This window comes from Grampus griseus (genome assembly GCF_964374135.1).
Source record: "Grampus griseus genome assembly, chromosome: 9".
NCBI classification, from domain to species: domain Eukaryota; kingdom Metazoa; phylum Chordata; class Mammalia; order Artiodactyla; family Delphinidae; genus Grampus; species Grampus griseus.
This window is the reverse complement of record NC_139003.1, coordinates 17,036,387-17,180,565: the sequence shown is the minus strand read 5'-3', so window position 1 is coordinate 17,180,565 and position 144,179 is coordinate 17,036,387. Positions and strand designations below refer to the sequence as shown.

Sequence of the window (144,179 nt, the reverse complement as noted above, 5' to 3'; positions counted from 1 at the left end):
CAACACCCTTGGACAGCCCGAGCACATTCTGGAATTACAGAAACAAAAGTTCATCTGAGAAGCAAAATGGCTCTTTTCTATTTGTTTTTCCTGAGAGGAAAGTGGAAGTGCTCACTGATGCCATGGTCCCCAAGTCCTCTTTGAGCCGATAGTGCCTTGGGAGGCTCCAGACATGTGTTCACCATTTGCTTCTTGGGAAGTCTCCCCAACAGGGCAACTCACTCTCTGGCTTTTTGGGTTAAATATGGGGTTTCCAGGTAGTAATTTCCATCCCCATTTTGGAAGGTCTCTTATCCTCTCGATGAGGCTCTGTACTCCATGAAGTTTGGGGGATGGTCTCCTTTGTCTTTATCTCATCCCAGGGTGTGCTTACTCTTCATCTCACACCCTGGGGCTTTCTCTTCTCTCACTTGGTTGGAAACTGGGTAGGGAATGGTTATGGGTACATAGAATGACATTTTTCCATTGACTTGAGGGTCAGTGACTATGAGCCACTCAATAGCTTCGTGCCTCAGTTTCTCCAATGGTTCAACATTAACATCTGACTTCCCACGACCTTTTGTCTCTATTGGGAAGAGTACCTTTGATATGAGAGAAGGAGATGGTGATTAAGTATAAGGGTGTATGACTGGCTGGTTGCATGTATTGATTCTACAAATAATTATGGGAGTCCTACTTTGTACCTGGCACCCTTCTAGGCACAAAAGGTAGAGGATTGCTTAAACGTGGCTAGGGTACAGCTGGGGATGTAGATAAGTAAAGGGATTTAATGAGAGTATATGTTTAGAACAGTGGCTAATACAGCTCAACAAATGGTGGTCCCTATTTCTATATTCCCGCCCCCCCCACACACACACCCCGTCATCACCATGCTAGGCTTTGGGGATATAAAGATGAAAAAGCCTTAATTCTTTCCCTTAATTTGTTAATGATCTAGAGGGCAAGGTAGACATGTGAACTACAATTTATGTGTGTATGAGATTAAAGCTGTCCTACCCATGTGCCTCCTCAGTTACAATAACCCTTTTACAGATTGGAAAACAAAAGCTCGTAACAGTCATGTGATTTCTTTCAAACATGCAAATAGGAAAAGCAAAGCCAAACTTCAAACCCAGGACATTCTTTTTTTTTTTTTTTAACATCTTTATTGGAGTGTAATTGCTTTACAATGGTGTGTTAGTTTCTGCTGTATAACAATCAGCTATACATACACATACATCCCCATATCTCCTCCCTCTTGTGTCTCCCTCCCACCCTCCCTATCCCACCCCTCTAGGTGAACACAAAGCGCTGAGCTGATCTCCCTGTGCTATGCAGCTGCTTCCCACTAGCTATTTGACATTTGGTAGTGTATATATTCTCAGTGCCATTCTCTCACTTCGTCCCAGCTTGCCCTTCCCCTCCATGTGTCCTCAAGTCGATTCTCTATGTCTGCGTCTTTATTCCTGTCCTGCCCCAAGGTTCTTCAGAACCATTTTTTTTTTTTTAGATTCCATATATATGTGTTAGCATATGGTATTTGTTTTTCTCTTTCTGACTTACTCTGTATGACAGACTCTAGGTCCATCCACCTCGCTACAAATAACTCAATTTCATTTCTTTTTATGGCTGAGTAATATTCCATTGTATATGTGTACCATATCTTCATTATCCATTCATCTGTGTCGATGGACACTTAGGTGGCTTCCATGTCCTGGCTATTGTAAATAGAACTGCAATGAACATTGTGGTACATGACTCTTTTTGAGTTATGGTTTTCTCAGGGTATATGCCCAGTAGTGGCATTGCTGGGTTGTATGGTAGTTCTATTTTTAGTTTTTTGAGGAACCTCCATAATATTCTCCATAGTGGCTGTATCCATTTACATTCCCACCAACAGTGCAAGAGGGTTCCCTTTCCTCTACACCCTCTCCAGCATTTATTGTTTGTAGATTTTTTGATGATGGCCATTCTGGCCGGTGTAAGTGATACCTCATTGTAGTTTCTATTTGCATTTCTCTAATGATTAGTGATGTTGAGCATCCTTTCATGTGTTTGTTGGCAATATGTATATCTTCTTTGGAGAAATGTCTATTTAGGTCTTCTGCCCATTTTTGGATTGGGTTGTTTGTTTCTGTTTCTTTGATATTGAGCTGCATGAGCTGCTTGTATATTTTGGAGATTAATCCTTTTTCAGTTGCTTCGTTTGCAAATATTTTCTCCCATTCTGAGGGTTGTCTTTTCATCTTGTTTATGGTTTCCTTTGCTGTGCAAAAGCTTTTAAGTTTCATTAGGTCTCATTTGTTTGTTTTTGTTTCCATTTCTCTAGGAGGTGGGTCAAAAAGGATCTTGCTGTGATTTATGTCATAGAGTGTTCTGCCTATGTTTTCCTCTAAGAGTTTGATAGTGTCTGGCCTTACATTTAGGTCTTTAATCCATTTTGAGTTCATTTTTGTGTATGGTGTTAGGGAGTGTTCTAATTTCATTCTTTTACATGTAGCTGTCCAGTTTTCCCAGCACCACTTATTGAAGAGGCTGTCTTTTCTCCATTGTATATTCTTGCCTCCTTTATCAAAGGTAAGGTGACCATAGGCATGTGGGTTTATCTCTGGGCTTTCTATCCTGTTCCATTGATCTATATTTCTGCTTTTGTGCCAGTACCATACTGTCTTGATTACTGTAGATTTGTAGTATAGTCTGAGGTCAGGGAGCCTGATTCCTCCAGCTCCGTTTTTCTTTCTCAAGATTGCTTTGGCTATTTGGGGTCTTTTGTGTTTCCATACAAATTGTGAAATTTTTTGTTCTAGTTCTGTGAAAAATGCCATTGGTAGTTTGATAGGGATTGCTTTGAATCTGTAGATTGCTTTGGGTAATATCTTCCTTTTCACAATATTGATTTTTCCAATCCAAGAACATGATATACCTCTCCATCTATTTGTATCATCTTTAATTTCTTTCATCAGTGTCTTATAGTTTTCTACGTACAGGTCTTTTGTCTCCTTAGGTAGGTCAAACCCAGGACATTCTAATGCCAAAGGCTGAGCTGGTCTGTCTTATGGAGATGATGGTCGATGTTTGTCAAATGAATATTCATTCATGAGATGTATGTGAAAACTCCCAACACAGGCAGAGCAGAGGGCACAAGAGGTGCTTAAAAGATTTTAAAAGAATATCTGGGGCTTCCCTGGTGGCGCAGTGGTTGAGAGTCCGCCTGCTGGTGCAGGGGACACAGGTTCGTGCCCCGGTCCGGGAAGATCCCACATGCTGCGGAGCGGCTGGGCCTGTGAGCCATGGCTGCTGAGCCTGCGCGTCCGGAGCCTGTGCTCCACAACGGGAGAGGCCACGGCATTGGGAGGCCCGTGTACTGCAAAAAAAAAAAAAAAAAAAAAAGATCTGAATTTTTCCCCTCCTGCAATGTGTACATATAAAGAAAAAGGAGTGGAAACAGCAACGAAAAACCATCTTCTGTGAATCAGGAGCAGAGAAAGACACACTCAAAGACTCCAGATTTCTCAGAGGATTAGATTACCAGATGATGATTTCAGAACTGACAGCTGAAAACTGTTTCCTTCTTTCGGGGTGATTTGGATCTATTGTCCTTACTTTTACCCTATACTCTACCGGATAATCTCCTTGTGTTTGTTTTGTATCAAGGACTTGTATTTGGGTGAGTGACAGGGAAGCAGAGGTGGGCAGACAGCGGAGAGAAGAGGAAAAGAGCTGGTGGTTCCTTTCCTTTCTTAAGAGTATTTGATAAAAGCTTTGCACCCTCTGGCTGTCAGGTCTGTCTAAGGACTCATAAAATAGGTTAGTATATTCTGAAGTGACAGTTTTTCCCCCCAAAGGAAAATTGCTTTCTTTAAATTATAAAAATAATCCATGTTCCTTGAAAAAAAAAGACACAGAAAAATATAAAAGAAGATGAACATCATTCATTTTTCTATCACCATGAGACGCACATATACACGTACCCTCACATATTATTTTACAAAAATGGGATCACACTGGTAATAGGTACCACTTGGGTACATGCACAATAATTCTTCTTACTCTGGGAACATCCCAATAATCAGAGTTGGGTGGGTCTTATATAAACATAAAATAACATGTTTATGTTATTTGATGAACCAAAGCTGATTGGTTTTAGTGCAGACATCTGAGCCAATCTAGACCAATCTAAAAATTTTGTAAATTTTTTTTCTGCTGAGGTTCCTGAAACTATGTGGGTTCATATCCTTTCTTTGTTTTTAGTTGTTTTAGGCTTTCTTCATCCATGAAATAGCCCAGCAAATTTCCAGTAAATTCCCCCCTCCCTCCTCTCCCCTCCTCCCATCCTCTTCCCTTCCCTTCCTTTCCTCGCCTTCCTTCTTCTGTCTCTTTGCTTATGCTGGTCAGAATCAGTTCCTCTTGCATACAACCTGAAGAAACTTAATTAATACAATATTATATTTACTGCTTTCTAACCTTTTCCACTTAATAATGTGTTTTGGGCATTTTCCCATGTCTATAAATACAGAGTCAAATGTTTGTGTGTAATGGCGGCGTGGTATTCCACTGTACAGATGTACCACAACTTATGTAACTAAAAGGAAACAGTTTTCAGCTGTCAATTTTGAATCTAAAAATCAACAACAAAAACAGCAAAAAAGGACTCAAAATCCTTTATATTTGGACATCGAGAATATTCTCCTAAATAATTCATGCATCAAATAAGAAAAATCACAATAAAAATTTTAAAGTATTTTGAACTGGATCATAATGAAAATACAACAGATCAAAACTTTGTGGATGCAGTTGAAGCCTTGCTTAAAGGAAAATTTATGGCACTAACATGTACATTTAAAAAAAGAAGCCTAAAAAGCCGTAAGCTGAGCACCCACCTCAAGACGTTGGAAGCAGCAGCGGTGGCAGCAAACACAAATATTCACTAAAGATACCTGCAGGGTCATCTTCAATGAAGATTTTGTGTTTGTTTATTTTCTTGCTGTCTTCTTATCTAGAGTTTTATAATTATTGTTGACGCTTCCACCTAGCCTTTCAGGCTCTCAGTCCAGAATCAAGCCTCATGATGGTATTTTGGGGTTCCTGCTCCATGGAAATATTGGGGATGATACAGATGATACAGCTTAATTCCTGATCATGAGGTTCTGGCTTTGTCCCAGGCAGCAGGTCCATGGCCTTTTTTCTCAGCTTCTTTTCACAAAGCAGGAAATTCTCATCTCCTCCTTCCCCAAGTCCCTTCCCCAAACCGGCTTCCAACAGTGAATGTGAGGCCAATCCCCTCTGCTATGGCCTGAATGTTTGTGTCCCCCCTCCAAAGTCCTATGTTGAAGCTTAGCCCCCAGTGTGGCTTACTTAGTGACAGGGCCTCCAAGTAGCAGGTTAAATGAGGTCATAATGGTGGAACCCTTATAAGAAGAGATGCTAGGGAGCTCTCTCTTGTCTCTTTCCCTCTCTCTTCATGCACAGAGGAAGGACCCTGTGAGGACTCAGTGGAAAGGTGGCTGAATACAAGTCAGGAAGAGACTTCTCACCAGAAACTGCCCTGCTGGACTTTGATGTGGGTCTTTCAGCCTCTAGAACTGTGGGGAAATAGCCTTCTGTTGTTCAAGCCACCCAGTCTATGGTACTTTGTAATGGCAGCCCGAGCAGGCTGCCACAGCTTCCTTCAGAGTGACTGGACCACGTGCGGCCCCTGCCTGCTTTGTGGCTCAGTGGTCTGTATCCATTCTTTAGGCCTGATCGCTTTGCTTTGCAACTGCTCCACAGAGGTGTTTATCTTCTTTTTGAGTCCAACTATGACATTCAGTTTTTTTGTTTGTGTGTTTCACATATTTTATCTGCTGTGAGGTGAGTTCACAAAGCGTGGGCATACTGTTTAAGATCCTTCATGTATTATAATAAGAAAGAATCGCAAGGAGACAGACGCGCCATTTAATTTTGCCCTAAACATTAGTGAGAGGCGATGGCTTTACTACATTACTTTTTTTCTTTTATGGGCACAAGTGTTTGGAATCAACCAGTTACTCCTTCATAGTGACTAAATAGTCTGAGGTTCACTATGATCCAGTATTTTCCAGATCATTCTCAGGGGGAGGGCTGTCAGCCATTCCTTCCCCTCTCCTCACCTCCCAGTCCGCTAATCTCAGCGTCTCTCCAACCACAGCTCACTCCAGCTCTTTGTGTTTCTCTTCCCACGTTACCACCAACTCCAAGGTCCACCCTCCCAAGCAAAAGTGGCAAAGTTGCATCTTTATGTACCTAAATGAGATGCAAGTTGGGAAACAAAGCTACAGTGACGTTTGTGATGAATGTCTGTGTGTACATGGGTGTTTTCTTAACATCACTGCTTTCGAAGCGTGAGGGGATGGTATGGATTCTGCCCACGTAGGGCAGATGCACCTGGACAAGATATGTATCTGTTGGTCCCCTCCCTCTGCTCACCCATTGGTGGCTTCTTAGCTTGTAGATACAAACTGTTACTTGCAGGCCCTGTAGTCATTTGTGGTTCTGCCTTTCAGACTTAAAGCAGAACTGGAGCCTTTTCTTAACATTACCTTCTTTCTCAGCGCTGCAGGATTACATAGATGTGTCTGTGGTTTTCAGCACGTGGTGTTAAAAGTTTGACAACCAAGAATCAAATGGAACAAATGGCTTCAGATGCGATTCTTTTGAGTCCCAGGGGGCTATGTAAGAAGGTGGAAATATGATGGACTTTTGTGTTGCTCAAATCTTATTCATCCATCCATTAGCTGTGTGGCCTTGGACAAGGTCTGTGAGCTTAACCTCTGTGAGTTCGCTTGTAACAGGGCCCTTATACTGCATACCCCACAAGGTTACTGTGAGCGTTAAATGTATGTCAAGCGCCCAGCCTGTGCCTGGAGATGCTCAAAGTGTATTACTTTTCTTTCCTCCCTCCCCTGGTCTTTCAATAGCTAGATACCAGCCCTCAGCACAGTCATCCCATCCCCCGCACCTCGTCTTTCTAGGCGTCAGTGTAAGACATGTGAACCCAGCAGCTTGACTACAGTGATGTCCTTCTGGTTACATAATGGTGTGGCTGCCGTCCGACAGCTGTTGATCAGGCTGTGTAGGTGGTTCGTCTGGTTTGCCCCCTCCTCCCGGGGGAGCTAAGGAGCCCTGCAGTTGTTTATGACTATAGTGATTAGGAGAAGAGAAGGGGTCATTTCAAAAAGGCTTAAAGGGAAAGGGGGTTGGGTTAGAACCTGTCAGGAGAGGGTGTGACACTTGAAATTGCTGAACACAGCAATGGGGACATCCCTTCTCCACGCCAGAAGGCCGACTGAGCAAGTGAATCTCTGCTCTTGGCGATCTTGATTTCCCAGGTATCAACCCTGGGAAAACTACAGAAAAGTTGGATTCTGTCCTTGACACAATGCCCCCTCCTCATTTTGTGTCCTTCCTCCCCTCCCCTTCATTCTGTACTCTGTGGTACCCCAATAGGCCTGGCTTCCTCAGTTCTCACAAAAATTACCTCTTCTTCCCTCAAATTAAGTATTCTCTCAGTACCCAGTTGTCAGGCTTCCCACAGAGGAAGGAGATCTGAGAAATCAATTCCCAACTAGGTTCCTCTCTATAGTGTTATTTATAAACTCTTCCAGAGGCATTTACGTATTTAAAGAACTGCTTCTTAATGGAATGTTATATTTCACTGGGCTAGGCCATACTAATTGTGAAAGGAATTAATAGTATGATGTGATTTACCTTAAGAAGGCTGCATTAATATAAACACAATGTGAATCAGGAAAGAGGAGTAAATCCCAACCTAATTCCATGGGAATCAGACTTCTCTTGGAATTGTTACATATGGTCTTGGACTCCTTGCTGTGAGAAACACCTAGACATAATGGGATACGTTTGGATCAGTGAAGAGTAGAGAGATTCAGCAAGCCCTGGAGAACTGCCTTCCACTCTCGTGAAGGATGGACCTGTTCAATAGCATGTTGCCAAGAGGTAGAACAAGGACCATTGGGTGAAACATACAGAGAGATGTGTTCCCCCACCCCCCAGTGTGAAGTTGGCTGGGTTTTTTTTTGCATCAGAACTGCCCAAAGAGGCAATGGGCTGTGAGAAGGGTCAGGGAGGTCCCAGCCCAGATGAGTGATCTGACCCGTTCTCATTCCCAGCTCTTCCAACCCAAATCATCAAGGCTCTCTTTGAGTGAGATCCTGGAGATCAGCCTGTGGATGGCGTAAAGTTTTGGCCTGGGGAAGATTCCTTCCCAGGGATAGATGTCATTTTCTCCAGGCAAGTGCAAGGCTGAGCCTTGAACAGGGCTGGTGTCATCTAGAAGAGAGGAAAGAAGTGACTGCCAGGGGCAAGGATTTTACTTCCCGCATTCATATAAGAACCCAGCTGTGGGAAAAGGACATTTCATTTATTTGCGTTGGTGGCAACTCTCTGTAGGCTGCTGAATGTTTATGAGTATGAATCATTTTTATTTCATCTCTGTGGACTGAGTCCCTAGCAAGAAAAGAAGACATCTTGACAAATCTAGATGTGCTGTTTAGGTGATGGAATAAATTTAAATTTTTTGAGGATTGAGTTATTTTTACTTTTGACCCCAGACAAACTCTCTCTTCCAAAGAAAATTAATCTGAAAGATTTATATAAGGTATTCAAGGTTCTTTGGATCTTATGTAAGCCTGAGTCAGTCTTACCCAGGTGAGTTTGTAGGTATAGTAGAACTTTGAGAATAACATTTTCTGTGAATTAGCAAGAAATGAGAGAAAGCAGTACTTGATATGCACTTGGAACTCTCACAGTCCAGAAACTTAAAGCCAGTGTCGTTTTATGGGCAATGTCTCAAGCTCTGTATATACAATTGTGTTCTTTTCCTTTTTTCTCTCTTATTAGAACTCTTTCTTTCAAGAATTTAAATTAGTATTTAATAAACCATTATTTATCAGAATGAAGCTTTCTGAAGTGCTTATGACTCAAATTAACCAGACAATACATTACTTAAAATCACATAAGAGCAAACACATAGATGTCGTTACAATTGAAAATTCCTACTTGACTTTTCTGCCATCCCTAAGTCCTATAAATAATACTGAAAATACTGAAAATTAAATATCTTTTATGAGTAACAGAAGTTCTTCCTAATACAAATTTTTTATGATTTACTGATGGAAATTAAGAATATATAAGGATAGAACAATAGACGCATGAAATCAATATCCATCATAATGAAAACTCTTAGCAAACCAGGAACAGAAAAGAACTTCTTCAACCTATTAAAAACCTGTATAGGGCTTCCCTGGCGGCGCAGTGGTTGAGAGTCCGCCTGCCGATGCAGGGGACACGAGTCTGTGCCCCGGTCCGGGAGGATCCCACATGCCACGGAGCGGCTGGGCCCGTGAGCCATGGCCGCTGAGCCTGCGCGTCCGGAGCCTGTGCTCCGCAACGTGGGAGGCCACAACAGTGAGAGGCCCGCGTACCGCAAAAAAAAAAAAAAACAAAAAAAAACCTGTATATACATCTATCAAAATAAAAAAACAAAAAAAAACCTGTATATACATCTATATACATCTATAGATGTATATACATCTATAGCTAACATCATACTTAGTGATGAAAGACTGAATGCTTTCTCCTTAAGATAGGGAACCAGGCTGATGTCTGCTCTCACCATTCCTATTTAACAACGTACTAGAGGTTCTAGCTGGTACAGTATGGAAAGTAAAAGAAATAAAAGGCAGACAGATTAGATGAAGAAGTAAAATAGTTTTTACTCACAGGTAAAGTCATCCTTTATGTAGGAAACCCCAAGAATCTCCAAAAAAAGCTACTAGAACTAATATCTTGTATTTGCAGGATAGAAGACTGATAAAAAAGGTAATTGTATTTCTGTATTCTAGCAATTGGACATTGAAATTTTTAAAAATGTCATTAATAGCATCAGAAGTATAAAGTATTTAGGAGCAATTTTGACACAAGATGTAAAGCACGAACACGCTGAAAACTATAAAACATTGCTGTGAAAGATTAAAGAACCCCTAAGTAAATGGAGAGAGATGTCATGTTTATGAATTAGAAGTACCAATATAGTTAAGATGTCGATTCTCCCAAATTGACTTATAGATCCAAAGCAAACCTAATTAAAATCCCAGCAGCCTTCTTTTTTGGGTAGAAATTGACAAGGTAATTCTAAAAATTATAAGGAAATTCAAAGACTATAGAATAGTCAAAACAACTTTCACAAAGAAGAACAAAGTTGGAGGACTCACACTAGCTGATTTCAAGACTTATAAAGTATAATAATAAAGACAGTACGGAATTGGCATAAAATAGACATGTAGATCAATGCAACAGAACTGAGTCCAGAAATAGACCCACACATTTGTCAATACCATATGGTCAACTGATTTTCAACAAAGATGCCAAGACAATTCAATTGGGAAACAATAATCTTTTCAACAAATGGTGCTGGAAAAATTGGATAGCCATATGCAGAAAACCAAACCAAACAATCAAAAAGACACCTTAACCCCTGCCTTACACAATCTGCAAAAAGTAAGTTGACAGTCATCATAAACCCTAATATAAGAACTGAAACTATAACATTTCCAGAAGAAAACATATGTGAGAATCTTAGTGACTGAGTTTGGCAATGATTTCTCAAATAGGGCACACATAAAAATAATCAATTAATCGGACATACTCAAGATATGCTTATTTTTCAAAAGACACTGTTGTGGAAATAAAAAGGCTCATCATATATAGAGAGATACTTGCAAAACATATACAAAGAATATATATCTTATAAATCATTTGTAAAGAGGCAAGTGACCCAATTTAAAAATAGAAAGTTTAAACAGACTCTTCATGAAAGAAGATGTACAGATGGCAAATAAGCACAAGAAAAGACACTGAACATCATTAGTTGCTATGGAATTGCAAATTAAAATCACAAGGAGATTCCCTTATATACCCACTAGCTGGTTAAAATTAAGACTGAATATGCCTTGTGCTGGTGAGGATATGGAACAACTGAAACTCTCGTACATTGCTGGAGGCAGTGGAAAATAGTATAGCTACTTTGGAAGACAGTTTAGCAGTTTCTTAAAAAGTTAAACACGTCTACCAAAATACATAGCCATATATTTCTTTTTACTCCTAGATATTTATTCAAGAGAAATGAAGGCATATGTCCACCCAAAGACTTGTACACAAATGTTCATAATAGCTTTATTTGTTTTTTAAATTGAAGTATAGTTGATTTACATGTTAATTACTGTTGTACAGCAAAGTGACTCAGTTATACATATATATATGCATTCTTTTTTATATTATTTTCCATTATGGTTTATCATAGGATATTGAATATAATTCTCTGTGCTATACAGTAGGACCTTGTTGTTTACCCCTTCTATATATAAAAGCTTGCATCTGCTAACCTCAACCTCCCACTCCACCCCGCCCCCAATCCCCTCCCCCTTGGCAACCACCAGTCTGTTCTCTATGTCCCTGATTCTGTTTCTGTTTCATAGATAGGTTCATTTGTGTCATCTTTTAGATTCCACATATAAGTGATATCCTTTGGTATTTGTCTTTCTCTTTTTGACTTACTTCACTTAGTATGATAATCTTTAGGTCCATCCATGTTGCTGCATATGGTGTTATTTCATTCTTTTCATTATTTCATGCATTTCATTCTTTTTTATTTTCTCACAGATCTGGAGCCTAGACATCCAGTATCAGGGTGTCAGCATAGTTGGGTTCTAATGAGGACTATTTTCCTGTCTTTCAAATGGCTGCCTTCTCTCTGTGTGCTCACATGACCTCTTTGTTGTGCATGCATAGAGAGAGAGAGAACAAGCCCTCTGTAGTCTCTTCTTAGAAGGACACTAATCCCATCAGACCAGGACCCCACCCTCGTGACCTCATCTAACCCTAATTACCTCCCAAAGACCTTGTCTCCAAAGATTGTCACTTTGTGGGTTAGGGCCTCAACATATGAGTTTTGGGGAGGCACATTTAGTCTGTAGCAGTTGGTGTTCAGTAGTGCTTTTATTTTTTTATTTTATTTTTTTTAAATTAATGTGTATCCCTTAGAGTTTTTGTGTTTTTTTTTAGATGTTGGGGGTAGGAGTTTATTAATTAATTAATTTATTTTTGCTGTGTTGTGTCTTCGTTTCTGTGTGAGGGCCTTCTTCAGTTGTGGCAAGCGGGGGCCACTCTTCATCACGGTGCGCGGGCCTCTCACTATCGCGGCCTCTCTTGTTGCAGAGCACAGGCTCCAGACGTGCAGGCTCAGTAGTTGTGGCTCACGGGCCTAGTTGCTCTGCGGCATGTGGGATCCTCCCAGACCAGGGCTCGAACACGTGTCCCCTGCATTAGCAGGCAGATTCTCAACCACTGCACCACCAGGGAAGCCCCAATAGTGCTTTTAAATTGAATATATACTGAGTAATCAAAACAGACTAAACATACCTTTAGGAAGACCTGTGTATAAGACAACTTATTCCATCTAAAGATATTGTTTGATGCACAAATGGATTTTGAATAACTCCTTGGACCTAAGTCAAGCCCAGACGCTGGGAGCCACTACAGTCTTTGCTCCGTTCCATCAGTGGAGCAGCACCCAGCTACTATGCACCTACTCATCGTGGGTGCACTGAGAATTATGTACCAGAGACACAAAGGTGAATAGGCCATGGCTGTTGCCCTTAAAGAGTTCACATCCTGCACAGGGAGCCCCTGGAAGGCAGGTGTTGCACCTGGTTTATCTCTGTGCCACGATAGAGCCTCAGCACAGAGCCTCACACAGCATCGCTGCTCTGTTGACATTTATTGAATGAATACCTCTAAAATATGGCAGTTCCTACTGTTTGACCAAGACCTCTTTCTCAAGCAAAGGAAAAACCTTCTCCCAATCTTTTGTGATTCCCTCACTGGCTTAAGGTTATATTTTGTGAGTCAAATAATCCAGAAAATTTGGGAATAAGGGTCAGAATCCAGGCAAGCAAGTAAATGGGGAAATTTCCCTAATTTCCATCCTCCTTTTCTGTGTCTTATCCTGCAGACCTTTATTCATCTAAGGCGAGAGTCAGTAAGTATTTTTTGTAAACCATTAGGTAGTAAGTAAATTAGACTTTCTGGGCAATTGGGTCTCCTTTGAAACTACTCTGCCCTGCTGCTATAGTGCCAAAGCAGCCATTGACACTACAGAAACAAAGGAACATGTCTGTGTGCCAGTAAACTCTATTTATAAGAACTAGCATTGGGCTGAATTTGGCCTACGAGCCATAGCTTGCTGACTTCTGCCCTAGGGTTTGGATCTATTAGCTAGCATTTGTTGAAGTCATGGAAGCTACACTTTAGCCTTTAGGTAATAGAACTGATATTCAGTAGAGGCCATCTGGTTTTCTGAAGAAATTTCTTGAGCCATATCTTGAATCATACATGAAAGTACATGATCCAGATGGTTGGAAAGCCATGCTGGGACTGACCACACTGATACTCAGGGTGGTCCTGAGTATCATGATACCCAACTCCCACAACTCATGTGTGTTGTTTGATACAGATGTCCAGTAAGCACTGTTTCAGTGGAGTGGTATGGATGGAAGCTGGGTTGCATTTGGTAGCAGTGTAAATGGGAGGTGACACCAAAATGGGAGGCAGGTATAGACCATGTGTCTGGGGTCCCCAAGGCTCCCACGTTCAGAGGTATGTTAGAAGCACAGGCTGCCCGGACGTGACTTCTAGGCTCCTATCGTTCTTATGTTGCTGCTTGTATGAAAAAATCTGAACTATCTGTCTACTTCCTATTTTACTGAGGAGGTCAAGGCCATGTTATTTTCTTAATCTCATTTACTTATCTCATTCCACCATTCCCTTCATCTCTCTTGACTCAGAATAGAGCGTCCCTCTTTCTGTGGAAGGTTGATGCCACTGCCTGTGTCCTAGATCCCATCATCTAACCCTCCCCTCCGTCTCTAGGCTCTTGCTCCATCACTTAGCTCCCCTCTCCTATATTCAACCTCCCCTTCCTTACTGGCTTTTGTACCCTTAGCACACAAACATACTGTATTTAAGTCTTTCCCATCGTTAAAAACATGCTCAAACAAAACCTTCCTGTGACCTCTTTAGCTGCTGTTCTTTCTCCTTCCATTCTCATTCAAACTTCTTGAAAGACTTATTTTTTAATCATCTCCTCCTCATTATACCATTTTTTAATCATCTCTTCCCCGATTCGATTTTCATTATACCACAATTTGACTTCTACCTACACAGTTCTATTGAATGTTAGGAGCCTCTGAGCACCTAATTGCTAAATCCAACGGGTACTTTCCATTCATTATCTTCCTTGACCTCTCTGCTAAATCTAACACCATTAATCATTCCTGCTTCCTGGAAACTTTTATGTTCCCTTGGCTTCCCTGACATAGCGAAAAATGTCCTGTTCTCATCATCTCTATTTGACTATCCCGTTGTGGGCTCCACTTCCTTTACCTACCATCTAATTGGTGTACCCCAAGATTTTATCTGGTGTGCATTCATCTTCTTCTTATATGTATTCTCTCTGAGCAGTCTAACCCCTATCTGGATACTGACAAATCCCCAATTTATACCCTCAGTACAGACATCTCTCCCAAGCTCCAGACCCGTATATTCATCTCCATCTGGATATTCCAGGAGAACCTCAAATTCATCTTATCCATAACTGAACTCATCATTCTCTAGTTCTGGAATTCTCTACCTCAGTTATTGACACTGCCACTCACTAATGCATTAGATAGAAGTCATCAAGTCATCTTTATTTTTTCCTTTATTCACATGTTCCATCTCTTCAATCACCAAGTCCTATTGACTCTGCTTCCTAAATGTTTCTCAACCCATTATCTCTTCATCTCTGTTACCAATACCTTAGTTTAGGCTTCCTCTGTTCTTGTCTGATGATTCCAAAAGCTTTCTGATAGGTCTCCTTGGCACCCATCTTACCTCCAGCAAATCCATTCAGTCAAAACATTTATAGAGCACCTACCATATGTACTACTGGGGTTGGGGATTTACTGGGAAACAGAATAGAGCATGTGTTGGAGTGATATGTAGGTCACTATATAATTAAATCTATTATACACTAAATAAATCCACATTAAATAATTCCAGATACTAGTAAGTGCTCCAAAGACAAAATAATAGAATAGAAGCTAACTGATGCGTTGAACGAAATTTGGATATTCAGAGTAGCCTTGTCTGGGTGGGTAACATGTGAGCAGAGACCTGAATGATGAAAAAGAACCTGTCTCTGGAATACCTGAAGAATGAGGATTCTGGGTAGACAGAACAGCAAGTAGAAGGGCTCTGAGGCAGGTCCACGTTTGGCGTGGCTGGAGGATGTCAGGTGAAGGGAAGAACAGTCTCGGATGAGGTAGGATTGTGTTGGGCCATATAGGCCATGGGTAGGTTTGGGGATTTAGGATGTAAGGGGGAACCATTGGAGGATTTTCATCAGGAGAGTAACCTGATCTGATTTACCTTCAAAGCAGATTACTCTAGCTGCTGCATGGAAATAGGTTATAGGAGCACAGTTAGAAGTAGTTAGGAGGTGATTGAATTATTCCAGGTCAGAAATGATGGCTGCCCTAAGGGACTAGCAGAGGAGATGGAAAGAAGTGGATGCAATTGAAATATAATTCGGATGCAGAATCAATAGGACTTGAAAAGGAAAGAATCAAGGATGTCTCCTCCAACCTCCATCAGTGGCTCCAGAGTGATTGTCTAAACACAGCTTAAGCCATATGGCTTCCACATGCAATAACCCTTAGGGTTTCCTTGCCGCTTATCAGAAAAATTCTAAACACTGTAACCAGAGATATTGATACAAAGCCATCCCTGGTTTTTTCCTCCTTTTCTCTCCAGAAGACTTCCTTGGCATCCCTCCCTCCCTAGCTATTAGATATCTCTTCTTGGTGCCCCAGAGTCTGGGTATTTGGTGTCTCTATTGTACCACCAACATTGTATTGAAATTTCCTATGTGCCTGTTTATAATCCTAAGGTACAAAGACTTTGTCTTTCTTGATCATTTTATTTCTGTTGTCAGCTCTTTGCTGCTTGAAGTCTGGTCCTTGGACCAGTTGCATTGACATCACCTGGGAGCTTGTTTGAATCTGCATTTTAGCAAGGAGATGCCCAGGGGACTCTTATGTACCTTACAGTTGGAGAAGCCGGCTGTTTCCTGGAAACAGTAGGCACTCACTGAATGTTGAAATTAATGGAACCAGTGATGCAACGAAGACTCCTCAGAGCACGGCAATGATTTCCTTTCGCTGAAATAGATCCAAGTCACACAGTTAATGTCAATGAGGTGGATTAAGTCCTACTAGGTGCTATGGATGTATTGAAAATGTCTGTCACCACATGGCAGAAAACATCTGTTTAAAGTAGCATAGGACCTGTGGTTACATTTACTTCAAGAGGAACTTGAGTATCAGCCATTTTAGACTGCATTGACTTAAATGTACTTTCTTATAAAATATTCTGTAATTTTTTGTAAAGTCACCCATATAATCTAACACCTAACTTTTTCCTTTGAATAGTTAATACTCTATTTAATTAAGTGTCTAGAACAAACTTCTAAGTACCAAAGGCAGGTACGCTGGTCCCATATGAACTATGAACAAACAATGCGCAAGTGTTAATTAGCTCATTAACACTTCACTGTTATTCTTTGAGATGCTCTCAATTATTTTCCAGCCTGAATAAATCCAGAAGGTCAGAAGTTCCCAGTTTTGCCTTGTCTTTCTTGTAAACTTGGAAAAGTTGTTGAACCTCCTCTGCCACAAACCACAAAATGGGAGTCACAGTCCATTCCCTACCCAGCTCCCCAAGCCCTCAGGGTGATGAAGATTTAGGGCCCTTACAGGCAGAGATTCTGATGTGCTTCCCAGGCCGCCAACGTGGGTAGCCTGAGGATAGTTGTGCCAGGTTAGCTTGTAGTAGAAGAAGGGGCAGGGCCCTTATCTCCTCAGCATTATAGGGGCTCAGGGAATTCAGTACTGCTTGAACTCAGAGGTGTCTCTTAGATATTAACTCTTAAGACTCCAGCAACCTGAACTAACCCTGCAGTGGACTGAATGCTTATGATTCTGCAACGTTCATATGTTGAAATCCCAACCCCCAGTGTGATGTTTTTAGAGGTGGGGCCTTTGGGAGGTAATATGGTAATGAGGGTGGAGCCCTCTTGAATGGGATTAGTGCCCTTATAAAAAGGATCCCAGAGAGACCTCTTGTCCCATTTCCACCATGTGAGGACACAATGGGAAGTCTGCAGTCTGCAATATGGAAGAGGGTTCTCTCCAGAGCCTGACTGTGCTGGCACCCTGATCGCAGATTTCCAACCTTCAGAACCATAACAAATAAATGTCTGCTGTTTATAAGCCACCCAGTCTATGGTGCTGTGCCACAGCAGCCCGACTGACTAAGACCACTGCCTGGAGGCCAATGCTTCACCTGCTCGGAACAGCTCTCACTCCCCATCTGGAAATCTCAAGCGAAGCAGGAAGTGGCTCTTTTCCATGAAACGCTTAGGAAATTCTTGACCCACCTGCTTCTTAGCTTGAGGAAAGTCATGGTGGAAATCAAGTGTTTCATTTTTAAGATGGGAAAATTTACTTCCTTAACAATGGAGTGAAAGCAATGACTGTCTTTTGCTTGTTTTTTTGGAGTCTGTTTGGGACTTTGCAAAGAATGGTGACCTGGAGATGAGGGATCTGGGTCTTGTCCTCTTTGTCTGTAACTGGCAGTGTGACATTCCTGTCACCTCTCTTGGCCACAATATTTTCACTAGGTGACCTCTAGCATCCCTTCCAATCCCAACATTTTAGGACTCTCTGTTTCTATCTTTGCTGGTCTTTTCTGTAGAGAATTTAAAAATAAAATAGCTCAAGCCTTGACCCTTTCTGAATGTCTATAAAATCCCAAGAGTTCAACAACAAGCTTGATGTGCTGGTGAATGTTTAAAAACTGGCACTGATCTGTCGTATCTGCCAATTTCTGTGGTGTAAATCATCTCACCATGGCTGATTTCCAGCTATCATGGTGATATCAACCTGCTCACAAAATTATTGAAAATTTAACAGTCACCTCTTACGAGCTGCACACCATTGTGAACAAGCCTCCTTGTCCATTATTCTGAGAGGAGCAGGACTTACACAGTAAGGGGCAGAGATGCTCACTCACTCTTGGCTGCATGCCTGGCTATTGGGAAAAGTCAGTGTGGACATCATAAAATTATAGAAGATTGGCATTGAAATGTGTGGTCAAACACTGAAAATGGGAATGATTCCTACTTATCAGGATGTCTGACAATTCTCCTGGGGCTTTCTGCCAGAAAGTCATTGTGTCTTTATGCTTGCAGAAGGGCACACAATGACACTCAGAAATTGGATTGCCAATAAGAATTGTTCCAAGTTGAGAGATGGCATCTTTTCCCAAGTGCCGGGTGGAAGAAAGGTTGGAAGTCAGGTGGGGCTCGATATTATGCTCCGTGGAGTCTCACTTATTTAGTCTTATACTCATAAACTGAAATCAACGTTCTATTCTGGGCGGGCATTTATTTTCCTATATATATGCATTCCTTTCTTGTTGCTATTTCTGAGGGCTGGTGCTCTAATTTTACTGTCTTTGTTTTAAAAAAAAAAATTAGTTCCCAGGATATGCTCAGGGAAGGCCTCGTATTTCCCTCTTATTTAACTGTAACCAGAAGCATAATGGAGGTCTTATTTCCAATTCAGCAGCCAGTGAGTTATACTGAGAACAACCTTGTCCCCTGGCCATGGATGTGATGTTTAACTGAAAGAACTTGAAGTAGAAAGGGTGTTCCATACATACTCTGTCTCCTAATGGGGACACATGTGTCAGGTGGGGCCCTGTCCTCAGCAAACCAGAGCTTAGCAGACCTGTAATGTCAAGAAAGAGCTCAGTTTGCAGATGCTAAACACTGACGTGAATGTTTTTGTGACAACTGGGGAGGACGTCTTATTTAATCCAGAGCCCTGCAGTTCTTTGTTCCCTTACCAGGGTAGCATGGAGCAACCATTAAGGTTCATGGTCAAGGCATACTGAAAACTAAGCAGGTGAATTACGAGTCCATATCTGGGTTGATTAGGAGGCAAGGAACAGGGACCCTAATCTGAAAACAAGAAAGCTTTGACATAACCTCGACCATCCATCTTATACATAAATGTTGTTGGTTTCAAGGAAGATATGGCAAGATGGTAAACTGGCTCAATGAGTCCCATCTTCTTACTGGACAGACAAACACACCCCTCAAACAAAAGTACTCTTTCTCTCTTTTCCAGACTATGGGTGAGGACTCCAGGAATAATCTGTGTAGGAAGGATAGTACACTACTGAGGATTTGCCTAAAAGATAGAGATGAAAATTAGCTTGTGTGTGAAGAAGTGTTTCAATGAGAAGGGGAGTTTACAAAATGGTGCCTGTGTTAGGATTATAATAATTGCAAATATTTACACACATGGATAAAATTTGGAAGAGGATGCACAGAAATGAAAGTGAAGGTGGGCTGGTAAGATTGAATATTTTACAACATTTTCTTTCCTGATTTTGTCATGTTATTTGAATATATTTAAATCTTTTGTGAGAAGGATTTTCTATCTTCAGAGAGAAAAAATGAGCTGGAATTTCCCTGGAGAATTTGAAATCAGATGTAAGAAAAAATTTCTTTGTGGGATGTTTAGACCCTGGGAAGTACTTATAGGAGAGTTGAGAAACACCTTCAAGAATGGAATTCCTCCTTCGCCTTGTGGAAAGCGTGGTGGTCCCTGGCATGGGGGATAAACCAGATTGCTGCTGGAGGATTCTCCCATCTGGAGAGTCTTACACTATTCCCATTTCACAGATGGGGTCCTGATATGTAGCATTAACTGAGATGCAGATGTGACTCGGGGAATTGATGTCAGAGCTATTAACAAGCAAATTTATGAGCTATGGAAAGACCACCTCTGATAACTGCTTTAGAGTGGCTCAAGCTACATCCCCCATTCCTGTAAATGATCTAGATCCTCCCAGCAGCCACAGCAGTGAGGAACCAGATTAAGCAATCCCTCCCCACTAGGTCAGTCTAACATGAGAGATTTGCAGAGACTCTTGCAGTTATAAATATTTTAAACAACCTAAAGGGACACCTCTTGGGTGCAGGGAAAGACATTAGGAGCAGCTTTCTAGGGTGGGAAAGTTTTTTTTTCTTCCACCACAGGGGGAGGGGGCTACCGCCTCTGTACCCTCCCACTCAGGCCGTTCATCTGCTCCAAGTTCAGTGCTCCTCAGTATAAATAAACTCCTTTTTTTTCCAGATAGGAAAGTTGTTTTTGTTGTCCATATGTACTATGGACATATCTGGTTAGAAACATGTTACTTTCCTGAGATATAAAGCTCTCTTGGAGTTCAAGGGCACTTGTCTTCCCATAAGGCACATTTGTGTAACAAAAGTTCATGTCTGAGCTTCGGATATGACAGACTCGATTTGAGGCTGAGCCTCACCACTTGCAATCTCTCAGAGCCTCAGTTTTCTCATTTGCAAAGTAAGGATATCAGTACCTACCACACAGGGTTTTGGAGGTGAAGTGTGCGAATAAAGTGCCTGGCATGTAATAGGCTCTCACTAAATGTTCGTTTCTTGAATGCTGTAAGTGTCAACAGAGAGGAGTTACACATTTGGTGCCCCTGCACTGCTTCCTGTACTCAATCATGACTCATTCTCAATACCCAGAAGGTGTCAAACAACAGACCTCGCCAGCTCCACATGTTTGGGGTGACTGGCACCCTTCTCCATGACCCTTGGGTCTAACCACAGATATCACCAAAGACTGTTTCAAATTAACTGTGGGGCCTCCTCCCCAAGAGCCCCTGTGAAATCCCGTGAATGCATCTGTTCCTGGTCCTCAGTCAGTCTCCACCAGGGCCCAGTGTTGGCTCTGAGCGCTTGGCACACCCTTGGGACAAGACGGCTATTTTAAACTTTCAGGGCCAGAGCTCGCCGGCCCTTGCCTGCTGGTGGATGAGGGCTGGCAGCCTCAATGCTGCTTAACCCTGCCCAGGAGCCCAGGGTACGGACGCCGGTGAGTGGGAGAGCATGGAAGGCTGCATTTCTGAAGCTGAAGCTCACCTGGATCTTCTCTTTGTTGGGTTGGGAAGGACAAACGAGTCCATCAGAGCAGAGCAGGCAAGGACAGCCCAAGAGGTTGACTATCCCAGATTGATGTAAGACCCCAAAATAGTCATCTTTCAGGAATAGTGATTAAAACATAGGCTTTGACACCAAATGGACTCCAGTTGAATACTTGGCCATTTCCTAGGTATGGGACGTTGAACAAGCTACTTAACCATTTAAACCATGAGACTGGATGATCTGACAAGGGAGAGAGGGTGAATGGAAAAGATGAGAGATTGTCTAAGGGTGAACTGCAGGGTTCGCCAACATTTATAGAAAAAAATCCAGATGAAAGAGGCCTTTAGGGGCCACGCTCCTTTGGGACCTCCAAGTTACATGCTTTAGCTGAGCAGTTATTGTTGTTAGTCAGGCCAAGAGTAATTTTTAAAAAGTTTCGTGTTGACTTAACATAACCACAACTCCTAGACTCTCTCCTTGGTGTCTTGACTACCAGACTTTGCTTGTACCTGTCTCATGGCTGGAGTGGGTCATGGGGGCGCAGACAGTGCAGGCCACATAGAGTCTTGCAGTCTGAGACCTGGCTTAGCTTTGCCAGAGAGTGTACTGAACACTCATAGCTATGAAGCCGCCTGTCTCTGTCAGGGACCAGTGAGTCTTCAAGTCTCTGGAGACCAGCCTCAGTGGTTGTGTTAACGCAGAGGGAAACTGTAAGTGTTGCTACAGGCCCCAAGAGGCCCCTGAAGCCACCGTTTACACGTGGCCCAAACCTGCGGGCAGAGGCCTGCAGAGGCCACTCTGTGAAGTGGCAAACTGAGATGACTGGAGTCAACTTGGAGATGCGGGCGGGGGTTGGTTGCAGCAAGCTCTGGTTTTGATCCCCAAGAGGAAACCTGCCCTTTTGCAGGAAGGGCCTCTTTTGGTTTCAGAGCTTTGAAGAACAGAGATAAACAGTTTGAAACCAAAACAGGGTTTAGTGTTCTTGTCCAGTCTTAGGCCCGGTGGGGTCTAAAGGTGCTTAGTGCTTTTCTTTACATAGACACGGGCCACCTGGTCGTGCTGAAGACTTGCTGGCGAGTGGGATGCGGGCTCTGTGTCCTTTCGGTGTGGCAGTTTTAAGAGGAAGCTGGTAGAATGGTTGGGCGTGGGGTGGAGGGGGTGCACTGAGGTGGCATCTTATAACCTCAACTCATGGAGACAATTAGTCCCTGCAGATCTCTTTCAGTCTTCTTGGTTACATCAAAAGAGTTATCAGGGCGCTGGCCTTTCACACCTCTCTAACTTTGCTAGTCCTCCTTCTTCATGCAGAGGGAGGCTCCAGGATCAGAGCCTTGGGAAGCCAACAGGAGCCATTCAGGACTTGAAATCATCGCTTTTGTTTTTTAAAATTATTTTATTTTCATATTTGCCTTTTACTTTATCACAAAAGATAAAAGTAAGAAAACGTGACTTAATTTAAGGAAGAAATGGATAAAAAACAGTACAAGCCGTTTGTGGTTGTGGCAAACCCGTGGCGGTAGAAGGTGGGGGGCTGAACCCGGGTGGAGGAGAACAACGCCGCAGTAAAATCTCACATCTGGGTGTGTGCGGCACAAGTGCCTTTAAAAACAGAAAAGATTTCTAGGGCAGAAACTGTTGTCCCGAACTAGTCTGAAGACATTACTCCATTGTCCACCGGCTTCCAGAGTTGCTGGGGAAAAGTCAGAAGTCACCCGGACTCCAGACCCTTTGTATGTGATTTTGTGTTCCTCTCTTTGGAAGCTTGTAGGATCTTCTGTCAGTCCACAGTGGTCTGAAGGTTCCATGATGATGTGCCTTGGTATGAGCCCAGCTTACCTGTGTCAGCTCTGGGATATTTTCTTTACTTTTTTAAAATTTGAGATTTATTTGCCATACAACATTGTGTAAGTTTAAGGCGTACGACATACTGATTTGACACATTTATATTGCAATGTGATTGCCATTGTAACGTTAGCTAACACCTCTGTTGCATCACATTATGATCATTTCTTCTAGGGCTGGGAACAATTCAGATCTAGCCTCTAAGCAAGTTTAATGATTATAGTACAGTTTTATTCTCTCTAATCACTGTACTGTGTATAGATATTCCTTGACTTACGATGGGGTTGCCTCCTGATAAACACATGGTAAACTGAAAATATCATTAGTCGAAAATTACTTTAATATATCTAACCTACTAAACAGCATAGTTTAGCCCAGCTACCTTAGACGTGCTCAGAACACTTATGTAAGCTGCCAGTTGGGCAACACAAAGCCTATTTTATAATAAAGTGTTGAAAATCTCAGGTAATATATCAAATACTGGGCTGAAGGTGAAAAGCAGAATGGTGGTCTGGGTACAGAATGGCTGTAACTATATTGATTGTTTACCTTTGTGTTCACATGTCCGACTGGGAGCTGCGGCTACTGAATGCATATTGCTTTTGCACCATCATTAAGTCAAAAAATTGTAAGTCAAATCATCGTAAGTTGGGGACTAGCTGTGTAAGGTCTCCGGGATTTATTTATCTATTAGTTGCAAGTACGTACCCTAAACAACAGCTCTCCCATTTCCAGCTACCCCCCTCACCCTCCAGACCCTGGTAACCACCACTTCACTCTCTGCTTTTACAATTTTAGGTTTTTTAAGATTTCACGTATAAAAAAATATCATAGAGTAGTTGTCTTTCTCTGACTTATCTCACTTAGCCTAAGTCCTCTAGGTCCGTAGACGTTCTTGCAAACGGCAGGATTTTCTTCTTTCTTATGGCTGAACAATATTCCATTGTATATATATACCATGTCATCTTTATCCATTCATCCACTGATAGACACTGAGGTTGTTTCCGTATCTTGGCTGTTGGGAATAATGCTGCAACAACATGGGAGTGCATACCTGTCTCTTGGGTAACCTGTTTTCATTTCCTTTGGATGTATACCCAGCGGTGGGATTGCTGGATCATACGGCAATTTTATTTTTAAGTTCTTGAGGAACCTCCATATGGTGCTTCATGGTGGCTGACCCAGTTTATAACCTCACCAACAGTGTGCAAGGGTTCTGGGAAATTTTCTTGATTGTAATAACAATTTATTTTCTGTTATTATTTATGTTATTTTATTAATCTTTTTGTTATTTTATTTTCTGTTTCCCCTCTCCTCTATAGAGCTTCTATTTGCTCAGATGCTACCTCTCCTCTTCAGGGTTTCTATTTTTATTCTCTTTCCCCCCTATTTTCATCTCTTTGTCTTTCTATTTTCTGGGTGATTTCCTCAACTTTTAAAATGTTTATTCATTGAGCATTTTATTTCTGCCCTTATACATTTATTTCCTAAGAACTACCTTTTTGTGCTCTCTGAAAGTTCCATTTTTAGAGCATACTATTCATATTTTATAGATGCAGTGTCTTCTTTTTATCACAGTTTTTCTGTGATAAAAACTGCTTTTCACAGTTTTTTTGCTTTGTTTTCTTCTCTCGGGGTAGTCTTTGTTTCCTCCAAGTTTCTTTTTTTTCTGTTTGTGTTTTGTCCTTCATTATAACTGCTTTCCTCAAATGTCTGGCGATCCTTGGTTGTCACTTCATGACTATGAAGAATTAAAAAGTGATTGGAATACCCAAAAGAATTGAAAAGACGACTCAGATGCTTGCATACCAGTGTTCACTGCAGCATTATTCATAATAGCCAAAAAGTGGAAACAGCCTAAGTGTCCAACGACAGATTAATGGATAAACAAAATGGGGTATGTACATACAATGGAATATTATTCCGCCATAAAAGGAATGAAATTCTGATACATGCTACAACATGGATGAAACTTGAAAACATTATACTAAGGGAAATAAGCCAGAAACAGAAGGACAAATATTGTATGATTTCACTTATATGAAATATTGAGAATAGGCAAATTCCATAGAGACAGAAAGTAGAATAGAGTTTACTAGGGGCTGAGGGGCAGTGGGGAGTGGGAATTATTGCTTAATGAGTACAGTGTTTCTGTTTGGAGTGATGAAAATTGTGGAAATAGATAGTGGTGGTGATTGTATAACATTGTGAATGTACTTAATGCCTGTAAACTTAAAGTTTACTGAACCGTAAACTTAAAACTGGTTAAAATGGCATATTTTATGTAATATATAATTTACCACGATAAGAAAATAAAAAAGGTGATTGGCAGCCCTGAGCCCATTAGTAGGGCTTATTGACTGTCAGGGTCACTGTAACAGGTTCTGGCTGGGCCAGTTCCTGGGGGACCCTGAATTTCAGAATCCTTAGGTTGAGATTTGCCAGTGAAGCCTCTTTCAAGGTCTTGCCTGAAGCATAGAAACCTGGCTACTGGCATTTTGAGAGTCCTGGAAGACCGCTAGGGCTGAGAGGAGAGAGTGTCAATATTCAGTACAAGTTTGACTGAATCTGCTGTTTTCAGTATTAGAACCTTCAGCCATGCCTAGTGTTCCCTGGGCCAGAGACCCACTGCCTTACTGTCTCCAGCAAATGCACATCCTCCCGGGCTGTTGGACAGGAGGAGATGGGAGGGGCAGTCACTGGCTGAGCGGAGGGAAGGTACGCTGAGGGCTACATGCTTCCTAAACCCACTTTCAGTCAGTCCTCCTATTTGCAGACCTTTCTCCATCCTTGCTTCCTGGTTCCCATAATGTCTAGATCTTTTGGGAGTCCTGAAGTCAAAAATAGGCTGTTTCTCACTTTTTCCCCACTGCAGCTTAGGAATTAGACTTTGTGGATAAATATATAATCAGTTTGTTGTTTTAATGAGACTTAACTTTCTTTAACCCATGACTTATTTATGAGCACATTAGTTTAAAATAAGTTCCAACCATCTTTTTATGTTTTTTGGGCCGATTTTGGATTTAATTGCGTTATGGTCAAAGATGTGGTCTCTTTATAGAGTCCCTGAAATTTTAGGGAATTTCTTTGTGATCTACTATGTGTTCACCTTTTATAAATGTTCTCTTAGGTAATAGACCCTTTGATGTAGGCAAGACGGAATTATTATCCCCTTCTTATAAGCAGGTAATCAGGGCCCAGAGAATTTTAAAGAGTCGCCCAAAGTTTCTCAGTCAGGTTGGACCAGAACTGAGGAATGTGAAGGAAGGGGAGCCTAACGGTTAAGCGCATGGACTCCATTCCATGTACCTGGGTTGCATCCAGGCTCTGCTAGTTCCTAGCCATCTGCCGACCGGGGATTATAATTGTTCTTGCTTCATAGGGTTCTTGGGAGGTTTACATACATGGCACACGGTAAACACTCAATAAAAGCTATTACTATTATTACTCTTTTTTACTTTTTATCTAGGGTTCATGGTGCACCTTGTACAGAGGAGTCATTCCATTAAGGATCGCATCCTTAGAAACGTTTACAGCTATTCCTCAGCGCAGCAATTTATTTTATCGTCTGGCCACTGTGCCTCAGAGATTATGGCCAGAAGTACCACCATGTCAGTAGAAAAGCTTCCTGGACGTTATGCACTGAGGGCACGCAAGTCCTTTTTTGAGAGCCTACTACGTGTTGGTGCTCCATTCCTAGCCGAGAGGTATTTTCTATCTTCTGGGACTTCTTTATGCCTTAATCAAGGTAGGTACTCAAAAAAGCCTTTGTAAAATGAACAACAGCAAGGACAGAAGTGCTTAGAAGCCCAGAGTTGAAAGATGGAGAGTTGGGTGTGGGAGAGAGGGCTTGGCCACCCACTTTACGGCAGATTGTCCTAAATAAACAGAATTATCTGGGCCTCCCAGACCGTCAGGTGCTAATCCCCACGATAATCAGGCTCGAAGCCCTCAGAGCCACAGAACCAACCAGCTGGGAGGGAGAGCGACCACAGGGCTGTTCACGTGGAAGCAGCGTCCCCTCTTTCTCTTTTGTGGACACAAACAGCTGACAGTCTTAAAATAAAGGCGCCTGGCCCGCCTCTGAGCTGGACACCTGGAAATAGGCCAGCGCTCAGCTCCCTTATTGCGGATTCTGTGCTCCACATCAGTCTCCATGAAATTAGCTTTTAAATCTGTCTTTCGCTTTGAATCTTTCCGTTTCCTGGCTCCCTCTCTCCTCCTGTTGGGTGGAAGAACTGTGCAGTTGCTCCCTTCTGCACCATCGCCCCACCCCGCCCCCCAAAGGAAACATGGGCGATGATTTAGTTCTCTATTCCCACCACTATTGCAAGGTATGGGATGCAAAGGGACATTTAGAGAAACTTTTAATTTTGAAACTGTATTAGAGAAAAGTTGCAAAAAGAGCACAGAGCATTTCAGATATGCTTTACCCAGCTGCCCTAATGTTGACATCTTATCCAGCCATAGGACAATGATCAAAACCAAGAAATTAACATTGATACAACACAAATAACTATAGACTTTATTCAGATTTAACCCGTTTCTCTGTTACTGTCTTTTTCCTGTTACAGGATTCAATCCCAGATCCCATGTTGCACTGAAAGGTCCTCAAATCCTTCAACCTATGACAGTTCCTCAGTCTTTCTTTGTCTTTTATGACCTTGATGTGTTTGAAGAGTACTGGTCAGTTGTTTCACAGACAATGTGCGTTTGTCTAATGGTTTTTCATGGATAGATTGTGGTTAGATATTTCTGGAAAATGCTGTGGATGGAATTGTCTCCTCTCCAAATTCATATGTTGAAGCCATACCCACTGTGACTGTGTTTGGAGATAGGGCTTTTAGGAGGTAATTAAGGTTAAATGAGGTCAGAAGGGTGGGGCCCTGATCTGATGCCAGGGTGACATGACCTCAATAAATTTTATGACTAGTGCTTTTTCCTCAATCCCTGATTTAAGGTATGTCTGAAGGGTGTTTCCACTGTAAAGTTACTGTATTTCCTTTTGTAATTAATTAATGTCTTGGGGGGATACTTTTAGACTATGCAAATATTGTTTATCTCAAGCTTTTGCCCAATAATTTTAGCATCCATTGGTGATTTTTTGCCTGCAGTAATTATTACTAACTGGGATTTTATATTTCCTTCTACGTTTATTCATTGGAATTTTTTTCTAAGAGCTATACCTTCTTGCCAATTTACTTATTTGTTCAATTACTTTAAAATATGAGAATAGACTCATGTATGTTTACTTTAGTCTATGGATTACAATTAAATATTGTTATTCATTTTATTGTTCAGAATGTGCCGGCTTTGGCCATTGGGAATACTTTCATGCTGGTTTCTATGCTCTTTCATCCTTTCTGAGCACATTCTTACCTTCTGGCACCACAGGATGCTCCAGGATCATCTCGTGTTTCTCTTGCCTAGACCTGGAATCAGCTACTTCTTCACGGAGTCCTGGTCCCTTTGGTCGGAGACTCGTATTTAGAAACCAAGATCTGGGTGCTGGGCATGCTTGCCGCTACTGGGGTGCCAGTGATAAACAGACATGGTTTTCTTCTAAAAATGTTTGTCTTTGTTCCCATTTGCCATAGTGCCTAGAATTCTGAGTCTTCTAGAAACCTGTGTGATTGAAAATAAGGTATCCTGCTATATTCCAGCTACCTTAGGGATGAACTGTTGAGTCTGGAAGGTTCTTCAGTCCCCAGTTAAAATGCAAACATCCCTGGATTACATGATGGTATGATGATGTAACACTAGGTGAAAGCAGATTCCTTGTGAAGGAGGCCCAGCAGCAGCCCATGGCTGAGGGCACCTGTGACACCAGGAGCAGGAGATGGATGTTGAAGAGGAAGTGTGTGTTCACCTTGGGCCATTACAGTTTATGCACTTCCGGAAGGCCAAATCTACTCTTCATCCCAGCTTTTCACATTCCCAAAACAGAGAGTAGGTCTCCTTCACTCTTTTGGGAATGTGCAAAGTATTTTGAGTATTTGTTGGTCAGAAAGTTGCTGAGAACTAGCAAAAATATCTAGGGAACCCTTCGATAACGCTTTGAACTTATCTTTGTTCCTCTATAGGTAAGGTATTTTTTCCCTCTGGCTTCTTTCGGAATTTTTTCTTTATCTTTGATTTTCTGCAATTTGAAAATGATACGCCTAGGTGCAGTTTTTTCTTTTTTTTTTTTTTTTTTTTTGCACTTATCCTACTTGGTGTGCGACCTCTGTGCTTCCTAAATTAGTGGTTTGATGTCTGATATTTGGGGAAATTCTCAGTCATTATTGTTTCAAATATGTCTTCTGTTCCTTTCTCTTTCTTCTTCTTCTGATATTCCCATTATGTGTGTATTACACCTTCTGTAGTTGTCCCCTAGTCGTTGGATATTCTGTTTTTGTTTTTTCTTTCGGTCTTTGTTTTTTTCCTTTCTGGTTTGAAGATTCTATTGATATAGGCGCTAGCACCAAGATTATTTTCTCAGCTGTGTCCAATCTACTAATGAGCCTATCAAAGGCATTCTTCATTTCTGTTACAGTGGTTTTTTATCTCTTGCATTTCTTTTCTGGTTCTTCCTTAGGATTTCCATCTCTCTGCTTACACTGACCATCTGTTCTTGCATGCTGTCTGTTTGATCAATTAGGATGCTTAGTGTAATAATTAGAGTTGTTTTAATTGCTAATTAAAACACTGCCTGATAATTCCAACACTCCTGCCATATCTGGTTCTGTTGCTTGCTCTGTCCCTTCAAATTGTGTTTTTTGCCTTTTGGTATGCCTTGTAATTTTTTCTTGATAGCTGGACATGATATACCAGGTAAAAGGAAGTACTGGAGATAGGCCTTCAGTAATGTGGCGGTGAGGTGTGAGCGGAGGGGAAGCATTCTCTAGTCCTATAAGTAGGTCTCCATGTTTTAGGGAGCCTGTGCCTCTGAACTGCGAACTTCACAAGTGTTTCTCAGTTTTATCCTCCCTTCTTAGGTGGGACATGAAGGCTAGGGTGGGCCGGAGCTGGGCATTTCTGTTCTTCCACGTGGAAGAGCCAGCTGGAGCTGGGTATATTTCCCTTCCCCAGGTCAATTAGGCTCCGATAATAATAGCCCAGCGGGTCGGGCTCTGGTTAACTGGCTTCACCTGCGGGCAGGCCTTGTTGAGAAGCACAGCAGCTCCGGTCAATTTAAAAATGGTTCCTTTGCCCCTCCCTCTGCGGGAAGCTCGCGGGCATTTTTCTCATATATTTGCTGCGGGAAGCTGGTTGAGCTCCTGGCGGGAAGTCTCCCCGTATGTTGTGGGCCCACCGTGACTTGGTCATCCTGAAGTTTTCAACTGTCAGAGTTGTCTACACTGAGCCTCCGGCAGCTCGCTCATTGCACGCGTCCTACCTGGGCACGAGTTCCTGCTGTTTCTTCTCCCGAGTCTCGCTCTGGTAAGTTGTGACTCCTGTATTCACCCGTCTGTCTTAAGGGCAGTGGTTTGCCCTGTGTCCCCTGCTCTTGTACCGATGCAAGAAGTATTGTTGATTTTTTTCAGTCTGTTCAGCGTTTTACTTGCTGTTAGGATTGCTGACTTAAAAAATATTCACAACCTAAATGTTGAGAGTTACGTTTTATTCAGCGGGAATTTTTCGGACTTCAAGCCTGGGAGGCAGCATCTCAGTAACCCTGAGAAAACTGCTCCGGAGAGGCGAGGGGGGAGCCAGGTTATAGAGAGGTTTTGCAACAAAGGGCAGGTAGTCTGACCGTCAAAAGATGATTGTTAATGAAAGAAAACCGGATATCTCAAGTTAAGGAATTTAGCGCTTTTCTATGTATGGGAAGATGCAGGAGTCTGGGCTCACTGAAATCATACCTTTGACAGGCATCTCAGCTACCTGGGGCCAGTATCCCTGTGTTTTCACATCCTGAGTTTCTCCAGGGCTCACTGGCTCATGTTGGAGGGCAGCAATCACTGCTGACCATGACATCTTTGTTTACCGATATGGCAGGTAATATTCCATTTCTCAGAATGGAGTGGTGACTTCTAAGCTCCTTACATAAGGACCTGGAAACTGCAAGTTCCCCTCTTTCTTCTTTGGCTTCTAATTACTTTCCAAGGTTGGATTCCCCACACTGCACCTCTCCTCCCCCCCCGTCCTAACGCTCTAAACATCCAGTGGACGATCAGAGGATTTGTAACCTGAGGGTACGGCCCAGGAAATAGCGATTTCGCTGTCAGAGAGGCTAAGTCACATGCTTTGGAGAATGTGGGTAGAAGAGGTGGTGGAAGAGGGGCAATGGTTGGCTGACAGAGTTGGAACAGCAGTAATGTTCCTCTGGGCGCCTTCCCTCGCTCTGTCCCTCAGAGTCACATGGTGGTCCCTGCAGGCTCTCTGGGTGTAGCATCTTGGAGGTCTGGACAACTTCCTTGCTGAGCAGAGGTCTCCCACCTGCAAAGGCTTGGGCTGTTTGAAAAGCCCACTGCACAGCTCTTATCACCTGAAGATTTGTGACAGCTCGTTCGTCTGCCTGCCTCTGTTGGAAGGAGTTGGCACTTTGAATTATCAAGCACCACTATGAATAGGAGAGGACAGGAACTCCCCCACTTGGCATTTGTAGTGGCAAATCATGTCTTGGAAAACTTTCAAGATTCTCAGCACTGGCAAAATCCTGGGGAAAGGGGATCAGTCAACTATCATTTATTTATGCTTTCAAAGGGCTCTGGAAACACAGGTAACAATGGGGTAGAAGCACAAGCCCTATTGTGTATTATTAAACACGAAGTCTGATAACAGGGAGGAAGACTCCCCTCTTGGATGGGTCATGGGGGACTAATAAGGCTCCCTGAGGCTCCAGGCTGGGGCCCTTCTATTGACTTCTTAGGCTACTGGAGAAAGAGAATGGCATTTCCCCCTCTTCAGCCACTTTTGTCTGAAGAACTTTAAGGTATTTCATTAGTAATTTCTTTAAAAGGAGGCAGATACTGCTTTACTTAGGATGGACCCAGAACACATATACCTGGAGGCTGGATTTTTAAAATGAATTAAGTAAAATATTTATTGAAAGTTTATGAAATGCTAGACATGGTGTGAGGCATTGGGACACAAAGATTAACACAGTGGTGCCCGGCATGTTGCTCACAGCCTACCCAAGGGCAAAGCAGGTGGAAAGGCTACTAGATCAATTAATCTATGAGTACTTTTAGAGTATCTGTATGCTCAGGGGAGGTAAATTGCATAGCCCATTTCTCCAGGTGCTTCTGAATTGCTAGGGGAAACAATGAAATCTACTTGGTAGAGTAAAAGGATACTTTAGTGGAATCAGGGGCAGCAGGACTTTGAAGAAGGGAGAAGTCAGTGTAGATTGGAGTTTAGAAAAGGTGAGGAAGCAATAGTGGGAGATACATCTGTAAAGGGAGGATGATGTGGGAAAGGGCCTCAGGAGCCAGGCCAAAGAATCGCACTTGATATAATAAAGCAATAGGAAGCCACTGAAGGTTTTAGAAGGGAAGGGGGTTGTATTAGTCTCCTAGGGCTGCTGTCTCAAAGTAGAACAAACTGGTTCACTTAACACAACAGAAATTTATTGTCTCATAGTTCTGGCGGCTAGGAATCAAGGTGTCAGCAGGGCCATGCTCCCTCCGAGACCCTGGGTAGAATCATTCCTCGTCCCTTCCTAGCTTCAGGTGGCGGCCATCCATCCTGGGCTTGTGGCTGCCTCACTCCAATCTCTGCCTCCATCTTCAAGTGGTGTCCTCCCCCCATAGCTAAGCATCTTGTAAGGGCACCAGTCATATTGGATTAAGGGACCATCCTACTCCAGTATGACCTCATCTTAATTAATTACATCTGCAACCCTTTTGCCCAAGAAAGTCATATTCTGAGGTACTGGGGCTTAGGACTTTAGCATTTACCTTTTTGGGGAACACAATTCAACCCATAAGAGGGATGAATTGGTAGAAGTGGGATAATGATAAAGTTAGTCTAAATGTAGTGTGTTAATTGATTGGAGAGGGAGGGCCTTTCTGCTGGGGGTTGTGACAGTATCCGGACCTTCAAGGGGAGGGGGCAGGGGCACTAATGTGAATGGAGAGTTAAGCTTGGCCATGGAGGGTTTTCAGGGAAGAAATGACTACAAGAGAAGCTGAAACTAAGGGTGTGTAATCAAGCAATTTTGATGAGGTTTTGAATCTACATGATTTAAAAAATGATATTGTGATATATACTCAATTAATTGATTTTCATAAACGTATTTAGCAGGAATGAAATGTTTTCTTTTTGCGGGTGGGTGGGCAGTGAGGATCATAGGTTTAGTTGTGGATGTAGAAAGTAGTTGGAGGTCGGGGCCCAGAGCCTGGGTGAGATTTCAAGAAAAATGTGGATTTGGGAGTCATTCTCCTGGTGAGGGCACTCCTGGAGCTCTTGAGTTCTTGTCTGTACCCCTGAGCTGGCTCTGGGGTTGCTGTTTCTTGTTTTGATATTAAACATCTGTGTAAGGAACTCTTCTAGTTGGGTACAGCTTCTCTCTGCAACAGGGTGGAGAGTCCTGGCATAACAAGTGAACGCTAGGTACCTTGGGTTGATGGTGTGCTGGGCTTTTTGTGGAGATGTCTCCTTGAGAATGAGATGAGATGTTAGGAGTTATGACACAGAAGGGCTCTATCAAGTTGGCCTGAAACTCTTATTTCCAGGGTATTTCTTGTTCATGCCTCCATGCTCCTGGAACCCTCCCTGTTGGGATTGGAAACAGGATGTTTTCAAATCTCCTAAAACTTCACACAATTGCTTTCTCAGAATACATTGTCTGTCTTTAAACATCTTGAATCATTTCATAACTATCTTGTACTGCAAAACTGGCCTTCTACCAGGGCTCTCAGTGCCGCCTTCCTGCTTGATCACCCACACGTTTGACTTCATTAGTCAATCAAGTTTAAATCTGGCGGTACTGCTCCTCAGCTGTTTACGTTAGTCCTTGGAGGCCTGGGGGGGGGGGTCTTTTTTTTTCTTTTTAAAAATTTTTTAAAAATCTATTTTGTTTATTTATTTTTGGCTGTGTTGGGTCTTTGTTGCTGTGCATGGGCTTTCTCTAGTTGTGGCGAGCGGGAGCTACACTTCGTTGCGGCACGTGGGCTTCTCATTGCGGTGGCTTCTCTTGTTGCAGAACACGGGCTGTAGCCACGTAGGCTTCAGTAGTTGTGGCTCTTGTGCTCTAGAGCGCAGGCTCAGTAGTTGTGGCGCACGGGCTTAGCTGCTCTGTGGCATGTGGGATCTTCCTGGACCAGGGCTCGAACCCGTGTCCCCTGTATTGGCAGGAGGATTCTTAACCACTGCGCCACCAGGGAAGCCTCAGCCTGGGTGGTCTTAATGGATCCTTGTTAGACCCATTAAGCATCATCAAGGGAGGAAGCAGGATTGGGCAATGAGGACCTCTTAATTCAATTTTGGTTGGATGGATTTACTTATGGACACAAGGAACTTGGTTTATCATTGGCGTGAGAACTGTGTCTGAGTTCCTGGTAATCACATTTCAGCTCAGCCGGGTGTGAGCTCCTGGACAAGTTTATCTAGGATGCAAGTCATCTGTATGTTAAGTCTCAACCTGTGCAGGAAAGGACAAAACACAGTGTGAGCAAAGGAAGTGTTTCTCCATGGGGGTCTGCTTGAGTTCATCCTCAGGCAGCCCCTTATCCTATACCTGGAATCTGCTTCTCATTGACATGTTAGCCAGTAGGCTTGTGAAAGCATGTTTCTTCCTCCTTAACAAGAAGTCAACAACATCAAAGAGAATGACTGGGGCCAAAAGTATGGATGTGATTTTTGTCAAAAAAAGATTGTCAAGTTAATTTATGACATGGCAAAGCTCCAAACATAATTCTTTCCTAAAATGTCAGGAAGCACAAGGTAGTATAACTCAAATAACTGTGGCAGGAGAGAAATCATAATAAAGATATTTTCCCTTTGTTCAACACTCCACAGTTTAGGAGGATGTGAAGTCACTCTTATAATAGTGAATATCTCAGAAAAAAGGAAATTTAATCAAATGAAAACGTTCTGGGCAGCAGTTTTAGATTTTTAACAAATCCCTAATATTTAATCAGTAAGACCTTTTTATATATATATATATATTATTGAAGTACAGTTAAATACTATAGTTAATTTTTAATGTTTTAATTTCTGCTGTATAGCAAAGTGATTCAGTTATACCTACATTCTTTTTTTATATTCTTTTCCATTATGGTTGATCGTAGGATACTGAATATAGTTCTCTGTGCTATACGGTAGGACCTTGTTGTTTATTCTGTATATAATAGCTTACAACTGCTAATGCCAACCTCCCACGCCACCCCTCCCCCAACCCCGTCCCCCTTGGCAACTACAAGTCTGTTCTCTATAAGACCTCCTTTTAAAACACACACCTTTAATCTTAAATGAGGGAGTTTAAATTTTTAAAATGGAATCCACTGGGTCACACAACCAAAATATACGCAGTTGGTTTGCTTATCCTCAGGAAGAATTCCCTTTTTTGTTCCACGTCGTCCAACCTCAGCCATACCTCCTGGGTGAGTGGTTCGGTTGTCTGTGGCAACTGGGTGGCAGATGTCCAGGTTTTAACTGGGGTTTGTGTTGATTCTTATCATCATGAAAAGAATTGCTGATAATGACATGAAACAAGATTTAAGCTCACAGCTACCGAAATGAGATGAACACAGGATTTATGTAATGGTTCATTCAAAATGAAAAGGGGGTAAGAGAAAGATGACAAGCAACTCTCTAGCATTTTGTGCTTAGTGTGAGGAGGAGATATTAGAAAGCCCATCCTCCTTGAGGTGACAAAGCCTGGGGACCTCGTTCCTATTTTGTAAAGCAAGCCAAGCACTCACTGGTCGACCTCTCCCTGGACTTGGAAGCATTAGTAGCTCCCTACAGAGAGCGCTGAGCTTCTGTCTCGCGCGTGGTCCCATTAGGGCAATCTAGTTAGAGAGCTTGGGCAGGGCCCTGCTGCTGCTGCTGCTTGATCAGTGAGCACACACAGCGCAGAGAGATGGCCTTGGAGAACTGCTGCCCTGCCTGCCCTGCAGGCAGGGTCATTAGTGGGGTGCCAGGCGATCCCCCCCACCACCAGAGGGCCAGCTCAACGTCTTGTCTGGTCTCAGCGCTGCTGCCATTCGCCACCTCCCTCCCATGTCTTAGCCTGCATCGATATTACCCGACACAATAAACCGAAATGCGGAAAAAATCTAACCACGTGGAGCTTTACTTACCTGAGGCCAAAACATTTCCCTCGAAGGTATAAACACCTTGAACGTCAGAAACCAGTAAGACGTAGGCGAGCCAGGAGGTCCTCCAGCACCCTACCGTGTGTGCCCTAGCCCAGCTTGTCCACTTCCTTCCAGCACATGTCAGCATCTGTACTGGTTTTATTTAGGGAGTAGCCGTTGTCTTTTCTCTCCTCCTAGGATGTAAGCCCTATCTGGGTAGGAGTCACGTCCGTAGTGTTGACTGTTATCGCTACAGTGCCCACAACGGGGCCTGACATATATAGATCTGCAATAAGTATTTGTTGAATGAACCAATGAACTCACAATTTAGAGAACTGACTCTGCTCACTACCTCCCTTTTTGCCCCTGGAACCCAAGGCATTTTAGCTTCTGGAGCCGCTGTGGCTGGTTTGGGTCTTAGGAAGGCTGCTTTGAAACGATTCCACAGGTCTTGACTGAGAGAGAGAGAGTGCTGGGAGGTGATAAACAATTAAGGGTGAGGGACCTTTTGCTGCTGTTGCCATTCCGGATGCAGCTGCCATGCCCACACCCTGCTGGCCATGCTTGAGGGCCCCCTTGCCTTCATGTCTGGCAGGAAGGCCAGCACTGGCTCACCTGGCGGTTAGCGTGGGAATCACAGATGAGAGTCTCAGCCCTTGTGGCTCTTCTTTATTTCATGCCGTGCTGCCCCCTTTTTCCACCCCCTCCCCATACTATTTAAGCTGTTACTTCGCCATAAAGCCGCTAGCTTGGCACGGGTGTTTGGCTCATACCAGCAAATCCCCATTAGCCTTTGACTCCTCCAAGAGGCAAAAGGAAAAACCTACCAGGATGCAGGAGACACTTTCTCTGTCTGGGCAGATAGAAAGGGATAAAAAGGATTCTGTAGAAACACAAGAGTTTATTTATAGCACTTAACCTTTCCTAGACAGAAAGCCAAAGTTTTTGCTTTTAACTTATTTTTCTCTTCTTCAAGAGTCTGAAAGAAAAGGAAATCCTGGGCCCTTCATTGTATTTGTTTGTATCTCGCAGGTGTGTATATTTTAAAAATTCACTTTCTTTTTAATTAGACATGTCTTCTTGCCCCCAGGTACTGCTCCTGAGCCCTCATCAGTAAATTTCCTTCATCTAGGGTGTTGCATCAGGTGTCTCTTGCTGCATAAAAATACCCCAAAGCCTAGTGGCTTAAAACAACCACTGTATATTTGTCCATGATTCTGCAGTTTGAGCTGGGTGTAGCTGGTGGTTCTTCGGATCTCACCTGGGGTCACTTGCGGCTGCAGTTATGTGGGGGCTCAGCTGGTGTTGGATAGTTCAAGATGGCTTCACGCACCTGTCTGGCGGGTAGCTGGGACTGTGGACTGGGACACCTCAGTTCCTCATGTGGTCTCTCCTGAGATATAACTCTGGGCTTGTTTCCATGCTGAGACCTAAGGGGGCATGCCCCAACAAGGAAGCACCTGTTCATGCTTCTGCTGGCTTCATGTTTGCTGTCCCATTTGGCCCTGGTAGGTCACATGGCCAAGCCCAAGAGTCAGTTTGGGAAGGGGTTGCACAAGGGCCCGGATACCCAGGCATGATTCACTGGGGATCATTACTGTAACAATCTACCCTAGGTATGAAGAGAGGTGCATTATTTATAGGCTTGGCTTTTAAGTTGCTTCAATTAACAGGTTACATTCTCCCATGACTTGCTCATCACTCTCTAATTAGGTCCTGGCCAATCCTACAGAGTTTTCCTCAACCTATCCCAACTAAACATCTATATCAGGAGTTGGCAAGCTTTTTCTGTGAAGGGCCAGAGAGTAAATATTTTAGGCTTTGTGAGCCATAAAGTCTCTGTTGCAACTACTCACCTCTGCTAATGAAGTAGAAGTAGCCATAGATCATATGTAAGAGAATGGGTATAAGCTGTGTTCCAATAAAACTTTATTTATAAAAAACAGGTGATAGGGCAGGTTAGAGCTGTGGGCCATAGTTTGCTGATTCTTGATCTATATCATAATAATTCTAGACTGCCAAAATATATTACATTCAAGTATTTCTATTTCTCAAACTGAAAACTAAATTTCATCTCTGCAGAATTTGATTTCATCATAAGAAGTAATTGATCAAGGCATGTTACATGATATTTTTCATCTAATTGCTTAAAATCATAAACAAACTCATAAAATTTTTGCTAAGTATCTTTTTAAGAACTTGGAAAACACTGCATTTACTGAATAAAATGTCATAGGTTGGTTCAGTGAGAGTTGGAGAGGCAATATAAGGTGCAGAGAGCACAAACTTTAGAGTCAGACTGAGTTTAAATCCAGACTACCACTAACTGGCTGTGTGACCACATGCAAGTTACCTGACTTCTCTGAGCTTTAGTTTTCTCATTTGAAAACAGATAACAATAGTCCTACCTCATAGGGTTTTTATGAAGATTAAATGAGTCAGTTCACATGAAATACTTGGCATGATGCCCAGACCACAATAGATGATCAGTTAAAATGGTGATCTAACTCCCTTAAATAGTAATTTTTGATAAGCCTGGGTATATGATAGGGTTTCCAGGTTCATAGTGTTACAGTTTAATTTCAAGAACTTAATTTTAATTTGTTAGAACTAATAGGCAATTTCAGTAAAGTCAAAGGACACGAAAATCAACCTACAAAAACTAGCTGCATTTCTATACACAAACAACTATCCAAAAAGGAAATTAAGGGGAATTCCATGGCGGTCTGGTGGTTAGGAATCTGCACTCTCACTGCTGAAGGCCCAGGTTCAATCCTGAGTCAGGGAACTAGGATCCCACAAACCACATGGGTGGCCACAAACCAACCAACCAAAAGGAAATTAAGAAAATTCCATTTACAATAGTGTAAAAAAAAAGAATATAATACTTAGGAATAAAATTAACCAAAATGGTGATAGACCTGTACACTAAAACCTAGAAAACACTGACTAAAGAAATAAAGACAGATGGAACGATGTCCCGTGTTCATGGATAGGAAGAATTAATATTGTTAAAACGTCAGTATTTACCAAAGTGATCTATAGATTCAGTGTAATCCTTATCAAAATCCCAATGACATTTTTACAGGAATAGAAAAACAATCTTAAAAATTCATTTGGAACCATAAAAACCCCAAATAGCCAAAGCAATTCTGAGCAAGAAGAACAAAGCTGAAATGCTCCCTCATTTTAAAATGTATTACAAAGCTACTGTAATCAAAAACAGTATAGTACTAGCATAAAAGCAGACAGACTATGAAAAAGAATAAAAGAGACCAGAAATAAACCCTGGCATATATGTATGGTCAACTAATATTGGACAAGGGAGCCAAGAAGACTCAATGGGGAAAAGATAGTCTCTTCAATAAATGGTGTGGGGAAAACTGGATATCCACATGTAAAAGAATAAAATTGGATTATCTCACACCATATACAAAAATCAACTCAAAATGGATCAAAGACTTAAACACAAACCCTGAAACAATAAGACTAAGAAAACGTAGGGAAAAAGCTTCTGACATTGAACTGTACAATGATTTCTTTGATATGGCATCAAAAGCACAGGCAACAAAAGCAAAACAAGACAAGTGGGACTACATAAAACTAAAAAGCTTCTGCACAGCAAAAGAAACCATCAAAATGAAAAGGCAACCTACGCAAGAGGAGAAAATATTTGCAGACTATATATCTGACAAGGAGTTAATATTCAAATATATAAGGAACACCTATAATTCAATAGCCAAAAAAGTCCCCAAATAACTCGATTAAAAGATGGGCAAAGGACCTGAATAGATGTTTCTCCAAATAAGACATACAAATGGCCAACAGATGAATGAAAAGGAGCTCAATGTCACTAATCATCAGGGAAATGCAAATCAAAAGCATGAGATACCACCTCACGCCTGTTAGACCAGGGAACTTGATAGAAATGCCCAGCAATCCGTGTTGTAATAAATGTTGGCAAGGATGTGGAGAAAAGGGAACACTCGTACTTTGTGGGAATGTAAATGGGTGCAGCTACTATGGAAAACAATATGGAGGTTCCTCAAAAGATTAAAAATAGAATTACCATTTGATCCAGTGATCCCTTTTCCGGGTATATAGCCAACAGAAGTGAAATCTAGATCTCAAAGAGATAGTTGATAGTTGAACACACTCCCACGTTCCTTGCAGCATTATTCGTGATCACCAAGGCATGGAAACAAATGTCCATTGATATACAAATGGATAAAGAAAATGTGGTATGTACATAAGGTGTAATATTATTTAGCCTTGGAAAAAGAAGGGAATTCTGCCATTTGCAACAACATAGATGGACCTTGAGGGCATTATGCTAAGTGAAATAAGCCAGAAAAAGAAGTTGTGTGTGGAATCTAAAATAGTCAAACTCATAGAAGCAGAGACAGAATGGGGATTGCCAAAGCCTGGGGGAGGGGAACATGGGGAGGTGTTGGTTAAAGGTTACCAAGTTTCAGTTATGCAAAATAAGTTTTGGAGATCTATTGCTAAGAGGGAAAAAAAGGGCACCAGGGCTGCAGAGCCTCTCTGAGCTTTCTGCAAGGGAGTAGGTATGAGCATTGGTTTTGGATATATGGGTGAGAACAGCTTTTACTCTTCATTTAATTTCAAGGAATATGGGCTCTAAAATCAGGAATGTGGGCTCTAAAATCGGACAGAACTAAATAGTACCATTCATGAGCTGTTTACTGCAAGTTTTTTAACCTTAGTCTTTTTTTTTTAAACATATGATTATTGTGAAAATTGAATAATGTAATGTGGTAAAAAGTTCTCAGCACAACTAGCTGTAATACAATAACTATTTAAAAATTTTAGTAGTAAAATTAATATAAGTTAACTTAGATCTGAGTACTTTCAAGCCTACTGAAATTAGACTAGCAAATCACCAGCAGTGGCACATAGCTAGACTTGGTGGCCTGCCACAGGGGATTTGCATAAACACATGGGACATTACTAGATATCCGGAGAAGGATATACAGATACATTCTCAGATTTGTTAGTAAAACTTTAGTAAAACACAGTTTCTTTAAAAAAGAAAAAAGTTATCTAGTAATAATATCAGCATCCAGTTGCTAGGAATTGTCTATGCATTATTTTCCTTTGTGTGATAAGATGCTGTTGCCAGACATGTGACCCATCATTCTATCCAAATGGTGTGAATAAGAATACCCTTGCTGCTGCAGCTGCTGAATGCATAGAAGTTGCTGGGGTGACCAGACAGTCCTTTGTGTTGCTACTCTATTTACAGCTGTGCTTTAGTATATGCCACAAATAGCTCAGTGACCTGCATTTGCCCCCATGGTCAGCGTTTCCTCAGTGAATCTTTGTGACTGTGATATTTGTCTCTACTTCATTAATTTGGGTTTGAAATTTCAGTAGTACTTTTGAGGCTGCTTGGCCAATATTTGAGTACAGTGACACTTAGGTGTAGCCCCATGGTCCCAAAAGCCAGTAATCCTTTAGCCAGGATTTACTGAAACAAAGCTTACCTCGCATTTGACTGTATAATGGTTTGACATTAGTTCAGAACAAATACGGTGAATGTCTGCCATGTATCAGGTGCCATTAAAGATGATAAATTCTATTTTCAATCAGTAATTATATTGCAATGAAGTAAAAGCCTTGAAGAAGGATATCCTATGGCTGATGTGTGATTATCCCGTTAGTGTCTGGGGAAGATGGTAAATTTAAAACAGGAAATGGTTCGCTGGCACAAAGGTGGCTGTTTCTGAGCCAGTGGTGCACCCACTGCAGTGGAGGATCCATGTTTAAGGCACTAATGCCAGCCCAGGGAAGCAGAGTTGAAAGCAGCAACTGGTCTCCCAAAGGGCTCTCCTGCTGTAGGACTAGCTAGGCAGAAGCCGCCAGGGGCACAGCTAAGTGATTAGAGCCCTGCCAGTGACCCACAGTATGCTCAGCATGAAATAAGGAGGTTCATGACATTATCTCCCCAATGTCCTTGCATGCTTCCCTCACTCCACTTTGGAACTCAAAGGACTTGGGCAAGGCTCAAGCCTCAGCAATTCAGCTATGGGGACTGTAACACCATAGCTGGGGACTGTGGAAATACTGTCCATGGCAATTGATGGGACATCCTTCAGGGAAAAATCCCTAATAATGAAGGGTCATTCTTTTTTTTTTTTTTTTGCGGTACGCGGGCCTCTCACCGCTGTGGCCTCTCCCGTTGCGGAGCACAGGCTCCGGACGCGCAGGCTCAGTGGCCGTGGCTCACGGGCCCAGCTGCTCCGCGGCATGTGGGATCTTCCCGGACTGGGACATGAAACCGTGTCCCCTGCATCGGCAGGCGGACTCTCAACCACTGCGCCACCAGGGAAGCCCCGTGAAGGGTCATTCTTACCAGTGTTACATTTTTGGAGCCACTGTTACATCTTAACCCGACTTCTTTTGCCCAGAACGTAGCTTTGAAGTTCATCTTAAGATTTTCTTGGGTGTCCAGAGTTTTGCTGTCTCATGTGTTACAGCTTCCATTTACTCTCTAGAAAGCCACCCTTGATGACATCCTATTTAGAAGCTTTTTGACTATTTCTTTTTCTCTTAATTGTCTCGCACAAATCTGTGTGCATCAGAATCACCTGGAGGCTTTATTACAACACGGATTGCTGGGCATTTCTATCAAGTTCCCTGGTCATGGTTGCTCGTCTAGAGACCACATTTTGAGAATCACTGGTCTTAACAGGAAGAGGAAAAAAAGATCTAACAGTCTGATATACTGTGCTACGTGAAAGTTCTGCGATAGCTTAAATGAGCATATGAAAGGATTAAAGAGGTTTACTGTGACCCTGTTTTCTTTAACACCTATTAAGATCCTGACACTCTCGTATTTCCTAGCTACAGCTTGCTCCTAGTAACTACTCAACATTTATTACAGGCAAACAATTTGTATCAGGCAACTGCGAGAAGAGCAAAACCTCTAGATGAGATAAGTAATATAGTTTATTTCTATTGAATCTTTCCTATGTCCTATTTTCTTTCCACTTATTTTTTTCCAGAAGTGGGATAGAGGGGGAAAATTCAGATTAATTAAAAGTTTGAGTCAAAGCACCGATACAGTTGTAGAGAAGACTGGAGGAGGAAGGCGATAGTAACGGAGTGAGGTAAACGCTGACACGCTGGCTGTAGCACAATTCAAGTTTATTCCATTTGTTCTTGCAACACAAAACTTCAACACAATATTATTTAGCATTCTGATGTACGTGAACTAGGATAATATGAGAAACCCAATTGTGTCAAACGCATTACATTGTGGAAAAAATGAACTCAAATATATCAAAATGCACAAAGCACTAGTCTTCCTCCATTACTGCTTAGAAAGATATGATTGTTTCTCCATTTACAAAATAGAATCAGGACAATTTAAATTTTTTAAAATTTTGCATGCAAAACACTGCAGTTACTTATGCAGGAGGGCACCCTCACCAGCTTCTTCTATACACAATCGAGTATACAGTATTGCATGGAAGAAAACAGCAGCTCAGTTGAAGATTTAGGGAAAAAAAATCAAATAGGTACATATAGATTTGAAATCCATTATTTGGGGGAAAGAAATCAATGAATCAAGGGCGTACTTGCTGGCAGCTTCCACTCACTGCACCCACCTACCTCTCCTTCATGCCCCACTGGGTTTAGAAGGTGAGCTGTGAACTACTGCATCGATTCTCGTGCCGTAGCTCAACTGTAAGTCTACAGATACCAGTCTGAAGCTGTAAGGGGGAATCTGTTAGTATACTAATGTAGACAGGTAAACCACCTGTTTTCACTTGATACAGTGCATACGATATGACTGACTTAATACAAAACTACAGAACATGCAAGATTTTTTCTGAGATGTTAAATATTACTTCAGTGGAGAACAAAACTTACTTAATCTTTTACTAATGCATGTAGTACCAAAAAGCAGACAAGGTTTTAGCTTCCTTTAGTCAAAATATGAACATTAAGTGTTGTGAATTTCTCTGCCAAGTGGTTCAGAAATACATTATAAATAACCTAGTTAAAAAAAAGAAACTAAACCATCTTGGTCAGTCTATTCTGTTTATCTGTTATTTTCTCAAGCAACTGCTTCATAATTATGGGGTTTACAAAATGGCTGAGAAAGAAGAGGGAAGGCAGAGTAGCCTCTACTGCATTACGAGGAACATGAGGATAAACTGTACACAGAATCACATGGTCTCCAGACCAGGTGACTGTGGAAGCAGACCGGGTTTAGGAATGACAGGACAGTGCACTCTCTGCAGCAGCCAACTACAAAAAATACTTTGAGAGTAAAGGTAAAACTGCGTAGAGAGTAAAATCCAAGCCTTTTAAACAGCAGTATGCCAAGAAGTGGAAACAGAGATATCAAAACAGCTTGTCACTACGCTGACAGTTACAGTCTGATAGAGTGCCCTCCATCTTCAGTGAGGATAGCTCTGTGTTTCAGTTCAGTGATGTTATGAAGTACTGATTACCGACTTTTAATCCAACTCTAATAAATAGGCTGCATTAAGACAGCAGAATTAGCCAAATGTATCAAAGTATTTAAACCAGCATTTTGTGATTGTTTTCTTGGATGCAGGAAAATTACAGGGTTAGGCTAGTTTTAAGTGAAAAGGCCACAGGATAAAAAAAGGGTTCATGGGGAAAAATACACACACACAAACCCACACACCAACCAACCAATCAGCAAGTGGTCAGTAAGACTTGTTGGCCAGGCTGACTTGGTACTAGTTTAACCCTGCTGTAGAATGCTACATTGCCTTAAAAAATCATCATTAATTCTTTGTTATCCACAATCTGAATACAAGTCCCTCACCCACCCTCCCCCGTTTTAAAAATTTGAGGTACATTCAATTATTGCATGACATGGCTAAGGAAAAACCCTTATATTTTTAGTAAGCTTATATGGATGGCAAGTCAAGGGAATCTTAGTATTTTATATGCAGGACAGCAAATTTAAGGGTATATGTTTTAATTAGCTGTACTGCTCATGAAATAAACATTAGAAAATGTGTCTAAATATTTTCTGCAGGTCCCAAGAACACCATTTTAGGGCACTGTATTTTAAGAACACAGAATACAATTTGAAGTTCTCACATTTTATGCAATGTATAATATAGAAAAGAAAAAATATATATTATGCAGGTGGGTTGGCATACATTCAGCAGAAGCCTATCAACACCTCAGGGAAACTTGGTAACACGCATATTTTTAAGGGATGGGGTTAAGTTTGTCCAAACAGTAAATCTCACCCCAGTGATAGCTTTGGTGCAATAAGTAATCAATCAGCATCCAGGATGGGTCTGAGAGAGGCATTCCAAAGAATGTTCCTTGATTCTCCAAACAAAACTGAGGCCAATCCATTCAAATAGCAAATGAAGAAAATCCATAGGTACTAAGACAACTGTTCTCTCTTTATGATACTAACAGGCTTATGGCTATGATTCTATTTTTAAATCCCCTTTTACTACCAGCAGGAGTTTGAAAGTGTTTTCAATGTTCTATAAATGTCTGAATCTAGAGGAAAAAAAATATGCATACTGGAATGATTTCTCCTTTAGACTTCCAAAATTTCGAGATTTTATAAATAAAACAACTAGTCAGTTTTATCTAAAGATACATGAAATCCATGTGAAGGGGGAGAGGAAACCCAAAGTTCAGCCGCCCAGCAGTTTAGGAGTGTGCCCCTCCTCGCCTTAAATGAGCTTTCACATAAAGCTGGAAGTCACCGAGGGAAGATTTGGTCACCAACCACAGGCAGCGCTCTTAACTATGCCGGGAGATCCCCACTAGAGTGAATCTTAAGGCAGAAGGCTAGAGCTAATTGCTTATCTCAGCACCCTAAGTTACGTCACAGCAGCCACTACTGCTCGCACAGATGGGGCTACCAAATGTATAGTTGGCCTTGGTAGAGTCAGACCCTCAACGCAATCTAATTAATAAATTAGCCAGGGAGCTGAAAAGGTCAAACGTTAATGGTATATTTTGTCTTTGCTCTCCCATGGGTATAAGCTCTGTTTTTTTACTGGAAATGGAAAAGAGGCTAACCTGATCAGGAATCCTAGTAAAAGCCTGATCTTGTTTTTCTCCTCTCCTCCCAAACATTGTTTTTTTCTGGTAGTCTGATTTGTTATGAATTTCTCTCTCCCCTCACCCCTCTAGAAGTATTTTAGCTGAAGAAGCTGGCAGATAGAGAGTGACAGACAGACAGGCAGCAGTGTGAGGCCACAGGAGAGTCATTCTTCCAGAGCTGTTAGCCCATCCGTCCATCACTGAAGAAGGGCTTTGATTGCCTGGTTGTCAGTGGCTTCAAAGGCAGTCAGTCCATCTGGACCTTTCACAGTCTTATCAGCACCCTGGAAAAGAGGAAAGAGCCTTTATCATTAAACGACGCCCACAACCAGGAGAAGAGAGTGAAAGCCAGGGCGCTTGGCAGAGGCAAAACTCCTTTACTACCGGAGTCCATTCTAGTGAAGGAAAAGCCCCGAACAGCTGGCAAGGTTAGAGACTAAGCTGTAAAAACACCAGATTATTTTTCAGGCACTAGACATGTAAACTAGAAACACAACTTGCCAATAACATAGGCAATGACTGACATTTATTTATACTATCATATATTTACTCAATTAAGCTTTAAAAAAGAAGATCCCTATGTAGTATAAAACAGGGAGGGTTGGGAAGGAAATCACTTTTGCTAAAGAAGAAAGTATTACTGCGACAAAATTATCTTTTTTTCTTCCTTGCAACACTTTTTGGAGAGTGCATAAGTAATACACACATTTGTAAAATCTAGAACTTACAAACCTTTTATTTTAGACAAATTCCTAAAGAACATGTACAATATTGGTCATTATACTTACAAAAACTTAGCAGTAAATGGCTGGGATGTGGGCTAGGAAAGGAGGGTATCTGCTATCATCTAGGGAAATTCTCTCCAGCTTGCTCTCAATGCTTCATGCAGAGAGTGCTGTCATGGAACATTTTACTTGCAACATGGCACTCTAGTTTCGAGCATGTGTACGCATACCTTTGTGTCTATTGTTTTTATCTGTCTTCCCTTATTAGAGTAAAAACTCAATGGGAGTAGAAATCTTGTTCATATTATCCACTATTGTGTCCCCAGTATCTAAAAAAGTACCTAGTGCATGGTGGGTGAATTTGCTCCCAAACCAAGTCTGAACCTCTCTAACTTCCACAGATAGCAACACTCCACCATGGAAAGGTTCTCTGCTAGCTCCAGCCCAACCCGTATTTATTCACCAAATAACCTCTTGTGTCCTGTCCTCCTCCCATTGCCAAGTCTCACTCATTCTTCTGTTCCTGAGGCCTATGGAATTGTCTAAACTTGGCATGCATGGTCCTGTAGAGACAAACTCTAGTCAAATTCACCAGTCTCTTTTCCCATTAATCTTTCAATACTCTAATCCTCTGGAATGTCACCATTCCTCAATGTACCAGGTGCCATGACTTTACACTTGTTGGAATATGGAATGCCCTGCCCCCTTTCTGCTGGCAAATCCATTCACTCATTCAACAAATATTTACTGAATGTTTGATGCATAGACACAAAACAAGATAGAGCCTGCCAGTTTGGCTGGTGTGAGAGACAGACAAGTCAACCAGTATGACACAGTGGGATGAGAACAATAGCGTTATGCACAGTGATGAGTGGTCTGTAAACCATAATGGGATGTGGTTAGGAGAGTGTAAGAAAGTCCTTCTGGATGAGGTTATGCTTGAGCTGAGCCTTGAGTAAGTACAAGTTGATTAGGTAAACCAAGAAGGAGATGACAGACATTTTAGCAAGTGTTAAATTATCACAAAGTCCTCCTCAATATGACTATAAAAGTCTGTTTTCTCTTTTTCTAACTGAATTTAACTGCATTATGGAACATATGGAACTTACAGTTAAGTGAGAGAGAAATCTGTGAGTGAGAACTTCAGTGTGGTGAGTACTCCAACACAGGTTAAGTGACAATAATTGGGACCATTGTATCCAAAACAAATTTTAAAATTTATTTTTTATTGAATTACAATGTTGTGTTAATTACTGCTATACAGCAAAAGTGACTCAGCTATATACATATACAGTATATATTCTTTTTCATATTCTTTTCCATTATGGTTTATCACAGGATATTGAATACAGTTCCCTGTGCTATACAGTAGGACCTTGTTTTTACCCATTCTATACATAGTAGTTTACATCTGCTAATCCCACATTCCCACTCCTACCCTCTCCCACTGCCCCCCCCACCCCCCTGCCCTGGGGCAACCACCAGTCTATTCTCTATGTCCCTGATTCTGTTTCATAGATAGGTTCATTTGTATCATATTTTAGATTCCACATATAAATCATATGGTATTTGTCCTTCTCTATCATACTAAGTTAAGTAAGTCAGAAAATCTCTAGGTCCATCCATGTTGCTGCAAATGGCATTATTTCGTTCTTTTTTATGGCCGAGTAGTATTCCATTGTATATAGGTACCACATCTTCTTTATTCATTCATCTGTTGATGGACATTTAGGTTGTTTCCATGTCTTGGCTATTGTGAACAGTGCTGCTATGAGCATAGGGGTGGCATGTATCTTTTTGAATTATAGTTTTGTCTGGATATATGCCCAGGAGTGGGACTGCTGGATCATATGGTAATTCTATTTTTAGCAAAACAAATTATTTCTTATTCAATATTGATAACTGTTTTTATGACTAACATTGTAAACTGTAATTCTGCATTAACAAAAAGTTAAATATCATAGTGAATATCTGTTGCTTTTTAGCTGCCAGACTTCCCTTCTTTTGATAACAGCACCCTAATTTCATTCTGGGTAATCATTTGTCCCCATTGTGTGGACTCCTAGAACTGTAACTTAAGGTGCCATGTACTTTCCTTGCCAGGCATCAAAGCAGGACGCTCACTTCTGGATTTTGAATCTTGATTAGAGAGAACAAAAGAAAGACAACAAGAAGTCAGAGCTCATTTATTTCTGTGTTATCACCCAGAAGAGACAGTTGAGAAGTTCCTGCTATCTAGAGTCTTACAGCTACCATAGCTCTGGCCTCTTCTGAGCCTGGTCCTCCAGCTTTCCTATTGATTCTCTGACTAGTCCAACATCTTCAAAAATTCCTTTTCTACTTGTTAGAGTCAACTTCTGCTATATGCAACCCCAAAAATCTGATAAAAGTATTAAAAATTTTATATAAATCTTTTTTTCTAATTGTAATACAAACTAATCACAGAACTCAGAATACACACCAAAAAACTCGCGGTAAAAAGAATTCCATTGATAATAGCATTAAAAAGAATAAAATGTTAGGAATAAAGTTAATGAACTCAAACCAGTTCTTCTAAAAAAGATAAACCAATTTTGTCAACGTGGAAAAGGATATTAAAAGAAAATAATTTTTTGCTACTTGATGCAGTTATTGGAGAACTTAAGTATATCTGGCCTCACCCCTCTCCTGAGGAAACCATTTTCAGTATTTATTAGTTCTAGTGATTATTTCCGTGGCTCTAAGTACTATACTCATGCCACTATTTGAGTTATTAACTTCAGAGATTACCTTCTGACTCCCTGCTGCATGGATGCTGCCCTAGCAGGGAGCACATCCCTTTCCCACATCCTCCCCATGTCTTATACTTCAAATAGCAGTTTCTGTTTCTTTGTAAATATGTTTGTATTTAAAACCTGTTTCTTGTTCCCATCAAATTCCTCTACTTTATAAGATACTTTCTCTACCTTCCCATTACTCCCTCTACCTCTTAAATTGCCAGCTTCTCTATTTTGTCAAGATTAACTTTTATATTCGGTTCTGTAAAAACTGTTGTTTATTGATTGATTTTTTCCTCCTAGTCACCATACTGTATATTATATCCCCAAGACTTACTTATCTTATAAATGGAAGTTTCTACCTTTTGACCACCTTTACCCATTCCTCGCCCCCCCCATCTGTTTTCTGTCACCTGTGAATTTTGAGACTCTTCATATAAGTGAGATAATACAGTATTTGTCTTTCTCTGATTTATCTCACTTAGCATAATGCCCTCAAGGTCATCCATGTTGTTGCAAATGGCAGGACTTTCTTCTTTTTTTAATAGCTAAATAATAATCCACTGCATTATGTGTGCATATGTGTGTGTGTATATACACACCCACACACCCACCCCATTTTATTTATCCATGCATCTGTTGATAGACACTTAGGTTATTTTCCTGTCTTGGCTACAGTAAATAATGCTGCAGTGAACACAAGGTGTAGATAACTTTTTGAGTTAGGATTTTTGTTTCCTTCAGATAAACCCCCAGAAGTAAAATTGCTGGATCACATGGCAGTCCTATTTTTAATTTCTTAAGGAACCTCCATACTGTCTTCCACAGAGACTGCACCAATTTATATCCCCTCCAATAGTGCACGAGGGTTCCCTTTATTCCACATCCTTGCCAACACTTATTATTTCTTATATCTTTGATAGCAGCCATTCTCATAGGTAAGAGGTGACAATTCATTGTGGTTTTGATTTGTATTTGCCTGATGATTAGTGACGTTGAGGAACCTTTTTATGTATCTGTTGGCCATCTGTATATCTTCTTTGTATAAATAAATGTCTATTCAGATCCTCTGCCCATTTTAAAATCAGATTTTTTTTAGAATTCATTATATATTTTGGGTATTATCCCCTTATCAGATACATGGTTTGCAAATATTTTTCTCCCATTCTATAGGTGGCCTTTTCATTTTGTTGATGGTTTCCTTTGCCTTTAGTGTCCAATTCAAAAACTCATCACCAAGACGAATGTCGAAGAGCTTACTATCTATGTTTTTCTCTAGGAGTTCCACGGTTTCAGGTCTTATTTTAAAGTCTTTAATTCATTTTGAGTCGATTTTTGTGTATGGTGTAAGATAGTGGTCCAGTTTCATTCTTTTGCATGTGCCTGTCCACTTTTCTCAACAGTATTTCCCTATTATATATTCTTGGCTGCTTTGTGGTAAATTAATTGACTGTGTGTGTGTGTGTGTGTGTGTGTGTGTGTGTGTGTGTGTGTGTGTGTGTGTGTGTGTGTGTGTGTGTGTATGGGTTTATTTCTGGATTCTCTATTCCATTGATCTATGTACCTGTTTTCACATCAATACTATACTGTTTTGATTCCTACATATTTGTAATATCATTTGGAATCAGGAAATGTGATGCTGCTAGCTTTGTTCTCTTTTCTCAGGATTCCTTTGGCTATTCAGGATCTGCTGTGGTTCCTAAAAATTTTAGCATTGTTTAATCTAGTTCTGTGAAAAATGCCATTGGAATTTTGATGGAAACTGCATTAAAGCTTGCTTTGGGCAGTATGGACATTTTAACAATATTGATGCTGCCAATCCATGAGCACAGAGTATCTTTCCATTTCTTAGTGTCTTTAATATATTTCATCAATGTTGTACAGTTGTCAGCATAAGAGTCTTTTGCCTCCTTGGTTAAATTTCTTTCTAGGTATTTTATTCTTTTTGATGCAGTTTTATGTAGAATTAAAAAAAATTCTCTTCTAATTTGTTATTAGTGTATAGAAACACAACTGATTTTTGTATATTGATTTTGTATCCTGCAAGTTTACTGAATTAGTTGAACAGTTCTAACAGTTTTTTTTTTTTTTTTTTGCTGTATGCGGGCCTCTCTGTCGTGGCCTCTCCCGTTGCGGAGCACAGGCTCTGGACGCGCAGGCTCGGCAGCCATGGCTCACGGGCCCAGCTGCTCTGTGGCATGTGGGATCTTCCCAGACCTGGGCACAACCCGTGTCCCCTGCATTGGCAGGCGGACTCTCAACCACTGCGCTACCAGGGAAGCCCCTAACAGTTTTTTAGTGGAGTCTTGAGGGTTTTCTATATGGAGTATCCTGTCACCTGCAAACAGAGAACATTTTACTTCTTCCCTTCTAACTTGGATGCTTTTTATTTCTTTTCTTGCCTAACTGCTCTGGCTAGGGACTTCCAGTACTATGTTAAATAAGTGGTGAGAGTGGGCAACACCTCATCTTGTTCATTATGTTAGGGGAAAAACTTTCAGTTTTTCACTGTTGATTATGATGTATAGCTTGTGGCCATAGTATGGCCTTCATTATGCCGAGGCATGTTCCCTCTACAGCCACTTTGTTGAGTGTTTTTATTATGAATGAACGTTAAATTATGTCAAATGCTTTTTCTGCATCTACTAAGATGATCATATGATTTTTATCCTTCATTTTGTTATTGTGGTGTTCACACTGATTGATTGATCTGCAGATGCTGAATCATCCTTGCGTCCCCAGAATAAATCCCAGTTGATCATGGAGTATGATCCTTTTAATGTATTGCTGAATTTGATTTGCTAACATATAGTTGAGGACTTTTGCATCTATGTTCATCAGGGATATTGGTCTGCAATTTTCTTGTGGCATCCTTGTCTGGTTTTGGTATAGGGGTAATGCTGGCCTTGTAAAATGAGTTTGGAAGCGGTCCCATCTGTACTGATGTTTTTGGGAAGACTTTGAGAAGGACTGGTATTAATTCTTCATTAAATGTTTGGTAGAACTCACCAGTAAAGCGATCTGGTCCTGGATATTGATAGATTTTTACAGTTAAAATATATAAACAGTGCTTAAATTACTTCTGGGTAAACACTGCTCACTGTGGCACCTAGCAGACAACTATGATCAGTTTTATTTCTATCGTTCCAAAATCAAAACCCTGTGCAACTCTCCCAAGTGACAGAATCGGGAGATCCACACCCAAGTTTTCCCCACTCCTGTTCATTCATTTACAAATAACAACTTTTGACCCAATTTGTTATGGTTTGGCTAAACTGCTATAACAAAGAGAGGCTAAAACACAATGTATTAAACTAAGTTAATTTATTTCTCTCTCATAAAACAGTCTACTGCTAAGTGTGCTCACCTCCACATGTGCTTCCAGCCTGCTGGATGTGGGGGTGAAAGTCCCCAGTAAGTGGCTTCACATTTTAGGTGATGATCTAGAAGTGGCACACATCATTTGTGCACATCCCATCAGCCCAAACTTAGACACAAAGTCATATCCACTGCAAGGCAAACTGAGATACAAGGACTAGCTAGGCTGCAATGTATGCACCCAGTTAAAACCTGGGGTTCCCCTTCTAAAAGAAAGAGTAAAAAATGGACACAGAAGGCAATTTATAGTCTAATCTATGCTGTCCTGAAAATGCTTTAGAATATTATCTCCAAGTTCTGTCTGTCTAGCCTGCCTCTCCTTCCTGCACCCACTACTTCCACTCCACCCTCCTCCCCTTTACTTTCTCTCTGCTTTGTTTAAATGCTGGATTCTCCATGGTTCTGGTCTTTGGCACTCTTCGCTTTTTGCCTGATCTCATACATGTTACAATTTAAGTTCCAACCTTTATACTCATTTTGAATATCTACCCTGATCTTTAAACCCATATATATATAAACACATATACATGCCACTGAGACTTATCTACTTTAAGTCCCAGAAATACCGCAAACTCTACGATTCCTAAAGTGAATCCATGATCTTTTCCTACAAACTTGTTTCTTTTTCTGGAGTAGTCACTATCATGGTAAGAACCACCTTCCAGGAACTGTGGAGACACTATGCAGTTCTTCTTGTTTACTTCACATGTTATCAGTCACCAAATCTTTAGACCATAATGTTCCTAACATTTTCCACCTGTCCTTGCTACCACTACTTTCTTAGTTCAAGATTTTCATATGAAAATTCTAATGCAAGCTAGCCTCATCCACTGGAGGGCAGAGAGCGGAAGCAAGAAGAACTGCAATTCTGCAGCCTGTAGAATGAAAACCACATTAACAGGAAGACAGACAGAATGAAAAGGCAGAGGACTATGTACCAGATGAAGGAACAAGATAAAACCCCAGAAAAGCAACTAAAAGAAGTGGAGATAGATAGGCAACCTTCCAGAAGAAGAATTCAGAATAATGGTAGTGAATATGATCCAGGACCTCGGAAAAAGAACGGAGGCAAAGACTGAGAAGATGCAAGAAATGTTTAACAAAGACCTAGAAGAATTAAAGAACAAACAAACAGAGATGAGCAATACAATAAATGAAAAATACACTAGAAGGAATCAATAGCAGAATAACTGAGGCAGAAGAACGGATAAGTGACCTGGAAGACGGAATGGTGGAATTCACTGCCATGGAACAGAATAAAGAAAAAAGAGTGAAAAGAAATGAAGACAGCCTAAGAGACCTCTGGGACAACATTAAATGCACAAACATTCACATTATAGGGGTCCCAGAAGGAGAAGAAAGAGAGAAAGGACCAGAGAAAATAGCTGAAGAGATTATAGTTGAAAACTTCCCTAACATAGGAAAGGAAATAGCCACCCAAGTCCAGAAAGCACAGAGTCCCAGTCAGGATAAACCCAAGGAGAAACACACTGAGACACAGAGTAATCAAATTGACGAAAATTAAAGACAAAGAAAAATTATTAAAAGCAACAAAGGGAAAACGACAAATAACATACAAGGGAACTCCCATAAGGTTAACGGCTGATTTCTCAGCAGAAACTCTACAAGCCAGAAGGGAGTGGCATGATACACTTAAAGTGATGAAAGGGAAGAACCTACAACCAAGATTACTCTACCCTGCCAGGATCTCATTCAGATCCGATGGAGAAATCAAAAGCTTTACAGACAAGCAAAAGCTAAAAGAATTCAGCACCACCAAATCAGCTCTACAATAAAGGCTAAAGGAACTTCTCTAAGTGGGAAACACAAGAGAAGGACCTACAAAAACAAACCCAAAACAATTAAGAAAATGGTAATAGCAACATACATATCAATAATTATTTTAAATGTGAATGGATTAAATGCTCCAACCAAAGGCACAGGCTTGCTGAATGGATACAAAAACAAGACCAATATACATGCTGTCTACAAGAGACCCACTTCAGACCTAGGGACACATACAGACTGAAAGTGAGGGGATGGAAAAAGATATTCCATGCAAATGGAAAGTGAAAGAAAGCTGGAGTAGCAATACTCATATTGGATAAAATAGACTTTAAAATAATGTTACAAGAGACAAGGAAGGATACTACATAATGATCAAGGGATCAATCCAAGAAGAAGATATAACAATTATAAATATATATGCACCTCATAGGAGCACCTCAATACGTACGGCAAATGCTAACAGCTATAAAAGAGGAAATCGACAGTAACACAATAACACAATAATAGTGGGGGACTTTAACACCTCACTTACACCAATGGACAGATCATCCAAACAGAAAGTTAATAAGGAAACACAAGCTTTAAATAACAATAGACCAGATTTAATTGATATTTATAGGACATTCCATTAGAAAACAGCAGATTACACTTTCTTCTCAAGTGCACATGGAACATTCTCTAGGCTAGATCACATCTTGGGTCACAAATCAAGCCTCGGAAAATTTTAAAAATGGCAATCGTATCAAGCATCTTTTCTGACCACAATGCTATGAGACTGGAAAGCAATTACAGGAAAAAAAAAAACTGTAAAAAACCATGAATACATGGAGGCTAAACGGTGCACTACTAAATAACCAAGAGATCACTGAAGAAATTAAAGAAGAAATAAAAAAATACATAGAAACAAATGACAACAAAAACACAATGACCCAAACCCTCTGGGACACAGCAAAAGCAGTTCTAAGAAGGAAGTTTATAGCAATACAATCTCACCTCAAGAAGCAAGAAAAATTTCAAACAATCTAACACGACACCTAAAGCAACTACAGAAAGAAGAACAAAGAAAACCCAGTCAGTACAAGGAAAGAAATCATAAAGATCAGAGCAGAAATAAATGAAATAGAAATGAAGAAAACAATAGCAAAAATCAATAAAACTACTAAAAGCTGTTTCTTTGAAAGCTGGTTCTTTCTTGCATCTGCAACCTTCTCACATTGCTGCTTCTGCTTGGAAAGGTACTCCAGTTCTCTATTAGATTCTTGGACACTAAGTTGCTAAGATTCAACTCAAGTGTCAACTGCTTTTTGAAGTTATATTTGTGGTACCTAAAGTTGTAATGACATCCTTATTTATAACACACTATGCCCTTGACTCCCAGGACCACACGTGACCTCTTCTTCCTTAGGTGTCTGCTGTTACATAAACTCCTGCCACAGCAATCACAACACTTTGTGCACTTGTTTTACATTTTACTAAATATGGTGACAGCAGTAACCATGTTTATCAGTCTCTGAAATCACAAGGCCTTGCAGTGTCAATAACAGGCTATCAAATGATATTAGAAAAATTAAATGTTTTTTAAAATTAATTGATATAGACAGGGACTGTACACATACAATAAAGGACTAGGCTCACCTGCTTATAGTTACAGCGTGATTCTGATTGTGATAGTTTCCTGGAGGAGGAAAAGGTTGCTACAGCCAAGTTAAGTGGCCCAAGTAGAGAGACAGGCCATTTGTCATTTGTCATTCTAGGGAGTAAAAAAGCTTTAAAACCTCACCAGTAATTTCTTCATTTTCAAAAGTTACCGTTTTAGACAATCAAGTATTATTTGATAGTTAAGTTGTAGAATATGGGGAATGTTTAAAAAAATTCATCATACTATCTCTGCCCTTGAATAGAATAGTTTACAATGTAGCTAGAAAGATAAGATATACTGGCATGAAACAAGAGTGCATCTTTATCTACTTCTTACTTCAGATAGCTCAATGCTGCTTTATACCACCAGGTTTTTTTGTGTGTTTTTTTAAAAACTACCACCAGTTCTTAATCTGGACAAATAGGCCAGAAAACTGGATTAGTAACATTTTAAGAATGAAACTCTTAAACTTGTACTCAGGTTATCTGACATTATCTTGACAGAAGGCTTTCGTGGCAAAGATGATAATTATAATTATACTAATCAATTGTTAAAACACTACGCAGCTTTGTTTCAGTGCAAAATTTATCAAATCAATTAAAAAATTAGCATTTAGATACACACATGACATCTTGGCGGACATTTCTGTATTATGTTGCTAGATACTGTTTCACAACCTTGGAATATAACCACTATCTCAGCAATAAAAATTTAGCAACCATGGTTTGGTATATTCAACTCACTTTTGGAAAGAAAGTGGGTTAGAATCAAGTACAAAAGGAATGCCTGAATAAATATATCTGATATTAAATGTCCCAACAAGGACTCTTAAAATGTAAAGGAACAAAGCAATTCTTTGTGCTCTCCCTTTAACCACTTGATTAACTCTTATTCAATTGTTTCCGTGAAGCCCTTCTGGAGTTTCCAGGACAGCTGGCTCCCTCTCTTCCTGTATGCCCCCTGGCACGTTGCTGATCATACTTCAAGGTGTATACTGGGTTGGTCAAAAAGTTTGTTCGGTTTTAAGTAAAAATAAAAGACACATTTTTCATTTTCACCAAGAACTTTATTGAATGGATTCATTAACCAAATGAACTTTTTGGCCAACCCAGTACTACAGCTTGGCTCATCCAAAGTCTAGCGCAAACCCCTTTTTTCTGTGCTTTCCTCTCCTATAGAGGCTGAAAAGGCACTGAATCCCCAGACTCCCTTAAAGCTACAGGTGGCCATCTGGCACAAAGCTGGCATCTCGTGGATAGCTTTCCTTTTCCAATAAAGCCTCAGGGAGGAGAGTGTCCTTAACTGTTTCCCTTCTCCCTGCCCCAAACAGACACAATGCCTGGAGGTTCAGCAGTCATCTTGCAACCGTAAGGAGTGGGGAAGACAGGGGAGAAGAGAGTGTGGGGTACTGAGGACAAGTGGAGCCAGCTACTCAGCCCTGGACTGCTTACCTTCAGGCATTTCATTAAGAGCCACTTGTTTTTTTTCTAAGTTGAGATATAATTGACATAGACCATTATATTAGTTTTAGTTGTACAACATGACGATATGATATATGTATATATTGCAAAATTCACCACAATAAGGTTAGTTAACATCCATCACTGTAGAGTTACGATTTTTTTTTCCTTCTGATGAGAGCTTTTAAGCCTTACTGTCTTCACAGCTTTCAGGTATATAATACAGTACTAAGGATAGCTACCGTGCCGTTGTTGCATCCCCAGGACTGACTTACCTGATAATTCTAGGCCTCTAACCTTTTGACCCCACACACCCTCCACCCAGCCGCCTGCCTCTAGCAACCATCAATCTAATCTGTTCTCTGTATCTGAGTTTGTTTCGTTTTTGTTGTAGATTCCATATATAAGTGAGATCATACAGTATTTTTCTCTGACGTATTTCATTTAGCGTAATGCCTTCAAGGTCCATCCATGTTGTCACCTAGAGATTATCATACTAAGTGAAGTCAAAGACAAATTTATGGTTTCACTTTTATGTGGAATCTAAAAAACAGTACAAATGAACTTATTTACAAAGCAGAAACAGACTCACAGACTTAGAAAACAAACTTATGGTTACCAAAGGGGAAGGGTGAGGAGGGATAAATTGGGAGTATGGGATTAACAGATGCACCTACCATATATAAAATAGATAAATAACAAGGATGTATGTATAGAACAGGGAACTATATTCAATATCTTGTAAGGGAAAAGAATTTCTAAAAGTATATAGATATACACACACATATATATGTATAACCAGATCACTTTGCTGTACACCTGAAACTAACACAATATTGTAAATCAACTATACTTCAATTTAAAAAAATTGTGAATCACTATATTGTATACCTGTAACTTATATAATATTGTACATCAACTACACTTCAAGATAAGAAAAAGCAGGTGGTGTGGTTCAAGGACATACTGAACCTGGCCACCCAGTTTTACCACAAATTAGCTGTGTAACTTTAGGCAAGTACCTTAACCTTTCTGTGCTACTTTCTGCAAATAAAATGGTAAACCTAACATGATTTCGGCAGTAACTCCTAGATCAAAAATTCTCTTTATCTCTCTTAAAAATAAGAACTAATTATACAATGGAATATTATTCAGCCACAAAAAAGAAGAGCCACTTTCTTGTTTAAATCTCTGTAGTAGGAGTTTTTGTTACAGTTGAACCCTACTTCCCTTACAGCACTTGTCATAGTCCTTTATTATCTGTTAACTGTGCTTCATTGGATATGAAACCATAGGACCAGGTGTTAAATCTTGCTTTCCTAACTTCAATGCCATGCTCCTCATCTGCACCCCCTCTGCCTCTCTAAACAACATGCTAACCATGCAACAGGGAATGACATGTATTCTACATTTCTCTTCATTTTATTTCTCCTTTGGAGACAGTGACTACAGTTCATTTTCAGTTGCATATATAATGGTCTTAGATTTGTTCTTATGTTACCCCTTGTGAAAATATGATTTTTAACATCTCCACTGTAGTCATATCTAGCAAAAACAGAAAGATCATTTCAAGGTTTCAGAGAGAAATTCATCATGGAAATACAAGGGATGGGAGAAAGTATAAATGAGCGTTCAAATTACTTCTCTCCAAAGACATTCAGATAGTGAGCCAATATATTACCTATGATGTGGTACACTGTAAGTTTTGGATGAAAAGTTTGTTTATATTTGAAACAGTCATTTTCATAAAGCTTGCTTTTCAGGGAACCCTCATTCTTGCAGCAAGTCTTCCCTTTTCTGAGAAATACATCAAAGTCATCTGCATCAATCCTAACTGGTCTTAGTATTTACTGAGAATTTATGATGAGCTCAGTATTGCTGTCAATGACTTGCATACAGTGTCTCTTCTAACTACTTGGCTACACTGAGAGGCAGTGTAATGTAGTGGTTACAGACACGAGCTCTGGAGCCAAAGTGATGGGGTTTGAATCCTAACTCTCCTCCTATCGAGCTGTGTGATCCTGGGAAAGCTTCCTAATGCCCTGGGCCTCAGTTTCCCCAATGGTAAAATGGGGGATAAAAATCGTACCTACTTCATAGGATTACTGTGATGATTAAGTGAATTAATATATGTAAAGCACTTAAATGACATTTCCTATGTATAAGTACTATTTTAACTATGAGCTAATTTACCTGCTCATCAACTCTATGTGATGAGTACTGGCCCCATGTTGCAGAAGAGGATGCTTAGACTGAGATGATAAGGCATTTATTCAAAGCCCCAAAGGTATTAGGAAGGAGAACTCAGAACCAAACTTGGGGGTGTGTGATGTCACAACACACAGTTTATGTCACTAACAGAAACTATCTAAAATAATGATGCACTCCAGTCTAAAAGAGCTAAATAGGTAAAAAAAACAATGAGCTTACAATGGGCATACTTGTGGATGACATTTGTGAGATATATCAAAACAGCATAACAACTGGTTTCTTCAGTTATTTAGGGGGGTAAGTTTTCTAGCTGTATCAATTCTGCTAGTCCTTCTCTAACACAGTTTCTTAAACTAAGGCAATTCAGAAAGGCATTGCTCAGTTCTTTGCAGGTCATCTGTCCTAAAATTTTTTTGAAACCAAACCTGCCCATGTTATATGGAGAACTCTGGGGATTCCAAGTAATCATAAAATGTGTGCTTGAGAATGTGTGAAACTGTTTAGATTTTACTGGGAGTGGAACAGTGAGTAATTTGAGTAAAAAAATGTTTCTACCTACCAGCACACCTACTTATTTAGGCTGAAAGGGTTGACTTCTAAGTCCTTATATCTTACGCACTTGATTCTCAATTCAAGCAGCAAAATCTGTACCGTAGATCCTTCTTGAGGATTTGACAATGCTGGTATTTGAGAGGGGTATTCAAATTTTATTATTAACTGGCCGCTTGATTTTTTAAAATACAGCACGGAAAATACATGGGGCAAAATCATCAATGTTATCAGATAAGGTGGTTTTCTATATTTTCTTAACAGACTGATTTTTAGTACTTTTTCTTCTCTACAGCAATTGTACATAAGACGTTAATCATTTTGACTTTCTTTTTATAAAAGGAAGGTTGTTGAGTAAACCTTTGTTTCTCACTCATTTGTCCCACACAGTGAATGTACAGAGTGGTCTGAAACAGCTGTGCCTCACTAACATCAGAGTTGCACAAGCATCAGTGGTTACATATTTCCGTTGTAAGGTTACAGCAGATATCCTAAGGAGGTAAATTCTTTTTTTTTTTTTTTTAACATCTTTATTGGGGTATAATTGCTTTACAATGGTGTGTTAGTTTCTGCTTTATAACAAAGTGAATCAGTCATACATAAACATATGTTCCCATATGTCTTCCCTCTTGCGTCTCCCTCCCTCCCACCCTCCCTATCCCACCCCTCCAGGCTGTCACAAAGCACTGAGCTAAGGAGGTAAATTCTTTGACACAGTATAAAGCAGAGAAATGATGGAAAACAAAAAAGCAAAGTTTCTTTTGGACTTTTCTCTCTCAGATATAGCTTCGTATTATCACTAACAACAAATGAGTTTATAATAACAAGTATACTGTCAGTTTGTTTCTGTAATCTAAGAATAAAACAGTAATTATAATGTTTTAAAAACTTTCATTAAATTTTCAGTTCATGAGATCTGTGATTCTCTCATGCTGGGGTAATTTTTCTATTTATTTGTTTAAAAGAATTCTTGTTTTAATAGGAGGTTGACTGGTCATTTTTAATATATAGTATATAAAGGACAGAGTATAAACCACACTAGAGTAAATGACTGAAAGCTTACCTGTCTGAATTCTAAATGATAGCGAACTTAAAGGTTAACTTGTATTATCTTTTAAAGATGTTAAGTATTTCCCCTTTCCCCACAATATCCTTTAGTGGATTATTTAGAAACAGTTTTCCTTAGAAAATAAGGATACTTCTTAAAATCCTTTATTATCAAAGGGATTACATAGATTATAAAGAATTTTAATAAGTATAAATATTATAGAAATCTGGTATATATTAAATACTATATACTGTACTGTTAAAGGTAAACTATTATTTCTCTTAGAGAACTGTTTCTTTAACTACACAGAAACTAGATGATTTCAAATTATATGTAACTGAAAAATAAATGAATTTTGGACTTATGAACATCCATTGATTGTAACATTATAGTTCAAGAGTACCACTTCAAGATTAACTCTCTTCTAAATAATGTGTTCATGCAACGCTGCTATTATTCAGGTATCTGAGATTCTAATCAGGAAGATCAGTTCAGTAATATTTTTATACATCTTTTAAATATCTCTTTTATTCCAAAAATTTCCTGTTAAGATTTTTTTAGGGCAAAGAAGGAGGAACCTTATTCAACCATGAGATAATTATGATTCAAAATGACAGGTGCTTACACCGTCTGTTTTTGCTTTCATAACATCAGGCTGAAGTCTGTTAGGCTTGGCCTTTTTAATGACTGCTGTGCAGCTGCCACTTCTTCTGTTTCATACTCTCACTTGGGCTTCTTACTCCCTGGGACCACTCAATTACCCAGGATGCTTCTCGAGCCTGCATTTTTTACCTGCTTCATCAGTTTCCTTTCACCAGTTTTACTAATGTTTCTCATGTACTCTGGATTTGGTGAGAATACCAGGAGTTTTGTTCATTTCCCTTGCTTCTTGTTAAGTTATTATTTAACAGTTCTATAGTTCTAGCTTAATTAATTAATCTATCTATTTATTGGCTGCATTGGGTCTTCATTGCTGCGCGTGGGCTTTTCTCTAGTTGCGGCGAGTGGGTGCTACTCTTTGTTGCAGTGCAAGGGCTTCTCATTGTGGTGGTTTCTCTTGTTGCAGAGCATGGGCTTCAGTAGTTGTGGCTCACGGGCTTAGTTGCTCTGTGGCATGTGGGATCCTCCCAGACCAGGGCTCGAACCCGTGTCCCTTGCATTGGCAGGTGGATTCTTAACCACTGCACCACCAGGGGAGCCTTGTTTTAGCTTATTTTAAATGTTCATGTTTGTTTTGTATTTCAATATTTGTTTAGATTTATTCACATACTGACTTCTTGCATACCTCCTTCAGTCTTCACCTCTGGGTCTCATTTGTTTCTTCCTGAAAGCACATCCAACTCTTCACTCATCTGTTCCTCAAGGGTACTGACCACTTCTGGGCTTCAAGCTGCCTTGGATCAACTCCTACCTTTCACCAACAGTCCTCTCATGCTCGTGTTTGGGAATGTTTTCTTCTTCAACTTCATCCTACCTGCCTTCTGTCTCTCAAGGCTTCATTATAATTTCTTGTCTAATGAACCCTGCTGTCTTATGGTCTAAAACAGATGTTGATTCATTCATTTTAAAAACATCTTTTCTGTCATCAGAGGGCAAAAAGGAGATACCATGGCATGTGCTCAGACCTCAGGCTTCAAGTGGAAGTCCCACAAGTGTTGATCGCTACATTTTTTTCATTCATGAATGTATCAATTAAAAATCAGGCCAAATATCTTTTACCTGCAGAAATATACATAATCATTTCTCATAGCTATCCCTGACAGTAAGTCTGAAAGCCACTCTCAAGTAGTAGAAAGAACATGGGTTTTTGAGTCATATAACTTGGAGCAAATCTTGATTTCATTATATTCTATTAGACTTCAGGTAGTTATTTAACCTCCTCAGGACAGATGGTCACCTCATCCATAAAATGGAGATGATTATACTTATGTATTTGGAGATTATATAAACAAAGATTATATTAGATTTCCCACAGATGTTACTTTCCTCTTTTGCTATATGGACAATAAAGAATTAAATGTTTTAAATTTTTACTTGTGTCATAAACTTCATCTTCCATCGCATTAAAGTTTTTTTAAAAAGTCCAGTAAGTAATACAGCATATAGCATAGAGTTTGATTTTATACATTCTACCATTCTTTTGTTTTCTGTAATTTTTGTGTTTCTCTATTAGTTGTGATCATATTGAGTTTTAAAATTTATTGTTTTGGCTTTTTTCCTATGCTAACGATATACCAGTGGAATAATGTAGTCGACCCTTGAACAGCGTGATGGGGGGAGGTTAAGGGCGCTGACCCTCTCTGTAGTTGAAAATCCACTTGTAACTTACAGTCGGCCTTTCATATCTGCAGTTCCTCCACATATGTGGATTCAACCAACCATGCATCGTGCAGTATATGCAGCATTTACTACTGAATAAAATCTGTGTGTAAGTGGACTGGTTCAATACAAACCTTTGCTGTTCACGGATCAGTTGTACATTAGAGATGTCAATGAATGTGGAAAACTTCTAAACTACATACAATAGTAATTGATAAAGATTCTACTTTTGATAAAAGACAGAATAAACCAGATTTCATAATACAAACATTGACTGCACTTTAAAAAAGTGCACTGGAATAGCCTTATTTTAGCAATTAAGGATTTTTTAAAGAGCACAGTTTCCCCCCTCAAAAATTTGGTTAACAGAACTATAGGGTACACATTAAAGGAGCTTATGCAAAAATAAAATTGAAGTAATTAATTTTGAAAAAAGAACTAAATTTTATGTTGCTTTCAAAAAGGTAAAAAAAAAAACCTTTCATCTAAAATCAATAACAGCTCTACATGGTTACAAATGGTCTGCCATCAATACAGCCATCTCTGAATGTCACTTGTTTAGCTATAAAAATTAAGGATCAGACACAAATGAAAGAATATTATGGGCACAAGTAAAATTAAAAAACTACTTAAAAGTCAGGAAACTCAACTTATAACCAGTAATTCAGCAACACAGCACATATTTATAAAGACCCTTCTGGGATAACATATCAGGGGCCTAATGTACATTCAAATCAAGCCAGCTTTTCATGAACTTATTTTATGTAGAAGATTCTATCTTAACAGTGGAATCTTATAGCCACAAGGTCTCGGTCACCTAGAGCATCATGTTTTGGGAATAAGAAATATGGAACAACGGTTTTGGCTCTATCATAAGAATAATTACATCTTGTTCTGTTTGTCCTAGGAGGAAAGAGAAGCTTATCAGAAAGAAATACAGCTCTGACCTACAGTTTGAGATCTGGCTAGGAGGGAGGAGCTTGCTTAGGGGCATTTCATTTAGTAAATGACCAGAGCCCTAAGCTAAAAAGGATCCCATGGAGTTTTTTATTTTCAGAGAAGAAAACCCTTGGCTAGATAGAAAAGGTCAGGGAAAGAGGGAGAAAGAAGGGGAAGGAAGGAACCATTCATTTCTTGTTTGTTTTAATTCTGACTTACGAATTTATTAATTTGTAATTGATATAGCTGACATATAATACTATTAGTTTAAGGTATACAACATAATGATTTGATATGTTTATATACTGTGAAATGATTACCACAATAAGTTTAATTAATATCACTTCACATAGTTTAAAAATTGTTTTCCTTTGATGAGAACTTTAAAGATCTACCCTATTAGCAACTTTCAAATATATCAATAATACAGTATTAACTGTTTCTTTTGCTCTACACTTAGCAGATAGATTGAGGCCAAGGGAATTAAGTCAACACTGAGGAAGAGCTGAGAAATATCCAAAAGAGAAGTCAGATGCTGGTCACGTGACTTATGCCCATGGACAAGCTGTGCCTCGACTGTAGACCTATGTGAGTCAACACGATCTCTTTAATGCTTAAGCCTGTGTGAGCCGGGTTTAGTTACTTGCAATACAGGGTCCTAACCAACAAAATACTGAAATTATAAAAATCTTTCATGAAATGTAAATTTATATCTGTAGCCTTTGACAACGAGTTTTTAACATTAATATGCAAAAATATTCCCCCAGGGATGAAATTATCCAGTAGTTTTCAAAGGTACTTTTTAATCTTTTCATGGGTGTTGTGGAGGAATAGACAGTAAGGAGAAAGACAGTGGCTGGAAATCTTTGTGAGTACATCCTACCACAGATCCTGGATCCATTACAGTGGCAAAGAATAATATCCCCCTTTATTTTGGCTTTTCATATCAGTACGGTGTATAATATGGAAAAACTCCTGTTGCCATATGCCAAAACCTCCCAACCCCTCCCCCGGTGGTTTTTCAAAAACCACCACCACCACACATTTAAAGGAATCCGGTAGTTGTGTTTAACATGAAGGTATGGGTAAACCCCCTAGTTTTAGAGGACCTGAATTAACTGCTTTCAGACAGTATCTTTGAAAAGTGAAGTGTTGAGACAAATGTGCTACTTTCTCAATGTTCTCCAAATCTTACTGAAGTTCAATCTATGAAGCATAAAATCCTCTTTAGTCGTAGAGGTAATAAGAGCTACTATTTATTGAGTACTTATTATGTGTCAGATACTGTGGCAAAATGCTTCATATACATTTACTCATTTAATTTCTAATTCTTCTTTTAGCAGGGCTTATTTTTAAAATTCCAAATGAAATGTTATGAACAGCACTTTCCAGAGTATGGCCATGAAATGATAACCTTGGGATTGATACTGGTGCCTTATTTTATGAAGATTTCTTGTCTTCCAAGATTTGCAGGTCCCATCTTATACACCTAGAATGGCTGCAACTGACTGGTTAATTTCTGAGGCTGGACATTGAACTTCATCTAAGAGCTTGTAATAGCAAAGGTAAAACACTGGAAAACTACAAATTTACCATGATCTCAGTCACATCAAGAAACCAGATGACTTGGAGAGCCCTTACAGCAATCTGCCTCTAATAATCTTGCTCAGTACGTACTACAGAAAATGAAGTTTATACAAATTTCAAACCGTGGTATGTGAATATGGTACCAGTCTGCAAACTGTTACTAGCATGGGACAACATTTTCTATATTACTGATTATTAACTACAATGCCTAGTTTGGCTAACTTTTTTTAAATAGCAAGATATTCTTGATGAAGGAGAGACTGTGTTGACTTATTTTCTAGCCCAACCTCTTTACCCACCATGAACTGGTAACAAACAGCCTGTGGACCAGCTGTTTTGAGCAACATTGCTCTAGACCTCAATTTTGGATATTACCTCTAGTTTTTCTGTCCCTGATGCCACACAAAATTTAAGTAAATTAACAACCAAATACTTAGCTTAAACAGTTACATAGTAATGGAAAAAGCAATAAAAATCAGCAATTGACCTCACCTTTGACAGAAGCAATTTCACACAGGAAACATGACCTTCATAGACGGCAGACAGAAGAGGTGTAATATGATGTTTATCTGGAGCCTATGAAATAATAAAGATATAGATCACCTCATCCATTTTTCATTTATTCCTTCCTTCTAGATCTAATTAGGGAATGCTCATAAATATTTCAAAATCGGTGTTTACCCATTTTTAGCCTCTTAGGAGCTGCTAGAGGCCCAAGCCCACACGCAGTTTCTCCTTGGGAGTCAGCCTAGTGAAACAGATGGAGCAGGGCTTTGACCCCATCTCAAATCTGGGCTCTGCCACTTACTGCATGACTAATTACTTAACCTCTCTGAGCCTCAACTCCGCATTACTGTAGACGTGCCAATGTGGTGCAGGAAGGGAATCTCGAGAGGGGTGGAACATAGCCAATGAAGAGGTAAAAGATTGCTACAATTGGGCCACGTGACATGGTATCCCCTGAGATGTGAAAAGTTCATCTCACTTGCTGTCATGGTTACTTAAACATTTTTCTAAAACTCTGAAATGCAACAGCTACAAAAGGCAAGAGTCAAGAGATGACTGCTGTCTGACTTTTGTCCAAAAATCCAGTTTAGATTTCTCATGACTGCAGAGCCCTATGCTCCATTGGGTGATAGCTATTTGCCACCTACAGATAGTGCTAACTCTCACATTGCTTTAGAACTTGAAAAGGAAACATCTACCCCCCAGTTTTATCAGTTAAAAAAAAATCAACTTGTTCTGCTTATTTTAAAAAAATCACAACTATGTATTTCTAAGTTACAGAAATTTGGTATAATTTCAGACTATATTCTTACTTCATATGAGGTTTCCAACAGTAACTATTTTATAAATCTACAGAAAACAATTACCCAAAAGCATACAAGAATTTTTTCTAGAATGACAGTGTTCTTTACATACATTAATATCTGCTCCTTTCAGCAGCAGAAATTCCAGGATTTCAAGCTGCCCACAATCTGCTGCATAATGAAGAGGCTTCCTTCCACCTTCTAGTGTCCGGTTGACGTCTTCTCCCTTATAAAAGAAGCCAAATGAAAACAATATTCATAAGGATGGTAGACTGAAGAAGGGAACTGAGGCACCTGCTATTTTTACTTTCTTAAAGCTGCAAGGGTTTCATGAAAGAATTACATTTCTTGCAACGTGAAATAAGTAACCAAGAACTTTAAATTCTGTACAAATAGCACACAGCATGACAGCAATTCAAATCATGATTAGTCAAGCTGAAAACAATAAAAAAATGCTAAATGTAATGAAATCTATTATTGTGCTCTATTTCTAAGGAGTTCAATCAGCACGATGTCAAGATGTGGCCACCAAAGACTGATGAGTTCAAATACTTAGATTTTACACAGATCATATGACATGTATTTTAATACTTCAGAGAAAGCATCACTACTTTGATGGAGGCAGACATCATCACAAGGTAATGAGTATTAGCTATTAAGAATTCATTTCATTCATTCAGCATTTAAGCGCTATTGTATGGCCGGCTCTGTGCACACAGGGGACAATAGTGAGCAAAATCAGAAATGGCTGCTGACTGCACGGAGCTTACCATCCAGTGTGGGAGGCAGATTTTAATCAAATAATCACATGACTAAACATAATGACGATAACAATACCTACATCTAATGGAGTTGTGGTGAGGGTTAAACTAAATGATCCATGTAGAGCACTTAAGATACTATAGCTAATATTAATAGAAATATGATTAGCTATTATTATAAGTTACCTATGTACATATGAAATATACTCAAATTCTGAATGAAATCCATTACTCAGTCTTTTCTTTTTAATGTTAAGGGTCACTATAAAGATAATGCATCAGTTTTTCAAACAACAATTTGAAACCTTTAAATATATAGAGGTATTTTTTTTTTCCGTTAAGGAAAAAGTTTAACTCCAGGGTTTTACATCCTCCAGTAAGTATCAGAGTGAGCTATATTATCTTACTTATTATTCAAGGGCTGGTACGTTAAAAAAAAAAAAAAAAGCATTCCAAGAGGTGAGATCACGTGCCTGTCACAACAATCAGTGGAGGCATCAGAGCTTTAAGTCAGGAAACGAAATTACACAGTGTTCCCGAGTTCCAGGCCAGATGTATATTTCAAATACATTGTCTCTGTGGAGGATCAAGAATTTCATCAAAAATAATTGTCCTCTTTTGAATTAATGATAAAACAACCCTTTTCTGTTAAGAGTACTTGAGTAATTCACAGCAGTAACTTCTAATGGGTTGTTTATTCAAGTCAACATGTGATATTTACAGTAAAATAGGGCCTCTTATAAAGTATATGAATATAGAAGAAAGGTGTATAACATACTTAAGATCAACGAAGGCTGGGTTAGAGCTCCAATTCTACCAGTCAGTTGTAGGACCTTAGACTAGTTATTTTCTAAATCTTTGTTTTCTTATCTGTAAAATGGGACTAAAAATAAACCTCACGGGGTTTTAGTGTATCATCAAATGAGATAATCCATGTAAAGTATCTAACACACTACCTCACAGGGTAATATGTTTAATAGAGGTTAAGTATTATTGCTGTGCATTCCTAATGTTGGTTTATACTGGTTCTAAAAGATTATCCAAAATTAGGTTAATGCAGGTTTCTGCATAATGGTTGAAATACAAAGATATGATTTATTATATTTTATATTCAGAAACAAATTTAAACGTAAGGGTGACTTGGTGTACCACCTTAGTCTTTATTCACAACTGTAGAAATGTGAGACTTTGAGGCAAAGAGGTACTCCTTCAAATGATTTGGATAAAACTAGTTTTCCTTTCATTATTATTTCCTTTCCATTATTTACATTAACTGGAGAGGATTAACTGAAGAGGATTAACTGGATACGCCTTTTCAGTGAAACAAAGTAAAGAAATAACTGCAGTAAGTATTCAATAAGATAGCTTTGTCAAAAAGGTATTTTCCTGGGTTTCCCTGGTGGTGCAGTGGTTGAGAGTCCGCCTGCCGATGCGGGGGACACGGGTTCGTGCCCCGGTCGGGGAGGATCCCACATGCCACGGAGCAGCTGGGCCCGTGAGCCATGGCCGCTGAGCCTGAGCGTCCGGAGCCTGTGCTCCGCGACAGGAGAGGCCACAACGGTGGGAGGCCCGCGTACCGCAGAGAAAAAAAAAAAAAAAAAGATATTTTCCTGAGTCAAAATATGCAATATCTTCCTTCCTTACTTAGTACAAGCATGCAAAATGCATATGAAAAGGAACTGTTGTGAGTTTAAACTTTCTCCTTTATCCCTGCAGATGCTGCTTTACAATTCTTATTTTAGCAGACAAAAGTGACAATACTGGAAAGGCTTTGTGTGAATGACAGGAAAGAAAGGATTTTCTTCTGCAGGCCTTTGCAAAAGCAGTACTTACTGAGAAATTTATAGTACTAAATGCCTGTATTGGAAACGTAGAAAGGCCTCAAATTAACGATCTTTGTACTTCTACCTTAAGAAACTAGGGGGAGGGCTTCCCTGGTGGCGCAGTGGTTGAGAGTCCGCCTGCCGATGCAGGGAACACGGGTTCGTGCCCCGGTCTGGGAAGATCCCACATGCTGCAGAGCAGCTGGGCCCGTGAGCCATGGCCACTGAGCCTGCGCGTCTGGAGCCTGTGCTCCGCAACGGGAGAGGCCACAACAGTGAGAGGCCCGTGTACCGCAAAAAAAAAAAAAGAAACTAGGGGGAGAAATGACATATGGAAATCTCTGTACCTTGCTCAGTTTTGCTATGAACCTAAAAAATGCTCTAAAAAAATTAAGTCTATTAAAAAATTAAGTTCAAAATAAGCAGAAATCAATGAAATGAAAACAGGAAAATAATAGAAATCAAAATCTGATTCTCTGAGATCAATACAACTGATAAATCTCTAGCCAGAATGATCAGGAAAAAAAAAATGACAGAAAGTGCTAATATTAGACTTCACAGACTATCTTCCCACAAAGAAACTCCCATGCCCCAGGTGGCTACACTGGTAAATTTTTACCAAACATTTAAGGAAAAAAAGAGTAATACCAATTCTACATGCTCTTCCAGAAAACAGAAAGCACCCAAACTCATTCTATGGGGTGAGCATTACTCTGATTCTAAAACGAGACAAAGACTTACAAGAAAAGAACACCACAGGCTAATGTCCCTCACGAACACAAATTCTAAACAAAATTTGAGCAAACTGAATCCAACAATATATAGAAAGTATAATAGACCATGACCAAGTAGTGTTTACCCCAGGAATACAAGGTTGGTTGAATATTTGAAAAAGTCAATCAACATAATTCACTATTTTAACATCTAAACAAAGAAAAATCATATAATCATCTCAAAAAGTATCTGACAAAATCCAACATCCTTTACTGATAAAAACTCAGTAAACTAGGAAAAGGAGGACACTTCCCTGGCCTAATAAGGGGCTTCTACAAAAAAAGTACAATTAACATCATACTTAATTTATGACAGATTGAATGCTTTTTTCCTAAAATCAGGAACAAGACAAGATGTCAGTTTCTACCTTCTATTCCACACTGTGCTGGAGGTTCTAACCAGTGCAACTAGGGAACAAACAAACAAACCCCATCTCTTTTGAAAAGGAAGCAGTATAACTGTCTTTATTTGCAGATGGTGTGATTGTCTATGCAGAAAGTCCAATGGAATCTACCAAAGAGCTACTAGAACTAATAAGTAATTTTAGCAATGCTGAAGGACAAAAGATCAATATACCAAATCAACTGCATTTTTGTTTAGCACTAGCAATTAATAATTGCAAATCAAAACTAAAACCAATGTTATTTACAATAGCATACAAATTTATGAAATACTTAGTAAGTCTAACAAAAAATGTACAATATCTATATACTGAAAACTACCAAACACTGTTGAAGAGAAATTAGAGGATCTAAATAAATAAATGGAGAGACACACAGCATGTTCACGGATTGGGAGACTCATTACTGTAAAGATGTCAATTTTCCACAGATTGATGTATAGAGTCAATGCAATACCAGTTAAAACTTTAGCAGGCTTTTTAAAAAGAAATTGACAGGACTTCCTTGGTGGCGCAGTGGTTAAGAATCCACCTGCCAGGGCTTCCCTGGTGGCGCAGTGGTTGAGAGTCCGCCTGCCGATGCAGGGGACACGGGTTCGTGCCCCGGTCTGGGAAGATCCCACATGCCGCGGAGCGGCTGGGCCCGTGAGCCATGGCCGCTGAGCCTGCGCTCCGCAATCGGAGAGGCCACAACAGTGAGAGGCCCGCGTACCGCAAAAAAAAAAAAAAAGAATCCACCTGCCAATGCAGGGGACACGGGTTCGAGCCCTGGTCCGGGAAGATCCCACATGCCGTGGAGCAACTAAGCCCATGTGCCACAACTACTGAGCCTGAACTCTAGAGCCCGTAAGCCACAACTACTGAGCCCGCATGCCACAACTACTGAAGCCCGCGCGCCTAGAGCCCGTGCTCCGCAACAAGAGAAGCCACGGCAGTGAGAAGCTTGCGCACCACAACAAAGAGTAGCCCCGCTCTCCGCAACTAGAGAAAGCCTGTGCACAGCAACGAAGACCCAACGTAGCCAAAAATAATAAAATAAAAATTTTAAAAAGAAAGTGACAAACTGACCCTAAATTTCATATGGAAATACAAACAATCTGTAACAGCCAAAACAACTTTGAAAAGAAAGAACAATTTGGAGAGCTAACACTACCTGATTTCAAGAATTATTAAAAACTGCAGTAATCAAGAAAGCATGGTATTGGCATAAAATTATAAAATATGCAAACATATATACTGATAGAAAGCAGATTAGTGGTTGCTTATTTGGGGGTAACAGAAGGGAGGGACTATGAAGGGGCACTTGAGGGTAATGAAATCTAGTCATTATCTGGACTACGGTGATGGTTTCATGATTGTATACGTGTCAAAACTTATCAAATTGCACTCTTTAAATATCTGCGGTTTCTTGCATTTCAGTTACACCTCAGTAACATAGATTTTCCTAAATCAAGTCTCTGTGGCTCTAATTCTTGTAAAATGAGATGCTAACAAATCAATATTTGAGGTAGAATAGGTGTAGGAATGAGTAACAGTACCTTCATGGGAGACTTAAAGAGCAAAAGCTATTTGAGGTCAAGTTCCTTCATTGTTAGTGCTGAATGAAAAGCTCCTGACTTCTGTAACCAACAAACTACACGGAACAAGAAGTTTTTAAGTGGGATAAGAGTGGATCCATACGACTCCTACTAGCTGGGTGGGCTTTAGAGGTCAAAACAATTGTCTGGATTGCTGAAAAAAACCTCTTACTCGGCCACCCCAACTTCCAGCCCCATTATGCCTACTCCATCCTTTACTCTGCAGCTACAGGGATCTTGCTAAACACAAAATGTGGTCACATTATTCCCCTTTTAAAAGTACTCTGAAGACCACCCATTGCTCCTAGAGAATAGGTCTAAACAACTAAACACGGTTTACAAGACTTGGAGTGATCTATATCCAGTGATTACCTTTCCAGCTTTAATTCTCACAGCACTCCTCCCCACTGTCCTTTGTTCAGTTAATTCCTACTAATTCTTTAGAATCAAGCTTTAATCAAACTCCCTCTGGAAAGTCATCTTTTAACTACTGCAACTTCGAGTCATACGACCTTCACAGGGGTGCCCAAAGCACCTTGTATTTTCCCTGTTACATTCTACTTAACCTGCCTCTGTCTGTATCCTCTGTGAACACAGGTCAGGTATCATGTCACTATTATTTACTTTTGCAGCTCCAGTGCCTAGTATACCTTCTGACACATACTAAATTTTACATGATAGAAGCTTTTAGACTGAACAAATGGTGAAATTGCTGAAGCAAAAGACTTGGAAGTAAGTCATCTTCTATTTCAAGCAAATACTGATAATGCATTAGTTATCCAGTAACAGCAGCAGTTACTTGAGATCAGTGGTATGTTTACTGATGTAGGGGTTTGAATGACAATTTCACCAGCTTTCCAGCAGTCTGGATGGGTGGTAACTTCAGTAGTGGTGGTGAAATAGGGAAGGAAGATAGTGCTCTATCTAGTTCCTTTCTCCTCACCCTTGGCATTAGTGAGTTACATCAGAAGAGAGGATGTTAGACACCTATTCTGTAATCTTCGTTCTAACTTCATGAAACATTACCAGCTACAGAGAAAAATTTAACCCTAATTTTGTCTCCCAGATTCTGGGGATAGAAGAGAGAGATGCACAATTTCAACAGGTCCCTTAGCATTACATGACAATCTTACCATGTTCCTTTTTATCTTGCTTTTCTACCTTCCACAGCGGCTATTTTAAATCTCTTTCATTTTTTTATAAGCCTCCTGCTTCTTTTTTATTCTCAGCAGATAACCTCATATCCTTCTTCAAACAGAAAACTGTCTTCGGACATGAACTTCCTCCCGAGCTTCTCTCTACCACACCTTCCTGCAACTGACAAATCCTTTCCTATCTAAAGCCAATCCCTCACCTAAGTTTTGGATATCATCCTTTCTTGTTTTCTTAAACTTATTTATTTATCCCTTTTCTTGCCTGTGTTTTCAACCTCTCCTGCTGTACTGGCTCCTTCTCATCAGAATATGCCATTCTCAACTCTTCGGCTAAAAACGCAAACAGCAACACAAAAAACTATCCTTAGACGTGATATTCACCTTTTAGTTACTATTCTCTTTCCTCCCTTTCACGGCTGAACTTGCCAAAAGCATTGTCTGTATTTGCTATCTCCAGTTTCTTACTTCTTGTTCTAATCTGGCTTCCACCCTCAATACTACGCCATAGCCATTTTTGCTGAGATCAAAGACATCCACGTTGCAAAATGCAAAGGTTATCTCTTAGTCCTCACCTTAATTGACCTCCCAACAGTGATAAAGTTGATCACTCCTTCCTTTTTTAAACACTCTCTCTTCCCTTGATTTCAGGGACACCACATTATTGTAGTTTTCCTCCTGCTCTCTATTCCTTCGTTGTTTCCTCTTCTGACTTGTCCACTTCTACTAGATGTTTAAAACAAATTTTTGAAATCCTGGTTATGAATTCAGATTATCATCATATATTTATAATTCAAACAGTTGCTAAAAATTGGTTAGCCTTATAGTCTTGTAATAGTATCTTTATAGGAATACCTTGATTACAGAATTTGGGGGGATTTCCTTAGTGACAAAGTTTATGTGTTTTTAAAGACATCATCATGCAGTAATATCACTGTCACAGAGTTGGGCAGCAATAAATTCTCACCATGATATGGGTGTAAATAACCAGGCAGGTGACAAGTAACTGCACACAGCTTCTATTTGCCATATGCAGTTCAAGTAAAGCAGGCTGACAAATCTAACTTGTCACCACATCCAGGCTTGTCTAGCTTCACCTTTCCCTTTTTAGCAAGAATAATTGAACCAGTTTCATTTTAATCTCCTTCCTGTCATTGCACTATGAAGCCTGTTGGTTGTTAAATATACAACAGATTTTTATTACATTAAAACTGTACTTTTTACCATATTTTACTTGTACCAAGGAAGTTGTTTTGACGCCATTTTTTCTAAGTATGACATATTCCAGATGTTATATATGTATATATAACATATATATGTAATATTGGATATATGAAATAATACTGTTTCATGATATTTTCTGGTGAGTAGTTTAAATTAATATACTCTATCCAGAACCACTATAGTGACCATGAATGAATGCTTTAGGATGTGTTGATTCCTGATGCTCCTCAATAATGACATTATTGGCATTTGAGAAAGCTGGTCATGTTTTTTTTACTTCTCAAGTACCATTGCTCTAAATAACCATGAGCCTCAGCTATACCGATAAATTCTCTTACCTGACTAGAAATATATTGGTACAGTGATCTAGTTCTATCTTTAATATCAATAAATCAACTAGCATTTACTGAGAAACCATGTTCCTAGCCTTGTGCTAGGCATGCTAAGGGTACAAGAAAGTGGAATTGTGGGTCTCTGCCCACAAGAACTTTACTCTTCACTATTAACTAATTTAACAAAATATGTATGAATTTCTATCTATCTATTATCTATCTATTATCTATCTATCTATCTACCTAATACACTCACAAAAATATAAAATAACCTACCCTACTAACTCTCTACCCGGTACTTCTCAAACTTTTTCACTGAAGTACTCCAAATAGCAAAGGATAGAAAATATATGCTTCTCTGAGTCTGAAAGTAGAATCCTAAACAAATTAAAAATTCATTCAAATATATCTGCACAAATATGCATGTATCATATATACATATGTATGTTCTGTTTGTTTTAATATAAAAGCCACAGCTCAAAACCCATAGCTACTGCTATGGGTTTTGCCCAAGGATGCTTCAGGAATTTGGGCCATGTGTACTCTATGGCTTAGAGTAACTCCTTGGAAGACCATAAGCTGACTACTGAAGAGCACAGTACAATTTAATTCGGTCTTATCTATTTCTGATGCCATGAATATAGTATGCTAATTTGTGTACCTTTCCTCTTGAGATCTACAGACCACCAGGCAATCAGTGAACAGACTTTCAAAAAGCTTACTAATTCTTTGTGTGTGCATAAAATTTTCTAGGTAAAGAGTCTAAAGGGGGCCATGACCCCTGAGAGATTAGGAACCCCTTCCTCTAACGTTCACTGCCTAGTTTTCTACTTTATGAAGAGAAGTAGTATTAAATGGTGGAAAGAACACCAAACAGAAGCCCTCAGCTCTAAGTTACCTCTGCTACTGCCCACAATGGGGAAGTAAGAAGCTTGGAAGACCTTAGTTTCCTCACTGAAAAATCTGTGGTTGGAGGAGATGACCTCTAAAGTCTTATAGTTAGCTTACTTTTACAGCTAAATGCATCTGGGAACAATTGTTCCCCCCGCCCCCTCTTATATTCTAGACCAGAGAAATAGGTGTTTCTGTACTTCTGGCCATGAAAACAAAGTAGTTTAAGAGACTGGATGCTGAAAATGGCTGCTACAGTAGGTATATTTAACTTTCCACAAAAGTTGGATCACGCAAGAAGATTTAATACAACAACATGAACAATGTAAAAAATATATACATATATTTCAAAGTTAAAAATTTTTTTCTTTCAAATCTATTATTACTTTGAGTTGTTTTACTAACAAAAGTAGGCATGGATCTAAAAATGATGAAATACAGTATTTGAAAAAGATACACTATTTACAATTAATTTAATTCAACAAATACTTAACGAGCCTACTTGCTACTGTGCTACTTGCTTGGGATAAAATAGAAAGGCCCAGCTCTGACTCAAAGAATTTGCTGCCTTCTTGGGAAGCTAGCAGGCAAATAAATGAATGCCATTTAGTTGAATACTACAAAATACAGAAGAGCCTTAATGAACAGAATGTTCAGTACCTTAGTGTGTGGGCAATTCATCTTTTACTGCCATTTAGTTTTTCATGTATTTTTATCTTGTGTTGTTAATTAGACTTTAAAGGTCCTTAGCGGTCAGAAACTACATCTTACAATTTTCATTTCTACCATAATTCCAAATATGGTATTTTTAAACCTCAATAAAAATTTGTTTTGATTGCTGATTATAATAGCATAGTATAAAATGCTAAATTAAGAAATAACAGTATTCAACAGGGTGTCTACTGATTTGGAGAGTGTGGAGGTATGCATATGCGAGAATGGTGCCTGGAGAAATTAATTGATATATTATGGTGTATGTAATTCTCATAGGCCAACTGGAAATCCAAGAGGTGCTCATTTGGAAAGCATCTACTATATACAGTGCTGTTTTGAGGCTTCAATGAAATAACATAATGTACCTGTACAGTAAGCACTCAAAAAATGTCAACCAATATTATTATTATTAGAGGCCTCAACAGTTCTCATTTGAATAGTTTTCCACTCAATTTTTCCACCTTCAACAATTCAACAAATGTAAATCAAGTAAATTAAAGTTCCTAAAGAGTAACACTGATCACACCTCTTCCTCATGCAAAAAAATTTCAACTGCTCCCTTTTGTTGAATAGAAAATCCTCACCATGATACTCATCCTCAATTCAACACCAACTTACTACTCTGGCTTTTTTATTCTGAAACACTGCGCTCCCAACACACCAGTGCTTTCCCACATCTGGAAAACTTCATGATGTCGCCTTTCTTTGGCATAGTCACCCCACTTCCACTCATGTCTTGGTGTAATGAGATTCCACTTACCCTTCAAGATCTATTTTCTCTCTAAAACTTTTACCTGATACTCCCCTGCCCACTATACTCTTGATATAAAATTCCCTCCTTTTAATCCTCATAGTTCTTATTTATATGTCTCTTACTACATTTACGTTTATTTAATTAGGTATTTCAATGATATAACTCCGTTAAAGAAAGGACAATGCTTTACTTATTTATATATGTTGTCTACAATGTCTGTGGGTGACTTGTGCATAAAAGTCCAATTCAAAGAATTAGTGTAATCATTTATACCATCTTTGTCATATTATGTAACCTGTTGTTTACCAAAACATATACATATACAAAACAAATATAAAGAGGTATGTATTTAAAAAACATTGTTAAGAGTGTCTGAAAGCCACATAATCTCCTTGTTGGAAAGGATTCTGTCATCTAATTCAACCACCCATATTACGTTTGAATCCCTGCTTGTGCATGCCCAACACATAACTGAATCTCTCTAATGAAAGGCAATTCAAGACCTTACAAATCAGTCTATTCCTTATTTAAATGCTGGAAAATTCACTGTTTACAGGTTCTGATCCTATCCTCTGGGGACACATGGAACAAGGAGTCCCTATATGCATGTTAGATTATTAATTGTTTAGCAGTCAGATGACATAGTAACTAAAATGAAATCTTTTCTATATGACTTGCTGTTATCCTGAACTTGGATTACTGACTTTTTGAGTATACATGGAGGGCCATTACATTAACTGCTACTAAATTGCATCTTAAAATGGTCATCTTATTTTTCCAGGCTGCCAAGTTCTTTCTAGAGTCTTATTAAAAGGAATTTGTTAGTCCTCATCTGCCCCTCCCTCCAGTTGCATCTCACCTATCTTCATGATGGTCACCTAAAGACATTAAAATTAAATAAGAAAAGTCTAGGGAATGAGCCCCACCAGTGTCAGGAAACTTCCTTCAGTTTGCTACATAAAGCGATAGGTAGTGTATTTGGGTACTACTGTTCAAACAGTCTTAAATCTAGTTCATCACACTCTCATCTAACTATCCTTTCCCATATGCCCCCAAGCATACCATTAAAACATCCAAATTTCAATGAAATGCTTGAGAGTTCCTTTATCTAACAGTCTAGGAACTGCAAAAATGGAAATTATTATGGCAGGACTTAAGGTCTAAGTGATCTCTTTGTAAGTGTTACAAACAACCCTACTACTAACATACACACACACTTAAAAAGTAACATGATCAATAAATAAAATTTGAAAAATAAGAGATGTTTCTTCTAGTGAATCCTGCGATCCAAAATATGACCATTATTACTACCTTGCTGTACTTCTGTTTACTTTTTTCTATGAAAGTAGCTGCTTGAAAAAGTTATAATCACACTATTTATTATTTAATATATGAAATATCTTGCTATCATTCTTGAAAGCCACATAATATTCTGTCAAATAGATGTGCCGGTTTACTTAAATATTCTCCTAATTCTGGACATGTAGGTTAATACCAAATACCCTATAATATTAAAGTTCTTATTTTACAGAACATAACAATATCATATTTCATCAATTCCAAAGCATACATTTTCCTGTATTTTTAACATGTCTGAAATCAGGTCACAAAAGAGAAAATAAAGTCTTACCACTTTACCTTGGTGAGTGGGGAAAGGGGTTATGGGTTGATTATATGCTTTGTAAAAACACTAACAGTCATTGCCTATGCCTTGCTTTGCTACGGAAACTAATAAATGACTGGATCAAGATGCTAAAATGTGAAGTACAGAATTAAATTATGCTGAATTTGGAGAACATAAAATGGTGAAATTCATGGAAAGTAGGACCTGTTGATATTATTCTTATGAAATTTGGGTGAGTGTGCCATCAATTAATTTTAGCTCAAAAATTAAACAGAATTTTCATGCTTTAAATGTAAATAAATTAAACCCAATAGGAACACATTAAACCCTAATGCTAATACTAAATGTTTGGAAGTTCTGACCTTATCTGAATTTTATGTTCACAGACTTAAAAGGAAAGCAAACTGAACTATAGTATAAGTAATATATCCTCAAGGTAACATTCCCTGATATGCCTGTCCTAACTTCTGTGAAAACAGAAAAAGACTACCCTAAAAAGCTCAGAAAACCAAGCGTATTGGCCAACTACTTGCATATTCATTCTTAGCTGCAGGGTCTGCTCCCGTCAGAGGGAAAAAAAGTGACCCACTATTTCTCCACCCACAAAGGATCATCTTAAGCAGAGACAGAGTCAGAGAGACATAGGCACATTCCTGCCTTAAGACAGAATTTTTTACAGTGTATTAGAAGCAGGCAATAGAGAGTATAAAAGATCTCACATCAGGCCAACAAAGGCACCCCAAACTAGAATTCTTCTAGCACATACGCAGGTGATAAGTATGGTCAGAAGCAATCCTCACATCCTATCTGTTCACAACCCTGAATCGGGATTGCTTTCCCTCTTTAATAGGTGAGTAACTGGGACTTCCCTGGCAGTCCAGTGGTTAACACTCTGCACTTCCACTGTGGGGGGGAGGGGGGGAGGGTTTAATCCCTGGTCGAGGAACTAAGATTCCACACGCTGCATGGCGTGGCCAAAAAAAAAAAAGGAACTACCAGAAGAAAAACAATATGGGGATGTATGAAAACTAATCATATAGCAAAAGAAAAGGAATATCATACTGAAAACTCAACAATTTTAGAAAGCACTTACAGAGTTACCAAAATGGAATCCAAAAGATACGGTTTCTATGAAAAAGGTATTTTAAAAAGAAAACAGGCAAACATACAAAGTGAACAACTGAGATGCCAGCTGATAAGAAAAGGAAGCTGGCTGAGAAAGTAAAATATAGTAAGGAAACTGAAATTGCAATTGCAAAATTAAAATCTGCACCAAAGTCAGTAGAGTTGGGCAGCCCTACTCAAATTAAGAAAATTTAATTAAATAAAGAATTGAGAACAAGCTTAAGAAAATTTCCCAAAATACGGAGCTGATAAAGAAAAAAAATAATTTGAAAAAGATGATTGGTATAATTAAAGTTCAAACCTATAAATAATACAGAACCAGAACAAAGGGAACCGAACTAGTTATAAAAGTAAATTTTTTTTGAGCTCAAGAAAGACCTGAGCCTACAGATCATAAAAGCTCATTAGATTACAGACAAAATTGAATAGATCTCCTCCATTAATACAGCTTTACAATTTCTGTTTTATAAAAATAAAATAAAAAGTAAAAAATACATTAACAGGAAAGAAAATTAAATGAGCCTGATCTCTTATTTTTGACCTCCCTACAACACTGAATTCTAAAGAAGAGGGAGAAACTATCTACAATAATGATATCTGGAGGAGGCTTGGGTATCAGGTATAATCCCCTGAGGAGAGTTACTGACACTTATACTAATGGGAAATGTGTGAGGTGTTGGACGTAGGCAGAAGGTTGAGAATTTCTGATTTGCAGTTTGGAAAGAATAAATTATGCAAATCAATATTCATGTGTAAAGGCAGTCTTGGGTATCAGCAAATCAGCAGGTATGTCACCCGTGCTCCCCTGAGAGGGAGGCAAACATGAGGCAAACCTTAGACTTCTAGTGCAGTAATTCTCCAACATTTTAGTCTCAGGATCCTAGGGTTTTCTTTTTTAAAAAAATATGGGTTATATCTACAAGTACTGATCAAATTTGAAATTAGAAAGCCTTTTAACTGTTTATTAATTCGTTTAGAAATAACAAAAGACATTACATGTTAACAAATGAAATTTTAATAAAAAATAACTATACTTCCCCCACCCCAAAACTGAGGAGGATGGCACTGTATTATATTGGGTTGGCCAAAAAGTTCGTTTGGTTAGCGAACACGTTGTTCAATAAAGTTCTTTGAGAAAATGAAAAATATGTCTTTCATTTTTACTTAAAACTGAATGAACTTTCTGGCCAACCCAATTTTTTTGGTAAATTTTTTAAATGTTCGCTTCAATAGAAGACAACTGAATTCTCATATCTGCTTCCACATTCAATTTGTTTTGACATACTGTTTTGGCTGAGATATATGAAGAAAATTTGGCCTCCCACAGATATGTAGTTGAACAAGTAAAAAAAATTTTAAGTCTTTTAGGTCAATTATGGATATTCTTCTTTGACACTGTATTAAAAACTCAACAAGTGGCAGTTTGTTAAAGGTTATTTACAATGTGGAATCTGAAATTGTATCAACAAACTTCATACTCTGTTACATTAAAATGTAACATATTCTGTATTTATTTATTTAATGTATTTATTCATACTCATAAATACATTAAATGTATTTAATGTAACATACTCTGTTACATTAAAATCCATCCATCTACTTACACTTTGAATAGCTCTTTTATCCATGCAGCATGATTCTGTAACCTCATGCATTGGTAATTTAGAATATATTGGTTTACTGAGCTATGCAGATCTTCCAAATGTTGACAAATTTCTTTATACAATATCAAAACATCACATTCAATGATATCATTTCAGATCTCATTGGAAAAGTCTTTAAATACTGGGAAGCTGTCAAACTCAAAATGGCAGATATAAATGTTCCAAATTTGAATTTTCTCTTAAAGCTTGAATTTTGTCTTTGGCAATAAAAATTATCAGCTGTTTTCCTTGAACTGACAGTCTCACTAAATTCATCTTCAAGACAATATCTGCCAAATACCCAAGTCTGAATAGCTGAATTTATAATTTGTCAGTGGATTTTTTTTTAATGGTGTTTCATAAAAAAAGGAGCTAGTGCAAGCAAGCTGCAACCCCAACGAATGTAGAAGTACTTTATGAACACTTCCCATTTCTTCACATAGAATACTAAAGAAGTGTACTCCACAATCAAGATTTAGTAGAAGTGAATTATTATTAATCTTCATCAAGGGGATATTTTTTAACTACACATGTGTGTAGGTAAAGTTCACAATGACTAGCAGTTATACAGTTTGGTGCCACTGTCTTGATTCACACAGCAGTTTTACTTGCCTTTGCTTTTGCACCATCAGTAAAATTATGATCACAATCAAAAGAGAAAATAAAGTCTTAATAGTATTATGAAAAGAGTTTTGACCTCATGGATCTCTTGAAAAGGTCTCTGGGGCCCCTGGAGATCTACAATACTTTGAGAACTGCTGCTCCAGTGAAACAGAAGAGAGGAATTCAAAATTAGAACACAAGAATGGGGAATTCTGGCATAAAAGAATTAATAATGAAAAGTAAAATTAAATGAGCCTTTACTTAAGCATATATGATTAAAAAATAAGTCTTGAGAGAGTAGATATACAATTTAACAAGTATAAACAATCACACATTTATATAAAGTAGAAAGGAGGTGAGGAAATAAAAAGCCTACTAGATTCTCAGACACAAGGTCTTATTGACACACTGACAACTAAATGCTGTACATGGGAAGCTTTTAAATAAACGATGGCATAACCTCCATGAAATACTATGCGGAATTGTTCAAAATGAAAATGAAGAGTGGCTTATACTCCTTGAATGCTTACCATGTGCCAGGCACTGTTACAAGTACTTTTCAGGTATTAATTCACTTAATTATCACAAAAGCCTTAGGAAGCTAGTACTACTGTTCTTGTACAAGGAAACTAAGGCACAGAGAAGGTAACTCATACAAGTTCTGTATTGTTGAAATGCAAGATTACCATGCTATTGAGTCAGTAAAGCAGGTACGATCCTGTTTATTTCAAAACTTAGAAAAATATGCTTATACATAATCATAAAATTTCAGAGAATACACACAACAAATTTATTAGTAGTTACCTTTAGAGAAAAGGATTATGAGGATATTCATACTTTCTTATTTTAGTAGTATTACATTTTTTAAAAATGAGCATGCATTATTTTTATAATAGATTAAAGCAAGATAGATATTATTGTTTTGAAAAACTAAAATCAAAGGCTACTGCTTAGCAAAATCTAGACCTAAACATTTTTTTTTTCCGATAAATTTAAGTTCTAGTAACTTTTTGGAAGAAAAAGAAGAAAATAAATTCTGACAGCTAAAAAAGGCAAAATGAAAGCAAGTTTAAACAAAGTGAATTCAAAGTCTAAAAAGCATAAAGTTTAAATAAATTGATCAGTTATATCAATAAATGTGAATAGGTTTATCTATCAAAGATAAAGAATGAATTTTGTTCATGTTCATTTTGTTTTGAATTTTGTTAAATGACAACAAAAAGAAAAGCAAACAAAAAATCCAACTAGAAGCTGTTACTGAGCAACACACCTAAGAAACAAAGTAATATGAGAAAATTATAAAAGAATGGGCAAAAATACATCAGGCACATATATCTAAAAAACTAAGAAGAAGGGCTTCCCTGCTGGCTCAGTGGTTGAGAGTCCGCCTGCCGATGCAGAGAACACGGGTTCGTGCCCCGGTCTGGGAAGATCCCACATGCTGCAAAGCGGCTAGGCCCGTGAGCCATGGCTGCTGAGCCTGTGAGTCCGGAGCCTGTGCTCCACAATGGGAGAGGCCACAACAGTGAGAGGCCCGCGTACCGCAAAAACAAAAACAAAACAAAACAGAACAAAAAAAACCCTAAGAAGAGTAATATTAATATATGATGAAGTAGAATTAAAGGCAAAGAAAAGTAAATGGGAGAAAGATGTTCATTTTACATTTTTAAAAATGTAGACGTCAGTCATGAATTTTTATCTGAATATCAAGGAAACGACTGACAAAAATAGTGTTGTACACAACTCAACATTAAAAAAAAACAAAACAAAGAAAAACCCCGACCCAATTAAAAAAGGGGCAGAAGAACCGAATAGACATTTTTCCGAAGAGGAAATGCAGATGGCCAACAGGCACATGAAAAGATGCTAAACACCACTAATCATCAGGGAAATGCAAATCAAAACCACTACGAGATAGCACCTCACACCTGTCAGAATGGCTATCATCAAAAAGAATGTAAATAACAAATGTTGGTGAGGATGTGGAAAAAAGGGAACCCTCGTACACTGTTGGTGGGAATGTAAATTGGTGTAGCCACCATGGAAAACAGTATGGAGGTTTCTCAATAAAAACAGAACTACCATATAACCCAGCAATTCCACTCCTGGGTATATATCCAAAAAAACCCAAGTACACTAATTTGAAAAGACGCATGTACCCCAATGTTCATAGCAGCACTATTTACAATAGCCAAGACATGTAAACAACCTAAATGTCCATTGACAGATGAATGGATAAAGAAGATGTGGTGTGTATGTGTACACGCACACACACACACACACACACAATAGAATACTACACAGCCATAAAAAAGACTGAAATTTTGCCATCTGCAGCAACATGGATAGACTTGGGAGGGCATTATGCTAAGTAAAATAAGTCAGACAGAAAAAGACAAATACTCTATATCACTTATATGTGGAATCTAAAAAATACAACAAACTAGTGAATATAACAAAAGAGAAGCACACTTACAGACACAGAGAACAAACTAATGGTTACCAGTGGGAAGAGGGAAGGGGGGAGGGGCAATACAGGGGTAGGGAATTAAGAGATACAAACTATTATGTATAAAATAAGCTACAAAAAAAATAAAATAAAAAAATAAGCTACAAGGATAACTGTACAACATGGGGAATATAGCCAATATATATTTTTTTAATTAATTAATTTATTTTTCTGTACATGGGCCTCTCATTGTTGTGGCCTCTCCAGTTTCAGAGCACAGGCTCCGGACGCGCAGGCTCCACGGCATGTGGGATCTTCCCGGACTGGGGCATGAACCCGCGTCCCCTGCATCGGCAGGCGGACTCTCAACCACTGCGCCACCAGGGAAGCCCTAGCCAATATTTTATAATAACTATAGGGTATAACCTTTAAAATTGTGACTCACTATATTGTACATCTGTAACTTATATAACATTTACAGCAACTATACTTCAAAAAAAAAGGTCTATCAATCTCCTATAACCATTGCTGAGGAAAGAAGAAAAAATCAGCAAAATGAAGTATACATTAAAAAAACAGCATTGGAGTGAGGGACTATCATAATAATCTCAGTCTTTGGCAGTTAAGAATATAGCCAGGCTTGATTAATAATTAATGAGATTGAATTAATATATACCAAACTCTCGACTCTATGGAAACTACAATTCTATTTCCACTGACTATTGACAAAACTCATTTATAATAGACCGAAGAAAACCTCAATACATTCCCAAGTTTAGGAGCTTACAGAACCCATTCTCTAATCCCAATGCAATAAAACTAAAAATTAGTACCAAAGGCTTTATCACAAACACAAAACAGAACAAAAACACCAAGGAAACAACAAAAATAACACACAAAACAACACACAAACACACACACACAACCAAACCAACACTTAATGTCCTAAATTACTGATGGAGTAAAGAGGAACGCAATACTAGAATTAGACTATTTTGAAAATAAGGTAAAAATGTTAATTATATTAAAGAATATTACTTATAGACAGAACCAAAACTGTGCAAAACCAAGTGAGCTTTTGTGAGATGGTTAAATTAAAAGTATGGATTTTTAAAGTCTGCCACAATTCTTTTACTTCATATTAAATTTTGAAAACATTTATAATTCTGCTTAAGTCTTGAAACAACAACAAAAATTTTAAGTACACTAATTGTGATAACTTTTCATATAAGCTGAAAGGTAATGACAATCTTTACAAATTTAGAAGTCCATAAAAAAGTCTGTATAGAAACACCATTCAATGCATCTTGCTTCCTAAGAAAATTAACCTCAGAACATCTGACTTGAAAGATCTATCCTTCTAGTTTTGTAAAAATCAGTGTTACTAAGAGTTCATTAGAGTTCCTAATGCTTGAGAAACCCCCCAATATTTATATATATTTATAAATATATATATATGCATACATATATAATATATATCCATCAATATTTCCTTTAGAATAATTGTTCCCAAACCTGACACTGTTCAAATTATATATATCCTTATAAAAATGAACATTCAGAACAGAAGAAAAGAATTAAGAACAATATACAGCAATTACAGCACTAACTGCAGAAAATCTCCAAGCTAATTAAAAAAAAAAGTCTTAATATTTTGAATCAAAGTCTAGGAGCCAAAGTACTTGCTCAATTCACTTTTCATTTTAAACAAAACTGGCAAACTAATACCTGGCTTTGGTGATCTTGTGTAGCAATTTGACTGTTTCCTCTTGAATAACAAATTAGGGGAAAACAATGAGCAACATTCTGTGCCAAAGGTAAAGAAGTCTTACAAGGACTTAAATTATTATTTAATTATGAAGCTTGAAATGCTGAACCACTTTTTTACATGATTAAGTCAAAGCGGCCTGGCATCTTTTTTATTTGATCTCCTCATTCTTCGTCTTACTTACACCTTAGAAGTAGTTAAAAGTATCAAAGAACACAGAACCCCCCTAATGCACTGGGTGGCAAGAGTTAAATCCTATAAGGATGTTACTCCCCCCGCCCCTCCCCATTCAGACACCCTATCTGCCAGTTTGCTAACGTCAAGAAGGAGGTGAATTGGTTCACTTGGACTCTGCTAATGCCCTCTTTCCTATTCAGACTTTGGATGCTCTTCTTTTCCTGTCATTTAGACTCTAAATTTTACCAATGACTTTCACCTTGACCCGATATTCCTTAATCTGATCTTGATTTTGCCTTCTGGATAGAGAATAGCTGCAAGCTCTTTCTACATAAACTCCTCTTACCCTGGTATACACAGCTGTAGATCTTTCATAAGACCTTGAAGCTTTAAAGAGTTTTTCATTCACTAGTCATTTATTTAGTCATTCCTTCATTCATTCAACAAATATTTGTGAGCTCCCACTATGAGCTATACATTATTCTAAGTGGTAGAAATACAGAAGTGAACAAAACAGGCAAAGTTCATCAGGTCAAGTAATGGCCTGTAACCTGCTCAGCAAGAGCTGGATTATGGTCACTGTGGTTCTAAAAGTTTCTCTTTTGACAACAGTTTGTGCTAAGTCAAACAAAACTTCAAACTCCATTCTTCCTCTCCCTCCTTAATTAAAAAAATAATAATACTCATGTTCCTGTAATGGAACAAGAGTGCTCTCTGGAATCTAACAGATCCAGAAATAAATTCTGGCTCTTCCATTTACTAGCTTGGTTACCCTGGGCAAGTTACTTGAATTTCTTCAAGTCTCATTTACCTCATCTGCAAAAAGTCTTTTATGGTCTTTTTTAAAACAAAATTTTCTGACAATTAAACAAAAAAATGTAGACCAAGCACTCAGTAAACAACCTCACATTAAACAGTGGCCACTGGGATATTGTGATTATTGTTATTTCATAGCACAGTGCAAAAATTAGGACTCTAGTCATAGAAAACAAACTTATGGTTACCAAAGGGGAAGGGGGGTTAGGGATAAATTAGGAGTATGGGATTAACATATTCACACTACCATATATAAAATAAACAACAAGGATATACTGTATAGCACAAGGAACTATATTCAATATCTTATAATAACCTATAATGGAAAAGAATTGAAAAAAATTATATATATATATATAAACCGAATCACTTTGCTGTACACCTGAAACTAAAACAACATTGTAAATCAACTATACTTCAATAGAAAAGAAAAAAAAAATTAGGTCTCTGGTTTGCTTTATCCGTGTTCTAGGGATATTACTAGTCTAATCACTTATATGGTCCAGAGAGCAAATTTTCTTCTGGTAGGCTGCTGTTACTACTTCATTGCAAGTGCAGCTACTAGAAGTTTAAGGCAAACAAAGGGTAATAGGTTAGGTACACCAGTAAAGAAATTTCAAGGGGCTTTATGATAGGAAGTGTTCTATCTCTAACACCCACAATCCAAATACAGAGTAAATCAGAACAGTCTAGTTTACTTAGTATTTCTATATTTTTAGATGTCTAACTCTTCCTTTCACTAGATTTCCCCTAGTTTTTCTCAATCTTTGCCTTCCCCACTCTCCTACATGGCTTTAATATGGAATAAAAACATATTTTTAATAGTTTCAGATTTCCTATCCTTAATAGCAACATTTTTAAAATGCATCTCGAAAGTATAGTTTGGTGGAGATAGTTACTATAGATCCAGTACTTCTTATAGGCCTCTACTACACAAGATGAGGTTCATTTGAATAATAAACATTCGGATGGGATAGTGTTCTTTAAAATATTTCTAAATGAAATGGTTATCTGGCTCCTGCAGAGAACTACTATTTTAGCCTTCTCCTACTTTTTTAGGCTTTTCTTCAGGTGAAAAGAAACGACTAATTCTCTTCCTTTGATCTTTAAGATACGTACACGTTGCTGCAACTGAGCTCTAAGGCATAAGTACATACTCTACTGTCACAAGAAACCAGTGTCCTCAAAAGCTACTTAGCAAAGAGTAGATTAAATTAGCATACGTGTGACCATTTTGTAGTGCAGCACGTAAATTAATACTGGACACCTGACTGATTGTAGAATGTAGCAAAACTATTAAATTTAACAAATTCTATACAGTTGAGTCAATGTCCCTAGTAATTCAGTTACAGCTAAGTATTACCTGTCCCCACTTAGAATTCAAAGACTGTAAGACTCAGGTGTTTAGGTTTTGTTTGTTTTGTTTTTCTTTTTCAGTATTTTTATGATGACAGATCCTTTTGGGAACTGGATGAATGCTATGGACCTTCCTTTCCTATGACCCTCCCTCTGTCCTCCTCCCTCCCCTGCCACTCAAGGTTAAAAGTCCTTACCTTAGGATATTACTTTGCCAAGAAAAATCATATATTACTGCACTGGTGACATTAGTGGGTAAAACCAGTACCAGAGTTATAAATACCAGTACCAGAGTTGCAGATAATATTATATGAAACTTTACGATACAGAATATAGATAGATGGCACAACAGAAAGGTAGAAAGTCTGAGAAGAGTATAAAATAAAATCAGCTTGCTCTTAGTCCACATAGTTTCTACAAAGTTAACAGTAAAGTTCTGTCACACCAAATGCATCGAACTCTCAATGTTATAAATATGAACTCATTTCAAAGTAATGAACAATGATACCCATAACAAATAATCATTTAATGAGCATCTCTTTAATAAATGTAATATATGAAGATACAGCTTCATAAAGCACTTTAAATGTTTTAAACAATAGTTTCTTATTACTAGTTAAAAATCCATACTAGGCTGATCCTGACCAAAGTGATCACCTTCTAATATCCAACAGATAAGTCACCTCAGATATGTTCCCAATTGAGGGTTATTTTCACTGACAAAATTACTATGAGTGGTAGTAATTTTGACACACTTCAATGGTTGTGATGGCTGAGAATCTGGCCAAAAAGAAAAAAGCTGTTTGCAGTAAAGAACAAACAAAACACATATACCTTGTTTAAGGATGAGAACTACAAAATAAAACGAAGTCCTGTGTTTTTAACACCATTTTACAAATAATTATGTATCTCTGTCTCTGGGACTCTTAACCTAGGACTATTCAAGGTTCTGAAAGTATGTATTCAAATTATAGGTTCATTTTCATTAATTTACTTATTAGCAGCATCACACAGAACAGAAAGCAAAGAAATAAAATGTGCACCAGAAAACATGTTAAGTGCAAATGTGTAAGTCTTTATAAGTATTTTTAATCCATAAAAGTGTTAAGCATCTTTCTTTCTTACTAACAAAAAAACGTTTTAAAATGGAAGCCTGCAATAATTAAGGTCCGAAATCTTATGGTATGTTACCATATATACCATCTATACATCTATCTGGAACTTTCAAGTTTTTTTTTTCTTTCAAAATGACTACTTCAGGCATTTAAATTAGTTTTATATAGTTGATTTACTTATTAAAAGCACACTTTTCTTTGAAAGGTTTAAAAGCAATTAGACATTTTCTAATTGAAAATAGTGAAGTATTAAAATTTTTACTGATGGTATAAAATTACAATTTTAATTTAACAAAATATATATTTCTATATGAAGAAAGACTACCAAAATTAAGAAAATCCATCCAAAACATTCTGGCAGTATCTCAATGTGGAAAAAGATTAATATGATCAAAAAGTAGCTTCATTTTCAAGAAACTAATTCATGGCTCCATAATTGGAATAAATTCCTAAAAATATTATGTAGCCTGGGAAATCCCTTGTACTCTGTTCCAATGGTTTATATTCTTAAAGGCTGTATCTGTAAATAATCCCATGATAAGGAGAGAGAGGGAGAAAGGGAGGAAAGGACAGGGCAAGAGAGAAGGGAAGAGAAAGAAAAATTCAGTCCCTAAAATTTCAGGCATGATCTCTGTAGAAATCTGCTGAGTGGGAAGGGGGTTATATATTTTCTTAAAATTGTTTTTTGTCACCATCATACATGAATGACAACTTAAATATATTCATATCTTTTATTCCTGACAGAACTGCTTATTTCACTGTTTTCCAGTACCATCACAGAAAATAATCTAAAGGTAAGATGATTTTTTTTTAACCCCTTGGAAATTAATGTTATTATTTTGCCCAGAAGCTTACAGACTAAAAAAAAAAAAAATTTCATAGTTAATCATTTTAGCCAGCATGTATCTTGCTCTTCATTTGGGTTTATTAATTTTGAATAGAAGTATAGGGACTGTCTATTTCCAATCTGGGGTCTTTTTTCTGAAAACTTGTATTTCTATTTATCAGTTCAAACTTGTATGTTCTTCCCTATCTTCTGCTGGTTTGATCTCAATGTTTTACCTACTGTAATACTTAATCTTGATTTTTTTTTCCACCTAGTATTTCACATGTAGTTCTGAAACATTTCATTACAAATGATGTGGAAAGAATACTCTTCTAGAACGAATCAGATCAAATCCAATCCTTCCACTCATTAGTTGTAGGATTGCAGGCAAGTTACTTAATTTCCATTTCCCTAATTATGAAATGGAGATAAGGCCTACCTGGGTAGATGTGAGGATTAAATTTCATACATATCTGTATGTATATTTATTACGTGGAACCATACCTGGCATAGAGTGAGTACTCAAAGGGAAGGCATTCTGTTCTCGTTATCTTCCATTTTGAATGTGATGTTCTATAGCATTCATTCTCCTCTATATTGCAACCAAATATGATTTCTTGGCTCTTACAGCAATCTATTCTTTTTATACAGTTGTATGTTTTCTTAACACGTTTGTATAGTTGCTTTCTAAGTTCTTTTCATATGTCACGTATTATATAGGGAAATAATTTATTGAGAACCCATACAACTATCTATCTTGTTGTTTGTCCTGTACACTCTTTTATCTGAACCTACCAAAGAAAACTCATCCTCAGAAGAGTTATTGAATACACTGGCCAGCACTGTAGGTCTCAAATGATATTTGATGAATGAACTGTGAATGAACCAGTGAGAACTGTGCTAACTAGCCTTCTCTTTCACTCCTAGAGTTGGAAATCAAGCCAGGTCACGCGACTGGCACTAGGGCCGGAAAGAGAAGAATTCTGGCACGTTTTTGGTGATGGATGACCTTTGATAGCTGAGAAGATTTTGTAAAATTCCCTTTCACAGTTTAAAGATCTAGTTTCTCTTTGCATGTTTATAAGTAATGATTCCTAATTTTCAGAATAATTTTAGGCCTCTTGCCTAAAGGTTCACATTTACTGTAGAAACACTACACTTTTTCTTTTAAAGAATTTCATTCAGCCTCTCTTCTCTCTTCCCCCTATCTGTACATGGCTTTCCATGCCTTGCTTTTCCTTACAGTTCAATACCTTTAAACCATAAAGATCATATTTTTGGAAAGGCTGATCCCGAAAATAAGTTTTATATTTGATCATATATTTTAATTATTTTAGATTTCAAAAACTCAAGGAGAAAGAAATGAAATTTAGTTTATCGGACAACCTGGTTTTTGTAACTTCAATGTTATGCAGGAGTGAGTAAACTATGACCAGTGGAGCCAAACCTCGTCTGCTGCCTATTTTTGTAAATAAAGTTTTACTGGAACACAGACATGCTCATTTGTTTACATAACATCTATGGCTGCTTTTTAACAGCAGCAGAGATGAACAGTTGTGATAGAGACTGTATGGCTTACAAAGTCCAGGCTGTAAGAGAGCCTTGATGTCTCTAAGCCTCCTCTTAGGAAAGGGTCTAAATAAAAACAACACAAATAGCAAATATTTACTACACAGTTACAATATCTTAGGCACTGCTTTGTTAAATTTTACATTAATTATCTCTTTTAAAAATTGGGTAAAATTTTTGCATAAAATTTATGGCTAAAACGTGAATAGGGTACTTATTGTAATCCCTATTTTCAGATGAGAAAGCTGAGGGTTTTTTTAAATTTATTTTTGGCTGCATTGGGTCTTCATTGCTGTGCGCGGGCTTTCTCTAGTTGCGGCGAGCGGGGGCTCCTCTTCGTTGCAGGGCATGGGCTTCTCATTGTGGTGGCTTCTCCTGTTGTGAAGCACGGGCTCTAGGCACGCGGGCTTCAGTAGTTGTGGCACACAGGCTCAGTAGCTGTGGCTTGCAGGCTCTAGAGCGCAAGCTCAGTAGTTGTGGCACACAGGCTTAGTTGCTCTGCGGCATGTGGGATCTTCCTGGACCAGGGATCAAACCCATGTCCCCTGCGTTGGCAGGTGGATTCTTAACTACTGCACCACCAGGGAAATCCTCTTTTTTATTTTTTTTAACAACTTAAGTTATATTGGGATTAAATGACAATTTAAGGCAATTATTAATATATATAGTAAATAAAATGGAAACATTTACATTTAAGACATTTATAGATTTTAGTATTTTCCTCAGTGAGTAACAGTATTTTCACATGTCTTTATTCAAAGCACTTTTCATATATGTAATCTTATTTTTTTTAAATTGAAGTATAAACGACCTACAACACTATGTTAGTTCCAGGTACACATCATAGTGATTTGATATTTCTATACATTTCAAAATGATCATCATAATAGTTACCATCTGTCACCATACAAAGTTATTACAATATTATTAACTATATTCCCCACACTGTACCTTTCTTTCCTGTGACTCATTTATTTTGTAACTGGAAGTTTATAACTCTTAATGTCCTATTTCACTCACCCCCTCCCATTCTCCTTCCTCTGGCAACCACCTGTTCATTCTCTATATCTATGCATCCATTTCTGTTTTGTTATGTTTGTTCACTTATTTTGGTTTTTAGATTCCACATATACGTGAAAATCATATAGTATTTGTCTTTCTCTGACTTATTTCATTTATCGTAATACCCTTGATGCCCACCCATGTAGCAAATGACAAGATTTCATTCTTTTTTATGGCTGAGTAATATTCCACTGTATATATATACACCACATCTTTATCCATTCATCTACTGATGGACATTTAGGTTGCTTCCATATCTTGGCTACTGTAAATACTGCTGCAATGAAATTAAGAATTTAAAAATTCTTAACTGAAATTCTAAAATGATGGCCACGAGAGGTTACAAGTGGAAGTTTGTGTTATATTTATACAACTGCTATCACTATTACTGTATTTCACAACTATTACAGTAGTGAGGAAAAAGTGAACCAAGTTTGAAAACTGAGCTATTTTTAAGTGAGGAAATGCAGGAATATCATTTACACTAAGAACATCTGTTTTAAAGAGGTATGTGGTAAAACAACTTTGAAAACAACAAAGCAAGGAAGGGTTAATTCCTAGAGATATGGCTTCAACGCAAATTTAACTAAACTATATAGGTGGATAAAAGACAATGTGATAAAGATTGGGAATACAAAGATACCTTCTAAAAAATTCATAGCTCAACAGGGGACAGGCAGGTAAAAATTAATATGGGGTTCTTAACTGCAAGCAACAGAAACCAATTCATACTGATCAACAGAAATGTAATGCATTAAACAGGCATTAAAAGTAGTTCTCAGAATTGCTGGGAAGTTTGAAGAACTGCACTCAGTAAACGGGCAGGAACTGAGCGAGAAGGCTTAAAGGCAAGAAATAAAAATCAAAATCTGTGACATGAGCCACCTGAGTACAGAAGAGATGTCACTACTTCTCCTTTTGGCAACTGGATGCTTTATTGCTGCCACTACATCTTTTACTGTGCCCACACAGGCTCCAGATAAAAGCACCCAATTAGTCATGTTTGAGCTATGGGCCAATTTCCTAAAGTTTGGGCACGAGAAAACAATTTATTTGTCCTTTTTTGCTTTTATGTAGTGGGAGCCAGGGCTTGCACTTCACCAAGATTCATACTATATAGCAGGGAACTCCTCAAACACAGGAAGGGGCTTCAAAGGCTGGGAAGCCCCACCCCCAAGAAAACAACCCCCCCTCTACAAACACTGTATCTTAAATCAAGATTTGCAGAAATATTTTGAGGGGGAGTCTCTGTGTGCTCAAATACCTATTCAAATACTTAAATAATAACAAGTGATATACTCCTATACATTCACCTTTGTTTTTTTAACCAGTCATTAAGACAAAACTCTTTTTCAACATTCAAAACTTAAAGACATATTTCACAGAGCAAGATTTGAGTTTCTTAAGCCACTCAGTTTTTCAAACTCAAGTCCAGGGACTTGTCAGTCAAGTCAGGAGCCCATAGCCCTCAAGTTTAAGAAACTACACTAAAACATAATATAATAAGAAAGCTCTATATTAGATACCATGTTGGCATAAACGAGGGATTAACTACAGTCAGGGAATGCTATGCAGAACAAAAACTTTAAAATAACCAGAAATTTACCAAGCAAATGGGGTGGGGCAAAAAAAGAATACTCCAACAGAGGTAACAGCTAGTATAAAGCACTTCATTAGAAAACACTGTAGCGTAGTGAAAAAGGCACCTGTTCAGGTCAGGAAAAGTGAATTAAACTCCTAATCCTAATTAGCAGTATAATCTGGGTCAAGTCCTTTAACATCTGATTTTTCCTCACCTACAAAATAAGGGAGACGGACTAGATGATCTTTAAGTAGTTTTGCTACTAAACAAATTTCTGGTTATTATTATTAATCACAATGGTTAACATTTATTGGCACTCACCATGTGGCAGGGAAAATAGTATACAGTTTACATATATTAGGTAGGTATCATTATCCCCATTTTCCCCAATTGAGGAAACTCAAGTTCTGAGCAGTTAGCTAACTCATTCAAAGTGATCCAGTTAGTAAGAGAGCCACAGCTGGAGGATTTAATTGCAAAGCCAATACATTCAATCATAGTTAAACCAATCACAAAATTCCAAATTCCCTAAGGACAGGGAATTTGCTACTATGGTTTTTATTATGCTATGGGTAATATGTTTATTATCTACCTTTTTCTGATATCTAAATTTTTCAGAGGGCCAAGAATTTAGACCCAAGTATCAAAATATTCATTACTTTATATGGTCAAATAGAAATCTTTCCAAAATATATCATACACATCTCTGTTTAGATCAAAGTAGATCAAATTTTAACTTTTCTTGAAGCTCAAGGTTACATTTATACATATTAATTATTGTATGGTTCTGTGGAACTTTAAGATAATGTGACTCTTTTCTCTTCATTTTCTTGGGTCAGCTTATGTTTTTGTTTCTTCTCACTGCTTTCATTAATCACAGGTCCTCTACACCCTTATAATGGTTTCTGGACTAAAAAAATAAATCAAGTTGCAAAAAAATTACTTTCAGCCATATTTCTCATTACAAGGTGGCTTTTGATGTAGTACCATAAAGTAATTCTTAATTATCAATTCAGCGGTGATTTGATGACCTAAGCACAACTTTATTGTTTCAAATACTTTGACACAGAATATTGCTGTACTGTACCATATCCTCCTATCTTAAGATACTTCATAACGAATTAAAATCTAAAGCATCATGTCTTCACATAATGCCAGCGAGCCAGAAAAAAAAAAAAGTTTAATGTTTATGAAGTCATATGGGTTAAATGTGAGGTAGGTTCCAAAAATGCTCCTTGTTTCCCTGAAATGATAGAAAAAAGGAAAAATCCTTATAGGAACCCTCCTGCAAAAATTCTAAAGAGAATATAAGAGGGAAAGTGGCTCTATCCCATACTAAAACATATTATGAAACTACCATTAAAACAGTTTAGTGGATAGAAAAAGAGCAAGAAATCCAAACACATATTGGAATTTTCTTTATGATAAATAGTTCAGATTAGTAGGTAAAGAGGAATTACAATAAATGTAGAAACTGTTAAAAAAATACACAAACTATATTCCTATTTCATGTCTTACTTCAAAATAAGTAACTGAAGGATCAAATGCCTAAAATGCAAAAAAATGAAAAACAGAAGTTCTGGAAGAAAGACCAAATTTATTCATAATCTGATAGAGGAGAATAAACAGGTCTCTTTAAATAGGACACAAAATCCAAGTCACAAAAGGGGGAAAAAGGGATATACTTAACCACGTAAAAAGTAAAGACTGTTGTAAAACAACAACCAAAAAAATGAAGCCAAGAGACAAACTGGAAAAAATATTTGCAAAACATATGATAAAAAAACTAACTTCCTGGACTTCCCCAGTGGTGCAGTGGTTAAGAATCTGCCTGCCAATGCAGTGGACACAGATTTGAGCTCTGGTCAGGGAAGATACCACATGCCGCGGAGCAACTAAGCCTGTGCGCCACAACTACTGAGCCTACATGCCGCAACTACTGAAGCCCGTGCGCCTAGAGCCCGTGCTCCGCAACAAGAGAAACCACCGCAATGAGAAGCATGCACACCTCAATGAAGAGCAGCCCCCGCTTCCCGCAACTAGAGAAAGCCCACACGCAGCAAGGAAGACCCAACGCAGCCATAAATAAATAAACAAACAAACAAACCCAAAATACTAACTTCCTTAATTTATAAAGGGCTCATACAAATCAATAAAAAACAGACCAATTGCCTACTAGAAAAATGAACAAAAGATATAAATAAGAAATCTGAGGAAATGAATACAAATGCTAATAAAGTTCTGATGTTTGATTTCCTCATTAAAGAAATGCAAATCACCTATTCAAATGGCAAAAATGCAATGTCTTAGGGAATGATCAGTCTCAAGTGCTACTGATGTGTGTCTAAGTTGATAAAATTCATCGGGAGGGTCATCCAGATATAGCCTGAGAAGCTGTCAAACGTATGTACAAAGGTAATCATGATAACATACGCTGGAAAAAGATGTTTATCATGGAGCATTAGTTAAATAAATTATGGTATATCCATAAAATGGAGGCATGCACCATTTAAAAAGGCAGGGGGATGAATAAATTTCAGTGTAGAATCTAAAATAAACTATTAAGGAATTAAAAAAAGCAAAGTGCAGAAGTGTGTATAGAATTATTTTTAAGTGGGGAAATGGATGAGTAAGCGGGTTTTCCAATGTTTCTCTGGAATTAATTATGTGAACCTGTTAAGTGTGGTTAACTTTGTTCACAGGGACTGGGGCAGAGAGCCACAGGTCTTGCATTTTCTAATCTGTTCCCGAGTTAATGTCACTTTTTAAAGTTAATAGGAATTATCTACAGAGTAGAATTGTGGGCCAATTTTTGCCTTTTTAAATACTCTTCTGTCTTAAAAATACCTAATAAAATCTATATTTTAAATTTAAAAAACCACCTGGGTAGGGATAATGGGCAATGGGACCCTTTGTTGCACTTTATTCTATCAATACAGCTTTATCTCTTAAATAATAAGCATATATCATTTTAAAATTTAAATCAGCTTTAACATATTACACTTTAAATTGTTTGCCCTAGTTTGATAATGTTTAAAATCTCAAAGCAAAACACTACATATGGACATCTGAGTGAAAACTTGTCTTCCAATGTTAAAAAGATCTTGCATTATTTTAAATTCAAAGTAAAAGACTAATAGAAAAGTATCTATACTAAACTTTCTGTATCTACTGAGGGCACCTTCTTCTACAAGCTGACCTACTGGCTTTCTGACTGGGTCACAAGCCCTGCTGCAGAAAGGGCATAACACAGTGACAAATTTTTATAAGAAAGAAACTGATAATTTAAAAAAGAAGCAAACAAACAAAAAGAAACAACAAAAAAGGAAACTGCATAAAACTGATACATGCAAGATAGTGTGAATCAGGACCTCTTTTCAATTGCCTATTTTATTAGGAAAGTGAAAAGTGATCCCAATAAGTCATGCAATTTCTAAAGATTAGAGTTGATACTTTTCTCTCAGGTTCAAGAGATCATTTTCTCTCACAGGTGAACAATTGTTGCTTTTCAAACATACCAGAGTGTCAAAGGCAGGTGTAATTAGATTGGGGGCTGGAGAGGGAAAGGAAACCACAGAGAAAGGGAAGTTAGAGGCCTGATGTATAGTATTTCACAGTAAGTGAAACAGAAGCACATGTAAACAAGAGAGTATATATATCAGACCTACTGTAGATTCTAAGGTACTACTTATCAATATAACTCACAAGCATTCACCTCTAAGAGAGTTGGATCCTCAAAACTAATCACAAAGCTCACCTCTAAGTAGTCTCAATGGATAATTACCATCCTGCTGTGATTATTTTTAATACTTACTCAATAATACAGTACTCCCTGAGTTACCTAGCATTATTGAGAAATGAAAGTCAATGGTATGCTGACATAAATAGCAAGGAGCTTTGAAGCCAGAGAGACTAAGTTCAAATCTCAGCTTCATTACTCAAGAGCTGTATGACCTTGGGCAAGTTATTTAATCTTTGCCTCTATTTCTTCATCTCTAAAATCTCTAAAATTGGGTTAACGATATTAACTATGTTCAGGGGTTGATGTGATAAATAAATGAAATTATACCTGTACATGGCATCACAGTACTCAAATATATAAAGTTTTAAGAACATATCTTTTGAAAAAAGTGCCATTTGTTTAATTTAAACCATTCTGAATAGAAGTCTCAATACTTCAGTTAACTTTTGTTTCTTCTTAAGGCAAACAGACACAATTTAACTTTTCCTGTACTGTACAGGATCGTAATTATTAATACAAATTATAAGATTACGCATGACGACACATACAAAAAAGTTTCCACAAGCTTTCAATCAATCAATCAATTAATCAGTTTCTTTACAGACACTTTGAGAAAGACAGCACCTGACAAGACTTAAAGTTTATAGCGATGTCTCCATGCTAATTATTTCCAAATGTAACAATTTTACAATTAAACAGTTGAAAATTTAAAAAACTGTACCCCTTTTACTATTCCTTATTCACAGAGATAACTTGTGCTTGCCTCTTGCAAGCCCCTTTCTCATTTTCTTAATGTGCTCATGCTAAGCAACTGTGAGCTAAGAAGCCAGATAACCATTTCAAGGCAGACTGATCTGGTGAAAAATATATGGGCTGTAGATTCAGACAGCTCTGGGTTTAAATCCCAGTTGTGCTACTTATTTTGTGACCTTGTTAAATTACTTAACTTCTCTAAGCTTCAATTTCCTCATCTTCAAAATGGGAATACTATTACCTATACTGAAAGGCTGTGGTAAAAGGCAAATGAAAATTTACGTAAAAATCTTACAGAATGCTTTCTAGTACCTGGCAATATAAGTCATCCTGTCAATGGTAATTATTATTATATAACTAATGCAAGATGTTGAAACTATAGTGAAGTTAAGAATAAAAAGAATTTCTTACTTGGAACATATGCTTTTAATGCGTGAAATTCCTTGGCACTATACTGGAGACACAAAGATGAAAAAGGATATAGTATCTATCCTCCAGAGGCTCACAGCCTTTAATTAAAGACAGACATATAAACAAAATCACAGCAATTTGATAAGTGAAACAGTAAAAGAGGCAGCACTCCATTTGAAGTCAAAATGCTTCTCTGGAAGAGATGATATTTAAGCTAAGAGGAAAAATAGCTCATCAGGTTGGGAGTTAGGGACTGAGGTGAGCTGACTTGGTCAAAGAAGATGAAAGAGCACATGTGAAGATACACAAGTAAGAAACAGCCTAGCAGGGTCTGGAGCAGAGAGCGTGTAGAGAGAGTTTAAAATGGCCAGCATAGGCCAGATTTTCACGATCTAGTACGCCAAACCAAGGAGGAGTTGGCCCTTTTTTAAAATAAATAATGGGGAATCACAAAAGTGTAAGGGCAGTGAAGAAGGTTGGCTGAAAAAGATAAGATGCTCAGATTCGTATTAGAGAGAGATCCCTCCAGCTGAGATGTTCAAGTTGATCAGGAAAGAGGGGGGAACTACAGTCAAGGAAAATACAGTCCAGATGGTTAAGCAGCAGCAACTAATCTAAAGTAGTGATAAGAATGTAGAGTAAGGAATGGATGAGAGAGACTAAGAAAGGGAGTCCTGATAACACTCAGAAATTTGGGAAAATTCCCCAATTTCTAGTTTGGGCAAATGATTGGGTCATAATGTCATTAGTCAAAATGGGGACAAGAGAAATAGAAACAATTTTTGAGAAGAAAATGTGAGCTCAATTTGGAATTTATCTGAATGGCGCTATCCATTAGGCAGTCCGGAGCTCAAGTGAGGGCCGAATTAACTCCAATGGGAGAAATTAACATAAAGGCAGAAATGGAAGGCAAAAATAAGGCACCAAGAGGAATCATACAGATTGAAAATGGGTGAATATCTACTATTACTGCTCATGAATATCTTACTTTCTCTTGTTTTCCAATTGGACAAACTGCTTACGAAAGTGAGATGTTATTTTACTTTGCATGCTACTTTAAAACCATGAACGCTTTTCCACATAGGTCTGCTTAATATAAACATATGAGTTTTCTGAGCATTGCGTCCAAATTCTTCACTATTATGCCAGGCTTAGCAAAGTGCTGGGGGCCTGAAAGGTGCCCAAGAAAAATGGATGAATTAAGTAAATATGGTCTTTTGGTCAGTCAAGAAACCAATTTGTTTCAGATATTGTTTTAATGACACAGATGAATATTTAATATGGAGTAATCTTAAGTTTTTCTTTATATGCTGCTTTTTCCATTTAGGAACATAACAATTTTCAATGGTTTTGGAACTCTGAACTTATTTTTCAGAATTCAAGAAGTTACCCCAAACCAACAATTTATGCCTATCCATACTCCAGATTTCTGTATAGAAGTCAGAAACAGATAGAAAAATACAATTATTGTTTTTTAAAATATTAATTTTTAAAAAGGGAAATGCTAAAATGCTTCACCCACAGGTCCATTCTTAAATGTTAGCAATGTGAGAGATATTCACAGGAGTACTCAGAAGAGTATTTTTAAAGATTCTCACCCCTTAGAAGGAAAGCTACACAAGTCCAAATGTTTCTTTACGTACTTTCTTTGTACACACTCAGATAAATGCACATTACATAAACTTAGAGAATAATAATGTGTGCAAAAATTGGTGGATGAAAAAGGTAAATCAGTGAATAAGCAGGGAAGATAGAGGCTGAGCAGAAGAAACCATGTATGAGGACCTGAAATGTGAAAAGGCACAATAAGGGAGCTCAGTCAGAAAAAAATGGAGTGCTAGTTTTTGGTTGTTTTGTTTTTTATTATTTTTCATTAACAAAGCAAAAGATATTTGAAGAGACTCAAGTTACCCAATAAAAACTAAGAAAGGAAAAAGCTCAATGGTCTGTTCACAGAATTACTTTAGAGTCAAACCTTTTTGGATAAACCAGTTCTTAATACTTTCTTTTACTTTGCTTTGACTGTCTATCCTTCCCTCTCATGCACATCTTTTTTGTTAATGACAGTAAGCAGTATGGTAGTAATAGGGAAAAAATCAAAATCAAACTGAATAGAATGACCTAATTTAAAAACTAACTGAAAATAAATTAATCCATTGGTATTGGCACATATTTTTACAAAAATGTTTTTGTGTGATTGAAAACTATGCATAATCTGCCTGGATGTGGACCTTGGGAATGTCCTGCTAGAAATCTTGATATCATAAATTTTCACAATTACAGTTTAGATTGTGAGAGACTGCATGGAGAAGTTAAGGAGTCTAAGTTTGGGAGTCGGCAGTTTAGTTCTGCCTTCGTTTGTTCTCTCTATAACTTTGGATTTTTTTTTTTTTCTCTTAAGTACCCTGCATCTCAGTAATCTTATCTGTAAAATGGGACTAATAAAAGGACTTACTTTACAAGACTCACAAGGATGATACTAAATAATATAACAGGAAGACACTATATAAACTTATTTTTATAGCTGCAAGCTCAGTACTTAAGAACTTTTCATATCTCAAGAATATCAAATAACCTAGGTTCCACCATTAACAGAAAAACAAAAGCCCACTCACTTCCAGAGTACTTCAGTGTCCCACCACTGGAACCATACCATGGACTGAAATGTTCCAAGTAATTTCCTTCCTTTAATCTTAAGGGAAACATCCAAAAAGTCCGATTTCAGACTATGCGAAAAGTCTAAATTGTAATGGTACTAAACAGAGTAAAAACTATCAGTAGCTTGCCTTGCACAATCCTGTAAGTTTTAAGAAACTCTGCTTCTGGTTACTTGTTTCTAACAGAACTCTGAAGCAAAAACATAGCAACATACCAGTGGTCATATCCTTTGAAGAACTAAAATCTGGATTGGCTTCTTACACTTTTAGAAGGTGAGCAAGATGCCCTCCCTGATCATGTCATAAAGCTATACTTTTTAGAAGCAAGATGTGCTCCATGCTTAGGTAATAAAGTCATACTTTTGTTTTGAAAGATTTCTTTTTAGATCACCATATTAAAATCACATGTAAGTTCTCTCCTACTTACACAATGCACAATTTCAGGGTCCAAAGGCAGGCCAGCTTGGAAATTTTAAGTTTACCACTTGATCACAACGTGGATTCACATCTGGGTTTAGGTTTGAGATTAGCTTTCTTCATCATGATTCTACCCCCAAGAGTACTGTGACTAAACTGCCTTACTATTTATTACACATATAAGCATTTCTGATGGAATCAAGGAGAAAGACAGAGTAACCAAAGTTCACACACTTGTTTGGAAACTGCTCAAATAACTTAAAGACGCCCAGATGCTAAATGACAACCTTACCACTGGAAGCAAAGAAGTTATTTGTTTTAGCGGGGGAGAGGGAAAAGGCCACACCCAAAGTTAAACGACTTCACAGTGAAGTGATACCAAGTTTCAGAATTTTAACTACTGCTATTTTCGGTACTCTTTTTCACGGTCAATGAATACTTTAAATTCATAACAGGCCCAAAGTTAAAGAAAACGTTCCTCTGACCCTAATCACTTGTTACTTCATTCAGTAGTGGGCAGGTCCAAGATGGAGAATTACCTCGTCCAGAAAAAGATTTAAGTGTAACTCTGGAGTAGAAAAGGGCCGAACTCAAGTCATCAGGGCTCGTAAGTGACTCTAAAAGAGCGGGTCACCACTCTCCCCTCCCCCAAGAGGTCGGGAAGGCAAGAGCCTGACTGTGTCACCACGGCAGTTACCTGACACAGAACGCGACCGCGTTGTGTGGACCCATCTTTCAGTTTGGACGCTCCCTGCCTCCCGGCTCTCTAGGTGCCGCCTCCACCCGGGAGGTCTCCCCCACCCCCGCCCCCGCCAGCCCAGCTCCCAGCAGCTTCCTCAGCCTCCCCTCCATCCCACCTCCGTGCTCTCGCGACTCCACTCATCCCCACGTACCTTGGCCACATAGTCTTTCACCTCATCCAGGTCTCCGTTTTTCAGGGCCCACATGAACTCCTTGTCGCACATTACTGCAGCGGGGCGGGCCGGCTAGCCAGGCAGAAAACGAGGAGGCGGTGGCAGCAGCAAGCGGATACCGCCGGGCGAGCGGGAGACAGGGCCGCGCGGAGCCGGAGCAAAGAGAAGGCGGGGTAGGCTGGCAGGCGAGCGAGGCAGTTGGCCGCGGCGACCGTTAGGGCGGGAGAAAGAAAGTTTTTTGCGGCCACCGGGCCCAGCTGAGAAGGTTCCGCCTGGCCGAAGAGAAGCTGGAGCGCTTGCACTTCCGGTTCACTCCCCGCTAGGGCCCTCCCCCAACTTCCTCTTCCTCTTCCCGTCGGCGGAACGCCCCGCTCGGGACCCCGCCCCGACGGCCCGCGGCCGAGCGCCCCGCGTGCGCAGGCGCAGTGGCTGGGACGGCTGGCGGAGATTGCTGGGGGAGGAGTGGGCGGGTCTGGGAGGCCAAACAAGGGGGTCGGAGGTCAGGAAGGGCAGAAAGTGTGTGGCGGGAGTTTTAGGGTATTCCAGAGGGGATCAGGACGTTTCTGCGCCCCATAAGCGGGAAAAACTTAAGAGAAACCCACAGCCTTGGAGGGCATGTTGCTCACCTTCCTAGTGTGCAGTAGGAATTTTTGATTTGAATTCCTTGCCTTCTCTTTTCTTTCCCTCCTCCTCTCCTTTTCTTTCTCCTTCCCTCGTTTCCTTGCTCCTTCCCTTCCTTCCTCTACTGTCAAGCATCCTTTAGGCTCCTACTGCATGTCAGACTCTGCTAGGCACAGAGGCTGTAGGAAAAAAGATGGCATAAACCAATTCTTGCCCTCAAGGAACGCTTCCATACTTATGACAACAATGTGAATTCAGTGTGCCAATACTACGTGTAATGTTCTGTGGAGGGAAAAACTCGACTCATCTCCCCGACCAGCAAATGATATCCAGAGACTAGGAATTCAGTTTGATGCCATAGGGCAGAGCAAACTTAACTGACCGGTACAATTTGTGTTTTTTAAATTTTTTTGTTCGTTTGTTTTTAATGCTTTGAAGCTTCAGGACCGTTCTAGTGAAACCGGTTCTACTCTTCCTAGAGTTTGGCTGTAATACCCTGGGGCGCAGCCACCAAATGAATTGTGCCTCAACCCTAATGACCCAGGCGTGCACACATGAACATAAAGAAAGCCAATAAAAATGCTTATTGGAACTATTATATATATATGTATAGTCCATTATTTATGACCCACTAAACAGATAAATGATAAACTACTTTACTAGGCTTGCCATATAGAATAGGGGTTCAGAACACAGACTGGAACCAGAATGCTTAGTTTTGAATACAGGACCCAACCTTTGTTAATTTTGTGTCACCTCAAGCAAGTTATTTAACCCTGCCCTGTTCAGTTTTCCATATTTGTTTAGGGGATATGACAGTAGTGTTCAATAAGCGCATATATATATATATATATATATATATATATATATATATACGCCTGTGATTTAGAACTAGCAAATAGAGATAGGATTCAAATCAAAAGAAAAATCTCCAAATATTTAATAGCTACCTTGATTGTTATTCTGTTAATTTTACTTTCTGACAGAAATGCAACTTCACATACCTAATGATGATACATTTCTGGGAACAAATCTCAAGGATGAATTTGCTAGGTAAATCCTGGAGTTCCTATCTCTTTTCTAATTCCCACCTGTGTGATCTTTCAGTTACATCCTGCTGACAGCTCTTGGTTTATGTCTCTACCCCAGACTTATGTGATCCATTCTGATATTCAACTTCTTACCCATTTGAATGTCTCAAACTTAACATGTCCAAAATAGGATTTGGTCTCTTCTAGATTCTAAACCTAGTTGTCCCCTGGACCACGCCTTCTCTTTGAATGACACCACCAACCACCTTGTCACTAAAACCAAACTCTATCCAGGCCTCTGTGAGCCCTCTTGACTAGGCCTGAACCTTCGTCTATAAAGACTTGAATAAACATGAACACAGGCCCTATCAGCTCAAGGCCACAACCTAAAATAATGCCAGTCCCCCTTAAAGTGGCTGCATGAGAAAATTCAAGGCTGCCAAGGCCCCTGTTTGTTCCAGTCAACACCTCCCAGTCTGTGTAGGAGGGTAGAACCCTAACTTCAATGATTGCCGCTAGCAGACACAGCTGGCCTAATCGCATTTACACTGACTAATCTTTTGTAATTTTTTACTTCCCTGACTCTACAGAGCCCCCACTCCACCACCCCTCCCTCATTCTCCCTTCAAAACACCTATTCATCTCTATACAAACGAAGTTTTGTTCAGTTCACGTTGGACTCTTTTTCCCTATAGCAATATTTCTTACTGATAAAAATCTGTCCTTACCACTTTAACTAGTGCCCTGCTTTGTTCATCCTTGACAATGGGAGTCATATATAACACCTGCTGCTCCCAACCTTTCTCTTATTCCATCCATCAGTAAGTCCTTCAAAATATATCTTAAATTGTTCACTTCTCACCATCTTCCCGGCTTGCTGCCCGCCCCAAGACCCTTCCCAGCCCTGTCATCTCTGCACTGATACAGTCGTCTCCAGCTGGTCCCCATTTTCACTCTCACCCTTTTCCAATTAATTCACCACATAGCCAGTTACCTTTTTTTTTTTTTTTTTTTGTGGTATGCAGGCCTCTCACTGTCGTGGCCTCTCCCGTTGCGTAGCACAGGCTCTGGACGCGCAGGCTCAGCGGCCATTGCTCACGGGCCTAGCCGCTCCGCGGCATATGGGATCTTCCCAGACCGGGGCACGAACCCGTGTCCCCTGCATCGGCAGGTGGACTCTCAACCACCGCGCCACCAGGGAAGCCCCAAACATGCATTTCTTATCTTTAGACCTTTCAATGGCTTCCTACTGCATTTTAGGATAAAATTCTAAATTATTTGCTATGGCCTTCAGGGCCCTCTGTGATCTGACCCTTATGGTCTCTCCCACCCCATTGCTTCTTTGTTTCCCATAGATCTCATCTTCTGTCAGTTTCAGAAAAAACCAAGCTTATTCCACCCTAGGGCTGTTATGCTTGTTTCTTCTTGTCTGGAATGTTCTTTTAATTCTTGCTCACTCCTGAGGTCTCAGTGCAAATGTTACCTCTTCAGAGAGGCCTCTCACACCATCCACTTTAAACAGGTCCCTCAATCATGTCTACCATATAGTCCACTTTTTTTGTTTTTAACCTCTTTAAGTTCACTTATCATAAATATTTTCACTATTGTTTCTTCTTGTTGTTACCTATTTTGGCAGTTATCCAACAGATATTTCCCTTTGTCTGCCATCCTAGGCATAAGAGAGAATTGCTCTTGCTGGCTTCCCTGTGGTTGGATAATGTCATGTAACTAATTCTGGCCTATTAGTTATGAGCAGAAGTAACATGAGTCACTTGCAGGCTTGCCAATGCAAGACGCTTCAGAGTGCTTTATTCCCTCTCCCACAGCAGCCAGCAATATTCAAAACAGTGGCTGCAGTCAGCCTGGGTTCCTGAGCAACTTACAATCAACAGAACTCCTCTTCCATCCCATAGTGGATATCCAGTAAAATAATAATGAAACTTCTGTTGTTTCAAGCCATTGAGATTGTGGTGTTTATTACTGCAGCAACACTGAGTCAGTCTTGACCGACACAGAAATTATTGTCAGAAGTGAGCTGTTACTCGAACAAAAACCTTAAATACATGGCATTGGTTTAGGGCCTAGGTAGTACGCAACAAAGGAAGTGATATTGGAAGCCATGTGGATAGTGAGTCATTTTCACAGGAGTGAAACATTTGGCAAAACAATCTCCTGTGATAGCATGGTGATGCATGGAAGACAGGTAACGTACCCTGTATACTTGTAGCTCTAGTGGAAGAGGCTGGGAAATGGAAAGCTGGTGGCATGTGTTGGGAGCTATTTTTGTGTGTTGCCTGGGGTGGAGGGGAAGGGTAGGGGGAGGGCGGGCATGTTTTTATTTACTTTCTTTCCAGTTTTACTGTGATATAATTGACATATAACATTGTATAAGTGTAAGATATACCACATGGTGATTTGATATGTGTATGTATTGCAAAATTATTACCTCCACAAGGATAGTTATCACATCCATCACCTCATAGTAACTTTTTTTTTCTTTTGGTGAGAACTTTTAAGATTTACTTTTAGCATCTTTCAAGTATACAAGGCAGTAGTGTTAAGTATAGTTATCATGCTGTACATTAGATTCCCCAGAACTTATTCATCTTGTAAATGGAATTTTGTACCCTTTGACCACCTTCACCCATTTCCCCCACCTTGCAGCCCCTAGTAACCACCAATCTACTCTCTGTTTCTGTGAGTTTGGGTTTTTTTAGATTCCACATGTAAATGAGATCATACAGTGTTTGTCTTTGTCTGACTTATTTCACTTAGCATAATGCCCTCAAGGTTCATCCATGTTATCACAAATGACAGGATTTCCTTCTTTTTTTCATGGCCCACTGTATAGTATATCACATTTTCTTAATCCATTCATCTGTCAGAGGACACTTAGGTTGATTCTATGTCTTGGCTATTGTAAATAATGCTGCAATGAACATGGGAATGCAGACATCTCTGATACCCTGTTTGAATTTTATCATGAAAGAATGCTAAATTTTTTCAAATGCTTCATCTGTGTCTATTGAGATGATCATATGATTTTTATCTTTCATTTTATTAATGTGATTTTTCACATTTATTGATTTGTGTATGTTGAACCATCCTTGCATCCCAGGGATAAATGCCACTTGACCATAGTGTATGATCCTTTTAATGTGTTGTTGAACCAGTTTGCTAATATTTTGTTGAGAATTTTTGCATCTATATTCATCAGGGATATTGGCCTGTAGTTTTCTTTTCTTGTAGTTCCCTTATCTGGCTTTGGTATCTGGGTAATGCTGGCCTTGTAAAATGAGTTTGGGAGTGTTCCCTCTTCTTTTTTTTTTTTTTTTTTTGGGGGGGGGTGTGTGTGTATGTGATGGCACATTTGTGGGGTCTGTGATGGGAGGTCTCTAGAGTCAGTGATGGGGGAATCCGTAGGGTGAATGATGGGGAAATTTGGAGTGATGGGAGGGTGTGTATGGTGTGTGATGGGGGGAGGGTCTCTGGAGTCAGTATTGGGTGAGAGTGAGTGTTGGGAGGTTTATGAGATCTGTGACAGGGTGGTGCTGTTGAATGATGGGGATCTGTGGGAAAAAAAAATGTTCTTTCCCATTTTTCTTGGCTACAGCATGGCCATTTTACCAGCTGGCATTTATGCATTTCTAGTCTGATGATTTGGTGAACTTTCTTTTTTTTGAATTTTATTTTAGTTTTTTATACAGCAGGTTCTTATTAGTTATCCATTTTATACATATTAGTGTATATATGTCAATCCCAATCTCCCAATTCATCACACCACCCCCCACCACCACTTTCCCCCATTGTGTTCCCTCTTTTTCAATTTTTGGTAAGAGTTTGAAAGGATTGGTGTTAATTCTTCTTTAAGTGTTTGGTGGAATTTGCCATTGAAACCATCTGGTCCTAGACTTTTCTTTGTTGGGAGATTTTTGATTAGTGAGTCAATTTCCTTACTTCCTTACTTGTTATTGGTCTGCTTAGGTTTTTTATTTCTTCATGATTTGGTCTTGGTAGGTTATATGTTTCTAGGAACATATCTATTTCTTTTAGATTGTCTAGAACAACCTAGGCATATAATTGCTCATAGCAGTCTCTTATGATCCTTTATATTTCCATGGCATCTACTGTAATGTCTCCTCATTCATTTCTATTTTATTTGAGTCCTCTCTTTTTTTTCTTGTTGAGTCTAGCTAAGGTTTGTCAATATTGTTTATCTTTTCAAATATCCAACTCTTATTTTGTTAATCTTTTCTATTGTTTTCCTATTCTCTAAGTTTATTTCTGCTCTAATCTTTATTATTTCTTTCCTTCTGCTAACTTCGGGCTTATTTTGTTCTTTTCTAGTTCCTTGAGGTATAATGCTAGTTTGTTTGAGATCTTCCTTTTTTCATGATGTATGTTTTATATCTGTAAACATTCCCACTATAACTGCTTTTGATATATCCCATAAGTTGTGGTATGTTGTGTTCCACTTTCATTTGTCTCAAGATATTTTTAAATTTCCCTTTTCATTTCTTCTTTGACCCACTGGTTGTTCAGAAATGTTTTGTTTAATTTCCACATATTTGTGAATTTTCCAGCTTTCCTCTTGTTACTAGTTTCATGCCACTGTGGTTGGAAAAGATACTTGATATAATTTATATCTTCATGAATTTGTTGAGGATTGTTTTATTGCCTAACATATGATCTATCCTAAAAAATGTTCCATGCATACTTGAGAAGAATGCATATTCTGCTGCTATTGAATGGAAAGTTCTGTATATGTTTGTTAGGTACATTTGGATGTTGGTAATTATTGTTTACATAAGCTATTATAGGAAAAGATGAATCAGAAAATAGTTGTTGAGCTTGCAACTAGAAATGGAGGAGATTACAGAGAGTCCAGAGATTTGGAGACTTGCACTGTTGGAAGATACAAATGATTCTCATCTTTAACTGAGATGAGCAACAAAGGCTGATTAGAACTCATCCATGTGTCAAGGATCAAATCAAGGATATGACTGTCATACTCATGACTAAAACCTCTGAGTGGATTAAAGTGGTTCCCAGTAAGTTGGGTTTTTTTAATTTTTTAATTTTATTTTATTTATCTTTTTAAACAGCAGGTTCTTAATAGTCATCAGTTTTATACATATCCGTGTATAGATGTCAATCCCAATCTCCCTATTCATCCCACCCCCCCAACACCACTTTCCCCCCTCGATGTCCATGCAATTGTTCTCTACATCTGTGTCTCTATTTCTGCCTTCCAAACTGATTTATCTGTACCATTTTTCTAGATTCCACATATATGTGTTAATATACGATATTTGTTTTTCTCTTTCTGACTTACTTCACTCTGTATGAGTCTCTAGGTCCATCCATGTCTCTACAAATGACCCAATTTCATTCCTTTTTATGGCTGAGTAATACTCCATTGTATATATGTACCAGTTCTTTTTTATCCATTCGTCTGTTGATGGGCATTTATGTTGTTTCCATGACATGGCTATTGTAAATAGTGCTGCAGTGAACACTGTGGTGAATGTGTCTTTTTGAATTATGGTTTTCTCTGGGTATATGCCCAGAAGTGGGATTGCTGGATCATATGGTAGTTCTATTTTTAGATTTTTAAGGAACCTCCATACTGTTCTCCATAGTGGCTGTATCAATTTACATTCCCACCAACAGTGCAAAACGGTTCCCTTTTATCCACACCCTCTCCAGCATTTGTTGTTTATAGATTTTCTGATGATGCCCATTCTAACTGGTGTAAGGTGATACCTCATTGTAGTTTTGATTTGCATTTCTCTAATAATTAGTGATGTTGAGCAGCTTTTAATGTGCTTCTTGGCCATCTGTCTGTCTTCTTTGGAGAAATGTCTATTTAGGTCTTCTGCGCATTTTTGGATTGGGTTGTTTGTTTAATATTGGCCTGCATGAGCTGTTTATATATTTTGGAGATTAATCTTTTGTCTGTTGATTTGTTTGCAAATATTTTCTCCCATTCTGAGGGTTATCTTTTTGTCTTGTTTATGGTTTCCTTTGTTGTGCAAAAGCTTTGAAGTTTCATTAGGTCCAATTTGTTTATTTTTGTTTTTATTTCCATTACTCTAGGAGGTGGATCAAAAAAGATCTTGCTGTGATTTATGTCAGAGAGTGTTATTCCTATGTTTTCCTCTAAGAGTTTTACAGTGTCTGGTCTTACATTTAGATCTCTAATACATTTTGAGTTTATTTTTGTGAATGGTGTTAGGGAGTGTTCTAATTTCATTATTTTACATGTAGCTGTCCAGTTTTCCCAGCATCACTTATTGAAGAGACTGTCTTTTCTCCATTGTATATCCTTGCCTCCTTTGTCATAGATTAGTTGACCATAGGTGCGTGGGTTTATCTCTGGGCTTTCTATCTTGTTCCATTGATCTATGTTTCCAATTTTGTGCCAGTACCATATTGTCTTGATTACTGTAGCTTTGTAATATAGTCTGAAGTCAGGGAGTCTGATTCCTCCAGCTCCATTTTTTTCCCTCAAGACTGCTTTGGCTTTTTAGGGTCTTTTGTGTCTCCATACAAATTTTAAGATTTTTTGTTCTATTTGCATAAAAAATGCCATTGGTAATTTGATAGGGATTGCATTGAATCTGTAGATTTCTTTGGGTAGTATAGTCATTTTCACAATATTGATTCTTCCAATCCAAGAACATGGTATATCTCTCCATCTGTTGGTATCATCTTTAATTTCTTTCATCAGTGTCTTATAGTTTTCTGCATACAGGTCTTTCGTCTCCCTAGGTAGCTTTATTCCGAGGTATTTTATTCTTTTTGTTGCAATGGTAAATGGGAGTGTTTCCTTAATTTCTCTTTCAGATTTTTCAGCATTAGTGTATAGGAATGCAAGAGATTTCTGTGCCTTAATTTTGTATACTGCAACTTTACCAAATTCATTGATTAGCTCTAGTAGTTTTCTGTTGGCATCTTTAGGATTCTCTATGTATAGTATCATGTCATCTGCAAACAGTGACAGTTTTACTTCTTCTTTTCCAATTTGAATTCCTTTTATTTCTTTTTCTTCTCTGATTGATGTGGCTAGGACTTCCAAAATTGTGTTGAATAATAGTGGTGACAGTGGACATCCTTGTCTTTTTCCTGATGTTAGAGGAAATGCTTTCAGTTTTTCACCATTGAGAATGATGTTTGCTGTGGGTTTGTCATATCTGGCCTTTATTACGTTGAAATAGGTTCCCTCTATGCCCACGTTCTGGAGAGATTTTATCATAAATGTGTGTTGAATTTTGTCAAAAGCTTTTTCTGCATCTATTGAGATGATCATATGGTTTTTCTTCTTCAGTTTGTTAACATGGTGTATCACATTGATTGATTTGTGAAAATTGAAGAATCCTTGCATTCCTGAGATAAGCCCCACTTGATCATGATGTATGATCCTTTCAATGTGTTGTTGGATTCTGTTTCCTAGTATTTTGTTGAGGATTTTTGCATCTATATTCATCAGTGATATTGTTCTGTAATTTTCTTTTTTTGTAGTATCTTTGTCTTGTTCTGGTATCAGGGTGATGGTGGCCTCATAGAATGAGTTTGGGAGTGTTTCTTCCTCTGCAATTTTTTGGAAGAGTTTGAGAAGGATGGGTATTAGCTCTTCTCTAAATGTTTGATAGAATTCACCTGTGAAGCTATCTGGTCCTGGACTTTTGTTTGTTGGAAGATTTTTAATCAAAGTTTCAATTTCATTACTTGTGATTGGTCTGTTCATATTTTCTGTTTCTTTCTGGTTCAGTCTTGGAATGTTATACCTTTCTTAGAATTTGTCCATTTCTTCCAGGTTGTCCATTTTATTGGCATAGAGTTGCATGTAGCAGTCTCTTAGGATGCTTTGTATTTCTGTGTTGTCTGTTGTAACTTCTTCTTTTTCATTTCTAATTTTATTGATTTGAGTCCTCTTCCTCTTTTTCTTGATGAGTATGGCTAATGGTTTATCAATTTTGTTTATCTTCTCAAAGAACCAGCTTTTAGTTTTACTGATATTTGCTATTGTTTTCTTTGTTTCTATTTCATTTATCTCTGCTCTGATCTTTATGATTTCTTTCCTTCTGATAACTTTGGGTTTTGTTTGTTCTTCTTTCTCTAGTTCCTTTTGGTGTAAGGTTAGATTGTTTATTTGAGATTTTTCTTGTTTCTTGAGGTAGGCTTGTATAGCTATAAACTTCCCTCTGCTTTTGCTGCCTCCCATAGGTTTTGGATTGTCGTGTTTTCATTGTCATTTGTCTCTAGGTATTTTTTTATTTCCTCTATGATTTCTTCAGTGATCTCTTGGTTATTTAGTAGCATATTGTTTAGCCTCTATGTGTTTGTGTTTTTTACATTTTTTCCCTGTAATTCATTTCTAATCTCATAGCATTGTGGTCAGAAAAGATGCTTGATATGATTTCAATTTTCTTAAATTTACTGAGGCTTGATTTGTGACCCAAGATGTGATCTGTCCTGGAGAATGTTCTGTGTGCACTTGAGAAGAAAGTGCAATCTGCTGTTTTCGGATGGAATGTGCTATAAATATCAATTAAATCTATCTGGTCTATTGTGTCATTTAAAACTTCTGTTTCCTTATTTATTTTCATTTTGGATGATCTGTCCATTGGTGTAAGTGAGGTGTTAAAGTCCCCCACTATTATTGTGTTCCTGTCGATTTCCTCTTGTATAGCTGTTAGCCGTTGCCTTATGTATTGAGATGCTCCTATGTTGGGTGCATATCTATTTATAATTGTTATATCTTCTTCTTGGATTGATCCCTTGATCATTATGTAGTGTCCTTCCTTGTCTCTTGTAACATTCTTTATTTTTAAGTCTATTTTATGTGATATGAGTATTGCTACTCCAGCTTTCTTTTGATTTCCATTTGCATGGAGTATCTTTTTCCATCCCCTCACTTTCAGTCTGTATGTGTGCCTAGGTCTGAAGTGGGTCTCTTGTAGACAGCATGTGTACGGATCTTGTTTTTGTATTCATTCAGCAAGCCTGTGCCTTTTGGTTGGAGCATTTAATCCATTCATGTTTAAGGTAATTATCAATATGTATGTTCCTATGACCATTTTCTTTATTGTTTTGCATTTGTTTTTGTAGGTCCTTCTCTTCTCTTGTGTTTCCCACTCAGAGAAGTTCCTTTAGTCTTTGTTGTAGAGCTGGTTTGGTGTTGCTGAATTCTCTTAGCTTTTGCTTGTCTGTAAAGCTTTTGATTTCTCCATCGGATCTGAATGAGATCCTTGCCGGGTAGAGTAATCTTGGTTGTAGGTTCTTCCCTTTCATCACTTTAAGTATATCATGCCACTCCCTTCTGGCTTGTAGAGCTTCTGCTGAGAAATCAGCTGTTAACCTCATGGGAGTTCCCTTGAATGTTATTTGTCTTTTTTCCTTGCTGCTTTCAATAATTTTTCTTTGTCTTTAATTTTTGCTAATTTGATTTCTATGTGTCTTGGTGTGTTTCTCCTTGGATTTATCCTGTATGGGACTCACTGCGCTTCCTGGACTTGGGTGGCTATTTCCTTTCCCATGTTAGGAAAGTTTTCAACTATAATTTCTTCAAATATTTTCTCGGGTCCTTTCTCTGTGTCTTCTCCTTCTGGGACCCCTATAATGCGAATGTTGTTGTGTTTAATGTTGTCCCAGAGGTCTCTTAGGCTGTCTTCATTTCTTTTCATTCTTTTTTCTTTATTCTGTTCCACAGCAGTGAATTCCACCATTCTGTCTTCCAGGTCACTTATCCGTTCTTCTGCCTCAGTTATTCTGCTATTGATTCCTTCTAGTGAAGTTTTCATTTCAATTATTGTATTGTTCATCTCTGTTTGTTTTTTCTCTAATTCTTCTAGGTCTTTGTTAAACATTTCTTGCATCTTCTCGATCTTTACCTCCATTCTTTTTCTGAGGTCCTGGATCATCTTCACTGTCATTATTCTGCATTTTTTCTGGAAGGTTGACTATCTCCACTTCATTTAGTTGTTTTTCGGGGGTTTTTTCTTGTTCCTTCATCTGGTACATAGCTTTCTGCCTTTTCATCTTGTCTATCTTTCTGTGAATGTGGTTTTTGTTCCACAGGCTGCAGGATTGTCGTTCTTTATTCTGCTGTCTGCCCTCTGGTGGATGAGGCTATCTAAGAGGCTTGTGCAAGTTTCCTGATGGGAGGGACTGGTGGTGTGTAGAGCTGACTGTTGCTCTGGTGGGCAGAGCTCAGTAAAACTTTAATCCTCTTGACTGCTGATGTGTGGGGCTGGGTTCCCTCCCTGTTGGCCTGAGGCAACCCAACACTGGAGCCTACCTGGGCTCTTTGGTGGGGCTAATGACAGACTCTGGGAGGGCTCACACCAAGGAGTACTTCCCAGAACTTCTGCTGCCAGTGTCCTTGTCCCCACGGTGAGACACAGCCACCCTCTGCCTTTGCAGGAGACCCTCCAACACTAGCAGTTGGTCTGGTTCAGTCTCCCCTGGGGTCACTGCTTCTTCCCCTGGGTCCCAGTGCGCACACTAGTTTGTGTGTGCCTTCCAAGAGTGGAGTCTCTATTTCACCCAGTCCTGTTGAAGTCCTGCAATCAAATACCACTAGGCTTCAAAGTCTGATTCTCTAGGAATTCCTCCTCCCTTTGCCAGACCCCCAGGTTGGGAAGCCTGACGTGGGGTTCAGAACTTTCACTCCAGTGGGTGGACTTCTGTGGTATAAGTGTTCTCCACTCTGTGAGTCACCCACCAAGCAGTTATGGGATTTTATTTTACTGTGATTGCACCCCTCCTACCGTCTCATTGTGGCTTCTCCTTTGTCTTTGGATGTGGGGTATCTTTTTTGGTGAGTTCCAGTGTCTTCCTGTCAATGATTGTCCAGCAGCTAGTTGTGATTCTGGTGTTCTCACAAGAGGGAGTGAGAGCACATCCTTCTTCTCCGCCATCTTGGTTCAGGGCCGGTTCTCAGTAAGTTGGATAAAATGGTCCAGGTCTTCCCATTAACAAAGCCTGATGGGCTCAAGTTACCCACAGAGAGAAATAAAAGAAAAAATTTGTATCTCAGAAAATACAGTGGCTGTGACTATGGCACATGGGACTGACTTGAATCAAATATAGAAGATGATTAAATTTTTTGGGTAGTGCCAAAATATCTACCAGTAAGTGCTAAAGGCAACTGTGAATGAGACTTAAAATGACCCTTAGGCCTCAGCTTTCTGTGGTCAGGAAGTAGTCTGAGAAAGCTGCTCAAAATCTAAGGAGGACTTATTCTTTCTGCTCACTTAATATAAGAACATGGGGGGATGATTAAAAAGAACTTCCCTAGAAGGTGGAAGGTCAGCCTAAGGATCACAGAAAAACAATGCAATGGGGGAGGGGAGCCTACCGTGGATCAGGACTGGGGCCTAATCAAGAAACATTCCCCACACTAGTGGAGAGGATCCTTGCAATTTCTGCCTGGTAGGATTCCACAATTGCCATAGACCAGTGATTGCTATCTCTAGCCCATTCTTCACCATTTCAAATGGGAACATTTATGTCAGTTATCCTGTTCCTACTCTGCCATTATCTATTAGGTATGGGGTGCGGCACAGATTTTTTTTTACCTCATATGTCTCCAGATCAAGAGACGATACAACTAGACTGTGAGATCCTGGACTTTGAGCTTGATACTGTGATAGGATAAAACTTTTTGTGTTATTGCTCTAGAAGAGAGCATAAATATATTTTGCATGTGGGAAGAAAAGTAACCCTAATATCTGATGATCAGGGTGGACTCTGGTGGTCACTAGTCTTGCCTGCTCATGCTGCCTCTTTTGGAGCACTTTCTGGCCCCCTAGTGATTGGGTAGGGCTATGTGACTAGTTCTGGCAAACAAGTCATGAACGTAAGTGATATACCACTTCTGGGCCAGAACTTTTTTTTTTTTTTCCACCATGCAGTGCAGTGTGGCTTGCGGGATCTTAGTTCTTTGACCAGGGACTGAACCCAGGCAACAGCAGGGAAAGTGTGCTGAGTCCTAACCACTGGACAGCCAGGGAATTCCCAAGAACATTCAAACATTTAATTGGCATTGTGAGTTCCTCCAATATACTTTTTCAATAGGGTGGCAACCCTCAGCCTGAGTTCCTGAGTAACTATGAGAAGCAGATTCCCCTGCCAACCTGTGATAGACATGTAATATCAATGAGAAATAAGTCTTTTGTTTTAAGTCACTACAATTTTGGTGGTTGTATATTACTGCAGAATAATCTAGCCTATCCTGAATAATACCTATTTATTGTCTGCCATTTGCATTCTAAAGTAGGCCTAATGAGAACAAGAATCTTGTCTATCTTGCTGTAAGTTATATACCAGATATTTATCACTACACTGGCTCATAGTAGGTGCTCAATAAATATTTCTTGAATTAATACATGGGTGAATTCTCTTAGCATAATTAGGGACCTTAATTTTAATTAACCAAGATTCGTGCCTGAAGAGTCACCTCACTTTTGCATGATGATGAACCAAGATAATGCCAGCAAACAGGGCCTAAAGAGTTTTCAAAACGAATTTTGAGGTTGCTTCAAAATACACACAGTAAGAGTAATCTTAAGTAGGGCCATGACAATTTTACCTAAGGCCACGTTCTTTAATTTCCATTTAAAAAGTACCACATGAACGCATGCTTATTTTTTAAATTTTAAGAAAACATCCCTGTACATAGAGTAAAAAAGTGAAAATACCCTTTCTTGCAGTCTCTGATCTCCCTCTTACGTCATTCCACTTACTTTCCCATAGGCAAGCACTGACAGAGTTCAGCAGAACTGGTGAACTATGGTATGCACTTTAAATTCGAGATAGTAAAGCATATAAAAATGGATTTATAAGATTATTGTGATACTGTGATTTATAATTAGAAATATAGGGGCTTCCCTGGTGGCGCAGTGGTTGAGAGTCCGCCTGCCGATGCGGGGGACACGGGTTCGTGCCCCAGCGTGGGAAGATCCCACCCACATGCCGCGGAGCGGCTGGGCCAGTGAGCCATGGCCGCTGAGCCTGCGCGTCTGGAGCCTGTGCTCCGCAACGGGAGAGGCCACAGCAGTGAGAGGCCCGCGTACGGCAAAAAAAAAAAAAAAAAAAAAAAATATATATATATATTTGGTCTTTGTCTCTGACACAGAGCTCCTGAAACCTTTGGAATTCCCTGAGCGGTGAGAGCTATAAAGGTGAATTATATTATGTTAATGAGATGACTTTGGGACCCCACCTAAGGATGGGGGCTGGTTGCCAGGAGAACCAACCATGTGATTAGAGGGTTGGAACTTTCATCCCCACTCCCTGACCTCAGAGGAGGAAAGTGGGAGCTGGAGGTTGAATCAATTGCCAATGGCCAATGATTTAATCAATCGTGACTCTATAATGAAGCCTCCATAAGAACCAAAAGGATTAGGTTCAGAGAGCTTCTGGGCTGGTAAATGTGTGGAGGTGCTGGGAGAGTAAGCTACCTGGAGAGGGCTTGGAAGCTCCATGCCCTTTCCCTACACCTTGCCATATGCATATCTTCCATCTGGCTGTTCCTGAGTTATATCTTTTTATAATAACCTAGTCATCAGGTAAGTAAAATGTTTCTCTGAGCTCTGTGAGCTGCTCTAGCAAAGCAACCAAACCTAAGGAGAGGGTCAAGGCATCCCTGATTTATAGCCAGTCAGTCAGAAGCACGGATAACAACCTGGGCTTTCAACTGGCTTCTGAAACTGAGGGGAGCGGGGCAGTCTTGTAGGACTGAACCCTTAACCTCTGGAATCTGATGCTATCTCCTGGTAGATAGTGTCATAATTAGGTTGAACTGTAGGACGCCCAGCTGGTATCTGAACATTTCTTGTTGGTGTGGAGAACCCCTCTCTCACCCTCCCCCTACCTCCTCCCCATATACAATGGAATTGGATACAGAACCCTTAATTGTGTGTGTGTTAATTATACCATTCTCTGAGTTATGGGAGTTTGGTTGATTTCTTGCTTTCTTCCCTATACTTTCCTGTATTTTCTAAGTTTTCTATCAGCAAATATTAATTTAAGAATCAGAAAAATAAAATTACTTTTATTAAGTCATATATCTAGGTAGAGCAGAACTTATGTCCAATTCAATTAAATGAGTTGCAGTCATTGTGATAAAACAAAAGTGTATAAAGTGAGGTGACAAGAAAGAGTAATGAGGTGGACATAGCTTTATCAGATATTCAAACATAATATGAATTCACAACAAATAATTAATTCAATAAATATGCCTGACACTGTTTGGAGAATTGAGAAGAAAGTGGTTACTAAAACAGATAAGATACCTGTTCTCAGGGAGATAACTAGTCTAGTGGAGGATAATAAACAAGTGAATTAGTAAGATAATTTAGGTAGTATTTAGTGCTATGAAGAAACTAGAGAAAGGTGTTATAATAGTGAATGCTGTTGGAGGGGGGCGACGTTAGTTAGATAAGGTGGTGAAAGGTAGTTTCTTTGAGAGCAGAATATTTGAGCTGAGACTTGGATGAGAAGGAGTGAACCACTTCTGTAGGGAGAGCATTCTAGGCAGAAGGACCAGCAATTGCAAAGGCCAAGACAGGTATAGGCTTGGCAGAATCAGGGATTGGGTGTGCTCAGAGAGTAGGTATGTGTAAGTGAATAGTCAGGGCAAGTCCTAACAGTAATGTGGACTTACTGAATGTGTTGCAGGGATTTTCTTGGAGGAAAAGAAAGTCTGACCTGCAGAATATTACTGACAAACTTTTCCACTGTGGTAAGGACAGTGCAGTGCTAAAATGCCACTAACATCACCTAGAAAGTCTAATGAGTATAAAATTCAGTTTCCTATTTCTCTTGCTTCCCTCAAGTTCTTATTTAGGTTATATGCCTCAGGTAGATTCCACGTCATGAAGAGTTAATATCCTTAGAGTTAAACAGTTTCAAGATGAGGTTTCAGGGAGCCCCGTTCTTCACCATGCCCTGATTATGTGCTCTAAGATTAACACATGGTATCAGCACTGAGTTCCAGGCAGCAGGTGCTGATGGCTGATAGTCCAAGACCAAAGCTGGGCCGGGGGGCAGCATACTGACCATGCTGTGTGTGCTTATGTGTGGGCGAACGGGGATGGCCATGAATCTGGGAGGTCATAACATTTGGGCTGGGCACACAACTCGAGTTATCAGTATGGTGCTAGAGCTGTCTAGGTGCCTCCACTTCAAAGGATCTAGATTCATGTTTAGAATGAGAGTCATCTGAACTTGAACAGCCTCAACCATTTTAGGAAGATGGTGAGTTAACTTGACCAAACAGAGATGTTTAGTTTAGAGACAAGGGAAGATCCTGACTTACTGCAGATGTTTATTTGTGAGAATTTACTGAGATATTTAAAATTTTTCTTTGTTCTGAATTATGTTTCACTTTATATTTAATTATTAAAGGATAATTTATTGTTACTGCCTTGGTTTATAGAAGCAAATATATTGTTATAAACAAAATACAATCAGTTGGAAAGGATGCTGTTTTTCCTTTTATCAGTCCATACCTATGTGGATCCTAGCGCCAGGCACTACGACTCAGCTTCGGCAGTACTTGAATTTTCAGGCACATCCCTGGGTTGAGATAAATCGTCTCTGAGGTGTTAATTTTGCAATCCTGAACCTAAGATAGAAAAGGCAAATGTCATGCTGCCACAAGTGACAGCAATTGCTGAAATGGACCCTTAGGGAACTAGACGACACAGCATGGATTAAGAAACACAGATTTAGCTTGCAAAGTCTGCCACATTGAGTTGAGTTCATGACACAACTAACAACCTCTTAAAGGAAGAACTGAAATCTCACTGGACTATTAAACAACAATCTGCCCTCAGGAGCGCATCAGTAGATGGCCAGTGCTGACTGTGGTAACAGGATAGAGACACAGCATAAAGTCTGATCATATGCATCAAGAATAATTTCCAGAAACAGGCTTGTAGCTGCAGGGAAGTGAATTTTCCATTCAAGACACACACATCAAAATATCTGCATTTATAGCATTCCTGACTGAATAATGCTGAAATGTCTTCTTCGTATATACTTACTAAAGAATACATATAGGGGAGAAGGAATCAAATTTTATAAAATTGAAAGTTGGTTTACTAGTAGAGACAAATAGATACTAATGTGTGTAACTGGATGGTTGACCCCCAGGATTCACTTTGTTGTGAATAGACTCACTCATTGTGCAGTCTCTGGAGTAGTGTTTCATGCTGCTGTCTCTGGGCAGTAACTCGGGGAACAACGTGATGAGGGGAGAGGATGGGTCTCCATGACCTGCTGCTCAAAAGGCTCTGTCATCAACAGTCGACTCATTAATACCTTCCAATGTTTACAGCCAAAGGACTGGGATTGTCCTTTATGCCACTCATTTCTTTATAGCTTTCCTTATGTGTCTGGTTTTCCCATCTAATAGTGGAGGACAGAGGCAATGGGGAACTCAGGTTCTTTGGGAAAGCTTCAAATGCTTAGATACTGAGTGACTCAAGGCCCTCCAAGGTAAATGGATTATTTCTGCTAAGTTTAGAGAAACTTACTAAGGGAAAAGGAAGATAGTAATTCAAACTTTCATGAGCTGTGTTTTCATAACATAAACTATCCAAGTCATCAATAAAAAAGTTTTATAAACGTTAAGACTAACACAAATATTACATATCAATCTGAATGACACAGTTATGTTTATTTTCTATTGGTTGGAGTAAATTTCTGTTTCAAAGGTTATAGAATTTTGTTTATTGTTTGCTCTTTCTTAGATTTATTTGATGCCATTTTCCCCCCAAACCACAAATCATGATTGTTCCTAAGAGAAAATATAGCATTTTGTGGTGATTCATTTTATTTTCTATCCCCAGGTATCTTAGAGTAAAAATCCTGAACCATCTATAATTTTTTTTCCTACTAGGTTTGGGGAGGGTCCAATTGCAGTGTCATCCATTCTCTGCTCTTCAAAACATAACTACGTAGATTCACTGCCGATATAGGTAGGAACAAGGGTAACAAAAAAGCATGTTACAGATATGCTGATTTTGTCGCTAAAAGCAAATGTTTAACTGGCATGCTGTGTGACATCCTAAGCAAGGAGGCCTACACAGATTAACCACAGGGGAGTAAGGTATGGAAAAGAGTTGGCGAGGAAAAGAATAATAATGGCAAAAACATTCTACTGTTTCATAGATTATTAAATGCTTTTACTTTATTTTATCTGAGCATCAAACTCCCTTGTGAAGTTACTTTTATTATATTATCTTGCAGGTGTGGAAATGAAGTAGGGAGAGCTTGTATGACTTTCCAAGGCCACGTGAGCTTTAGGTGGAGAAGCAGGATGCCCATAGAGGACTATACTGTTCAGAGAAACAGGGGGGCAGATGTGCACCTTTGGTGAGAACAGGAGTTAAGTGTGTTAAATCTCAGGTTCAAATACACATAATTGAGTGTTTCAGAAAAGGCTCAAACCCAAGGAGTATTTACTGGGGTAAATTTGTTCAAAGAATTTTCAGAATGGAAGAGCAGGCGGTAACATCATTTACTACAGTTCAAGCGTGAGGATGAGCTCTGGGGTGACCACTCAGAAAGAATCTTGCTTCTTCAAAGACCTGAGAACCAGAAGAGATCTCTAGCCAGGAAGAGAAAGGACTAGGGAGTGAAGAAGGAAAACTGGAAATGCCTATGAAAGTCACTGTGTTCACATTAGGATTTCTCAACCTGGGCGTTATTGACATCTTGGGTGGAATGATTTTTTGTCTGTCGCAGGGAGCTGTCTTGTTCATTGTAGGGTGTTAAGCAACATCCCTGGTCCCTACCCACTAGATGTCAGTAGCATTGCCCCTCCCTGTCCCCAGCTGTGACAAACAGAGTATCTCCAGACATTACTAAATGCCCCCCAAGGGGCAAAGTCGCCCTGGTTGAACCATTATTTAAGATGAGCCAAGCTGGGACTTCCCTGGTGGCGCAGTGGTTAAGAATCCGCCTGTCAATGCAGGGGACACAGGTTCGAGCCATGGTCTGGGAGGATCCCACATGCCACGGAGCAACTAAGCTCGTGCGCCGCAGATACTGAGCCTGCGCTCTACAGCCTGCGAGCCACAGCTACTGAGCCTGTGTGCTACAACTACTCAAGCCTGTGCGCCTAGAGCCCATGCTCCGCAACAAGAGAAGCCACCGCCATGAGAAACCCGCGCACCGCAATGAAGAGTAGCCCTCGCTCACCGCAACTAGAGAAAGCCCGCGAGCAGCAACAAAGACCCAACACAGCCAAAAATAAATAAATAAATAAATAACTAGATTTATTTAAAAAAAAAAAAAGATGAGTCAAGCTGAATTAGATAATGAAGATTTAAACTTCAATTTTACCAACCTGCACATGAATCGTATCTCAGCACTTTTCCACACTATTGTAAAGTTCCAGATGCTGCATACAGCCAACCGCCCTGAGGAACCTGGTCTTCCTTCGGCTGTCACCGCCACAGAATTCAAGTCTCATAGCCCCCACGTGGCTGGCGTGGGCTCTCAGCTGGCACCATCTGACTGATGGAGGCTAGGTCTCAGAGAGATGCCAGAATAGCAAGGATACAGCATCTTCTTCTTCTATGGTTGTGGATAAGCCTGCCTCCTTCCAAGATTCATTAAAAGGGGAATTTCTAAAACATAAGATGAGCATTCCAATGCTGGACTGCCAAAATAATTTTTAAAGGAGAATGTCCATTAAAGTGGTCATTAATGATTTCTCCATGATGAGCATGATTTTTTTTTTTTTTTTTTTGCTGTATGCGGGCCTTTCACCGTCGTGGTCTCTCCCGCTGCAGAGCACAGGCTCCGGACACGCAGGCCCAGGGGCCATGGCTCACGGGCCCAGCCACTCCGCGGCATGCGGGATCCTCCCGGACCGGGGCACGAACCCGTGTCCCCTGCATCGGCAGGCGGACTCCCAACCACTGCGCCACCAGGGAAGCCCAATAATAACTTCTTGAGTGCTTATTCTCTGCCAGGTACTGTTCAAAATTCACCACATCTATTATCTCATTGAATCCTGACAACCATCCTATGAGCAAACTGAGTCACAGAGAACTTATGGACTCAACTGGGAAAATGCAGAGTTGGGCTTTGAACCTGAGCAATCTGATGTGAGGGCCCATGCTCTTAACGGTTATCAAGTAGAGACCGGCCTAATTTGGTAAGAAGTTTCCTTTTCCATTGCTCTTTTAATTTTTCATATTTCCTCAGGGAAGGATCCCCTTATCTTTTCTTTGATCACTTCAAGAGACTTTACCCTGCACAGTGAGAAATAAAAGTGCTACACCTGGCAAAACCACTCAGCCAGAATGGAGTCTTCATTCATTCACTCATTCATCCAGAGAACATTTAATAACCACCTGTGGCAGGCAGACCCCCTCAAGTGGCCCCTAATGATCTCTGCCTCTTGGTATTCATGTACTTGAGTAATCTTCTCTCGTTGCTTGTAGGCTGGCCTAGTGACTTGCTTCTAACCAACAGAATGCAGCAAACGTCATGAGATGTCACTTCCACGATCAATTTATGTAAGATTGCAACTTCTCTCTTGCTCGCACAATCTCTTCATTTCCTTCTTGGCTTGAATGTTTGATAAATTGAGCTGAGATGGAATAAGCTGCCATGTTGGGGAGGCCTACATAGCCAGGGACTGAAGGCAGCTTCCAGGCAACAGCCAGCTAGGAGAAGACTCTCCTTCTAACAGCCCTTAAAGAACTGAACTCTGCCAACAACGATATGAGCTTGGAAGCAGATCCTTCCCCAGTCAAGTTTTCAGGTGAGACCCCAGCCCTGGTCAACACCTTGACTGCAGAGCTGTGAGAGACACTGGAGCAGAGCATCCTGGGTAAGCCATGCCCAGGGTCCCTGACTCACAGAAGCTGTGATATAAATGAGTGTTGTTTTAAGCTGCTGAGATTGTGGTAATTTGTTATGCAGAAATAGAGAACCGATACCGTACCATTTTTGGGTCCAGCACTTTCTCTAGGTAGACCGGATCCCTGCCCTCATGGAACTTATGAAAGAAATGAACATAACTTCAGGTAGTTATTAGTGCACTGAGAAAAAGAAAATATGGTGATGTTATAGAGCTGTACATGGGACTGTTCATATTAACATAAATTAAAGTTAAATAAAAGGAAAAATTCAGTTCCTTAGCTCGGTAGCCACATGTGGCTTGGGTCTTGGCTACCATATTGATCAGCACTGGTTTTAGGACATTTCCAACATTTCCATCCCAGGAAGTCCTGTTCGGCAGTGCTATTGTAGAAAATGACTGGGAGAATGAGGGACTTCTTTAAAATGAGAAGCTAGAGAAAGCTTCTCTGAGAGAGAAGTATTTAGGCATGACCTGAGGATGTATAGAGAGCAAAAGAACAGCCACCTTGAGTGGCCTGTCCATACAGGTGTGTTTGAAGACAGTATGGTGGGAGCTTAGCAACACAGGAGGAGAGGAGTAGTAGGAGTCGTAGGTAAGGCAGGAGAGGGAAGCTAAGGGGCCAGTAAGATCTCATGTCCAGAGTCAGGAGATTGGATTGTATTCTAAGTGCAGTGGGAAGCACCGGAAGTCTTAAGTAGGGGAGTAATATGGTGTGATTCGTGTTCATGCTCTCAGTAGATCACTTTGGCTGGTGCGTGGAGAATTGATTGTCAGGGATAACAATCAACAAACGATTAATGGGGGAAATAGGTAGGTCATTTAGGAGACTATTGCAGTAGCCCAGGTAGTCCAAGTGATTACAGACTGACCAGGGGAGAGGGATGGCTGTTGAGGTTGAGAAATAGATAAGGGATCTACTTTAGAAGTACTGTTGTTTTTTAAAAACATAAATTTATTTATTTTTTGGCTGCGTTGGGTCTTTTTTGCTGTGCGCGGGCTTTCTCTAGTTGCAGTGAGTGGGGGCTACTCGCCGTTGTGGTGCACAGGCTTCTCACTGCGGTGGCTTCTCTTGTTGCAGAGCACGGGCTCAAGGTGCGTGGGCTTCAGTAGTTGTGGCGCGCGGGCTCAGTAGTTGTGACTCATCTTCTCTGGAGTGCAAAGCTCAGTAGTTGTGGCGCACGGGCTTAGCTGCTCCGTGGCATGTGGGATCTTCCAGGACCAGACGTTGAACCCGGGTCCCCTGCATTGGCAGGCAGATTCCCAACTACTGTGTCACCAGGGCAGTCCCTAGATGTACTGTTGATAGGACTTGATGGATTAGATGGGGGAGGGCATGAGAAAGGGTCAAGGACTTTATCTGCAATTATGATTTGAATAAAAGGTTGGATGGTGGTAAAGATAGGGAAGATGGGGCAGAACAGGTTTGGAGGGTAAAGATGAATGTCTCTCTTCTGGTCACATTAAATTTGAGATGCCTGTTGAACACCCAAGTGGTGAGGTAGAGCAGACCCTTTGTTAGATATGCATCTGGAGCTCTGGGAGGTCAGAGCTGGCTATATAAACTGGAGTCACTGCCATATCAATGCTACAGAAAACCACGGAATTGAAGGAGATTACGAGGGAAAGCATGGATGTAGGACTGAACCCTCAGGGCACACCACCATTTGAAGAGAAGGAAGAAAACAGAAGAACATTATGTATATCACACTGTCCAGCTCTCCTTTTCCCTTCTTTATTCCATAAGGAACTGGATTAGTAGTAACAAGATTAATTCCTAAAATGGAGATGACTAGACTTTTGTGTAACAATACCTATCTGTTATTTAGAGAACAAAACTGGGGCCTAGAAGTGGTAGTAGGAGGGAAAGAAATTAACTTACAAGAAAGAGCCAAACCATTTCTCACGTAGGTCTAGAAGGTCTACTCTCCAATCTTATTTTGTGCCACACCACCCGTGGCTCACCAAGCTCTAGCCGCTGTGGTCTTTCAGACCCTCAAACTTGCTAATCTTTCCCACCTCTGGGATATTTGCTCCTTCCTCCTTCCTCTGCCTACCTCTGGTTTCTTGACCACTCTACCTATAGTAAGGTCCCTATGTTTTTCTATCTCACCAATAGTACTTATTACAGTTGACATTATTTTACTTTTTAATTGCCTCTCCTGATAGAATATAATCTTCACAAACGAAGAGACCAATTGGTGTCTTTTTTTTTACCTTTGTATCCTCAGTGCTTGGGGGTACGTACTGGTTGGATAAATAGCCTCAGTGCCTGGGGATAAATATTTGTATGAACGAATTTAGTTATTGAACGTTAGACCCTAAAAGTTGTTTAGGAGGTAAAGCTGCTCAGGTCTACGGTGTAGATATTTTGATTCTTGTTTTACAGATGAGACTACAAAAGCTGAGAAAAGCTGAGTAATTTGGTAAAACTCACACAGTGACAAATGGTAGAGGCAGCGTTTGAAGCCAGATCCAGGTATCCTAAGACGTGTGCCGTAGAAGGTTGCAGGAAGATGGGCAACATGGAGCAGTACGCAAACAGTGAGGCAGCACTGCCCTCTGAGTGGAAGAACCCAGGAGGGCTGCTGGTTTAAATAGAGTCAGGGCCTGGGCTGAGTTTCAAAGGGGAAGCTCTGAGATGGACGAAGCATGAGATATGGGTTCTACTGCTGAATAGGGCTGTTCCAAAACAAGATGGGGAGGAGTGGGAACCAGGCCTTTTCTTGGAAATAAGGCACAAAGGAATCAGATAAGCAAGTCATTACTAGTTCACTAGTCAGTAACCAGGCAGACTCCTTCCTGTCACCTGGAAAAAATAGAGGCACTGCAGGTATTAAGAACTGTGGTAGATAGACTCATGATTTTTAGGGGGGCAGTCATCCCTCATGCATGTATATCATGTTTATTATTATATATTCGTGAGATTATTTGATTCGTGTTTGTCTCTCTGTAGATTCCATGAGGGCTGTTTCTTGTTTGCTTTGCTCAGGGTTGTATTATAATGCCTAGAGTAACAGCACTAGCAGAGACCAGTAGATATTTAATGAGTGAATAAAAACAAAAAATGATAGTAATACTAATAGGAACACATCGGGCATATGCTATGCACCAGGCACTCTTCAAGTATTTCACGCATATTAACTCAATTACATCTTGCAACAACTCTATGAGATAGGTACAATTATTTCCCACATTTTATAGGTGAGGAAACTGAGGTACAGAGAGGTTAAGTCACCCAAGGTCACAGCTAATAAGTGGCAGAGTTGGGAATGGAAGTTGTTCTAGAGATGGTGCTTTTGCCGCTTGGTTACATTATCGCTAAAGGAATGAACTTATGCACAAATGATGGTTCTAAGGCCCATCCGGCATCCCTACTTTTGGGCAGGGAGCATGCTAAGGCTATTTTTGAAGTCGGATTTTTCTTTTGAGGATGAAGATATCCTGTCTACCTGGTCTTTCGTTAGTTCCATGAAGGGAGCAGTTTGGCCTGCAGATAACTAGATGCACAAAGCAAACAGCTGGATGCAGCTAGAATAGGACAGGGCCTGGCAGGAGGGACATGCTGCAAATAACAGCAGACGTTGAGTAAGGAAATTCTGAGAATTTAGTTCAGGAATAGTGTAAAGTCAGAGGAAATGGGGGTGGGTCACCAAACATGTGGGTCAGAAGGACCCTACGGGTATACATTGAACAGCATTTCCTAAATATGATTTTTTTTAAAAACCATGAAATTTTTAAAATTTAAAAATTTAAAAATTTAAAATTTAAAAAACCATGGTTTTTTAAAAACCATGAAAATAAGATACAGGATGAAAGAAATTATAAGTTAGCACCAAGATGAACACATATACATTTATTTCTTGGTTATAAAAAAGAAAACCTTGGATTAAAATCTACACTTAAAAATGTTATAATAGGGCTTCCCTGGTGGCGCAGTGGTTGAGAGTCCGCCTGCCGATGCAGGGGACACAGGTTCGTGTCCCGGTCCGGGAAGATCCCACATGCCGCGGAGCGGCTGGACCCGTGAGCCGTGGCCGCTGGGCCTGCGTGTCCGGAGCCTGTGCTCCGCAATGGGAGAGGCCACGGCAGTAAGAGGCCCGCATACCGCAAAAAAATCCAACCAACCAACCAAACAAACAAAAAAACAATGTTATAATAACAGAGTACAACTAACTGTAGGTAGGAATATTATATAATCACTGTGTGGTCTTCTTGTGGTTTATGGAATAATGGTAGAGCTTAAGGTCCAATGCTTTTAAAGTTTATTTTTCTTTTTTCTATGACTATGCTTCTATTTCCTAATCTATTACTGACCCTGAAAGTTTTACCTGACAAACAACCATTTAAAATAATATAATTTAGTCTTCCACATTACTCTGAAACCAAATAAAATGAAAACAATTATTTCTTAATAAGCAATTGCATATTTCTGCGCTTATTACTTGCTCCACATATATTATAAAAGTTGAGTGCTTTATGTTAGAGAAGTTAATCTGAAATCATTCTTAGCTAAATTCATTGTTCTCTGTACTTGTTAGAACATGTAAAATAAAATGGTAGGAACATTAAAGTTAGAGCATTTTTTTTGTATGCTTGGCAAAGTATGAAAATTAACATTTGAAAATTACTTCACTATGTTGACATTTTATTATTGTTTAGCCATAATAAAGGTGGAAATATGAAAATATTCCAGATGGTTATAGCTTAATAAAGGAGAAAATCATATAAACACAAAGCATAATAATAATAATGTTCATGTAGGATTTTGAGAAATATTTTTCACATATATTATTCTTATTGAATACTTATAACAACTCTAGAAAGTTGATAACATTATTATTTTCATTTTAGGTTTGAGGGAATAGATTCCACGGAATAACTTACCCACAGTAGTAGATGGGGAAGGTGGAATTAGAATGCAGTTTTCTGACTTCCAATTCTGTATAATTTTCATTCCACAAAGCTGCCTCTGTGTGGAAGAGCAAACAGATTTGGATCTCAACAATGAGTTTAAGGTGATTTTAGAATTTTCAAAAATAAGTGTTTTGTAAGCGGGTGTAGATATTTGGTTTGCTGTCTAGGGAAACTGTCAAAAGTGGAAGTGCGTCCTTCCCAGCCCAGGTACGTTTTACTCTTTCCAGGTAGAAGACACAGAGCCACAGCCAGACGCTCTCTTCCTTAATGAGAAGCATACTTTGTGAAGTGTGGTGCTTTGCATAAACTCTGGAGGCAGACCTGGGATCCAATTCTCAGTTCTGTCGCCTCCTAGCTAAGCAACCTTGGACAAGCGAATTCACTCTTCTAAAACTCAGTTTTCTCATCTGCAGAATGTGGATGAATAAAGTACCTATATGAAAGTATTTTTTATGAAGGAAAAATGAAATAGTTTAAGTAAGGGACCCAACAAATCACATTAAGTATATTATTAGCTACTATCTTAATGTCCCACGTTTGGGGGTTAAAATGCTCCCAAAGAAAGTAAATTGAGTGCATGCAATATTTTGATAGTTTACCCATTAAGACATGATCTCAGCAAATTGAACAAGTCCAAGTCCAAATGTGGATGAGCATTAGTCATGTGACTTCCAAATTTCCTGAGGATACTAATTCAAATATTTTGTCCCATTGTTCCCATAAGTCAACTTTTTTTGACTCAGTGGATATGGTCACTATAAGTCTCTGAAAGGAAAGTCTCCCCTGACACACAGACAAGAAGGTGAACACGTGGCTGGCTTCTGGCTGAAAAGGTGCAGAGGACAAAACAGGTAAGTAGTTGGGGGCTAGTGTGAAATTTGAGCAACTTCCAATATTGACTTTCTGGCCTTAAGCTGGGACTATTTTGAGTAACTGCTGATTCGCTCAATGTATCATAAGGAGTTTCAGCAAGATTGAGGACAATGGATTTGTTTTTACTATGGTTAATTAGGTAAAACAAGTTTTAGGAACTGGATATTATTTGGAAAATGTTGCAATGGGTATTTTTTACTCATTGATTTGCATATACGTATCAATATATTATTTATTAATAGAAGCAATTTGCACTGTTGACTCCTTGGTGGTTTTTTTTTTAGTATGCTTATTATTTGAATCAAAAGACACCTTATAGTTATATCCCTAGATACTGGAGAATATGTGCTTCAGGACAATGAAATGTCCCCAAGAGAGCACTGAATCTCTAGGCACTCATTGATCCATTTGGACACAGTTAACCCTGAGCTCAGGCCCTGGGATTTTGGGGTGGAGAGAGCGGCGTTTGGAATTTCTGGGTTGATTTGTACTGCTATCATATTGATGAAATGTCTTGATTTTTCTTTTCCAAATAAACTCATTCTTTAGATTGGAGAACTGGCTAAACTGAAAAAGCCTTCCATAGATTGAAATGGCATGAAAGACAGTTTTTCTTTTAGCTGTTCAGAGTGATTACTCTTTATTCGCTCATCTATAGATAAAATGTTTTCTGGGAAATGGACATATTTTGTATCTGCATACATCCCACTCACTGCTTTGTACTCACTGCTTGTCAGATTCATCTGAAATAACTTCACATTACACACCACATTTTAGGATCTGGGTGGGATTTGAGGAGAAACTATGACATATGGAAAATGGCTGAAAAATTGAGGGTGTTTCACTTGGAAAAGAGAACTGAAGTTATGATCATTGTTCTTAAATAATTGCAGTGCAACCCTTTATACAGAAGCAGAAAACAAAACTAGAAACAATGAGAAGTTGTCTTTGGGCCCAATGTGTGATTTTATACGATGGGAATTCTCAGGATGGAGTGGGTCCCTTTGAGGGGTGGAATCTGGACAGTTAGCATTCTGTCCCTGCTTAAATGATGTCTTTTCAGAGGGGCTCCTGAACTGGCTTTCGCTTTGGGCAGGATGGATTAGTTTTAAGACGTGTTTTAACTCATAGAATCTCTGATTTCACAATCTTTAAGAACTAATCCTGAAAAAAGATGCCCTGAGAACTCACTGTATGACGTGGACCAGTCCTGACCCCTCGCTGGCCTCTAGATCCCTAATCTGCAAAATGAGATGGTTGGACACAGGATCAAGGTACGTTCCGTGGCCCTGAAGCTGTGCCCAGCTTGAAATGTTGAGTAGAAAGATTAGAAGCTGCCACCATGTTTTACCCTTCACATATGTTCTCATGTTAATGTTTTACTGGTTCATAAAACAGTACCAATCTTCTCATTCACATGTAAAAAATTTATTAAAGTGGATAATCCAAGTTGTAGGAATGGTTTCCTCCCATAAGAAGCAATGATGTCATTATCATTTGGAAGGAAGACAAAAATGTAATCTCAAAAATCTTGAGATTGATTTGGTCCTCATATAAAACCATTTGACGACCGTTGTACTAGATGATGTTTATGATCTCTGCATCTTGAATATTGTTTCTAATTCCCTCACTGCTCTTAGAATAATAGATTCTAAGATTAGAAATTTGAAATTGTTGGCACAAGAAGCTTCTACCTCTAGATCAGTCATTTCCTCTCGGAATCCAGCATTGGCTGGATCTCAGGAGAGGCTATCGAAGGAACAGAGGCAATTTCTCTTCTAATTGCAGGAGGGAATACATCTCTCAGAGTACAGAGGAGAACGAAATAAAATTGAATGTGTACTCCAAGTCTTTTCAAAGCACTTACTTTCTCAGCAACCAGAATCATCCCCTCCCCAAATGAATGTCCTAGTAATAAAAGCTTTTACATAGGAAACTGATTATTTCCAGTAGAGGTAGCTAAAAATTAAAAACAGATTCTAAGTTCCCTGAGAACAAAGGCCTCCCTACTCTATTCCTGGAAAGTAACATAACTTGGCAGTTAGTAGGAACTCAATGATATTTTGGTGAATGAACAAATGAATGAATGAATGAATGAACAACGGAGTGAATAATTTTAAATAACTTTTCCCATCTATACTTCTAATGATGAGAGAGGCCCCTGCTGGAAGAATGGATATTCTATACACTATCTATAGCTATGTGCAGTGTACTGAAAATATTTCAGTTAATCAGTCCTGTTTCTAGACCAGGTCACAGAGAAAGGGTGGCACCTTATCAGACAGAATATTGTAAAAAGCTCTGTGAAGAATCACTGGATAGAATAGGACTCAGTTTGTACTAACTGGATATGTTGTAGGTCAAACAATGGATTTCAAAACTGAACCTCATATACCAAAACTTTTGATATGATGTTACAAACCTATAACCTGTAATATGCATAATACAAGGAGCTGTAAGCATCACTGTCAAATGAAATTTATAATCTGATAGATACACACATATATTTATGCAGCACAAAATTATATATAATATATATAAAATATTCATGCTGCATAATGACTATGCAAATAATAAACAATTCATGAAAATCACTTGGTATTACTTTTTATGGAATCAAGACGAGATGTTACAGTTTTTCTTCCCATTAGTTATTCAAAATGAAAACCACTAGTACTTTTTACACATGCAGTTTAAAACACACACGCACGCACACACACTCAATCTGGAGCTAACCTCTCGATTCTTTGGGGGCTTAGGCAGCTGTCTTCTTCCTGTGTTTCATTCCACATCCTCACTTCCACCCTCTGAGTGTTTCTTGTGCTGCTCTGCTCTGGGTGTCTTGGATGTTGGAAGCCTAAAACAGAGACCGAGCCGAGGAAGTGGGAATGATCTCTCCAGAAAGCAAAGCACTGTCGCCACACTTTGGGAGGGGGCTAGGATGGGGTAGAAGAGATTTAGGCAGCAGCTTCTATCATGAAGCAGGGGGAGAGCTCAGTGAGATGGTGGACTGGATCCTGGTAGCTTGGAGGCTCGGGTCCAAAGGAGGACACAGAAGGCCTTGGAGACAGTGACTAGGACAGGGTGCCGTTCACCCGAGGATGGAGGAAACAGTCAGGGTTGAAAAGTATCTGGAAGTAGGTGGCAGCGAACTGGGAGAGCTGCAGATCCCTTCACCTATTAGGAACACGTCTTTAATCAAAAACCCACAGGAAGAGGCCTTCACTGATCACCAAGTACCTACACCACGGGTTTTCAAACTTGGCTGCATATTGGAGTCACCTGAGGAACATTAAAGACTCCTGATGTTCCCCGTGTTCAGAGATTCTGATTTAACTGGCATAGGGTGTGAACTGGTTATTGGGAGGTTTTAAAACTTCTTAGGTGGTTGTAAATGTGTAACTAAGTCTGAGAACCACCGGTTTGTCCTCTGGCGAAACAAGGAGTCTCTGACCTCGGATGCATGGAGTTAACAGACACATTGTTATCTCTAGTGTTAATTTATCTTTCTCTTGCTCTGTTTTATCCTTTCCCCTTCATCACTATGGCAGGCAATCTAATCGCACCTTCCCCCTCAAAGATATCCATACTCTAATCCTTGGAACCAGAGAATATGTTACCTTATATGGCAAAAGGGATTTTGCAGATGTGATTAAAGGTTTTGAGATGAAGAGGTTATCCTGGATTATCCAGGTAGCCCCAAGTGTAATCTCGAGGGTCCTTATAAATGAAAGGAGGAGGGAGGAGAGTCAGCATCAGAGAAGGGAATGTGATGACAGAAGCAGAGGTCAGGGGTAATGAAAGCGCTGGCTGAACACGAGCCAGGGAATGCTGACGGATTCTAGAAGCAGGAAAAGACAATGAACGATTTCTCCCTAGAACCTCCAGAAAGAACACAGCCTGGCCAACACCTGGATTTCAGCCAAGTGAGACCCATTTTGGCCTTCTGACCTCCAGAACTAGAAGAAAATAAACTTGTGCTGTTTTAAGCTACTAAATTTTTGGTAATTTGTTGCAGCAGCAATAGGAAACTAATACAATCCCATTTCTCTGTACTTACTTCTTCCACCACCTTAAGCAATCACTGTAAGGAATTTACGACATATGCTTGGATACACGTCCTTAAAGAACGTATACATTTTACCTAAAGGGAATGACCTAGTGTGACTATGGAGGGTTTCCCTAAGCTTCCCAAAGCCCTTAATAGGAAACAAAGCCCTTCTCTTCTTTATTTTTATAAAAGTTTAAATGACAAATGCTTGCAATGAGCCTTGGATCATTTTTACTAATGCAAACCAGACAGGTGAATGATGCTGAGTGACTTCCGGTTTGGGGTGGAGGGAGCGGGATGGAGGAATCATGAAGGGCTGTGAGGCAGGGAGTAAGAAAAGGAATAAGAAAAGGGGGCCAGGGAACCCCCAAACAAATTTCCACTGCTTCACAGTTAACTGTCTTCAATTGGATGCTGAAGATAAAGATGCAGTTCCACAATCAGAAGCTGTGTCCAAAAGTCTCCCCCAAGCACAGGTGCACATGCACAGAATTTAGCAGGAATACTGGTTTGTACAGCATAATTACCCTCCTATTCAACATTTCATTTTTCTTTGGTCTGCCTGTTTCACTAAATATAAGATCATTTCAATAAAAATTTTTTGTGCACTTAATGGGGTGGGAAAGTGTTGACTATATGTGGTAGAAGGGAGTTTACATTTAGTGCAAAGGACAAGAATTGTTTAAATAGAATACTAGCGGGCTTCCCTGGTGGTGCAGTGGTTGAGAGTCCGTCTGCCGATGCAGGGGACACGGGTTCGTGCCCCAGTCCGGGAGGATCCCACATGCTGCAGAGCAACTAAGCCCGTGCGCCACAACTACTGAACCTGCACCCTAGAGTCTGTGAACCACAACTACTGAGCCTACGCACCACAACTACTGAAACCCATGTGCCTAGAGCCCATGCTCTGCAACAAGAGAAGCCACCGCAATGAGAAGCCCACATACTGCAACGAAGAGTAGCCCCCACTCGCCACAAGCACGCACACAGCAACGAAGACCCAACACAGCCAAGACTGAAATAAATAAATAAAATTTTAAAAAACGAAATTAAAAGTTAATCAGATCCCTGTCCCTCTCTGCCCTTTCTTTCTTTTAATAAATGTAAATACAACAGCCATCTGAAAAAGTTTTGGTGTAAAGAGTTATATAATCTTGGAACCCTCTCTCTCTCACTGAAATTTTTATTGACATTACCGTAGATTCACAGGCAGTTGTAATAAATAATACAGACATTCCTTGCTCACTTCACCCATTTCCCCCCAATGGTAACATTTTGAAAGCCTACAGTATGACACTACAACCAGGATATTGATACTTATACAATCCATCAATCTTAATCAGATTTCCGCAGTTTTGCTTACGTGTGTGTGTGTGTGTGTGTGCTTATTTTTAAATGACTAGTCAATTGACTCAACACCCTGGTTCTTCTTTTACTGAGGGATTTGCAATGCCTTTTCATCAGACAATAAATTCCTTTGTATATTTTGAACTCTGTTTTCCCTCCACTGACCTGTTTTCCCCAATATTTTGTGATACATTTTGATAGCTGGTATATTAGAACTCTGCTCATTACATTCTTCTTTAAGAAATTTACTGACTGTTTATTCTTCCAGATTAGCTTTAAAATAATTTTGTCAAGTTCCGTTTTGAATGAGATTACTTAGAACTTAGAGGAAAAATTGGGAAGAATTTATATTTCTCAGTGTTGTCTTCCTACCAAATATCTAAGTATGTCTCTTTATTTATTTAATGTTACGTTTCTACATATGTTGTTTTTATATGTTACTACTTAGAATCAATTTTTAAAATATAGATTCTTATGTTTATTTTCCATATTTATTTTGTAATTTTACTAAACCCTCATTTTAAAAAATAGACTTTACTTTTTAGAGCAGTTTTAGGTTCACAGCAAAACTGAGTGGAAGGTACAGATTTTCTATTTACTTCCCTCCTCCCACCATAGTCTCCCCCATTATCAACATCCCCACCAGAATGGTACATTTGTTACAACCGATGAACCTACATTGACACATCATTGTCAGCCAAAGTTCATACTTTACATTAGGATTCACTCTTGGTGTTGTATATTCTACGAGTTTTGAAAAATGTAAATAGTTTTACTGCCCTAAAATTCCCCAATGCTCTATTCATTATTCCCTCTCCCCTAACTCCCAGAAACCACGGAATTTTTATTCTCTCCATAGTTTCATCTTTTCTGGAATGTCATATAGTTGGGATTTTATAGTATGTAGCCTTTTCAAATTGGCTTTTCCCAGTTAGTAATATGCATTTAGGTTTCTTCCATGTCGTTTCATGGCTTAATCATCTCTTTTTAGCAGTGAATAATATTTCATTGTCTGCATGTGCTATAATTTATTTATCCATTCACCTACTGAAGGACATCTTGATTGCTTCCAAGGTTTGGCAATTATGAATAAAGCTGCTATAAACATCTATGTGCAGAGTTTTGCATGGACATAAATTTTCGACTCATTTGGATAACCACCAAGGAGTGCAATGGCTGGATTGTAAGGTAAGAGTATGTTTAGTTTTGTAAGGAAATGCGAAACTGTCTTCCAAAGTGGCTGCAGCATTTTGCATTCCCACCAGCAGTGAATGAGAGTTCCTGTTGCTCCACATCCTCGCCAGCATTTCGTGTTGTCCGTGTTCTGGATTTTGGCTGTTCTAATAGGTGTGTAGTGGTATCTCATTGTTGTTTCAATTTGCATTTCCCTTATGACCTGTGATGTAGAGCATCTTTTCATATGCTTATTTGTCATCAGTATATCTTCTTTAGTGAGGTGTCTGTTCAGTTCTCTGGCCCATTTTTAAATGGGGTTGTTCATTTTCTTATTGGTGAGTTTTGAGTTCTCTGTATATTTTGGATAACAGTCCTTTATCAGATGTGTCTTTTGCATATATTGTCTCCCAGTCTGTGGCTTGTCTTCTCATTCTCTTGACAGTGTCTTTTGCTGAGCAGAAGTTTTAAATTTTAATGAAGTCTAGCTTATCAATTATTTCTTTCATACATCATGCTTTTGGAGTCATCACCAAATTGGTCATCACCATTTGTCATCACCAAATGTCATCTAAATTTCCTCCTATATTATTTTCTAGGAGTTTTACAGTTTTGTATTTTGCATTATGGTCTACAATCCATTTTGAGTTAATTTTTGTGAAGGATGTAAGGTCTGTATTTAAATTCTTTTTTTCCTCACATATGGATGTCCAGTTATTACAGTACCATTTGTTGAGAAAACTGTCTTTTCTCCATTGTATTGCCCTGGCTCCTTTGTCAAAGATCAGTTGACTATTTTGTATTGGTCTATTTCCAGGCTCTTTATTCTGTTCCAATGATCTATTTACCTAATCGTTCACTCTTACCACATTGTCATGTTTACTGTATCTTTATAGTAAGTCTTGAAGCTGGGTTTAGTGTCAGTCCTCCAACTAAAGTCCCATTTTTAAAAAGCTTTTTATCTCATTTTGGGGGGCTCTGTAAGTATACAATCATATCATTTGCAAATATTTGTCCCTTACTTTTCTAAATTTATAGCTCTTATTTAATGTTTTTAGTTATTGTAGCTCTGTAATATGTTTTAACATCTAATAAAGCTGTTTTCTTTCAATTACTCTAGTTTCAAAATTATCTTAGCTGTTCTAACTCATTACCACCCTTTCACACCCCCCATTCCTCTGGAATTTCTACAGAAACTAGAGATGAGTTATTATTATTATTTTCAGTATTCCACAGCAAGATAATTGTCTTATATTTTTAAAAAATTTTACTGCATGAAAATATTTTTAAACACCTTTTTATATATTAAGGTAATGAGACTTCGATGTGTTCCAAATGTTTTTTTCAGTTTCTTTTGACTTATAAAAATTTTTAGATTTTATATTGGACCATAGTTGATTTACAATGTTGTATAAGTTTCAGATGTACAGCAAAGTGATTTAGTTATACATATACATATATCTATTCTTTTTCAGATTCTTTTCCCATATAGGTTGTTACAGAGTATTGAGTAGAGTTCCCTGTGCTATACAGTAGGACCTTGTTGATTTTATAGCAGTTTTTTCATGTAAATGGGGAATGGAAAGGGACAGGGAGAATATCCTACTCCAAGGGAGCAACAAAGGCAAAGGCCTCAGGGCCAGAGGACTGGAAACCTGTGATGGAAAGAAGAGTCTGGTGTGAGTTGAGGTTTGATGGGTGAGTGGGAGTCCTACCAGGGAGGGATTTGTTGGCTGTGATGAAGAGAAGGGCTTAGACTTTATGCTACTTTCAAAGGGAAGCCAGTGGAGGACTTTAGAGGAGTGACAAGACGTGGTTAATGCTTAAAATAATCATTCTGGCCGCTGAGTGAAGAATGGGCTGTGGGGTGGGGGATACAAGTAGAGTGAAAGCAGGGAGGCCTGCCGGGAGGCAGCTACAATGATCCAGGTTAGAAATGATGGTGGCTTGCACTAGGATGGTGGGAGTAGAGATAGGAAGGAATAAATTTCAAAGATATTTTGGGGCTACAATCAAAAGGGCTAGATGAGAGAAAGGGAAGAATCAAGAATAATTCAGCTTTTGACTTAAGCAACTGAGTGGGTTGGTGGTATTTACTGAGACAAAGAGTGTGAGGTGAGTAACAGATTTAGGGGCAGAGAGAATAAAGAGTTCTATTTTGGACATGGTAGTTTTGAGATGCTTATTTGACAAGCAAGTGGAGATGTCATTAAAGTAGTTGGATATGAGGAAGGAGCTTGGGAAAGAGGCCCAGGTTGGCTCTTTTAATTTAGGATTTTATAGATGGACCAGATGAGATTACATGAACAAGGGTTTAGATAAAGAGAAACTCTGAGGTATCTCCAATTTGTAGATGTCAGATTAAAGAGGTATAGACAGCAAAGGACTATAGTGAAGGAGAGGCAGGAGTGTATGGTAGTATTAGAAGCCACAGGAAAAAAGTGGAAAGAGAGATAAGCTGCGTTGACTGCATTTAATAAGTTAAGTAAAATGAGAATATAGAAGTGTTAAGTTTATTTCATGTAACTAAAAAATTACAGTTTGTGTGTGTTGTATCAACCAATGCTGGCCTAACTCCTAATGATGAAAAGTATTTCAAGTAAAAATAAAAAAGGAGACAATGATGAAATCTCACCATTATTATTTAATTTTTTTCTGAAAGAATTAGCCGATAAAATTATACAAACAGAAAAAAATTGCAATTACACAAGGTTAAAAGGCTTTCCAGTATTTTTACTTGGATCTTACTAAATTTATAGACTAATCTAAATGGAATTGAAATCTTTACAAGTTTAAGCTTTTTATCCCAAGAACAAGGTATGTGATTTATTTAAATCTTCTTTTATGGATCTCAGTAGAGATATAACATTTTCTTCAGGAAGGTTCTGCTCATTTCTAGTTAAATTTATTCCGAGGTATTTAAAACATTTTTATTTTGTATTGGAGTAGAGTTGTGTTAGTTTCAGGTGTACAGCAAAGTGATTCAGTTATACATATGCATGTATCTGTTCTCTTTCAAATTCTTTTCCCATTTAGGTTAGTACAGAGTATTGAGCAGAGTTCCTGTGCTATACAGTAGGTCCTTGTTTGTTATCTATTTTAAATACAGCAGTGTGTACATGTCAATCCCAAAGTATTTAAAAAAAACTTTCTGTTGCTACTGTTAACATATCTGTATCTATATATTTATCGATATCTATATTGATATCAATATACAGATGATCTTTAAAATATATACTATATATTTAAAAGATTATGCACAAAAAGGCTAAACTAGAAATGAGCAGAATCTTCCTAAAGAAAGCATAAGCTCTCTCTCTCCACATGTACATATAAGGTATAATTATCCATATACATGTATATAGATATATGGATTATGGTATATATATGCATATACATATACATACTATATATGTGTATATATATATCTACACACACACACACACACACACACACACACACACACAGCCTCTCTGGGCAATATTTAAACCTATCTCTGGGTGAGTTTTTTTTCTCTGTCTGGTACTAGAATCTTTGTCTCTTTCCCTTTCCTAACTGTAACATGTTATATCTTAATTTCTTGAGATGCCCACACTCTTAAAGAAGGGGTGAAGACAGTCTTCTCTCATAGTCTCTCCAAATGAAGGGCCTGAGCAGGAGGGAAGCTTGTGATGGGTCGCCGAGGGGAGAAGACCGTGGTCATCCGAATACTCCTATGATATTTTCAGTCATGACTAAAACTTGAGCTGAAGTCTTAAGAATCCTATGAACTGAGACATTAAATTACATTTTAATTTTAACTCAAAGTTCCTTTGAAATTCCAATTCTTCAGTAACATCTTGTTTTCTCCTCTCTCTTTAATAAAACCTCATTTCCAGAACAACTAAACTGCTATAGCCCTTCAAATGTTTCCCTTCGAAAGCCTTGTGGGGAATGTTTTTAATAAACACTAAAAAGTATTGTTCTATTTTTAAGCTTTTACCTTAGGTGTCTGAACAGTTCCTATGAGCTTTCTAATGCTCTGTTTAGTCTAATTCAATACAAAACAGGAAATCAATCATATAAAACCTTTCCTAAAAAAGTGTAAAACAGAGGCTTGATTCATTTATAAAGTGATAAGATGACATGCTATATCATTCTGAACATGGTTTCTTTTAGATTATCAGAAAAACAGAACGACAGAACTAAAAAAACAAACTACTGTACAGAGGATTCCAACCCCCGTGAATTTGGGAAACACTGGAAAGGTCACGGATGTTGGGGCTTGGCAACATTGGACTTGAGTCTTAGCTCTAGCACTTTAGCATGTGGCCTTGGGGAAGTCATCAGACCTCTCTGGACCTCAGGTTCTGTATTTGTAAAGTGGATGACCTTCACTCATTCAACATAGAGTAACTAAGCTGGCACTGTCCTAAGTGCTAAGGAAGTAGCTGTGAGCAAACTAAGTACCTGCCTTTATAGAGCTCACAGTACAGTCAGGGTGGAAAGTGGAGGGAGAAAAAAATACACATAAAGTAATTTCACGTACTGTAAGTGGTATGAAGAATACAGGGCAATGGGATAGAAAGGGACTGTGGGTGAAAGGCAGAGTTGGTACTTTAGCCAGGGAGAACACTCAGATGATATGTGGCATTTGAGTAGACACCCAAATGATGAGAAGAAATTAGGTGTGTGATGAGCCAGGAGATGTGGGAGTGAGCTCGTTGTATCTGAAGGACTCAGAAAACTGGTGTGATTGGAGCACAGAGAGGAAGGAAATGATGGAGTCTACTCTGCAGGTTATTTAAGGATTACATGAGCTAAAGACATAAAGTGCCCAGCACAGAGTATCAAACCAACAAATGGCAAGTATTATTTGTACTATAGATTATAAATTCATACTTTACAATGTGAAGAGTTAATCTCTTCTAAATGGAAAAGTTTTGTTGATCTCGCTTAAGATCATTTCCTTTAGAAATAAAGAGAGAAGCTAGCAGGAAGACTATTTTAGTAAGCTGCTTTGTTTACATGCATTCATTGCAAAGTTCTTCTCAGTGATGTCTACAGTATATTCTCAACAAACTCAGGATATACATTATTCATAGTCATAGAATCTTTACTTATTTATTAAAGCTGGTGATACTTAAGAGATCATCCTGCTTCACTCATTTTTCTGGTAAGCAAGGTACAGCCCAAGGAAATGATGCAATTTAAGTAAACAGAATTAGTGGCAGAGCTTGTACAAGATCCAGGTCCCTGGACTCTTCATTGTCTCTTCTTT

The 144,179-nt window shown here is 39.0% G+C and overlaps 1 protein-coding gene across 1 annotated transcript; it reads right to left on the bottom strand.

The window, feature by feature from the left end:
* Positions 1 to 43,360: 43,360 nt before the first annotated feature.
* Positions 43,361 to 105,304, bottom strand: MTPN (myotrophin). Its single transcript, XM_082661748.1, has 4 exons — positions 104,992 to 105,304; positions 68,115 to 68,228; positions 67,185 to 67,268; positions 43,361 to 46,577 (listed from the first exon to the last, which is right to left on the bottom strand). The coding sequence occupies exons 1-4, from the start codon at positions 105,061 to 105,063 to the stop codon at positions 46,491 to 46,493; spliced, it is 357 nt and encodes a 118-aa protein (XP_082517874.1). The 5' UTR covers positions 105,064 to 105,304; the 3' UTR covers positions 43,361 to 46,490.
* Positions 105,305 to 144,179: the final 38,875 nt, after the last annotated feature.

Coding starts and splice junctions, on each gene's coding strand:
- MTPN (XM_082661748.1), bottom strand. CDS start 105,063: ATGTGCGACAAGGAGTTCATGTGGGCCCTGAAAAACGGAGACCTGGAT. Junction 67,269..68,114: donor TGAAAGGAGCAGATATTAAT/GTATGTAAAGAA, acceptor ATTATTTCATAG/GCTCCAGATAAACATCATAT. Junction 46,578..67,184: donor TGAAATTGCTTCTGTCAAAG/GTGAGGTCAATT, acceptor CCTCTTTTCCAG/GGTGCTGATAAGACTGTGAA.